Source organism: Gymnoscopelus microlampas (assembly GCF_963454915.1).
Source record: "Gymnoscopelus microlampas genome assembly, chromosome: 18".
Classification (NCBI taxonomy): Eukaryota; Metazoa; Chordata; class Actinopteri; order Myctophiformes; family Myctophidae; genus Gymnoscopelus; species Gymnoscopelus microlampas.
Genome location: NC_139955.1, coordinates 31,750,443 through 31,894,621, shown reverse-complemented (window position 1 = coordinate 31,894,621; position 144,179 = coordinate 31,750,443). Strand labels below are relative to the sequence as shown.

The 144,179-nt window shown below is 41.8% G+C and overlaps 5 protein-coding genes across 9 annotated transcripts; 4 read left to right on the top strand and 1 right to left on the bottom strand.

The window, feature by feature from the left end:
- Positions 1-3,803: 3,803 nt before the first annotated feature.
- LOC311065404 (NSFL1 cofactor p47-like) lies at positions 3,804-4,967 on the top strand (the record flags this gene model as incomplete). The annotated part of the gene is made up of 1 exon (XM_084085730.1): positions 3,804-4,967. The coding sequence occupies one exon, from the start codon at positions 3,804-3,806 to the stop codon at positions 4,965-4,967; it is 1,164 nt and encodes a 387-aa protein (XP_083941856.1).
- A 66,765-nt stretch (positions 4,968-71,732) lies between these two features.
- LOC311065493 (WD40 repeat-containing protein SMU1) lies at positions 71,733-83,436 on the top strand. Its single transcript, XM_084085870.1, has 12 exons — positions 71,733-71,847; positions 73,210-73,420; positions 74,400-74,552; positions 75,657-75,767; positions 77,499-77,627; positions 77,871-77,990; positions 78,489-78,605; positions 79,749-79,876; positions 80,634-80,760; positions 81,404-81,571; positions 81,828-81,980; positions 82,833-83,436. Exons 1-12 carry the CDS (start codon positions 71,822-71,824, stop codon positions 82,929-82,931), a joined length of 1,542 nt encoding a protein of 513 aa, XP_083941996.1. The 5' UTR covers positions 71,733-71,821; the 3' UTR covers positions 82,932-83,436.
- Positions 83,437-84,273: 837 nt separating this feature from the next.
- Positions 84,274-102,898, top strand: LOC311033558 (putative carboxypeptidase X1). Its single transcript, XM_084041125.1, has 14 exons — positions 84,274-84,668; positions 89,962-90,071; positions 90,382-90,521; positions 90,762-90,846; positions 90,972-91,137; positions 91,421-91,512; positions 92,388-92,511; positions 96,602-96,798; positions 97,482-97,661; positions 98,132-98,329; positions 98,848-98,944; positions 100,306-100,445; positions 100,924-101,026; positions 101,257-102,898. The coding sequence occupies exons 1-14, from the start codon at positions 84,278-84,280 to the stop codon at positions 101,562-101,564; spliced, it is 2,331 nt and encodes a 776-aa protein (XP_083897251.1). The 5' UTR covers positions 84,274-84,277; the 3' UTR covers positions 101,565-102,898.
- A 966-nt stretch (positions 102,899-103,864) lies between these two features.
- LOC311034019 (E3 ubiquitin-protein ligase ZNF598-like) lies at positions 103,865-105,874 on the bottom strand (the record flags this gene model as incomplete). The annotated part of the gene is made up of 1 exon (XM_084041758.1): positions 103,865-105,874. One exon carries the CDS (start codon positions 105,872-105,874, stop codon positions 103,865-103,867), a length of 2,010 nt encoding a protein of 669 aa, XP_083897884.1.
- Positions 105,875-109,442: 3,568 nt separating this feature from the next.
- On the top strand, positions 109,443-141,271 carry arhgef37 (Rho guanine nucleotide exchange factor (GEF) 37). 5 transcript variants are annotated; one of them, XM_084085569.1, is made up of 17 exons: positions 109,443-109,921; positions 110,912-110,965; positions 112,844-112,957; positions 113,375-113,520; positions 113,592-114,100; positions 116,780-116,909; positions 119,474-119,621; positions 120,185-120,384; positions 121,086-121,216; positions 122,654-122,758; positions 124,827-124,940; positions 125,802-125,971; positions 126,978-127,125; positions 127,965-128,093; positions 130,110-130,305; positions 131,871-132,037; positions 137,946-141,271. In XM_084085569.1, the coding sequence occupies exons 5-17, from the start codon at positions 113,606-113,608 to the stop codon at positions 138,186-138,188; spliced, it is 2,376 nt and encodes a 791-aa protein (XP_083941695.1). In that variant the 5' UTR covers positions 109,443-109,921; positions 110,912-110,965; positions 112,844-112,957; positions 113,375-113,520; positions 113,592-113,605; the 3' UTR covers positions 138,189-141,271. The 5 variants fall into 5 exon arrangements, 2 of the variants coding, with proteins under 2 accessions (XP_083941695.1, XP_083941694.1); XR_014602818.1 differs by lacking the exon at positions 113,375-113,520 and having other exon boundaries at positions 109,444-109,921; positions 137,946-140,934; positions 141,022-141,271; XR_014602819.1 differs by lacking the exon at positions 113,375-113,520 and having other exon boundaries at positions 109,444-109,921; positions 137,946-140,938; positions 141,022-141,271.
- The last annotated feature ends 2,908 nt before the right edge of the window (positions 141,272-144,179 follow it).

Genomic DNA, 144,179 nt, shown 5'->3' with positions numbered 1-144,179 from the left:
ATATATTCAGCTTGGCCTACTGGCCATGTGAACAAGAAAAGGGACACGGATCAGTGTAGTGGTTTGGGGGATTAGTTGCGGACGGATGGACACATAGAGGGACAGGCTTCTTCTTTTGGCTTGTCCCTTAGGATCCAGGCCGTAAAAGACACAATAAAATAGCAATACTGTTGGTGAATTGCAATAACCTTTAATTCTATTTGATTATAGGCATACAACTCAAATAGCATAGTTGATTCTCACACGAGACACTGTCTTTAAGTTCTGTCATGGAAGCTGTATTATGCAATCCATCAATTCAAATTGATGGATTAGATTAGAATCTGATTTGTAATATAGACCTCTATGCTAAATGTGCCTTTGGCCTCTGCTCTATTCAATAGAAAGTATTATTTTGCCAAACCATAACATCCTCCATGCACTGTATCAGACATGTACACACACAGTTATTTAGGGTGTATAGCCTACATCAGTGGCACAGAAAACCTTCCACCTGTCTCTTTCCTCAAAAATACATTTTAAAAAATGCAATAGAAATGAATGAATACATAGCAATTAAAAACTATTTTCTTCATTTCCATCCATTCAGTGCTTCTAGACATCCTTATTGTCTCCGCCAGGCCGAAAGGTATGGCGAGAGAGTATGTTTTAACCCCTGTCCGTCCGTCCGTCCGTCCGTCCGTCCGTGTGTCCATCTGTCTGTGAACAGCTAATCTCCGGCACGGTTGGCCCGGTTGCTGCGAAACTGTGCACACACACTCCCTGGATGCCAATTCAGAACCTCTGCCCCAATTATTTTAGATGGCCCTGTTATAGCGCCACCAGGAGGCTGATTTGTGCAAAACCCATTTTTTAATATTACTCCTACAGATTTTATCCAAACATCACGCAAATCAGTACACAGTGGCCCTCATTTATCAACGCAGCGTATAAACCGGCGTATATTTTTCCATATATTCGGCCGTACACCAACGTCAAAGTCACATTTATCAAAGGATCCTATACAGCCGATCCTAGCGTACATCTAGGTCGGAGCTTTGATAAATCTCACGTCTGAAAACGAGCGTCATTTAAATAACACGCCCTTAAATATTCTCAAACCGCCCCGATTTTACGACAAGAAGAATAACCAGAATACGACCAAAGACATGAAAAGCCAATAAGAAAGAGTTCCCCGATCGCCTCGCCCCACACACACGTCTCTCTCTCTCTCTCTCTCTCACTCACTCACTCACTCACTCACTCACTCACTCACTCACTCACTCACTCACGCACGCCCGCCCGCCCGCCCAGCTGTGTTTCTCATGTAATCCGTACCGTAGCGGTGCAATTTTTGTCACTTGCATTAATGAGAGATAGCCTGCAGAGAACATTAATGAATGAAGGCTGGTGTGTGTTGGACCATGTGCTAAATGTCTGATCTCCCGGTGGCCATGAAAATATAACAGCAGCGCCGTTGCACCTGTCTAAACTCCCGAGAGTGCCCTCGCAGAAGCGCTGTATATTTTGAAAATAGCAGATCTACAAGCTCACAATGCGTCGCGATGCGACACTGGCTTGTGAGCTTGTATATCTGCTATTTTCAATGTAGCCAGATCTACAATCTTATCTGAATGACTGTTAAAGCAAAAGCAGTTTGTTTAAATTACTTTATAAAATGTTATATTTTCACAGGGATTATTTATTAGTGTAGATATACATGTATGAGTGGATTATGTGTCCAGATGCCTGTCAGACAGTCAGACAATCCTGCTCCGCAGGTCTAGAATGGAATAAACGGGCGCAGCCAAAGTCAACAACTGGTCCCGACCAGACGTGAGATTTCAGCGTACTGTAAGATGAAGCCCACGTCAGGATATATTGATAAATGCCGAAAGGTGCGGTGATCTCGCCGTACGCCCATTATTTGGGCTGCACTGCGTTGATAAATGAGGGCCAGTATCTCTATAGTCATGTGATCACCACAGATCTGTCTGATTTTCCATATTCCATCCTGATTGGCTAAGGTTGGCTTCCAAAGTTTGCAGGATTGGTCCGTTTTGAACTAAATGCCTCAAATCATGAACTCAGCTTGCGATTTTCGTGAAATTTCACACGCACATTCTCACTAGGCCGAGGAAGAAATGCCACTTGAAAATGTTCAAATCAGCCTCATGGTGGCGCTATAAAAGGCTGATTTGCGTTTTTAACTATAACTGCACCGATCTACATGAAACTTTGCACGCATACTAGAGGCCAAGAAAAAACGTTTGCCCTGCATTTTTCACATCTGCCTTTTATAGCGCCACCAAAAAAAATAAATATTACTCCTTCAGATTTTATCAAAATTTCACGCAAAACGGTACACATGATCTTTATAGTCATGTGATCAACACGGCTCTGTCTGATTTTTCATATTCCATCCTGATTGGCTATGATTGACATCTAAAGTTTGCAGGAGTGGCCGGTTTTTAACCAAATGCCGCAAATCATGAACGCAGCGTCCGATTGCGGTGAGACTTTGCACGCAGATTTGCAGTATGTTGAGGAACAAATGCCACACTTTAACATTGCCCTATCATAGCGCCACCAGGAGGCCGTTTTGTTTATATATTACTCCTATACAAATTGTGTCCAAACATCACGCAAATTGGTACACATTATCTCTTTAGTCAAGTGATCAAGACGGATCCGTCTGATTTTTCATATTCCATCCTTATTGGCGAATTTGGAACATTTCTGGCCCACAATAACCTACCTGACCTGGTGGAGACCTGTGCTCCGAGGAGCACTTTTTCTAGTTGTTTTCTTAAGTTGCTAGTCAAGGCACGCTGAAGCACAGCAGTGGTAGGGAAAGAGAGTGGCAACTGTCAACAGTTCTGTCTGTATGTCTGAGATAGACACACAGAGATTATTGGATGACATATGGAGTTATAGTTAATAGTTGAGTTTGTGCTGTTGCCCAGCATTGCATGGTTGAAATAGGCACAAAGTACTCAGTGGCCGTCAGTGATCTGCAACGTCACATCTACAGTACGATGTCAGTACTGTGGCGTTGGCAATTTACGTATTTAAGCAGAGTTTAAGCCCAAGCCACCTCTTATTGACTTCAGGTGTAAACATTTTGTTTACAAAAAAATATGATTTAAGTTTATTACACAGCTTGGTTGAATGCTCGATTCTCATTGGTCAGTCATCGGTCATTATTTCTGGATAATGACCGATGAGCTCTATAACGGACCGCTGTGTAATCAGAGACTCAGAACACCTGCTGTGCCAACCTGCGCTGCTTGGTTTTATGCTTTATCCAACATGACAGCCATGTAAACAAACAACCAATGTCATTTACAACTAAACTTTGCTGTCAAGAATGTTTTTGAAAACATTTGAAGTGAGAAATAGACGATGCAATAACCGAAAAGTGATTCTATTTGATCCACTGCACTTCCTTGTTTATCGTGGCACAACAATGGGGGAATACCAAAACGCTCGCCCCAAAACACAGTCGCCGCGGGGCAAATCCGACGGTATTACAGGCAAATCGGCGGAATATAGACTGGGGGGCGGCGAGTGTGTTTTGGGGCGAGTTTTCCGGTTACCTTGTGGAATACTGTCATTTGTTTTCCGAGGCGAACTTGTCCGCCCAGCCCAATACTTATGGAATACTTTCATTGCTGTAAGCAATCTCAAATATGGAGATGACTGACGCAACATCATGTTAATGATGTCACAGATGACTGATGTATTATATAAATGCCTGATGGCTTCCATGTATCTGTGCTTATTTCACCCACGCAACGCCCGGTACTAGAGAATACAACAAAATGGCCAACCAAGAGGAGTTGTTGAGACAGTTCGTTTCTGTAACTGACGTTGACGAAGAAAGAGCCAGATTTTTCTTGGAGTCTGCAGAATGGAATTTGCAGCAAGCAGTGACTACTTTCTTTGAAGAAGATGGCGGTGAAGATGGCGGTGGTGAGGATGGTGGTGAAGATGCCATAGTGACACATCCTCAGCTAGAGAGAGTATCCTCTGTGTTCCAGCCCACAAGTCCCAGTGTTAGGCCCAAAGTGATGACCTTTGGAGATCTTAGATCTTCGGAGATGCGCCAGACAGAAGAGGAGAGTGATAACGAGGAAGGCCAACGTTTCTTTGCAGGAGGGTCAGAGCACAGCGGGCAGCAGATTGTCGGACCTCCTAAGAAGAAGAGCTCTGATGAAATGGTGAAGGATCTGTACAAGGGTTTCATGGAACAAGCTGGGGCTGTGCCTCGACTGGCAGAACCCAGCAGAGCCACCATGGCGTTTGTTGGTGGAGGTCACAGGCTCGGAGCCAGCCCTGAGGAGGAGTCTGCCCATGTGGCTGCAGAGAGGCTATCCTCCAACAGGCAGAAGCAGGATGCGCAGCATGTGGTGCTAAATATGTGGAGGACAGGCTTTTCCGTGGACGAAGGTGAGCTCAGAAACTATAACGATCCTGCAAACGCCAACTTCATTCAGATCATCCGCAGTGGGGACATTCCTCCGGAGCTGTTGGAGCGTACTCAAGGGGGCAAGGTCCACCTGGACATAGAGGACCGCAGGCACGAGGACTACATCAAACCCAAGGTGACCTTCAAGGCCTTTGGTGGTGAAGGGCAGTTGTTGGGAAGAGCCGCCCCAGAGCTGGTTTCAGACCCGGCAGGAGCCCAGCAAGACGACCAGGCCACCAACGAGGCCAAAGCAAGTGCCTCTGTGACCCTCGACCCCTCCCAGCCCATCACTAATATTCAAATCCGATTGGCCGATGGTGGCAAGCTGGTGCAGAAGTTCAACCATACCCACAGGGTGTCGGACGCACGCCAGTTTGTGATGGACGCACGGCCCGCCATGGCCAGCAGAGAATTTGTCCTCATGACGACCTTCCCCAACAAGGAGCTGACAGACGAGAGCCTTACGCTGCAAGACGCCAACCTCCTCAACGCTGTCATTATCCAGAAGCTAAAGTAGAGGAAAAGAATCCTACTCTCACTCCCTCTTCCTCCCCCTGGTCTGGTGGAATAACTGTGGCCCTTCGAACACCCCCACCTTCCCTCTTGACAGAGGAAAACCCACTGACTTAACATATGGACTTGTGATTTATTTCATCTCCGCCAGGTCGAAGGGGGGATTATGTTTTAGCCCCAGTGTCTGTCTGTCGGGCCGTGGCTAATCTCACAAACCACTGGACTGGTCGACGGCACATTTCTTGTGCATGCTGCCAGTAGGCCACGGAACATATTTATTTTCCAATATTGCGTTTTTTTTTCTCCCTCTGTGTATCTCTTTCACATTGTGTGAATTTATAATCTTAGATCTACCTTCCCACTGAACCACCGATCAAGATTGGCCCAAATATGGAGTTCCACAGACAATCGTCAATATTAAGTCATCAATTTGACTTAAAAGATTCTCCGACGGAGAAATGGGCTCCACCGAGTGCACCTTTTATAGTTTTCTTTTTTTTTAAAAAGCAATGCGTAACATTCTGAATATCTCACTCTCCTCCTTACTTCTCATCAAACTACACTCGGGTTTGAAACAGGATCGGGATATAAAAAGGGAGGGTACCGTATATGTAATTTGAAAAAAGGGAGTTACTGAAAGAACGTCTATTTTATGTTCATGATAGAGAGAAGATGGAGAGTTATGTTGTTAACACTTCCGTAAAAAACGACATTACTGAGAACATAGCGTTTTTTCTTAATGTGAACAAGGTGATGACGACGACGATGCCGGGCTCCCCGCAAAGTCCAGCACAAAGGTCACACGATGCCTGTCCTTATAGTATGATGATGATGCCTCCTCCTCAAGCCTGTTATTAGATTTTTCGGATCTCTAGATCCCTAAGCCCGCTCAATTCCCGGTTGGAACGTTTCATCCGTCATCTGAAGCGCACACCTCAAATCTGGGACCATCTGGTCTATTGCTCTCAGAGTTTTGCCCCAGACAGAGATTATGTACGCAGAATTCTTTCTTGGGACAGAATCTTAGTGGCTTATAGTGTGATGTTGATGATTTTATAGAGCACTTTCAAGATACAAAGTCGCATAACACCAGTGTCCTCTCATGATCAATCTGTTAGGTGAAAACGGGGGCAAAGTCTGACATATTTGAAGCAAATTGTCTCCCCACAGAGTTGACCAGAAAGATTTTTTTTTTCCAAATACAACAAACTAATAAACATTTCAGAAATCTCTGTCTATGTCTGTGTGTCTGTCTCAATATGCCCAAATGGAGATCAATGATGTCATACTACTGACATCACAGACTGGCCTCTTACACTTTTATCCACAGTATCTGTCGATAGTCTGTGTGTGTGTGTGGCCCGCATATCTCGGCACCTGTTTGGCCGATTGACTTGAGACCTGCCGTGTGTATCACCAAAGATCCAAGTGCAGTGCCAAGTGGGAATTCGTTCGGATCAGCGGTCCAGAAATATCTATCTTCTATATCTATTAATTCACAAAACCTATGTATGTACTGTATGTCTGTGTCCTGGACATAACTCGGGTGCTTTCCAACCAAATGGCCTCAAACTTGACTTGTGTATCCAATACGACCTGGGGGCTGTGCAGTAGCAATTTGATTTAAACAAGACCAGGAGACCTGGTTCTGCCAGACCCAGAATAACCGAGGTCCCCTTTATGCCCATGTATGGACGAAAGGGGGACGAAATTCTGTGTCCCTTTTATGCCCATGTATGGACGAAATGGACCGAGGTCCCTTTTATGCCCATGTATGGACGAAAGAGGGACAAAGCCTCATGTAGGTCGACCCCTTGGGTCTGGCAAAAAACACAAATATCTCCATCGGTCTCCGGAGGGGAAGTGTATGCATTATTAATAGGGAATGGGAGCCGACTTTATGATTTGTTTAATTGATGTGACGCACAAAACAAACCTATGGGCCAAAAACATGACTCTGGAACCATTGGTTTCCAAAGCTGCTTAGTGCTTACCAAAGATGAATTCAGAAACTAATCACAACCCTTGCGCCAATTGCTCCCTTACTTTGTGCCCAGAATAAATAACATGCCATCGTAGAGTTGGACACACACCCAATGCATTTGTGCCCTGCGTCTTAGACCAGGTGCCACCTTGCGCCATAGATCATCTAAATAGGGGACAATGGGACACTCAAAAGGACTTCTATCCCCAGCCCCCCCCCCCCCTCCTTTAATAAACACCGCACACAATACGCACACAACCTGTGCTGATTGAAAGAATACTAAATTCTCTTTTTCATTTATTGATTGTGAAGTTTATGACTTCTTATCCAGCCCCTGATTAACGCACCCACTCACAGGGCTGCAGCCCAGGGACTTGAGGCTCCAGGGGTCTAGCCCACAATCCTCAATCAATCAGTTCCATCCTCTGTGTGTGTGTGTGTGTGTGTGTGTGTGTGTGTGTGTGTGTGTGTGTGTGTGTGTGTGTGTGTGTGTGTGTGTGTGTGTGTGTGTGTGTGTGTGTGTGTGTGTGTGTGTGTCATATCCAACATAGACCAGCTGACTGTGATTATTATGATGATATGTCTCTCCTGAAGGGGCCATTGAGGAGCTCTTGGAATGTCTTCCAGTTACCAGTCAGACAAATCCTTGTTTTGTGTAGTTGCAGCTGTATTGGAAAGGATGGGTATTGATATTAAAAAGTAGTAACACGTCAGGCGTGTATAAGGGTTGCATTCAAGCATAACGTAGATTAAGCCCCCTCGTTGCTTGGCCCCATGCATTTAGTTGGAGTGAATATGTTAACTGCTGCCTGGAGACTGAAGGGGATATTTTTGTTCTTTCAGTTCCTTTATTTCTTTCTCCCGACCAGACACTGACAAAGCATCTTCAACCTAATGAAAGTAATCGTAGTTATAGAGACACTCAATTGTCTTTCAGACATCCGGTGTACTGTTAATTATGAAAACATAATCCAATCACTCCATGGCATAAGTGACGATCGGATGTTATCCAAAACCTGTTCGATGTGTAACAGGGCATCAGTGCTCTGACATAATGAAGTGGTTGGAGACTGCATTCTTATGCACATATCCGAGCTGTGTTCCACAGCAGTTTAAGAATGTAAGCAATGCTTCTACAAGAAGCTGCTCTTGACGTTATGGACATCTCAGCTTGAAAGAAGAGTTTGAGTGCTATTGTTTATTGTTGGTGTGCGTGTGATGTACTGTAATAAGGGTTGTTGGACATGACTGCGCTGCCTGTGCTTTCCTTCATTGATTGGATGTTATTGTATCATTGTGATATTACTGCCTTATTTTATTGTCATTATTATAACTTGGACTGGTGACATTTAATGTAGATGACTGATGTTTATGTGATCGGAAAATTGGCCTATACAGGCTGCCTTGGGTAAAATAAAGGAGCTGTCTATGGTTCTGGAACAGAGTTTCTTCCGGTGGGTGGGGTTGTGGCTTAAGCATTTTATTTATTGTAGAATATTAGATCTAGCTTATCTGAAGTCAGAATCAATTCCTTTTCTCTTTTCATCTATTCCTTATTCATTACTTTCCCCCTTAGCATTTTAGGTTAATAGGGGGCTCCTGCGCTGTCTGATTGTTCTGGGAAAAAACAATTTTTTAGCCTTGAACCCAGAGAGACACACAGGCAAACCGTGCTCTAGACAGCTTGTACTTTGGCCATTGTAAAAACAGCTGACTTTCTTGATTTTATTTAATCTACATTGTTTTTGCAGTTCCTCTGAAGACCTGCAACCGCCTCAAATTCTAGCAGCATTCATTAATATTCAATGCTGGCCATTGGCCTTTTGACTCAAAGAAGATGAACTAAAGGTCAAAACTATTGGCAGGATAACAATTAGGTTGCCATAGCAATGACACCGGCTATGTCATCAGCGCCATCTGGACATGATCTGCATTTAATGGTTCTGCTCGTTTCCATGACACCATTATCGTCACATTCCTCCAAGTATAAACTCACAAATCGCTGGCTGCTCAGAACCTTTATCAACAATGGCTAACTAAGAAAAGTCAATATATGGATCAGAACTTACAAATCATACCAACTAGGTCCTTAGAGGACCATATAGACTGAAAGGATGTTGGTGCATGGTGTTTTTAGTAGTAGTAATAGTTTCTTTCGGTCATTAGCCATGTACAAATATGACACTTCATACAACAAAACAAACACAAATAAAAAACAAAACAGCTAGACCGAAAAGGTGTAGGCTGAAGCCTTACAGTAGCTTATAGTGCCTACCCTTCTTGCTTTAAATAAGCTATATAAAACAGAAAAACAATTGCAGAATCATCATTACAAACAAACAAAAGTCAATATTTCTATGTGTACATTTTACATATAATTTTGTATTTTAATGTTTTATATTTAATTATCATATTAATTGTCTTAAATTTACAAATACAGATTTTTTAATCATTTTCCCAGCTATTCCATTTTAAAAAAATCTCTTTTCCAGATGCACATTGCTATTGGTTCTGGCCCCAGTTTTTTGCTCACATAGTGTTTTGTATTCATGTTGTACTGTACCCAGTTCAACCACACGTATCTCCTGTCGGTCAGTGAGCAACTAGAGTATTGAGAGATGTTGGTTAGCTTTTCTCAAGGGAATGTTCTGCTTAGACCTTTTTAAACAAGTCCTGGCAGAATTGTAACTGACATTATTTCACGAACACAAACCTACGCAGGTTTCTAGACTTCCACCACCACACTGATGTAAACGAGTCACTGAGGCACTGTGTGGGAGTAAGACTATAGCGAACCAAGGGAATAGTTGAATGATGTGCTCCGTTTCTGCCGTGTGGGGAAATTGTTGCAAAAGTTGGTTGGAAGCTCGATGGAAACCATGGTGTCTACTAGAATCACATTACCCCTGCAGTGCATATGTGCCTGTGAACCAAGCATGACGCTTCTTTCTGTTTGTGTGAGTGTGTGTGTTCTGTTTTTAGCCGCATGCTGAAAAGCATAGCGGCTCTATATTCAGTCTGACTCTGACCCAACAGATTTCCGACATGTATTCATGTTTGCAACACTTTTTTTGCGTACTTGGCTGTCGTTTAAGCCAATGGGATACTCGTCCTCCCAAGCTATGGGACTAGACACGCCTCTCTCAGTGGATTCGTCTGAGCGCTAGCCGAATTTGGCTAATAGTTAGCTTGTATGCTTGTATGATGTTACTAACTGTTTTTAGCCAAACGCGGTAATGTCCACTCTCCATTAGTTCTCGACGCAAGTTGCGTTATTAATCCCGTAATTTTCATGTATTGTACATCCCAAAATCAAATGTATTAACCATGTGAGAGAGAGTAAAAAAAAAGCGATTCTGGGCGAGGTAAACAGAACACTCGCCCCAAAACACACTCACCCCCATTCATTTCGCGGACAGACGCCGCCGGATTAGACCCGGGCGAGTGTGTTTGGGGACGAGCGTTCTTGTAATCCAATGCCGCATATGTAGCCATGGTTCACATTCATGTTTCAGGGCTACTGCCTACCGCATGATGCATCCATATCAAGGGCCCTTTTAATACAAAAACCCACGGCAATTTCGGTCTACAGTACACAGTACACATTCAGTGGTCAGGTTCGTTCAGAAATCAATTGAAGAACGCAGGAGCGAGTTTTCCATATATAGCAAGCCACTTGCGAGAACGTGCATACACGCAGTACACTACACATGTGTCGTTGTTGACGTTTTCAGATGGTTTTAATTTGAAGGTATAACAGGCTGTTCAATGTGTTTTTGTGAGTTACGATAACTGACCGGCGTGCTCTATGCCTTCGTGTTAAGTTACACAAGTGGCAGAAACGGTGCTTTCTGATTTTCACAATACAATGTAATCCACCCGCGTTTAGTTCAGTATTATAAAAGTGTTCACCCAACGCGTGTAAACTTAAGCTAATAGGTTAACAACAGTCTCGAGTCGGTCTCAAACAGTCAGGGGGGGAGGGGGGAGACAAAGACTCGGTCGAGAGAGGCAGAGAAATGCAGACGATGCATCTCATTACACAGAGGTGCGTGAGCAAGATAAGGATTTAACTTCATTTAAATCAGCACAGTGTAAGCACAGTGTAAGTTAATGTCCGCTGCCGTCAGCGCCATCTTCATAATAGATAAATATATATTCAGAACAGAATAATAATATTAAAAATATTTAATAAAACAAAAAATCGAAAATCTTTTCTTTTTTTTTCGGGTTTTGGGCCTAACATGATGGCAATAGTTGGGTTCGGGCCGATCCCCGGGCCGGCCCAGTCGGGCCCAGTTAGGGCCGAGCCTTCATTTTCAGGCCCGTTGAGAACTCTATAAATGATTAGTAGCCTTAAAGCTACTATTTGAATACTATTATTATTTTGCCTATACTGTGTGACTCGCTGTGCATCACTCTGATTGCATCTTTCATTCATTCTGCAATGTGTTAATTGTCCATCACCTGACAACCATTAGCTGTCTTTTGTCATCTTCATTTCTTTATAGTTAAATGTTGTGTTGTTGACAAGATTGGGGCCAAAAAAGCCTGCCGCATGCGGCTTTATTATGACTTGTCATTCTTGTTTTTTAATCTGATGCCTTAAAGGGACAGTTGACCCCCAAAATGACTTTTTTCTATCGATTAGTCACTCCATGGACACTTGAATTCATGGATATTCTTTTTTAAAGTCTCATTCCTAAGCCAATAAATTGATGACTGGCAGCGATTCCGGTAGGAGACACAAAGAGTCTCCTTTGTATCTCCTACCGGAACCGCTGCCTACCAGTCCGCTGCATCAAATTGGCTTAGGAATGTGACAAAAGCAAAACAATATCCATGAATTCAAGTCTCCATGGGGTGACTAATCAAAAAATAGTCATTTTGGGGGTGAACCATCCCTTTTAATATGCATTGTCCTAAGTGCCACATCTCTGTTGGAACTGTTACCCCCACGACCCGATCCCGGATAAGCAGTTGAAGATAGATAAGTGCCACATAAATTGCCAGATTGTCTAAATACATTTGGAATGTATCTGCTAGAAAAACTACAATTTAAGTCAACTAAATTCATTATACACTGCTGGCATGAACATTACATTTTAGGAAATGGTGCTACTCAGATTTTTCATGACTCATTGACTTTTTCTTTATTTATGCATTTTTTATTCTCCCTGTTATATAGAACAGGGAGAATAGCAAATGCATGACTTACATACCTGTACCCAAGATAACAATAAACACACCTTGACTCTTGAACCTTGCCAAAGCACCAATCTCTCTCTCTCTCTCTCTCTCTCTCTCTCTCTCTCTCTCTCTCTCTCTCTCTCTCTCTCTCTGTCTCTCTCGCGTATTATGCATAGGAATCTCTGATCTTGTTTCCAGTGGTCTTTGATATTGTATTTATTACAGCAAGGCAAATTTCTGTGTGCGGACAATAGCTTGAGCTTCTATCCTGTTCTATTCCATTCCATTCTCTTCTATATTCTGTCTTGAATTTAAGCGAGCAAATAGATGATGAAAGTCACCGGTAAGAACAACCATGGGCTGAATCAGCCTGATGAAGTATTGATTTTTTGTCTGGGTTTGGTAATGAAGATGACTTCAGGCATCGACCAAAATGTGTAAACAACCATTTGCAGATCGCTGTCTGCCTCAGTGGCTTTTTGGGTCCCTAAACGTGATGGTTGCTGAGAAATGTAGATTAATTAATTTTGGAAAACACATTAAATTGTATGATGGAAACAAACTGATCATACTTTTTGCTTTATATTCCTCTACAACAGTATGGCTGCATTGTGTACAATAGCAACAGTCTTGTTGTAATACGTTACAGTTTGAGCCCCCCAGCACATTTGCAGACTCATTTCTCAGGATCTAACAAATGTCTTACTGTAATTCACTATGATGTTGAAGCCATGCTACAGTTACAGGGTACCAGATAGTGTATTACGTGAACATTGAGACTGTGCAGGCAGAGACAGTACAGTGGATGAAACTAAATCTTTGGCGCAGTATAACTGAACGTTTAGCTATTATTAATTAAGTTATAAGTCAAGTTGTACTCTTTATTGGTGAAATCAGTGGTTTTCACTGTCTGGCACTAGGTGCCAGACAGTGTGCAGGCAGAGACAGTGCAGGCAGAGACAGTACAGTGGATGAAACTAAATCTTTGGCGCAGTATAACTGAACGTTTAGCTATTATTAATTAAGTTATAAGTCAAGTTGTACTTTATTGGTGAAATCAGTGGTTTTCACTGTCTGGCACTGGGTACCCCCCCCCCCCCCAAGAGTCAAGAGCTGCTACCAGAAACTGCTATCCTCCTCCTGGTGAGTGTCTGTCATTTATAATTGAACTATTGAATATTCCTGAGACATTCTGAATGGGAAGGGAATGGTGTCAAGTGTTTGTCTCTCATGACAAGGCAAGCTGTGCTGACAGTAGTGTGCACAGACTGATTAACAATCAAAAAGTGTCAAAATTGTTTACTTAAGTAGCCGATCTATAACGCATCACATCACATTGTGAATGGTCTTGTGTGATAGTCTATATAGTTGAAGTATAGAATAGGCATAAGTGGTTAAATTGCCACTGCTCAGTGGTCCACAATATACAGTAAGACAGTGGTTGTAACTTGTGCTGCACTGTGTCTCAGTGCCTGTAGGAGAGTACTGTATAAGCACTCAGCTACATTTTTTGGAGCAAACCGGTCAGTAAAAGAATGGACAAACAATCATAACACACTCTGGGATTGTTTTTGTTTTTAGATTGAAAAATATTTTCCAGGTAGGGGTTCCTGAGCATGCACACCCTTTCTCACCAATAAAGTGCCTCACATTTATAGGGCTACACACTTTACACCTGGGATTTGCACAGTACAACTACAGTCTTCCATCGTGGGCCGCTGGGAGCTCTCAGTTGATAACAAAAATGTTCTTGTGTTGGCCACTGAGAGTTCAATAGTGTTCTAGTTTGTTATTCTACTGTTAGACACTCAAAAAGCATCTCCTGTTCCCCCACTCCATCTCTCACAAGTCCACTTATATTGCTTGCATCGATCTCACCCAGCAAGAGAGAGAGATTAGCAAAGCGGCCCAAGTAGACTACTCGATCACAGTCCTTGCTGTGTCCACATAGCCTGTATAGCCCCTATACCTGTTAAATATTTTAAGAGGTGCACCTAAGGTAGAACCTCTGTGTACAGTACCTACACTTACACCCCAGACACCTACATTATGGAGACACCTCGACAGAGAAGCACAATTCAGCCTTTACTCTGTATCCCGCACTTGAACTAGACTAGAGTATAAGGGAAGACTACAATAACTATAGTTGGAAATTCAAATCAACATTGTTAACTTTGTTGTTTGGAGTCGCAAAGGTGTTTTAGATTAAAGTTTGTTGCGTTCCATATTGTGATGGAATTAAATGTTTCCAGGGGTGTACAGTATTTGATTAACAACCTCATCTACAAATGCATCAATTATGTGTTTTAAAATTACCACCTTTGTGCACATTATAAATGAATTCATTCACTCATATAAAACAGAGACACAAATAACTCCACTGAAGCACACATAATATAAATGAATGTGTTTTTAATGAGACATCATTTCAGAGCACAAGCCATAGAACATTTGCTACTGTTTTGGCTATAGTGACGGCCTAGATATAACTAAAATGAAGGTAAGAAACATGAAATCCTTTATTATTATTATTATTATTGTCATTATCTTTTTTTGTTTGTTTGGGGGTTGTTTTAGATGTATACTGAAATTGAAAAATAAAAAAACATAATAAAAACGAAAAATGAAATCCTATGATGCTGTCATCTGAGCTGCAGTATTGCAAACACAATTATTCAAAAGCCGTTATGCGCATAAACAGGTTGCACACACGAGAGGAGGCAAATATGTAAATCCAATTGACAATATGGATTAGAATTGTTCACGCCTGTGAGCATTGAGTATGTACTGTACAGTATGCGAGCTGGTGAAATGTGGGTACACAAAATTTCCTTTTAGAAGATTTTGCAAGGAACATGTGTGTATGTTGTAAAAGCTAATCTGCTGCTACGGTTATTCAAAACCGATTCATGTTGGATGGCTGTTTAGTGTCGTTCATTTTTCAGTGTTGTGGCATTTATATCAGACAGTATAGCAGAGAAAAAGGGGGAATGGTACATGGTAAAATCCAACCCTTACGGGGTCCTTTCTTACACTCTCATTGTTAAAATATTTGTGCGCGCAATCTTAATATGTTAATTGTCCTGAGCCTGTTAGTGTGGGATGTGTTTAAATACTATAGTAGGTGTGTGAGGGGTGCTATGTGTGATGGTGCGTAGCTGCCTCTAAGTGTGTGTGTGTGTGTGTGTGTGTGTGTGTGTGTGTGTGTAGGGGTGTGTGGTAGTGGCAGTAGTAGTAGTAGTAGGCAGACAGACAGGTCTGTAGTGTCAATGTTACCTGATTGCCTGGAGGAAGTAGCTTTTTCAGAGCCAACTATCCTTCAAATCAAATCAAATCAAATCAAACTTTATTTGTATAGCACATTTACAACAGCCCAAAGCCGACCAAAGTGCTGAACATGGTTAAAACAAGGTAATTCAGACACACAGAAGCGTCAACAAATAATATATACACAGGGCAAAAAACAAAAGAAAAACAAAAGAGAAAGAAAAAAAAAAGCAGAGTTAGGACAGAACAGGATAGCTAAATACGACTAAAAGCAAGAGAGAATAAGTGAGTTTTTAGTAAGGTTTTAAAAGCCCCAATCGACTGGGCAGCTCTAATGGGGAGGGGCAACATATTCCAGAGCCTGGGGCCCGCAGCCGCAAAAGCACGGTCACCCCTACTCCTCAAATTAGTCGTATGAGCGACCAGCAGTAGCTTGTCCGCAGACCTCAAGTCCCTGATTGGGATATAGGGCTCAATTATATCAGAGAGATAGGAGGGTGACAGGCCGTGAATGGTTTTAAAAACAAATAAAAGAACCTTAAATCAATTCTAAAATGAACAGGGAGCCAATGAAGAGTGGCCAGGACTGGGGTTATGTGGTCACGTAACCCCAAGACCATCCTTGGTCTTGTAGATGCGAAATTGTAGTATATGTTGTATATATCCTGGATGGAGGGAAGCTCGCATCCACCGATGCGTTGTGCAGTACAGTTCACGTATACTAGGTGGTGATACAACAGGTCAGGATGCTCTCTGTGGTGCCTCAGCAGAAGGCCTGTAGGATCTTGGGCCCCATGCCAAACGTACTCAGTTGCCAGAGGTCAAAGAGGTATTGTTGTGTCTTCTTCACCATGTTGCTGTGTGATCAACCCAGGAGAGGTCCTTGGTGACGTGGACACTTGAAGTCACTGACCCTCTCCATGCAACACCATCAAATAAGATAGGGATATGCTCTCTTGTTGGCCTTCTTTAGACCACGATCACCTCCTTAGTCTTATCAATGTTGAGAGACAGTTTGTTTTCCTGGCACCATTGTGTCACTTTCTAGACCTCTCCTGTGGGCCATATCATCAGTGATCAGGTCTATGACTGTCATGTTGTCAGTAAAATTAATCACTAGGTTAGAGCTATGCGCGACAACGCAGCCATGGGTGTACAACCACAAATATTGCAATTAGCCCCCTGGGATGCTCACTGAAGTCCCTCCAACTGATACAGCACGCCTCCCCCCATTTCTGTTCCCTTCATTGGCTTCCGGATACTGCCTACACCCAGTACAAAACACTGGTGTTTTGTACTGGTGCCTACAAGGCAATCTCAGGCATGGCACCCCCATACCTTGAGGACATGATCCAACTGTACATCCCTTCCCTCTCGCTTAGATCAGCTAACACACTAAGACTTCCCTAAAACACCCTGGACAACGCTCCACGTGGCCTAGTCTCTTCTCCCTCCTGGCTCCCAAACTGTGCAATAAACTCCTTCTTGCAGGCAGAACTGCAGACTCAATTTTCCACTGTAATCTGAAGACTCCACCTCACCCCCTAGCGCTCCTCTTTTCTTCTATCCCTTATTTAAAAAATGTCTCGATAGATGCTAGTTTGCAAGTTTACTATGCATATACTGTATGTTGGTTACTTTTTCTCATGTTTTTTTGTTATTTAGATTTGTTTTTCTTGAGCACAAATGATAAGAATGTTATCTGTCCATGTTGTTTGGACAGATGTTTCTTTGAGGCACTACATTGTTCTCCCTGCACTCTACTTACGTCTACTTAGCCTATTCTTTGTGTTCATGCTTACTCTGCTTACTCCAATCTCATACTTGTACGTGCATCTGGATAAGAGCCCTAAGTTGCATTTGTGAGTGGATGAGGGGTTTCAGTACGCAGCCCTGAAGGGCTCCTGTGTAGAGGGTCGTGGGCAGAGATGTTGGAGCCCACGCTCACCATCTGCCTTCGATCCAAGAGAAAGTCCAGGATCCAGCTGCACAGTCTGGGGCTGAGTCGGGCTGTAGGTACTTGGTGTTGAATCTGGAGGGGAGTGGTAGTCTATAAACAGCATTATTATCACCTTCTTCCTCTCCAGGTGGGTGAAGGCAGTGTGGAGTGTTGTTGCTATGGCACTTTCTGCTGATCTGTTAGAATTGGTGGGGGTCCAGGGTGGGCGGTAACGTGCTACTGATCAGCTCCTTGACATGCTTAGCATTTACTCTCTATGGCAGTGGGGGCAATACAGCAGTTATTTAATCCTGGAATTTAAGGGTTAAATGAACACTTTGCAGTGTATGTGCTAAAACGTGGACCGAGCAGAACTATTCGCTGGATGAATAAAGGTTAAAACCAATTATCTCTGGGCTTGGGGTCTTCTATTGATTTTCTTTCAGTACTCTAAGTCTTCTTTTTATCTCCACCAGGAGGGAAGAGGTCCTTGCAATCCCTTCCATGTGTCTGTTTGCGTGTGTGTGTGTGTGTGTGTGTGTGTGTGTGTGCGCGCGCGCACACGTGTGTGTGTGTGTGTGTGTGTGTGTGTGTGTGTGTGTGTGTGTGTGTGTGTGTGTGTGTGTGTGCGTGTGCGTGTCAATCTGCAACTAATCTCAGATTCTACTAACCCAATCAGTGTCATATTCCATGTCCACGCTGCCGGCAGGACAAGAAACATAATTCCCCAGTATTTTTCACATTTTGTGAATTCATCATCGGCAGAACTATCGTCCCTCCAGGCTATGGGATATTCGCCCTGCCAGGCTATAGACCAGAAATAACCAATCGCAAGCTGTCTCTCCAGAGTATGGGATCTACTACTAGCTAATTACACTCCTATACCTCCACCACAAGTCAGAAGGCTGCTAACTGAAACTCTCAAGTTGCATTGTAGTTGCTGCAAATCCCTTAGTTATACCGACATTGTGCTTGTGTGGCAGTTTTGTCCCAAATGGTGGAGTTGATGAAGATCTGTATGTGTAGTAGTAGTAGCATGACCAGGTGGTCATACTGTATTCTGAGGTCCGCTATTGCATCATTTTATTCCACACAGGCCCCTAGTGATGATAACATGCCACACTACTTTTTGATGTATTTACTGTCCAATGATGTGTCTCCATGCAGCCTGTCACATCACATAATGATGTAAAGTTCCTTTTATATATTAATTTATATCCCTGCCCCCCGATTGCCCAGTCCCTTTTCATACATGCGCACAACCCCAAAACATTGTCATCACAGTGAGATTATTGGGGCATGCCTCCTGATGGAGTTATGTTTTAAAGCAATAAGCTTTGTGGAGTCTGCCACACCACAGTTTCAGTGCTCATACACATGAGTATGTGACAAATGAAGTATTTGAATCCCCAATGGGCCATGTTTTACAATGAACCCCCGTGAATCTGTTCATCTGCTCTAAAATCTCTGTAAACCATGGCCTCAAATGGCATATTGCTTTCATCTAAATGGTTAATACATATACCTGGCAAGGATTCATAAAATTAATCACAGCAACAACAAAATTCAATAATTTATTGATAAAAGCAAACGGCCTGGAAACAGCAAAAAGACTATAAAGTCTGTTTAAAAAAACCCGGGATCCCCCAAGGCTCTATCCTTGGTCCGCTCCTTTTTCCCTCTACATCCAATCTCTTCTCAGAAAATAGCCGATCTAGAAGATCACAACGCGCCACATTGCTATACTTTGTGAACTTTTCGATTGTACATGTTTTCTGTAAAGCACATTGAATTGCCTTGTTGATGAAATGTGCTATAATAAACTTGCCTCGCTTATTATTACATGCCCAGAATAGGGACGCAAGGGTTGAAGTGGTTCCCCTGGCTTCGTTTCTTGACATTTCCAGCTCTTCAGTATCTCTCATTAATTTCAACATGTCTCATTCCTTTGCCCTTCTCTTTCCAACACTCATCCATTTACTAGCACACCCAGTAAATCAAAATTCACAACAATATATGACATTTTAAATTTATTTGGTATTTGGAGTTTTATAGGGTTAGGAGTTAGGGTTTGGAGTAACCGCTTATCATAATCAAGGATTAGAGTTATCTGTTTTATGATCAGTATTTTTGCACCCCTTTCACATGTTTGCATCCATTAGTTTCCCACATTTCAGAGGTTTGGGACTGATAACTGCAACTATGAAAATAAACATTTGTCTTTCTCTCCATGAGGGCAGAAGATAAGACTCATAGGAAAAGTTCTTATCTGATGGGTGAAAGAACACCAAAGGCAAATATTAAATCACACAAGTGTCATTGTAGATGGTGAGAAACCTTTGTCCAACTCTTGTCTAGAGCATCACTGACAGTTGATGGTCATATTGGATGCATCTAGTTTTTTGACCCTGTGTTTGTTTACACATAAAGCTGTTAGGAGACGTGTGCATATGTAGGCCTTTTGTGTGCTTGCTTGTGTGTGAGTTTATAACTTTTATGACCGCGTATGTGCACTCTGTGGACATGAGGTATATAAAAGATTCAGGTTAGGATTAGGTTAGGTATTTAGAGGTTAGGTTTAGGTGCTGGGGTTAGAGATATGCCTGATGTGTCTGTGTCGTGCACCCAAAATAGACTATGTACAAGCCCACAATGTGTCGAGCTGTGACGTGTTGTGAGCTTGTACATCTGCTCGGCACGTATAATTACCCAGGCTTCAGGGTTAGGCTTACAAATGACCAGAAATATAGGACGTTTCTTTTATTAATAAAATTACCTTCTTAAAATGTCTAGGTCCTCACAAGTGTAGGAATACAGGCAATGGTGCACCCAACAGCACAACAGTGAAGTTGTTCTATATTCTACAAGTGTTGTTCAGAATTGTTTTTCCCTTTTCAATGCACCTTGGAATTCAGTGAAGTTGTGTCAGAAACGCCTGCTGTGCTATCAGACAGTAATTAGGCTGCCCAAGTCAATTTAAAAGTCATCTGCACCAGGGAGAGCAGCACATATTGTGATGGTTGTCTTAATTACAGTGGACAGGAGGGAGTTACTGTAGGTACTGAAATTCGACTGAATGTCTTTCAGTTCAAACCACTTTGGCAGGGTTGGGTTAGCTAGCAGGCTTAAACTTTGTGTTTGGTCACAATCTAATTTGAAAATAGTATGACTGCAAAGCCACAAGCACAAAGAAAGCAAAGACAGTGAAGGACAACTATTTCACCTAGTAGCATTTATTATTTCTCAAATCAGATTTGGGTGCTCCATATTGTAACGGCAGGAAAGCAGAACACAAAATGAGATTTTTATTTTGTCTGACTGATGTTTGTAATTTGTGTATTTAATGAGTTGTGCAGAGAATGTAGACGTAATTTCCTCTTCTGCACTGTAGCATACAGCAATAAGATAATGAATTTAAAATCTACAGTTTGGCTTTGACTTGCCTCAAGCACATTAATTAACCTAGCCTATCCTGCCTGGATCCTTTCATATACTACAGTCTGTTACATTAAATCTGCCACTGCACAACGGTGTGCTCTGGCCTTGAGGTAGAACTTCTAGGGGCTCACTGGTGTACAGTCGGCTCCACTGGAGCTGTGTGCGAATAATCAAGGCAATCATCTGAAAGGTCATCTAATGGGAAGGATTGAGCCTCATATGTTTCCCATTACTCTTCACCCCAGGACACCTCGCTGAGCATAGAACAGACATGCTTCCTGTCAAAACAATAGCTTGTGCTAATTGGCTGAAGCTACCGCCCACGTTTATCAGTCCAATTGTGGGCTCGTTATAACCAGCAAGAATTACAAGAAACTTAGTTACTGTACAAACGCACTAAATAACTGTTATTATGAAGTCATTATAGGATACAGAGTGATGTCTTCAAGTGGTCATGAAAAGCCCTTGATTATGACACTGTTTGCTTTGTAAAATGGATGGATGGATGCTTTATTAGCTATACACAGCCAAGGCTGGTGTTTCGCTACAAGTTGTATAGAAAAGCACTGGTAACACAGATATGATGACACTGACATCAACTGTTGAAGAAATCTCACCAATATTTTGAGTGATTATCACAAGGTAACTACCAAAATGTAAGACAAAGCTTATAGTTGTGCACTCGGTTTTCAGACATACAGCAGATTACGATGGCTTCAAGTCATAGTTCATCCATCAGCGTTAAAGGATGCTGAGAGATGCCTCAACTTCTAAGGAATTCCATATCAAAGTGTTTTCGTGTCCTTTTAGCGAATGCGAGAAAGGTCTTTATAGATTGAGACCGTTGTGCATCGTAAAGCTTTCCCTTGGTTTGAAATGCAGCACTAATAAGGCTCTATCAGTTTTTCCCCCAAGCTTAATAATCCTTTAAGAAAGCGTAGCCTCCAAACGTAATGACTCCCATTTGAACTTGCCCTGCAACAGATGGCCATTTTATGTCTCTGGTAGCCTATATGAGTCACGTTCCCTGTTTTCATCAGCCAAGTTGATACTACATAAATTACACTAATCTCTTGAGGCTGTGGAGCAATGCCAGCATTTTAATTCAGATGAATCACAAGGCGGGGGGGGGGGGGGGGGGGGGGGTTCTTTCTTTCTTTTTTTGGACGACTGTGTCCAATACTATCAGAAAAGTTCTAAATTGAGATATCCAGCATTCGAAAATATTTAATGTAGAAATGAACAAAAATAAATGATTGATGGTACAGTAAACCATGACGACTGCATTTCCCTTGTGGGATCAGTAAAAGTCTGTCTGTCTAATCTATCTAATCTATCATCTATCTATCCATCCAGCCAGCCATCCTAAACTCTTTCCCTCAGTTTTTCTACAGTAGGTTGAGTTTGTGTCCTCATAGCAGATGTAAGAGGACTCCTGTCATGAAAGGTTATCCACTAACGCACGCATGCATGCACGCACGCACGCACGCACGCACGCACGCACGCACGCACGCACGCACGCACGCACGCACGCACACACACACACTAAAACCCAGTAATGTGAAGGCTGGGTTTTATTGTGAAGGACAACGTGTTTCTGAGGTAAAAAACAATCTGTTCCTGCGCTCAAAAAGAATAAATTATACATATTGCTGCATGGCAGCAATGTGACTTTTTCTATGCATGAGCCCTAGGACTAGAAAATACGGTGTATACCTCAAATGGGTGATTGAGGCTTTATTGTTAGTAATACCTCATGCTAATATTGTTTCATATTAGCTTACTTCACAAATGCAGTAGGTGCTTGCTTGGGAGTAGAGCCACGTTTATATCAGAATCATATCAGATAGGATACATAATATATGCTTTTCAAAGCTTTAACTATAAGTTGGCTTAGCTTAGGGTGCTCGAGTGTCTCATGGTAAAGTGCCTGCCTACAACCACAGAGCCTAGGGGTTCAAATACACCGTGTGCATCCGGCTTTGTCGATCGCCTATAGGAACACAATTGGCCCGTGTTCGGGGGAGGGAAGCCGGGCGGAAAGGGTGATAATTGTTACTGCATGTAATCCTACGGGCTGGGGTGGCACCTGTCAGCATAGGGAGTGTTTGGCAGGAGGAGCAGAACGGAGGCTCTACGTCCTCCTGGTGAGGGCTCCTCATTGGCAGGCGAGTCAGGATACAATAGCAGTGACAACACACAGAACTGTGTGTGGCGAGGAAATAATTGCCATAACAACTAAATTGAGGGAAAAAAAGGGGTAAAAAAAGAAATTTGTCTGAGCTTAGTAAGATAATGTACACACATGCACAAATATTCTGGTTAAACATAAAACTATCCATAGAAACTGGTTATTAATTCACACCTCATACAAACTGTGACCCAACAATTAATATTGGTGTGTCCTCTTGTGAGGGGGGTATGGGTTGTTGTTTTGTTGAGCTGGCAAGTGTGAGTAACAGCAAAGAACAGCACCACAGCAAAGGAGTGCATTCATCATGTTACCTGCCTTGAAAATATCTAGGCCAAATTCATTCATTTTGGTGGAATTCAAAATATCTAGGCCAAATTCATATTTTGAGAATATAATCGTAGTTGTATTATTTGCTCCAAAGGATAATTTCAAAGGTCCTGCACTGTTTTGTTTTTTGTCTTGTTTTTAGAGAAGGAGTAGGGAAAAGACATTCAGCAAAATGGTCCGGCCAGCCGGGAATCAAACCGGGAACACTGGTCAGAGTATTGTGCCCATGTGGTGTGCACCTTAGCCACTCGGTAGGACCTTAAAATTAAATCATGAAATAGCCTATGGCAGAATCTTGATAGCATGCTAACATTTACAATAGGGGTTTCCGTTGCACAACAGCCCTTCTGTTCAACAAATAGCAGCATCTTATCTTACTGATCTCAACCCTGTCGACCTCGCTGACAGCTCAGCTCATCAGAATGTGTGCAACATCTGGTAGATGTGTACGTGTACACTGTTTGACAGTTTGTTTATTTCCCCCCTGTATAAACAGTGCCTTGAACAATGAACAGAAATGTAAGGTAGCGAGATGAGGGTGAGATGAAATCTAGTCATGGACCAAATCCAAACCAATAATTTTATTTTTCAGCCACTACCCAACACAGAGTATACTGACAGTAGACTTCATTATTTTTAGCGGCGCTAGCCGCTTTATACCTTTAGGTATAGAGCGGATATTAGCCCTCTATACCTGGCTTTTGCGTCAATGTTCTGATTGGTCAGGCTCGCCAAGGTTCTGATTGGTCAGGTCCGTCAACGTTCTGATTGGTCAGGCTCGCCAAGGTTCTGATTGGTCAGGTCCGTCAACGTTCTGATTGGTCAGGCTCGCCAAGGTTCTGATTGGTCAGGTCCGTCAACGTTCTGATTGGTCAGGCTCGCCAAGGTTCTGATTGGTCAGGTCCGTCAACGTTCTGATTGGTCAGGTCCGTCAACGTTCTGATTGGTCACTATTCGTGACATCACTGTTACTATTCATGACATCACTATGATGTCATTATATGCCTCAGTGAAACATGGCTCACACACAACAACTATGTCCCATCTCTGCAGATTGATGGGTTTTCACTCCATCTAAACAGTATTGGACATGGCAAGGGATTAGCCAGACATAGACATAATAATCAGTGTCTACAAAAGCAAAGGACATACATCCTCGATCCAGAATTTGACACAGTTAATCGACCCAATCAAAACAACTCTGATATGCGGTGATCTCAACATATGCCTTGGTGAAAACCCCAACAACCACGTATCAGAATCTCTTCAGAAACTAGGCTTCACTCAACTCATACAAGAAGCAACCCACTTTGAGGGAGGACACATAGACCACGCGTACTTCCGAAACAACGGACAAGTCACTGCACATCCATCTCTGTACAGTTCATACTACACAGCAAAAGACCACGATACTTTGCTAATAACACTAAGGTCAATATAAAGACTCTGGGTACGGCTTATAAATTGTATACATTATTTCATAAAACATAAATATCTTTCTGGTACCACATGTATACACAAGGTTTATTTTTTATTTCCTCATGTTTTTTTTTGTATATATTTTTATTTTCTCATGCTTTTCCCCCTTCTTTTTTTGTATGTATTTTTAACGGCGATGGTCCTGCTCTATACCTGGCTTTTCCGTCAACGTTCTGATTGGTCAGGCCCGTCAAGGTTCTGATTGGTCAGGCCCGTCAAGGTTCTGATTTGTCAGGCAAGGGGACTATTCATGACATCACTATGATGTCAAGGTTTATTTTTTATTTCCTCATGTTTTTTTTTGTATATATTTTTATTTTCTCATGTTTTTTTTTGTATATATTTTTATTTTCTCATGCTTTTCCCCCTTCTTTTTTTGTATGTATTTTTAACGGCGATGGTCCTGCTCTATACCTGGCTTTTCCGTCAACGTTCTGATTGGTCAGGCCCGTCAACGTTCTGATTGGTCAGGCAAGGGAACTATTCATGACATCAATATTATATCATGAATACAAAATTAGATGGTTTATATAAACTGTAAAAGTCCGGAACATAAACACTCTGGGTACGGCTTATAAATTGTATAGATTATTTCATAACACATACATATCTTTCTGGTACCACATTTATACACACGCACACACAAAGTTTATTTTTTAGGTACCCACTCTATCAGCTATGACAGATCAGTTTTTGCCACTTACCTTGGAATGCATTTGGTGATTCGCTTCCAATGGCACTATTTAGTGCCACTGGAAGCCTTGAAATAAATTTACAGAGATTTAATATTGTTTCTCTAGTAGAAACACATATCTATGACAAAATATATCAAAGGCGCCGCTACCTTCACACAGGTGTGATTTTTGTTTTTCTCATGTCATCCTCTTGCTATCTTACATTGCTTAGCATAGTATGCCTGTGACCAGAACATCAATGCTGTTAATGCAGTCTCAGACAGTGTTGAGCTGGCACTGATCCACTGGTCCAGGTCCTATCTGCACCAGTGTACAGTCAGTACTTAATTTCTATGACTGTTGATGGAGTGGCAGAAATTAGCATGGAATCCTGCCAGAGCCTTCCTCCTACTGTATGCCTGACTATACCATCTTCCTCTCAGCTTTCCTGTCTCAATGAAAATTAAATTAAGGGAGAGTGTCCACTGTCCTTTGTAGCCTCGCTAGAGGTGAAGCATCATGGATGTTGATGTCGGTCTGTCCACCACTTTGGTCTCAAACAATTATCCTGAAAACACAGGAATTTCCCTTGCACATTCATGGCCTCCAGAGCAGTGGTTCTCAAAGTGGGGTCCAGGGACCCCCAGGGGGTTCAAGGGGGTACCAAGCTAAATTTGTTAATATAGCATCACAATCATTTTAGCCACTTTATCTATATTTTATATGTTGGCTATACAAAAATAGCAGATATACAAGCTCACAGCGCGTCACTTCATGCTGTACTGCGAGTATTAACTCACTGAGTGCCAGAATTTTTTTTTATTTTAAAACAAAAAATATTTAAAAATTATGTTGTCTCAGTGCCAGAGTTTTTTCACAGAAAACAAAAAGTGCTTAGGAAGCGAGATACAGCCTTTTTCATTTCTAAGTTAAACAAGGAGTGGATGGAGCTGCACATCTTCAGATGATGATATCTTGGGTTCTGAACATGTTTTTCAAAAAAAAAAAAAAAAAAAAAATTGTTTACTTATGCTAATTTTTCAAAAACACGTGAAACACGTTAATGGCACCCAGCGCCATAGCGCTAAAAACACGTGAAACACGTTAATGGCACTCAGTGAGTTAAGTATTAAGAATTGTTTTAACACAAATCTTCTCTTCTGGTGGTCCCTGGCACAAAACCTTGGGGGTCCACGGCCAAATGCATATCAATTTGGGGGTCCTTGACATGAAAAGGTTTGAGAACCACTGCCCCAGAGGATGAACCACTGATTTTGGATTTTCCTCTAGTGCCACCATAAGGTCTAAACTCACTTGCACAGATATCTCAGAATTTAATGGGTAGAGTACATTCATGGATAAAGGCACCGGATTTGGCATGAGGCTTCCTTAGGACCTACTGTATACTGATGGATTTTATCCTAGAAGCCCATCAGAAATGTGAAAAATCCATACAGAGCACAATCTTCTTTATAAATATTCATAAAACAAAAACAAAAAAAAACAGACCAGTGTCATGTTTTGGTCTATTAACTTTTTACATTTCTCATTTGGATTCATTTCTCATTTACAAAATCTAATTTAAACGTTTCTTAAAGGAGCACATCACCCATTTTCAACATTATTTTCATATGCATTTATTTGGTCCCCATAATGCTAATTATATGATGGCACCATTTCTGTGTACTCACAGTAGACAGTAGTACAGTCCAGAAACCTTACTCCAATGACATCATCAATGGCAATGGGGATTCCAAGGGATTCCATTGGAAACTACAGCCTCCCTCTTCCTGGAAATATAGCTAGCACACTGAAATAGAAGCCATTGTACTTGCATCAATAAATGAAAAAGTTTGAAATCTTGTTGTTTGAAATAAAACTGATGACATCATTAGAGTAAGGTTTTCTGAACTGTCCACAGCAAACCTCTGAGACACAGAGTGAGTAGACAGAAATGGTACCATGAGCATTAGTGAGGACCAATTATATGAAGACAATATTGAAAATGGGTGAAGTGCTCCTTTAATAGTTTAATGTCCTTTTTGGAAACCTGCACCCTGCACCATAGATTGGCAAAATAGGTATCTTAGTCTTGTTTAAAGAATTAACAACAACAACAAAATACTATAAATTGTACACATTTTGAGGCGTGAATCTCTGCTGTCTGTGATTTTATACATGTGTTTAGTTTTCTGTCCATGTGGAAACATGGCTATGCTATGTTGTTCTCTCACACACCTCCACCATGTTGCTTCATGGCAGCCTGTGACGTAAAACGACAGATCCCGTTGGGGATGTGACATCTGTGCTTAGAACACATCACAGAACCTGGCCCTGTAATGGATTATTCATTCTTCCATCCTCTCATTTTTTAGTTCATGTGAAACTTATTTCACATGCGGCTTACCCTGTTTATATACACAGTAGCCTACATTTAAATCCAAGAATCATCATACAGTTTCAGTTACAATTACTCCCTTGGAAAAGGGCTCTCGGTTTCAGATGCACGGTGGGTAGCTTCCTACATTTGTGAATAATCACAGAACAGGATATTAGCTACACGTCTTCCTCCTGGCTCCTGCATAATTCAATATACTATACGTAGTGATACAATACACAACATCACAGATTTTATGTGCTAGGCAAAGCATGAATACAAAAAGGAATGTGTCCTGAGAGAGACCAACTGTACTAACTGCTAGACAGTGTGCTGTTTTATTGACTTGAAGAGGTGAAATGAAAAGCAGCAGGGGAACAGTTTCCTGGAGCAGCCTTTACACCCCAAGAAACACTATAGTTGCATGTCTGCTTCTCTCTTTATTATTATCACCACACGCCTTGTAGTTAACAGAGACATTTAACCACATGAACCCTAGGCGTCCCTATTCTGGTCATGTCATGGTGAACATTCTGTGAAGGCCAGGAATATTTTGCAACAATAGCAGATATACAGAGGGAAAACAGTTGGGGACCAAGTACGGACCCCTGTTAACGAAGTATAGAGTTTAAGTGGTTAACTTTGCTGAAGGAGAAAAGCAATATGCTTAAGAGCGTGCATGTACTTTAGTTTGGTATCACACTGTGGATAGATGATTTGTCAAAGACACCATATTTACCTCAGATCTTGTGATGAAAAACCTTGTTATAAATGTAACCTTGGTGCCTGAGTACAGCAAAGGCCAGCCAACAGCCAATTCAAATTGGTTTAGTTTACCTTAGTTAAAATATTTTGCACAATAAAAGCACATACTGTAGAGGTCAAGCAATTAAAAAAACACAAAACCCGTTTGTAATTTGTGCAGTGAGTTGGAATTAACCACATGAACACTTTAGTCATAACAGGTGAACATTCAGCGAAAATAGGTGAACATTCCACAGATCTACAAGCTTACAACGCATAACAATGGGTGACCTCTGGGCGACCCAGAAGTATAAGTGGTAAAGACGAGGCTTGCTTAAAAAACCTCTGACATCATAAATAAATACATACACATGCATACAGATGATCGTTCCACATAGCTTCTGTTTATGTGACTAAAACTCGCATTACAAGAGTGTTGATTGTGTTTTGTCCATCACTATGATGAAACCAAAGACAGACTCCTGTATATGTGGATTATTACGTTTCTATCGTATTGTATTCTATGTCATCTTTATTTGAAGTCACAAGTTTTTGGTACCATATACACAACAACAAAATCAGCCTGCGGGCTACTGTTTCACATTTCATGTAGGCCTACCGCGAGTCTGGGTGTCTGGGTGTCATGCGGAGCCTAATGGGGCCGACGGGGTAAAGTGCTTGAGCCTTGGCAGCGTCTGTCAAGAATAGCGGTCCCTCAAGACAAGCCAGTTTTAATTCAAACGAGCCTCAGACACGGAACGAACTTGTCAGAAAGTTCGAGGTCTTTAATGATGGTTGCAACTCTCGCTGAGAGCTTTTCATGTTTCATGTCCCCCTGCCCATCCGCACACTGCCATTTCATGTGACTTGTTTTTCCCTAATGAGATTTATAACATGTCTGTGCATATACACACCCACGACACTCACATGCTGCATGTCTCATACCCTTTTGTCTTAGTTCGCAAGTCACTGGGGTGATGATACGTTGGATTTTGTGAAGAATTGCATAGGTATGAAGCGCTTTTAAAAGCTCATTTGCTGTTGTCACGGTTGGCAGGATGCAATTCTATGATCTGTTTTTCTCCCCCCCCCTCTGCTCTAAACTGCCTATCTACTCTCTGTCTGCCGTGTGTGTGTGTGTGTGTGTGTGTGTGTGTGTGTGTGTGTGTGTGTGTGTGTGTGTGTGTGTGTGTGTGTGTGTGTGTGTGTGTGTGTGTGTGTGTGTGTGTGTGTGTGTGTGTGTGTGTGTGTGTGTGTGTGTGTGTGTGTGTGTGTGTGTGTGTGTGTGTGTGTGCTAGCGCACATGCACTGAGTGAATGTGGAGCAAGATCAATACCACAGAGAGAGAGCTGGAGGGAGAGACAGCAGAGACATGTAAACATGTTGACTGGCTATTCGCCTTGCATGCTGTGTGTGTGTATGTGGGGGGGTGCACCCAGCACCCGCTGATAATCTCTGTGCTGCAGTCCCAGCTGAACAGCTGTAACATTTGACGAGTGTCTTCAATGAAAATCCATGTTATTTCTACTATTTTGTATATTTATTATCTCTTCTACACACACACACACACACACACACACACACACACACACACACACACACACACACACACACACACACACACACACACACACACCGTGTATTTGTGTATTTTGGAAAGCAGGTTCTTATTATTCATTATGCACACAAGTAAAGCAAGGGCATTTCTGTGACTGGCCAGTAACTGGTTCTAGTTGGGGTTATTTAAATTTAAATTGTGTGGAGGTTTTACGGTAGCCTATAAGAAACAAAAGCCAAATGACAGGTAATGTGTTGGGAAAATGAACCAGTTGTTCACAAAAAAAGGAGTTAAAATGTGGTAGCAAAGCAAACAAAGCACACTGTCACTTGAAAGTGTCAGAGAACTTGACTTAAGTTCAAGTGGCTACTTCACATCTCTTTGCTAGACTATCCAACACAGTTTTTGCTACCACTCCTACAGATTGTGTCCAAAACTGACAGAAATTGGTCCACATTATCTCTGAAGTCACATTTGTCAAATTGATTGCAATTGGCTTCCAAAGCTAGCATGAGAGGCTCATTTTGCTAAACAAATGCCACACATCATGAATACTACGTCCCATCTGCCCCAAAATGTAATCACATACAGTATTTAGGGTCCTCTAAACAATGCAGAGCCTAAAGCGATTACACTGTGAGAGATATCTATCTACTTTTGCAGTAAACCCACAAGTGTAAAGGTGTTATTAAGATGGGTATATACAGAGGATACATTTCTTGTATGTAAATGCACAATGAGGACAATTACCCCAAAGTAGTGGAGGCTAAATAATAACAATAATACTATTTTTTGAGGAAAATTATATTTTTGCCTAAGTCAGCTCCTCATGACACTGGCCACCTCTGGTAAAATCGCCCATATCCTAATGCAAAAGGATCATGCTGTTCACTCCCCTTTTTGTGACTTAGGCCAAAAAAATAGGCCTTTTTTTGGGCTTAAGTCACATGGTTTTGTGACTTAAGCCAAATTATTTACTGATTTAGGCCATTTTGTTTGTTTTTTTGCTTTTTTTTGGGCCTAAGTCAGATTTAATCATATTTAAACCTATTAAAATCTCTTATGTTACATAACTGACAGACAGTGTTATTTCTATTTAAATAGTCATAATTTGTTATAAACATTTTGGGTGAAATGATTAAGAAATATCATATAGTTTTGTTTTGGATCAGTTTTTTATTTTTCCTGAAAAACGTAAAAAAAAATGAGCACTACATCCGGCTTTGCCCAAATTAGTGCTTATGAACGGAACTCCAAGATTTAAAGCCCACAGATTTCACCTCTGGATAGCCCCCAAACCAAAACTTCTGAATGCAGTCCTTGTAGCGTTCGATGGCATGACAGCTCATTAGCTGTTCGACTATGCCGGCCGGCAGATACACAGAGCACCCATCCCAGTGGGATGGGTCAATCACCCAGTCAGACTTTGACACATCCAAACCTGGAAAGTAGGTGGTTAAGTGCTCCTCGGCATGTCAGATGATCAGTCTTTTTTGCAGGGCACTGATCTGCACTGCTGTTGTGTGTCAAAGCTTGCACAGCTGTGGATAAGGGGCATCATTTTATTTTGAAAGCTTCTCTCTCCAAAGTGCTATTTTCCCCATGATTATGTTTGTTTCTCCCCTGCATGTTCATGTTCAGTTCATTACATTTTCCAAATATGTCAGTTACTGGCAAGAACTGGTACGGAGGCACATTTTGCTCGGGTCACAAAAAGAAATAAAATCAACTAGAAAAGTGTGCTCCTCTATCAGTCGTGGGGTGTAGTCATCAGGACACAAGAACGCTGAGGGGGAAATACAGTTTGTTCAACAGGCGGTGCAACTGTTCATGTTTGTAGCGCCCCCTTTGGGCAGAACTGAAAACCGTTTTGAAGGTGCGCTCTATAGAGCCCCCTCGACATGAGATTACAATGTGTGTATGTTTGGATGGTGTGTTCATGATACATGGCATTTTGTGTAAGAAATAGGCTCCACCCACAAATTTGAGAAGGTAATTGCAGGCAAAGTGTGTGGAGTATCAAAACCCTGTTTGACAGTCATTGTCACATGACTCACAAGACATTTGTTCCCAATTTGGTGGGGGAAAGAATCATGTTTCGGAAACAAACAGTGACATTTGTTGCATGAGTGGAGTCCCCTATGGGTGTAAGTGCAATCTCTTTTTGCTCTGCGTTGTTTAGAGGCCCCTAAATGTGTGATTAGCCTACTACAATTTGGAGCAGATGGGACGCTGCAGCCATGATTTGTGGCATTTTGTGCAAAACGGGCCCGCCCGGCAAAGTTTGACGCCAATCAATCAGGGTTGAATGGAAAGTGAAAAATCTGACAGGATACATGTTGATGTATAGATGGTAGCAAAATGTGTTATGGAGAAAACTCACAATGGCGGAAAATATTTTTGATTGTACAAGCTAAGGTTCAAGTGTTATAGGCCAGAACATGAATCAGCCTGTTATAGTGCCACCATGAGGCTGATTTAAAAAATCTATGTTGGAGGTTCTTTGTTGGCCTAGTGGGAATGTGCATACAAAGTGTCATGGCAATCTGGCATTTTTTCACTTCTTTTTTACGTCAACAATTCGTCATTTTGAAACGTAATTTTGAAAGATCTCAGCAGCACTCTCCCCCTTGACAACCGCAATGCCTCTCTGTGAAAGAACAAATGATCTTGCTCAGAGCCCATGTCACTGCAAAGTTTATAAATAGGTGTACTTGATGTGGCTTGATGTACTGAACGTACAGTAGTTGACCATCATAGTTGCCTGCTGAAATACATCTGCGACGGGACACAGTAACTTTGCTTCCAGTTGCTTGCGATGTAGCCTACTATCATACAATGCATCCATTTAATAGAGGGGGACACCTCTATGATAGCATGGATAGGCCTGCCCGCCATCTGGCCGTACAGAGCTCCATCTGTGCAAAATCCCACCATCCGGTCCCTTGGAATTCTTCTCTGCTCCATAAACATTTGCAGGACAGCAAACATGCTCTTTGCTGGAGGCAGTACAAAATATCCTCATGAATTTCATCCTTGTGCGTATATCAAACTAACATCACCCGCATTACCCGCTACCTGTGAATTACGCACAAGGGAGCTGGCACTGTCCCTAAACGGTATCTTGCGGCCGCTATACCCGCTATTCTTTATGCCGACTCTGTTATTTGCACCTGGAGGAGTGCCCGTGGCCGTGTTGTGCTTTCCCTAAAATTGCTATCTTACCCACACACGTTTGGGAAAGTGCATAGCGGATTCTAAAACTACCCGCTATGCCAAATTCGTTTGGTAGAGCGCACCTGCAATGGACATGTCGGGAGTCGGCCGGGCGCACAACGGCACAACATTCGTGGTCTCCCTCTCTCCTAATTCTCAAAGAATCTCTGTGATTCTAATTTTCCTATAATAAGCAGAAGTGAGTGTCTATTGTGTTTACTAGAAGCTCGCCCCCGCTACGCGGGGGCTCGCGTCTAGCCCGCGGCCACGCCCACGTAGCGCCCGCGGCCACTTGGCAGCTCATATAAGTGGCGTAGCGTCCTGAGGGCCAGTGGGGCCGTGGCTCGGTCAGTGAAGACCCTGTAGTGCGGATGATATGTGGCATAGAGGGGCAGATTGTAAATCCCCAGAGGAAACATCCGTGGGCTACCATTGGTTCAGCGATGTGTGCGGTCGCTGGACCAATGTGCAGTATTGAGAGCCCTGACGTCACAACAATTGGAGCGATGGGCACTGCACTCTGGTTGGTTAGGGTACACCTAGGGCCCAGGTAGAACCCAGTTAAAGCCTGCATGGGCAAACCCAGTTAGGACCCGCCTTGGTCCCACATAAACATGGCTAGTTGGGGCCCACCTAAGGGCCAGGTAGAAGCTACTTATAGCCTGCATGGGCATCGCAGTTGGGACTGAAGTGGATGCCGCTGACATTGCTGACATGGGGTCCATATGGTTTAGCCCACCTTGAAACCATATGGGAACTACGCTGGCATGCAGGCTGGAATGCAAACGCTGCATCATACCTGTAGTGTGTAGTTTGATGTTGTGTGTGTAGCAGATATACCTGCAGTGTGTAGATCAATGTCCATATGAAAGTCAATGCCCAGCAGTGTTTTTTTTTTCTCCAGCAGAGTTTCTAGTGTCTCTGTCTCTCTCTGGAAGAGGTTGCACATGAACTCTGCAGCCGCACTGAGACGCTCCAACACAAACACTCTGACATTAAGCTGCTTCACACAACAAACATCAGCACCACGCTGCTGTTTGTCCAAAAGACACAATATCTCCTCTCCCACCGACGTCATGTGTTCATTTATCGACAGCCGTACAGACTCCTTTTGACACATTTTACCTCGTTTATCCAGCTCTCACTGACTCTCCACATCGGGCTGTTATAGCGCCACCATGAGGCTGATTAGAGAAATCTCAAGTGGAATTTCTTCCTCGGCATAGTGGGAATGTGGGTGCAAAGTTGCACGGAAAGTGCATGCTGTGTTCATAATGTGAGGCATTTTGGTCCAAACGGAGCAGTCCTGCAGACTTTGGAAGCCATTTTAGCCAATCAGGATGGAATATGAAAAATCTGAAAGGGCTTTTTTTTTAATGACTGTGGAGATACTGTGTACCGATTTGCGTGATGTTTGGGCAAAATATGTAGGAGTACTGTGAGTAAAGGTGTTTAGCAAAAAGCGGCCTCCTGGTGGCACTGTAACAGGGCCATGTGAAAGAAATAGGGCAGAGGTTCTGAATTGGCATCCAGGGAGTGTGTGTGCATAGTTTCGCTGCGATCAAGTCAACGATGTGAGAGATTAGCTATCACAGACGGACGGACAGGTCTTGCGCCATGCCTTTCGGCCTGGCGGAGACAATTAGAAAACGAAAGTAAAGGAAATTACCATTTCTGCAACAAAAGTAGTCAACAAACTATACTATAAAAACATTGGCCACATTGTCAAATAATCTAAGAAAGAGGCAATCATGTAGAAAATAGCCGATCTACAAGCTTACAAAGCCTCTCAACGTGAGGCGTTTCGAGCTTGTAGATCTGCTATTTTCACAATATTTACTTGTGGAATGGAGTCAAACAGAATGGGGGGGTGGCCAGATCAATTACGTTTATTTGGGGGGGGGGGCGGCCTGAAAGGGTTGATAAGCACTGCTCTAATTGGAGCGAAATTATCTGAAATTACTACATGACCATAATGCAGCCTAACATGCGTTGCAGGGGGCGGTCCTGCCATTACGTTAGTTACTGTAGTTGCTGTGGAGCTACATAGTTCTCCAGAAGACACACACAAACATACACCATCTACAATGGACTAACTGAGCAGCAATATTGACATTCACCACACGAACGTGCATTGTTGACAAAGTGATTGCACAGCCGCTGCAGGCATGACAACCACGTTAGCGTTAGCTACATGCCACTATCACAGCTCCCTGTCCGTCGTTGCTGCGACTGAATGTGATGGCTACAGCAAGCTCTCTGCGATGTCATTGTCTGGAGACTGCTCCTGGCATGACACGACCAATGAGAGTGAGCGCTGTCGTTGTTGCTAAGATACGGTGGCGTCACTGCCCCATAGCTTGTAGATCTCTCACACATGATTGGCGTAGGCTGCGTTGCCAGGTCTGACTGTTTGTATAAGCGATTTTGGGCTTATTTGGGTGCACTTTTGGGCTCGTTTCCATAGACCACGGCAGCGCTTATTTCTTTCCCGTGACCGATGTGGCAAAAAGTAAAGTGTAAAGAAGTAAAGTGCGAGATGAAATATATAGCACTTTTTGATTATTAGAGAAGGAGACAGATGTGAAGGTGGAAAATGGAATGTAGGAGATTATATAGTTTTTCATGAGCGATTTTTGTAGCAAGTTGTGAGTGAATTGGGCCACTCCTGTGGGCGGGGGGCTGATTAGAACCATTGGGGTTTGGGAAGGAGACGCTCTCTGTTTGAGTGGAAAGATATAAGATGATAGTCTATTCAAAGAAGACAATTTGTGCTGCGTGCGATGCTATCCAAATTACACACTTCAGTTTTATTCATTCATTGCGCAGGAAATAATGAATGGATCACAATCATTTAACATTCTCTATAATCACTGATCAGTAACATGTAGGTGATACTTATGTCTGTCAAATATGGTTTTATTGAAAGGCAATCAAAGGCTAGAGCGTATGAAGCAAATGCCGGGTGTATGGTGTCCAACGTTATCGGCGCCCCAGTGCGGCTGCAGAGTTCATGTCGGAATTAAGTGATTGTGAATGTGATTGTCATTGCAATTTTACTGTAATCCACAAACGTGTGACTGTTAATTCCTTGTGTCAATAAATTGTGTTTTTATCAGCAGTTGCCAGTTAAGCTTATCAAAGACTAGTACAATGTCGTTTGATCTGTGTTTGGTATAACCACACCAGACCATTTTGTTTGTTTAATCCAGAACACAAGCAGAAGTTCTCTATAACCAGCAATGTGTGAGTGATAATTCTGTGTATCAAATATCATTTTATTCCAATGTCTCTCTTCCATGGGCAGAGAGAGGGAGAGAGCATAAGATTGCATTGGGGATAATGGCTTGCGCAGTCTTCTCTTAAAGGCAATGGCATCTGGCACAGTGATTGGTTGTATTATTGTAACGCCCAAACCACACCTACTGTATGCATAATGTAACGGGTAGCGCAGGTGTTTTAGGGATAAGGCTGGTGTCCGAAGATAGCAACTTTTGCACGGGAACGCCCCATGCGCAATGCTAAATCCCCAAATAGTGGGTTTAGGATCTTCGAACGAAAATAGAGCCCTGAGTGTTTTTTCCCCTGTCTGTCTGTAGAGTAAGGCTGAATTATTAGCTCAGTAAGAGTACTGTCTTGGTTATCTATGGCCTCAGTTATTCACTTCGCTGTATCATTATATATAGGGTCTCTTTAGTTTTCATGCATCTATCTTGCCAGTTGCCAATTTTTTTTTTCATTTTTTACATTTTTTACCATATCAATGTGTAAGATCAAAGTCTCAAACATGCTCACAGAGCTTTCTCGCTGGTAGCATTGGCCTTTAAAAATAGGATTTTGACTTTCTTATTCTTTCTTTGTGTGTTTTCTCTTAGTGACATTTAAGTTTGTTTGGATTCATACTCTCCGTAGACAGCATATTGCCACACAAGAGGCCTTTGGGCTTGTAAAATGTGTAATTTATATTACTGACCAGTGCCGGTTGAGCACCAGCCTACTCGGGATCGGGAACGATGCAAGTTGGGAATGCGTCCCACCTGGTTATGTAATAGCCGTGGTACCCGTTGTCCGGTTACCCGTTGTACATGTCTGTCTGTCGGTCTGTCTGTCTGTGTCCCTTTTATGCCCATATATGGATATCCCTGATGTCATCGACGGTTCTGGACAACCGGATCGGTGTATCGGTCGGTTTGGCGGTATGTGTTATATAGATTAAACATATTACATGTGTTTGTTTTCCTATAAATACGAATAGACTGGCAGTTGTGTGGATGTATTCAATGTGTAGGCTGGTTCTGGTTGTGGCCCCAGCCTGAGTTTGTGTGTTAGGAAGGGGGGCCTTAAAGCGCTCTCAGGCCCATGCGCTCAGGATCCAGCCCCTGGCTTTCGGGAGTGGGGCATGGCCAGACGACAGGCTGACACCATGCCATATGGCATTACCCACAAACCAATTTGATACAACAGCTTATTCTCTTTTGTCCCTCTCTCCTCTCTGTATCCCTCTCTCTCTCCACCAGGGGCACCTAGAAAGATAATGTTAGTGCTTGTTGAAAGGATTGAGAGGTTTCTACTACAGGTTGATTGAAACACAAGCAGGAAAATACAGGAGGTGTCACTGATTGTCCAACATGACAGGAATGTAGTGTAGTGTATGTTGGGGTCATTCATAATAGCATGGCTGTGCGTGCGTGCGTGCGTGCGTGTGTGTGCATGTGAAAGCATTGATGCATGAATGCATTTGAATGTATACTGATGGACTTGCCAGTTTAATCATTCCAGGCGAGTTTGGTGAATGACTCATGGATTGGCCAAGGTTGGCCTTAATTACTTTGCTAGAGGTAGCATCCAACGTACACACTTTAAGTTGGCCCAAATACTTTATTAGCGATGGCATAAAGTGCCACGTGTGCCAAAAGTGAAAGCATTGACAATACTGTTGACTACTGTCAATGCTTGTACATTGGCACCCCTAAACACACCCATTATTAATTTGATTAGTTGCATTGCTTTCATCACAGTGTACTATAAGGTCATCCTGCCATGTTACAAACTGCAAAATAGGGTTTCATACCCCTTTAACTGGGAGCCAAAGCAGTTGCTGAAAGGCAGGTTTGATGCGCTTCCATGACTGCATGGCAGAGAACTCTCGCAGCCAAATTCTGGACATGCTGTAGTCTTTTTAACTCCCGAATGGGTACACCAAGGAGAAGGGCATTACAGTAATCTAGTCGGGATGCAAAAAAGGCATGAATGAGAGTCTCTGCAGCAGAGTGGGAACGAGAGGTGTATCCTGTAGTATGGAGATGTTCTTCAGGTGGAAGAAGGCTGTTGTATAGTATTTTTTTTATGGGCTATGTGTCACCAATAGTTTTTACCTCAGCAACAGAAGATGTAACAAATCCAGGGAGGGAGACTTTCCGGAGTTTGGCTATACTGGCTGGAGAGGCAATGAGGATATCCCCAAACAGTCAATATCCTTTAAACAGTCTGTTTGGTACAGTAAAATGATGGCACAGTAAAATGTTACTAGTGATATAGTGTAGTAGTAGTAGAAGTTTAAGAACAGACTGTATCAAGAGCAGCAGTGATATATTTAATAGCATGAGTATGTTGAGGTAACAAAGACAGCAGCAACAAGCAGGTCATTTGTAACCTTTGTATGGGCTTGATACTGTGTTTTGCCCTAAACTGCAGGGACTGAAACTCCCATAGACTGATATGGACATGGCCGTGGCTATGGTTCACTCAAGAAGTTTGACAAGAAATGGAAGATTGGAGTTCTTATAGTCCTGTAGTTTGTAGTTTTGTTTTTTTAGGACTGGAGTAATGGCAGCCGTTGTTAGACCGGAGGGAATAGCACATGGTAGTCCTTTAGTTAATGTCAAGTAGGCTACATTTGCAAACTGCATGTCAACAAGGGAGAGCAGGGAGAAAAGATTCATGAAATCATAGCACAGTTTACATTTTACGGCTGTGCATGTCCTGTCAAAGCGTTCTTGAGTCGCATGCTCAACCTCGTACCTGCTCACTTAAGGCTGTACGTCACTGTATGGAGAACAGCGGTAGCTTAAATTCCCCAAATGTGAAATGTGTGACACCCTCTCTCTAAGCCTTTCACTGTCTGGATCCCCTGCAATGAAATGCTTTCAAATCATCCTTAGATCAGTGGGTTGTATGGTGTGGGAGTTGGCATCTATATATAGACCTAGTAGTAGTAGTGCTTGTTAATTATTCAGGGCTCTCTGCGTTGACACTAACACTAATGGTTACAGGAAGTGATCTGGACCAGTTTTCTTGGGGGGTAACATTAGCCAAAACTAGTCGATCTACAAGCTCACAACGTGGTGCAACGTTGCGAGCTACACAAGCCTAGACAGGTATACTACACAGTACGAACACACTCACACATGCACGCACACGTGCGCACGTCGCACGTATGCACACATACGCACACGCACATAGACAGAGACTGATACAGACACTGAGAAAATCTAATGACTAGGATTTTAATATATAGGGTGCGTGCTGTGTGCACATACACTATAAATAGCTCAAATGCCATGGTCATGGTAGCACGCTATGTGGAAGAAATGAACTGCTTATGACATGCTGTGTCATTAATTCTGTGTCATTTAATTTCACCAATGGCTGAATATTGTTATATTATATAATGTATTAGTTAAACATCAACAAATCCTTGAAAAAGAACTCCGGATGTATGAATTCAAAGTAAACAAGCAAAATAAATAGATACATTAATATATTTATTATTATCAGTTCAATTATTAATTTAAATAATTGGCCACATTAACTTTCTTATGCCCCCTTATTGTGAGATTAATTATATTAATCTCACAATGTGTTGAAAGGTGCACAATTATTTCCTTTTTGTACATTTGAATGTATAAGATCTATCTTCATCACATTTGCTTATTAGATACATTTTTGTATGCAGGGCAGCTCATTTGGTTTCACTCTAAATGCGTTAATAAAGTGCCAAACTAATGGCCTACTGTAAAGACTTGCGGGGTGATTAGAAATCACTTATGCATGGCTGTGCATCTTTCCCCAAATAATTACATGGCACGTTCAATGTAAAATCCGTAGGGTAAAATCCGTAGGATTTATTCTGAAAGGGGGACGAAGGTGCAGACCAAATAGCCAGTCGTTTTTTAGATTTGTTGTTTGGGACTAAAGTAGTCGAATGACAGACAGGCATTACCATTCTCAGAGCCCTCGCTGGCGCTAGAAAGAAATGCTTCTTTCTGTACAGCAATATGTTTAGCATGCTGAGATTTCTGCCATGCATGGTAATAACTTGACATTTATTCTGCAACAAAACTGCTATCCCGGCATAAATTTCAATGGCTCACAGAGCTGTGTGCATACTGCATACAGCAGTGAAACACACTATGGTGAGTGTCGAGGGGGTGAGAGGCGTCGTTGACACGTGATGTGGGATGACACACTGAACTTGTCAACCAACATCTTGACAGCCCTCAACTTTCAACAGCCTGAAAGACAAACAAAAACAAAGATCCACGTTGATTTGTCTAGTGCAAAGATGGAAAAAGATAGGGCATGCCTCTTCTCTTCTCTTCTCTTCTCTTCTCTTCTCTTCTCTTCTCTTCTCTTCTCTTCTCTCTCTCGTTGAATACTGAATAGAAATGGGCCGGCAGAAATTCTGTTCAGTCCCCCAGTATAGGTCGCTACATCACATAAGCAAAAGGCACACACAAACACACATGGCTGTACGCACACATGCACGCACACACACACACCAACCACCGAGAGAATTTTGCAATGGACCAATTCAAATTGCCTCAATAGGTATTGAGGCTAAACAATCATCCAGCACTGAGAGTAGAAAATTACCTTCTAATGGTTGATGAGTGGCTTCCCAGAGATGGAGGTGGATTGAGCTGACAACGCTGATACTGTTGATCCCTCCATTATCCCAGACTCCCGCTCATCATTGTACACGGCTCTGATCGAGAAGTTACACAACTATCTGTCTCAATGTCGCTGTGGGAGTTGTAGCTTGTTTGACAGCCTGTGGTGCAGCCAGAGTGAGTTCCAAATGTCTCCTATGCCACGGGATAAGCCACGCCATTCCTCCTAGACTGTGGCTGGTCAGCCGTCATAGCGACATAGCGGTATAGCGGTCAGCTGCAGTCAGCAGAGGAATTGCATGGCTTATCCCGCGGCATAGACACACAAGCCAATGCCGTTTTTTGGAGCTCACTGTGACTCCTGTGTGAGGGCTCACACTCTCAACCAACATAAAAAACCTTTCCAGGGGCGTTCCCGACGATCTTTGCTGTGTGTCATCCCCCCCATCTCTCTCCCAATTTCCTGACAGCCTACTTTCGCTCCTCCTGGAGAAATAAAGGCAGAAAAGCCCCAAAAAATATCTTAAAAAAAAAAAAAAAACCTTTCCAGTGACTGAAACATTCATGTTTAATGTGTCTACTGCCCAGTTAAATTGAGAAAAGTGCCCTGAAAGTAGACTTAATATTTTATTCAATTTACACTGCCATATATGATGGTTGCTTGGAGACAACAGCCTTTGCAACACACGCTGGCAGCAAGGTCTGAGCAGCATGTAAGCAATCTTATTCTCACTCTCACTCTGACTGAGCTGAGACTGAGCTGAGGACACTTGAATCCTTGTCTCTCTCTGGACTTGTATCAAGTGCCTTCTTTGAACGAGCCAGTGTGTGATAGAGAGCCAGCACTACTGCACAGCAACACATGACCCCATACACACGCGCACGCATGCACGCGCACACACACATACACACATACACACATACACACGCACAACTTGTGAGTGTATATGAGGCCTTGTTAGTCACAACGCCTCATACTGTACTAATAATCAAATAGGAACATAGATTTAAACAGTCAAATCCAAAAGCAAATCAAACAATATTTGTTGAGGAGTTGGTGATTGACCTATTGCCCTCAATCACCAAGCTGTCACTGTGATAACTCAGTGGAATGTTTAGAGCACAGCAGCTTCCAGTTTAAGTCTCTAAAGCTTATGCCACGCTGAAAGGAGCTCCCCTGTGGTGCAAAACAGTTCATTCAATATAACTTTGAAATAAAACCCAATAAAAACAATAACCCAAACATTCTTTATAGGAAAGCCATGATTTTTTATATTTTTTATATTTGTTTGCAAAGCCAATCAATTATTGTGGGGTTTTGGGCATCACATCATCATAACCATTACAGAAAGAAAAAATCTACTTCTTTACAGATTCATGGCAGACAAAAGTTGTGGTTCTCAACCTTTTCAGGCCGCAACCCTCAAAATAATCATATTTGAACTGGGGAACCCCCAAAATAATCATATTTGAACTGGGGACCCCCCAGGGACCCCCCCCCAAAAATAATCATATTTGAACTGGGGACCCCCCACCCTGACAAGCACTTGGAAACGAGTGTAGGAGTTGAGGCATTACATTTTGTTTGATTCGGTTCCACAGATAAATATTGTGAAAATAGCAGATCTACAAGCTCACACCGCCTCAACAACGGTTTAGCTTATTTCTTTTGTAGGATCGCAAAAGTGGGGTCAGCCCTATAAGCATGAGTGTCTCTGACTGATTGAGTCACTGAGTGACTGATGAAGTTACACCATTGGTCACCAAGTTGGCTTAACAGTGAACTACTGTAGTTAATCGTAGCGCAATTGTACCTCCAGGCTACGGAATGTCTTTTTCTTAACATTTGACCCCAGGGCTGGTGCTACTTGAACGTGGCCATGACCATTACATTGGTACAACCAAACTTCTACAGGAATAACATGACCTGAATTTCACTGATTGATGATCTATCTATCTATCTATCTATCTATCTATCTGTCTATCTGTCTGTCTGTCTGTCTGTCTGTCTGTCTGTCTGTCTGTCTGTCTGTCTGTCTGTCTGTCTGTCTGTCTGTCTATCTATCTTCTTACAGTGTAAGATTACAGTGTAAGATTTTGTAGAGTATTATTGTAAACTGATGGCTAAGAATACATCAAAGAACTTGTGACGATAACAAGGCCTGTTTAGCTTGTGTTCCAAATCCTCCAACAAGGAGACTGACACCCCCCCCCCCCCCCCACACTCACACATTAGAAGAGTGTGGCCTCTCATTTTACAGTGAATCTAATGGAAGTCAAAGGGAAATCATTGCCAATTTTGTCTGCCTGCAGATGTGCAGTATCGAGCACACACAGAGCCAGCTTCACGGTCAGGTAGCTAATGTAACAGTGCTGAACAGCCAACATTATGTCATAGCTCATAGGTAAAGGTAATATGTTGTCAATTCATCAACAATTCACATTTAAGACTTTGCACCAGGCAAATAGCATGGAAATAAACTGCAGTCCCCACTGTCATTGGAGAACATGGTATTATGTCATCTTTCTCTCTTCTCTCATATAAAGACGTCATTAAATTGCTTTTTTTGCTAGCTGGCCAGTTAAGTTGCTATGTGAAAACGGAGGTGTGTTATCACAGTAGTAGCAACCGATCATCCCGTCCCCTCGGGTTATGGGATCAATGAGACTCACCGAGCAAGACATGTATATTTCATTTCATTAGGTCTTTAAAGGTAGCGTCATGCACGTTATGTTGTCCCTGTGATGTTTAAAGCTGCATTATGTAACTTTCCCGATCTAACCCGGATTTGAACACTGGTTTCCTGCGGAAGTGCTGACATTTTTACCACTGAGCTAATAGAGCCTACCTGCTTGCTCAGGGGAGTTTTTTGACCTTCAATTAAAAATTTGTGTCGAACCAGAAACAGTATTGTGTCAAAAGTTATGTCAAACCATACACAGGATATAAATGTCTCAGTAGAAGAGCAGGGAGACAGTACAATTGTATAAGATATATTGTATTAACATACTCTACCATAGAGATTGTACAAAAATTAAAATGTATTCACTAAAACCTTTTACATAATACAGCTTTAATATAAAACATAGAACAATATCCCAAAACCTACAAATTCTTTACATAAAATATACAACCCTATCTGATGAGATACTGTTAGGCTGATAACAGGATTTGTTTACATGATTCATTCGTTAGGCTAGCCATCTATGACAGGGTCTGTGTGTGCTTGCGTGTGGATGTAGATGTATGAATGCATTTATTTATTTATTTGTATTTATTGTTTATATTTGTATAGATGTTTTCAATTTTCCACAGACAACACAAGACATATACATACCCTTAACAAAAATAGGGGTTCCACAGTCCGTCAACACCGTCAGTAGTTCAGTATGATAATAACATAGCCAGCCACATAAAACACCACACTCCATATAGCTCATAACAGATCAGATCACATGTAGATATTGGCACCCAAACACAACAACATGAGAAGTCATAAATCAATTTTTCAGGTATTTTTCAAAGTCTATACAAGGGGAGGGTTCTTGCCCATAGGGCATTGACCTATTAGATTCTAAAAGGTCAATTTAGAAGGATCCAAGAGACTTCGATGGGGAAATGATCTAGCAGTGGGGCCCACAACATCAGAAAGGAAGCTTCGTTGCCTGACTTGCCTCTATACACTGCACACAATCTCTCGTGGGGGAGCAGACCAAAACCGGATAATGCCCTGCATATCTTTCTATATAATTTCAATTTCATTATTTGTGAAATTGTGATACATACATGTATGGTATGTGGCAGCTTAATAACAACAAATTGTGAGAGAGATTTAGAGACCGAAACATCTACACATCGATCAATTAAAGAATCTAGGGCAGCCGTGCTTCCTCGTGCAACAACCTCTGGCTAGGTGCTCTGCCAAGCAGTGCACGGCACGCTAACAAGAACAACAATGACAAATGACTTGCAAACAGACATTGCGGTCAGCTGAGCAACATCAGCTTAGCCAAGACGATGAGATGGCATAATTTAAATTACCACCAACTAAAGTGGAGCTTTCAAATCTTACCGATTTTTCTTTGTCTTTTTTTTACCCCCTTTTCTCCCCAATTAAGTCGTTATGCCGATAGGCTCCCCACACACACAGTTGTGTTTTGTCACTGCTGTTGTGGTGGTGGGCAGGCACTTTACTACTGTGCCACCCGAGCGCCCTATAGGGCCCTATTTTGGGGGGGCGCCTTACCCATTATCCCTAAACTTCTTTGGCATTTTTTACTATTTTGAAAAGCATTTTCAAATAGTTCAAATAGCCGATCTACATCGACACGTTGTGAGCTTGTAGATTGGCATTTTGAAAATGCTTTTCAAAATAATAAATAGGGCCCATAGTCTAATGTGCACTTTCACAGTGTTCATATAGACACACAGTGCCAGACGCGACATTACAAAGTCTAAACCAGTTGTGCTATAAACACGCCCCCTTCTGTGGCCAACGCGGAAGTGCCTTTTTCAAACAACCGCGGACTATTTCTTTTCGCCGATAAAGTATAGTTTTGGACCATGACGGAGGCGCGCCGACTCAGCAGACCTTGAGGCCGAGGAGACGCGCCCGAGCGCCTCCAGGCGCGAGTGCCCGCGTCGACCGGCCAATGGTCTGCTAGTCGACTCAGCGCCGTTCGAGTTATGTACCGATAGGGACAGAATAGTAAATAATGTTTTGGTGAGAGCGTTTGCCCCAACTGTCACTCAAAGTGGCTACTGGCCAATCACAGCGTGTCCTTGCACAAGCGTATTGGCCAATCATGCACAATTGGTTTAGACTATGGAGTCACGCGTCACAGACACACATCCAGGCAGATGAAGTGAGTTTGCAGTCACCACTAAAGCTACAAGTTCACAATGCATACAGGGCCGCAGGAAGGGTGGTGCGAGCGGTGCGGCCACACCGGGCCCCGCGCTGGGGGGGGGGGGCTGCAAAAAAAAGAAAAGAAAAAAAAAAAAGAAAAAAAATTCTTAAGTGAACAGAATCACGTTTATTAAGAATTAAGAAGAAATAACCACCAAAAACTCGGAAATATCCGCCCAAAACCTCGGAGCGCGACTTCGCACCGGGCCCCGCATTTCTCCCAGACGGCTCTGAATGCATAGCAACACAACGCACCCACGCGCAACTAAGTATAATGGTCAATCTGACCAGCATGTGAAATTATCATGTTTGTTCTTGTATCGTGCGTGAAATTCTTTCTACGCAACGTGTAGAAACGCATCTATTCACATGAGGAGCACAGTGTGACTCCTCCTAGGGAATCGGGATCCAAGCGGGTACGTAGGTATAGTGTTGCTCCCCAGATTTTTCATATTTTCCGTTTGGCTTCCAAAGTTCGCAAGAGGGGGTCAGTTATGCCCCAAATGTAAATCACGCATTGAGGGACCTCTAATCAACGCACAGCCAAAAGTAATTTCACTTACACCAACAAATGCTACAAAATCTCACTGTTTGCTGCACCAAATTAGGCACAAATGGTCTCGTGACTTGAGTTTTTGTGGTTTGGTACTCCATACCGTTTGCCTGTATTTAGATTCACAAAATTGTGGATGGTGTCTATTTCTTACAAACAAATCAATTTGTAAGTGAAGTGTGTATGTGCTGCCTGCTACAATGTTGAGGGATCAAAACCAAATATTTTTTTCACAGTAATTTTTCATACTGTATGTAACTATATATTTTTTCATAAATAAATAACTGTAAATAAACCTATTACTGACGAGGGGAGGAATATCCACTGCAGTGTGGAAATTCAGAGCGGATTGAAGGTTTGAGCTATAATTTGCTTTTTTGAATGGATGGTTGACATTCTGCAACTGAACAAAACTGCGCCCATCTCCCCAATCCCCTCAACATGCACTGACAAGTGGAAAGAAAACGTTAAGATTCATGGAATATAAAAACCAATATGTTTGTGAGTGCTGGCATTTTGCTGGCATTTATTTAATGTGTGTGTGTGTGTGTGTGTGTGTGTGTGTGTGTGTGTGTGTGTGTGTGTGTGTGTGTGTGTGTGTGTGTGTGTGTGTGTGTGTGTGTGTGTGTGTGTGTGTGTGTGTGTGTGTGTGTGTGTGTGTGTGTGTGCGCGCGCGCGAAAGAGGCAAACACACCTCACAAAGCAAGAATACTAGATGTTTTTGTTTTGTTTCTGTTTTTTTGAGACTAAACAAGACATGGCAGTAAATTAATCTGAGCATGATGAAATGATCTTTAATATAGTGCGGAGTATGGCCCGAAACTCTCGAGTCACTTTGATTTTGTGTGTCGTGTTCCTCCAACCCAGTGGGAAAGGAGCCAACTTCGGCATCATGACTTTTACGGTGGATGGAAGATGAGATGTGTCTGTGCTCTATCTAGTGAAGCTGAAAGGGACAATTTGTTGCCTAATCTCCATCACATTAGTGTTTTCCCTCTTCTTTTTTGGGGGAACCAAAGTGTTGCCTGAATGGCTGGTCTATATTTTTCACAAATACTGTATTTTACCTAATTCCTACACTAATACCAGATGATATTCCTTCTGAAATACTGGGAGACAGTCATTTTTAATAATAAATTAGAGATGTGTCATTGGCAGTTTCTTGTGGGTCTGCCTTTGACAAGTGGTCTCTGATGTTTTAATAATCAGGCTAGACTAATATCAATCTCAAATGAACACGCTTTGCCAAGATCCCATATGGCTTATACAGAAACGGCATATAGCTTATGTCTGCAACCATGTCTGTTTCCACTCTTATCAGGATATGCTCAATTCTAGCTGTCCTCAAGACCAAAATAACAGAGTGTGTTTACGTGTCCCTTAATAATTAATTATGAATTGGGGTTGCCTACTCAGATATTCTGTTTAAGAATGCACGTGGTTTGTCACATTCCCTTCCACAAATGAGTGATGAGCTGATGAGAAAATACCAGCCAGGAGACCCAGGGCACTCAGGCATGTAAACACCCCAACCTATTTACTGTTGGTTCTATATTGTGTCTATACAGTACATTTGGTTTCCTTGGTGAAATGTTAATATATTCTCTCATTTTCCGCCATCTAGGTGGTTTGAATCATGAAGATACATGTAAACACCTTCCGTGAACAGAACCTTGACTGTGAGCAAAACAAACGATGGATGGATGGATGGTTGATTCCATCCATCCATCCATTGTACCCAAGATAGTACTGTAGCGTCCTGGGGTGTTCAGTGGACAGAGGAAGGACTTTATAGCGTGCCTCGAGGTACACAGCAGTTTTGTGTATTGTTTTGTTGTCTTTAATGAAGTTGTTATTTACCATGGAAATGTGTTGTGAGGGAAATTTGTGTTGTGTCATGTTGTGTTATAACTTACTTCGTATGTGTTTAACCATGGGGGAGAGGGATTGTGGAATAACCCCCAATTCCATTCTGTACATAAAACTCTATTTATCTGTTAGAAATGTGTGTGAACTTTGTCTCAGGGGGTTTACCCTCCACTACAGCCCTAGTAAAAAAATAAAAATAAAAACATCAAAGATGATTCTTTCTTCTCCGTCTGACCCAAGTCACAAATCTCCTCTCTGCTTATGAATTATTGACAAGACATCCTCTTACAGACATGAAAGAGGAGCTAGCCTCAAAAAGTCAAGATGTCCTTCATGTTAATGAGGATCATGACTAAAAGTGTCCCTGGCTTTAAAAAAAAAAAGTAAGAAATCCCGCTGAGGATGTCAAATCAGCTTGAACTGACCTAATTTGCAATGGTACCATGGCATTAGTCAGACGTCCCATTATTCTTAAGTAGCCTACCATTGGTCCAACGGCACACATTATAAATGAGCTTAACCCTAACCCAACACTAACATCACACTAACCAAACATTTTTTGGACTTGAACGTTTTGCAATGACAAAAACGTTAAGGATACTAATTTGTGAATTAACAGATATATGATGGAATTTCTTTTCTCTCATATCTCATTCTACCTAAACAGTGCATCTGCACTTGATATAGTGTGTGAGCATAACTGAGTAGCCCTATGGAATGTATAGCATGTATGTGTATAGTATTTAAAATATAGTTGTGATGCTCGTATTAACCTTAGAAAGTATTACGTTGTTTTTATTAGCACATGCATTCCATACATTCCATGGGGCTGGACCACACATGGACAAATGTCATCATCAACTTGCGACGGGCGTTGTCCCCTTGAGTAAAATATGAACTATTTCTACAATATTTAAAATATTTAAGGTGATTTTAGTTTTAAATGTTAGTTATAGAGGGCAATTATAATGTATTAAGGCATATAAAGCTTATTAGCTAGGGATCCTTTTAAAATAAGTCTATATTGTGTTACACAGAAAACAAGTTTTTGACTTACAATTACTCCTAAAACCATTTACCTCTCCGCCATAGTGTCTTGGGCTGAGCCCCGGATCTTTCTGGGACCTAGAATCGCCCCTGGGTTGAGTCATACAAATACCTGGGGGTGCAGCTCGACTACAAACTGGACTGTTCAGAAAACACAGACAGTCTTTACAGGAAGGGACAGAGTAGGCATTTCTTGCGGCGACTGGCTTCTTTCAACATCAGGCCAGGATGTTTTTTGTGAGGGTACCTACCCGCTAGGGGACACAGGGATAACATGCAAACTCCACACAGAAAGGCCCTTTCGCCAACCCCACCTAGGGTATGGGCACTGATGACGTGGAGGAGAGGACACGCCCACACTTTTATTCTGTGTCTTTTATTGTCTCCGCCAGGCCGAAGGCATGGCGAGAGAGTATGTTTTGCACCCCGTCCGTCCGTCCGTGTGTCCGTGTGTCCATCTGTCTGCGAGCGACTAATCTCCGGCACCGTTGGCCCGGTCGCTGCGAAACTGTGCACAGACACTCCCTCGATGCCAATTCAGAACCTCTGGCCCAAGTTTTTGACATGGGCCTGTTATAGCGCCACCAGGAGGCCGATTTGTGCAAAACCCATTTTTTGAAATTACTCCTACATATTTTATCCAAACATCACGCAATTCAGTACACAGTATCTCTATAGTCATGTAATCAACACGGATCTGTCTGATTTTCCATATTCCATCCTGATTGGCAAAGGTTGGCTTCCAAAGTTTGCAGGATTGGTCCATTTTTAACTAAATGCCTCAAATCATGAACGCAGCTTGCGCTTTCTGTGAAATTTCACACACACATTCCCACTAGGCCGAGGAAGAAATGGCACTTGAACATTTTCAAATCAGCCTCATGGTGGTGCTATAAAAGGCCAATTTGCATTTTTAACTGTAATTGCACCGATCTGCATGAAACTTTGCACGCAGACTCTCTAGAGGCCAAGAAAAAACATCTCCCCTGTATTTTTTTCACATTAGCCTTTTATAACGCCACCAGGAGGCCGATTTATGTAAAACACATATTCTGAGATTAAGCCTTCAGATTTTATCCAAATTTCACGCAAATCGGTACACATGATCTCTAGTCATGTGATCAAGATGGATCTGTTTGATTTTTCATATTCCATCTTGATTGGCACATTGACATCTAAAGTTTGCAGGAGTGGCCCATTTTGAACAAAATGCCGCAAATCATGAACGCAGCGTCCGATTGCGGTGGAACTTTGAACGCACATTCGCACTACGTTGAAGAACAAATGCTACTCTTTTAATAACATTGCCCTATTATAGCGCCACCAGGAGGCCGATTTTTCTTTTTTATATTACTCCTACAAACTTTGTCCAAACATCATGCAAATCAGTACACATTATCTCTATAGTCAAGTGATCAAGATGGTTCCGTCCGATTTTTTATATTCCAGCCTGATTGGCAAATTCTGAACATTGCCACAATAACCTACCTGACCTGGCGGAGACCTGTGCGAGCACTTTTTCTAGTTCTGATACTGTATTTCCTTTGACATTTTTACCTCATTTAACTTCGAGATTCACTGCTTTCTTTTTTATATATTCATCATGCTTTTTACTGACTATGTATGGAAGGGACATTATTTTGTTCAACACTGTGCCCCAACACAGGGTGGTCCACTGCCCCCCTTATTTTTATTTGACCCCCCCCCCCCCCCCCCCCCTCTGCTCATTCTGGTTGATGTGTAATATGGCATGCAGCATTCTACAGGACAGGTTTCAGAGTCCAGCATTCACAGCCAGTAGGACCATAAATTTCCACTATTAGTCACGGAACAGCTCTTTCTGACCAGATGGTGATTAAGTGCCTCAGCTAAAACTTAAGCGCATGCATTTTAATCTGTCACTTAAGGGCAAAGGACACATGGGATGGTGCAATATTGTAATGCAGGTCACTTTTTATGTACTGTATTGTTAGGTTATTATCTCTGCCAGGCCAAAGGCAGGGTGGAGAGGTTTGATTTCACCCCAGCCTGTCTGTCTGTCTGTAATTTACATATCATGTTATTTAAACAGATGCCAGGTCTGTTGGTCTGACTGGCCCCATTATAACTAACCCTATCTCTGTCCGGGACGTAAATGAAGTGCATGTGTGTCCGTGCGTGTCCGTGCGTGTCCGTGCGTGTCCGTGCGCGTCCTTGCGCGTCCTTGCGCGTCCGTGTGAACTGTCTCATCAGCGTCCTCGCTCAATGTTCTGTGATTGACAGCGAAGGTTGGCCAATCAGGTGGCGAGTTCGAGTGAAACCGAACGCAACCGAGTGCAGCCGACAAAAATGGAACGAGCCACCATTTTTTTCTGTGCGCTGTTTTTGTTTTTGTTTTTAAAACTTTAAAACGCTCTCAGGAGGCACAGAATTTACTTTTAAGATATCGTTTGGATAGAATTTAGTTGTTTAACTTCGTACATGTGGTCAATTTATCATGACAGAGCCTATTTAAAAAATAAAAATTCAGAGAACCGACAGGGACGGGCAGTGACACGTATGTATCCGAATAAAGCAACCTATTTTCGGCATAGCCCCTTCAAAAGTCCCCTTGCATCATATTGCTGGTGGTGGGGAAAATGAGCTGCTGATTGGCTGAAGGGGAATGAACTGCTGATTGGCTGAAGGGGTGGTCAGTCAACGGTACTAATCCAGCCCAGCTCTGTTTTTTCTTTTTTTTTATCTCTGAAGTTGCCTAGAACCCCTTTAAAGTTATGCAACCACTGTTTAATTAAATGTTTTCATTTGCATCATCACTGCTTAGAAAAAATGTAATAGCCCCACGAGATGATATGGTGCCAGAAGGGATAATGCATACAGTTTATAATGCATCCCTCATCAAGTCATCTGTACCCATGAAGTAAGCTGTATTGTTACAAAATATTCTGACAAACCTGACAATACAAAGTGATTGATGACGAGACAAAAAACTAAATACTTTTGTTTTGACCTTTTATTGACTACAATGTGTCATATTTTAGGACTTTTTGTGGTGACTTGAATTGAAGAACTTATTCAGCAGCATCTTTTCCCTGTGAAAATATGAATATGCTTTTAGACAAAATTCTACATGAATCTTTAGTTACATTTTTGTTCATTGTAATATAATGTGCCTTCATACTAAATATGTATTAACCTTGGGTTTTGTCTCTCATCTTGTTGACCCGGGTTTCAGCAATGTCGGCACGCTCTTCAGCCTCCTCCAGCTCATTCTGGACTCTTCTGAACTTGGACAGATGAGAGTTGGCTTGCTCCTCCTAGAATATGACAGAGATGGTTCAAAGCCTGAATCTTTAAAAGGACCATCTTACAGGTATACAGTAGGTCCAAAATAGACAGTTGAAAAGTGTGGTTATTGGGCACGATCATGAACGTGTTGTTGCTCAGCAACGAGGACGAAATTTGTCAATGGCAGCTGGGAAATGTTTCGCCATGAGGCTCAGAACATACTGCACACATACGCAGCGAGTGTGTTTCTTGGACTATCTTGCTTTTCCTTTTAGCATGTTAACAGGTCAGAGCATCCACACCGCCCACAGTGCGGCTGCCGCACTGTGGGTGGTGTGGATGCCGCACTGCAGCAATCTAAAGATTCTGCGTAAAGCCTTATTTCTGCGTGCTATACTCTTGAAAGGAACAAAATATACTGCAAAATCTACGCCGTTGATTTGTCATATTTGATATCATACCAGCATTATTTACAGAAACAATTCCTATGATTCCTTTAGTGTGGTTGCCTAACCACACAAATAGAATAATTGCAACCACACACAAAAAAAACACATCATTGTCTATAATTCTTCTTACCGCTTCCTCAGCCTGTCTCGCCTCACCTTCACCTCCAGTTTGTCTACCAGATTCTGAAGTCTGCCAAGATTCTTCTTGTCCTCTTCAGTCTAAAGTGAGATCGACATTAATGAAATTGGATGAATGTTCATGCAGTGAAGTGGCATGAAGTGACCATGTTTTATACAGTACCTGGTATACGAGCTCCTTCACCCTCCTCTCATATTTGCGGACACCTTTAATTGAATCTACACCACCTCTCTGTGCAGCCTCGACCTCTCCCTCCAGTTCACGCACCTTCAGAAATGAAATAATATGAACTATGGTGATATATGTTTTTGAAATTTCATTCTGATTACATTATAATATGTAACCAAGACAAAGACCCTCCTTCAAAACCGCCATAAAAGAGCACCTGTCTGCAATTTGCAACTGGTCCTAGAAAAGTTGACACCAGAAATGACCCATACCCATGGGTGGAGGAGGTGATGACATACCTAAAAATGTATCGTTTAAGTTTTTAAGTGTCTGTAAACCTTTTCCTTGTTAATCTTAATCATTGTATTTTCGCTATTGAAGAAGTTTCTATTCTTTGGCTTTTAATAGTTTTGTTTCTTGAAACAAAAGCGTGAATATACATTATTCACGTTCATTCATACTCCTTTGTATTAAGCACTTCCACAGTGGATTTCCCACCGTCTCTCCTTAGAGTTTTACACTTGAGATACAGCTCCTTTGCATCAGCCACATACACTGCAGTTTTTGCATCAAAAGGTGCCGTTTGAGCCTCAATTCTCTCCTTCTCTGGCTTATGGAGATAAATGGCAGCCTTGCCATAAATCTCCATCTCCGCGTCTGTACTCATGGTGGGGGCTTTCTGTAGACAGACAAATAGATGCGGGTTGATGCCTTTGCTTACTTAACCACTTAAACCCCAGCATCCGTATTGTGGGGAAAGCTTTTGCTGAAAATAGCAGATCGTCAAGCTCATAACGTGTCGCAGAGCTTGTCGATCGGCTATTTTCAGCAAAAGCTTTCCCCACAATAATCAGAAAACAGAAAAGACCCTAGGCCTGAGGGACTCCAGGCAACCATATGGGGTTTAAGTGGTTAAGAACATGTATGACTATTATGCTATTACGTAGGTTTAATAGAAAAATTATGAACACTCACTTTTTCCCGTTATGCAACTGTGGAACCTTGCAAGTGCAACCCATGAGTGTAAATACATTTTAAAACACATCATGTTGATGACTTAAATGATACATTTTAATACACTTATTTATATACATGAATTAAATTGGATAATTAAATTTATATACACAACACACAGACTAAATTAGACGATAGATATCCCAATAAATGAATAAATGTTCATTCTTGCCACACACCACTTTGGAAGAGAGGGGAAAAAATCTGTGTTAAGTGATCCATTTCATTATGTATGCAGTGTGAAATTGAATTATATCATTTGCTCAATTGGTTTTTCAAGTTTAACAATTATGACAACCACAAGGTTTTTCTTTTTAATTTTCTTTTTTTTCCATTTGTATACTGAAGCAATTTATGCAAGATTTCCTCTTTCACATATACACATTCAACTCATTTTCTATTCTAATGCCATAATATGAATTATGGTTCCCTTGTTTGTCCAAGACAACTGAACAAAGTGCCAGGCAATTAACATGTTAACAGTTAACACATATATTTTACGAAGACCTGCTGCTGAAGTCTCACTCACCACTGAATGGAGCTGTGGAATCCTCTGCACTCAAACCATGTCACCATAATCCTCCTATATATTGGGTGTTTATTGCATGGTATGCAGAAACTGTAAGTAGGCCATACCGTTAATGGTTTCGTTTCACTTTCTGGTGTCCAAAAATAACAAACAGCAATAACAAATAGCAAACACATATAAAACTTAAACTAAACTAAACAAAGGTGTTGTTTACAGCGAGTCCACTAAGTCCTACATTATAAAAAATAATTTAAGAATTAAAATTAACCTGGTATGTTTTTGTATTTTATTTTCTATGGGACTCCCTTAATAATGAGATCAAATCAAATCAAACTTTATTTATATAGCACATTTAAAAACAACAAATGTTGACCAAAGTGCTTCACAGAAAAGAATAACAGTAACAAAGGCAGCACTCACATACACACATACACAACATAAACAGCATAGAATAAGATTCAAATAAGATAACAATCGACTCAGATGTTATTATAACCAAGTGAAAAGAAATAGGTCTTAAGTAGGGTATAAATGCTTCGACCTACAGTAGGCCCGTCTTAGGGTCAACCAGCAATAGCTTATTAGCAGACCTCAGCACTCTGGCTGGTGCATACTGTAGGGTTGCAGCAATTCAGACAGGTAGACTGATGCCAGCCCTTGCAGAGATTTAAAAACAATAACAGAACCTTGAAATTAATACTATAACTGATATGGAGCCAATGAAGTGCAGCTAAAACTGTGGTAATGTGGTCATATTTTTTTGTGCCAGTAAGGAGGCAAGCAGCTGCATTTTGCACCAGCTGGAGGTGCCTGATAGATGATTGATTAATGCCAGTATAGAGAGAATTAAAGTAATCCAATCTAGAAGAAATAAAGGCCTGGATGGCCATTTCTTTTTTTCTTTTTTAATATTTTTTATCCCTCGATTTTGTAACCCTTTTTTTCCCCCACCCGGTTGCTAAGTGATCCTGGGCACTACACTCCCCCCACCAGCCTAGGGAGCCCAGGGCCGAGCTCATGCCTCCTTCAATGCATGAGAGCCAACTGACCTTCTTGTCACCTGACGGGGGAGTTTCCCTGGTTGGACGTAGCGCGTGGAAGGAACACATTATTCCAACCAGTTCCCTTCCCCTCCATCAGGCGTCCCGGCTGACCAGGGGGAGGCAGTATAGTGACCAGGATTACTACATGTTTTTGTGAGGGTATTAACTACCCTAGGAGACACGGGGAGAACATGCAAACTCCACACAGAGTAGGCCCTTTTGCCAACCCCACCTAGGGTATGGGCGCTGGTGACACGGAGGAGGAGACACGCCCCCAGCGTCCCCGGCGGGAATAGAAACCAGGACCTTCTAGCTGTGAGGCGACAGCGCTACCAACTGCGCCACCGTGCCCCTTTTGGGTGGCCATTTCTAATTGTATCAAAAGCCACAGAGAGGTCCAGGAGGACCATGGCGGCAGGGCTACCAGAATCAACTGTTAAAATTAAATCATTGAAAACACGGAGAAGAGCCGTTTCGGTGTGCCCTTGTTTGAGTCCATGTGTAAGCTGAGATGCTTCATCCTTTCAATAAATTAAAAATTCACAATTCAATGCTGCTATCACAAATCATGAATCGCCCCATAGTGCAAAGACAATTCAAGCAACAAAATTTCACACAAGTGAAACAATAACTCATACAATACATTAGTGATTGAACACTTCAATAAAAGTGGGTGGGTCTTGTTGGGGTTGTTGCTAAAACAGTTATTATTATCTTTTTGTGGAGTATCAATTACTGTACATTAATGATGATGGCACTACCAAGAAAATAACAAAAACATGGCACTTCCATGTTAAAAGCTTGCAGACCCCTGATATACAGCTTGGGGTTCGTCAGGCAACACCCGTGTTACCACGACCCCTTTGAGGTCCTTTCACTACACTGTAAATAGCTGTGTGTGTGTGTGTGTGTGTGTGTGTGTGTGTGTGTGTGTGTGTGTGTGTGTGTGTGTGTGTGTGTGTGTGTGTGTGTGTGTGTGTGTGTGTGTGTGTGTGTGTGTGTGTGTGTGTGTGTGTGTGTGTGTGTGTGTATAATAGTTTTCTATGGCGGGCTATTATGGAGAATAGCAGGTAATGCTTTATTGTGGTGGGGATCGTTTTTTAAAAGCGCAGCATCAAATTACCACCGGGCTGTGAATTTCTAGATGTGCCAATTACAGAATATGTCCTTCCTTCCTGGAGTTATGACTCAGGCACTATTATCTCAGCAAGACTAAGAGGAGAGGAGAGTCTGTTTAACAATCAACACAATTGTGCTAAAAATGATTTGGTAGACTCCGAGTCCTTCCCCTTGTCAAGAGAGACATATGTGGAAAGCACTGCCTTAAAGACCCATAACAAGACAAACAAACACCAGACTATAATGTATGTTGAACATGAGTAATTAATCTATCATAATGAGGTACTGCATAGGCAAACAATACAACAGACCACAATACAACAGTTGGACAAAATTGAGCTTGTAAAAAACAGAGCAGTCACAGTCAAGAGTCGAGATGACCCGTGATAGGACCCCATATGTATTCAAATGTTACCAGACTGTCCTGTTTGTTGCAACGCAATCATTTCTTAATTACAATATACTTTTTTTTTGTCTGTCCAGTGTTTATAAACGTTACCAACATAAACAAATGTATTACAGCCCCAAACTACAGCAAATTCAGTTGAAAGATCACACATCTGTTGTCTATAGTGTTTGTCCTTCTATCAAGAGCTGAGTCAATAACCTACTAGGCTGCCCTAGCGCGTCTGATATCTTGGTCTAGAGGGGTGGGTTCAAAATCTCCGGAGAGAGAATCCGTGGGCTCCCATTGGTTCACCGATCTGTGCGCCCACCCCCGCCCCATGCCCCTCCTCCTACCCCAATGTGCAGCATTGAGAGCCCTGATGTCACAACATTTGGAGCGACGCTCACTGCACTCTGGTTGGTTGGGGAAATGGAAGGTTGACTCCCACTTCCTATGCCAGGAACGTCAACAGGCTGGTCCAGGCTATTATTTTTGAGCAAAACGCGAAGGAAAATAAAAGCCTGGAGATCGAGGCTAATAACCTACAGATCAAGAACATGTTGATAGTATTTAGTCTGTTATTGTCTCCGCCAGGCCGAAAGGCATGGCGAGAGAGTATGTTTTACCCCCTGTCCGTCCGTCCGTGTGTCCGTCCGTCCGTCCGTCATTTGATCTGTCTGTGTACAGCTAATCTCCGGCACCGTTGGCTTGCTCGCAGCCAAACTGTGCACACACAGTCCCTGGATACCAGAGCAGAACCTCTGCCCCAAATTTTTCACAGGGGCCTGCTATAGCGCCACCAGGAGGCCGATTTGTGCAAAACACATTTCTTGACAGTACTCCTACAGATTTTGTCCAAACATCACGCGAATCGGTACACAGTATCTCTATAGTCATTAAACGAGTATTTCAGATTTTTCGAATTCCATCCTGATTGACTAAAATTGCCTTCCAAAGTTTGCAGGAATGCTCCGTTTTGAACAAAATGCCTCTAAAAATGAACACAGCATGCAATTTCCGTGAAATTTTGCACGCACATTCCCACTACGCCAAGAAACAAATGCCACTTAATTATTTTTAAATCAGCCTCATGGTGGCGCTATAACAGGCCGATTTGTGTTTTTTCCTGTAACTGCACCGATCTGTGTAAATTTTTGAATGCACACTCTATAGAGGCCAAGGAAAAACCTTTGCCCTGCATTTTTCACATTTGCCTTTTATAGCGCCACCAGGAGGCCGACTTATGTAAAACAATGTTTTTGATTGTAAGCCTTCAGATTTTATCCAAATTTCACGCAAATCGGTACACAAGATCTCTATAGTCATGTGATCAAGATGGATCTGTTAGATTTTTCATATTCCAGCCTGAATGGCTAAAATTGACATCTAAAGTTTGCAGGAGTGGCCGGTTTTGAACAAAATGCCGCAAATCATGAACGCAGCGTCCGATTGCGGTGAAACTTTGCACGCATATTCGCACTATGTTGAGGAACAAATGCCACCCTTTTAACATTGCCCTATTATAGCGCCACCTTGAAGCCAATTTTTGCAACAGTTTTCTTTTTTATATTACACCTACAAATTGTGTCCAAACATCATGCAAATCGGTACACATTATCTCTATAGTCAAGTGATCAAGATGGTTCTGTCCAATGTTTTATATATTCCATCCTGATTGGCCAATTCCGAACATTGCTGGCCCATAATAACCTACCTGACCTGGCGGAGACCTGTGCTCCGAGGAGCACTTTTTCTAGTTTGCTTAATTATATGCTCCGTCGTACGACCAAAAACAGCTGATTTATAAGCTTGCATCTACAGTATGATGCGTTGTGAGCTTGTACTGTAGATGATTGATAATTGTGTGACACAATGTACACCCAATTTGTTGTACGAAGGAGTATAGGGCGTAAGTGGTTAACATATTTTCACTGTTGTGTGTGATGTGCAGTATGCGTAATATGTTGGCCTTTCCTTTAACGGTGTACAATAATGATAGGGTAATGTTTAGTATAGGGCCGGGCAAGCATACATGAGAAACTTCTGCCCTGGCTGAGCTCAGATTTCATGACACTGTGGCTGTACATGAAAGCAAACTGAACCTCCCACTAGCAATTGTTTTGTTTTTTTACAGAACAACCGTGCCTGTTCCTCTGGCTACAGGGTTGTGTAATGGCTTCTACCATGACCTATACTCCAGCACTACAGTGCTATGAAGTGTGGCAGAGGAATCTGGGTAGGGACTATATGGTATTTTACAGTATGTCAATGGCATGGTACAGTGTATAGTGTAGTATGGCTGCGTATGGTTATGTACTGGCCGTTACGGTACGGTTATCTTGAGGAAGGTCACTATGTGACCAAAATATTTATTTGAATCAATTCAATGCAGAGGTGATCTAGTGTGTGAATTAATTATTTTTAGATTTGGTTGTACGTTTGGGGCTTTGGATTCCCCGGGCTATATGAAGAGACTGAAGCAGTTTGGTGTGCATGTTGTTTTTTCATGTTGTTGTTGTTGTTGTTATTGTAAAATGGTGCATTTATATAACGCTTCTATCCGAAGCGCTTTACATTGATTGTGCCATTAACCCATTCACACACACATTCATACACCGATGGGCGATGGCGGAGGAAACCATGCAAGGCACCAACCTGCTCATCGGGAGCAATTAGGGGTTCAGCGTCTTGCTCAAGGACACTTCGACACCAACTCTGGGGGAGCGCCCCAGCCGGGATCGAACTGGGAACCTTGCGGTTTTCCAGTTCACTCTACCCGGCCACTCTACCCCTGAGCCACTGCCGCCCCAATTATTGTTATTGTTATTATTATTATTGTATGGTACAATAACTATTAGATTCAACAGCTTTATTGTCACATCACAGGTTTACAGGTATAAAAGTGTGGTTATCTGGTTAACATTTGCAGTTTCAAGTAAGAGGTAAACAACAGAGGAAGAAAGGAACAAATAAAACAAGTCAGATATGTCAAATATTCCTAATATAATATGTGCTATGTCAAATATATAAACTATTCATCTTATTGTATCCTGTCCTGTGTGTTTTATCTTTGACAAGTGATTGTATTTATTGGGTCCAAAGAAACAGAAGGGAAGGAGAGTGGGGACTGGGAGTTGTTTAGAAGGACAGAGAACTGGCTCTACTCCAGGATTGTTCCACTCCACTGACTTTGTGATTTCTCTCTCCTCAAGGAGAGTCAGGCATTTCTGACACTACAGGAGCATTATTATTATTCTTTAGGCACCAGCTTCAGTTAACATCACCAACTAGAACAGTATGTCTTTCTGTGGGATGGGGACGGTCTAGACAGTCAGAATTCTGGTGACAGGCTGAACTGTAGGATTACCTACTGCAGGAATCCTGTGAAAATAATAAACATTACAGTGTTCTTTCCTTAAGTTTTACTTTTATTTTAATGAACAAAGTTTACCCGCTTGCTTTTTTTGGAGCCAAGCCTTCTTCACTACTTAATGTACACACATTTCAATAGCAGCAGCCAAGAGCAACAGCAGACCTCTGCTCTTGGCCACTGAGCAGCTGCATTAGAGCAATTGCAGGCCAATTGTCTTGCTCAAAGGGTGTGTTGACAGTGATTGTTGACACGAGAAGGTTACTTTATCACATAACTTCCATGTTCTTGCTATTGGCCTGAGCAGCAGCTCATAATTATCAGATGGAGTTTTGAATTGTGTATCAGAGAAAATTGTGCAGGCTCCCTATTTTCTCCAGGCTAATTCTTAATTCTTGTCTAACAGAGTTCTGTAAAGGAGAAACCGGGAAAAAACACATCTCTTTTCAGCTTTTCACCCATGGATGTATTAAGATAATGGATGTTTAGAAATACTGTTGCATGCTGACTAAATCCATCCCCTCCATTCTCCTTCGCCACAAAAGCTGACTAGCGTTACATAATCTTTTCTTTCATCACAGGTGGCCTGAAGAAATATTTTCTCTTCCGCTACTCTCTCAAGAAAAGAGATTAATAATGTTGTTCAGAATAGACTGATTCAGTTTGAGAAGTGTCACTGCTGCCAGCTGAGAGTGTTTGTGCAATCTTTGTTTTCACAGTTGTGCTTGCTTAAAGAATCAGGGACACCCGCACACTGTCAATTGCTCAATAACGATTAAGTTAAATCTTTATTGAGCAAGTGCAGACAATATGCATGTGTCCCTGATTTCGTAAATTATACGTGTCTATTCCACCAATGTACCTGTTGCAAAGATTTTATTCAGGTGTGTAACCGATTTTGATAAAAAAGGAATGATGTAGTTTCCCCCCCTCTGTTTATTATCCCGTCCTGTTATGTGTTAAGTGTTTTGGTGTGGGGAGGGCGGGTGAACTGGGAGACTGATACAAGACTACGTCACATTCCTGTGTGTGTGTGTGTGTGTGTGTGTGTGTGTGTGTGTGTGTGTGTGTGTGTGTGTGTGTGTGTGTGTGTGTGTGTGTGTGTGTGTGTGTGTGCGTGTGCATGTGCGTGTGTGTGTGTGTGTGTGTGTGTGTGTGTGGTATATGGGCTGCTTCTGCCTGTGTCTGTGTGCATTCACCCTCAGCGACGTGGCAGAGAAAAATGTCCCCTTACAGTTTATGGTACGTGGGCATTGGATCATGTTGGCCTTGCATCTGCTTCAAACAGTTCCCCTCTCTTTCAACAAATGAAGACATATGGTAATAGCGAAGCGTGTGTCATACATGATTCAATCTAAGGCTGCCTACTTTTTCTTTTTCATCTTTATCCAAGAAAGGTCCACTGAGCACGGTTTCTCTATTCTGGCCACATCCTTCCTCACATTCATTCAATTACATACATTATACAACTGGGAACTGTCTGCAGCTGTGCACACTGATATAATATGAATCTTTATTAATGCCAGCATTTTATGAGACCGGTAGCTTTCACCGGGGCAAAGAGATGTGTGTACGTGCCATTAATGGGCACCTCATTAATCCAGACATACTGTATGTAGTATGTATTCACTAGCTTATTCATTGGAAATTGGTTAGGCTATAGGAACTTGCTACTCTTCTACTTCAAGTCCATAACATTTGCAGTGATTGTGGGGGCGAGTAATAACATATACAGTAACATATTTAATATTTTGTATGGGAAATTGTATCTTCTCCGTATACTGACGATCCTCTGCTTTCAGTGAGATATAAGTTGTTCTTGGTATGAATGTTTCACAAATCACTTTTGGGTCATGATGCACTGGTTGAGAGCATAGACCGTAAAGAATATGGACGAAGGGAACGGTGACGTCACCCATTGGTTTCTACAGACCGTAAATGAAGCCGATTGTTCAGGAACGTGCAATCCGCCATCTTTAATATATACCATTGGGCACGTCGGAACTCAAACGCTATTGCTTGAGACCAGACATGTGACCAGGGAACCGGAAAACAATCCCCAAAGAATGCTATTGGTTGGGTAGCTTGTCAATCAAGAGCGGGGCGGGGAATGAATGCTATTGGGAGGCTTGATCGTGCACAGAAAAATGCATGATAAATCCGGCAGTCGCCAAAGTGTTGGGCTGATGGGCAGATAAACAAATGGATTGAACTGACTGACCAAGCGCCCAACTGACATCGCCACCCTTAGAGAAAAAAGCATATTCTCAAAAGCAGAATATAACCGGTACATGAAGTGAATACTAATGCATGATTCACAATTTTAAAAAGGATATTATCAGGATATGATCTCTGCAAATGGGCTTGCTTTCATTCATTTGTGACAGCCAGGACCAAATGGGGCTTACATTTTGAAAAGCATTATCAGATAAAAGTAAGTGCAGAACGAGAAGAGGTGACATTTCAGATTCTGGAACGTTCTATGCACTCACCGCCCACCATCCCCGTCTGTGAGCATTTTTCGGTCCTCTCCCAATGTTTGGAAAGGTACGGCACAGTGGACCGTCTTGTCTCTTTATATGACAAGTGCCACAGTGGTGGTGTCAGAGCATGCCCCATTATTTCAGCATGAAACTGGTCTCATGGCGGTCCAGTTTTATGTTACTGTAAAACGGTGGAAATGACCAGTGATAAATATGTTCCCGTCCCTGTGCTATTTATATGGATGATATGCATACTTGTCAGTCAGTCATTCACCATGGCTGGTGCATAGGGCAGCAACAACGTCCCTCCACGTCCGTCTGCCTTTGGCCTTCTTCTCCATGGTTCCCCAGCGTTCTGAGCAGATGTCCAATCCAGTTCTATAGCTGCATCTCTGAAATGTTGTTTTGCCGAGCGAGTCTGAATCTGAAATAGTTATTGTTGGAGATGTTATCAGAAGATATGCATGATTTTTTATAGGCATGATATGTATTGGGAGGTAATGTAGATAATTTAGTCTGCATGGTTGTCCTGTTCAGTTGTTTTAAAGCATGCTCCACATAGAGAAATGTTAAGAATACACAGCTTTGGTATATTTGTTTTTGTTGTCTGTATTGGTTAGATTTCCAGATTTGTTTTATGAATGTCTTGAGAATGTTGTGTGGTGGATACAGAACGTGTTTAATGACCGGCACAGGAAAATAATAATAATTTTAAGCTTTAATTTATTAACTGTTGGATGATGTCAATATGACAATTATTTTCACTGTCTCTTTCACTGTTCAAATAAAACGAATAGACCAGGCGCATATGTGTTGTGGAGCACACGTTGCTTCTGGGCCGCATCTGAAACGTGTCTGGTGGAATCACAATCATTGTAATACACACCAAAGGGCAAGTCAAACTTTCAAGGCACCTATTAATATCCATGCAAAATAGCCTCTGTAACACGTATTATCACTCTCATCACTCTGTAAATGTTCATTTTTATTTTCTAATGCCAAATAAAATATTGTAAATATATTCTTTAGGATAGCTACAGTATATCATTTGCCTCTTGTATTGGGAAATGAGAGTGCAGAACGGTGCACAAAGTACTGTACTTGAAACATAATTCATAACTTTTGTACAGTTGTACTAATGCGCTGTACTAATAGATGGGTAAATGCAGAGAACACATTTCACGTATGTGCAAAAAGACAGTGACAAAACTACCCCAAAGGAGTGGGGACCAAATTACAATTATTATAATTATTATTATATGCGAATGTGCAGTTGTCACACCTGGGCTTGTCTCAGCACACCATTTGGCAACCACTGGTCTAGTAGTTGCCAATCTGCGATCAGGTCCGAATGCAGTGTCACGGGCGGAATGCGATGCTACCGTGGAATCTGAACTTTTCATGGATCTCATGCAGTGGGGCAAGCTGTCTAAAGTATAATATGTATGTGAAGTTATGCCTGTTTTCTTTGATCTGTTCATTTGATTTTGGTTTAGCTGCAGTTGATTACCAGTCAAACTTAAGTGTATGAGAGGAGGGCTAGATCATCTGAAAAGTCATGGTCTTCAAGGATAGAATAGTCCATTGAATTCTTCTCACCTGATCTTCTGTTGTTCTCCACATGACCCAGTCTATGGTGAGGTTCAATATTAACATTACGCTGGCAGACTCCAGATTCTACTGCTAAGCACGTTTTGTTTGTCCCTTCAGTGGAGGAAAAGCTGTTGTACAACTGATGGATGAGGTTCTTCCAGAGGCTATCATGGTGGATGCTATCAAAAACCTTCTGGAAGTCGATGTTTATATATACCCTGTTGTTGTTGTTGCCCTATACTGCTCAGTGATGTTCCTGAGAACAAAGGTCTCTGCTGATGCCATCAGATTTATGATGATCTTGCAGAATATCTTGCTGGGAACTGACAGAAGTATAATGCCACTCCAGTTGTTGCAGCCTGATAGTGTCTTTTTTTAACTTTAATTATCTCTCCTTTTGTCCAGACTGATTGTATCTTCCCTTCCTCCCAGATATCAGTAAGCACTGGAAGGAGAATGTTGGCAGCTAATTCTGTATTGGCATTGAAGAGCTGCTTTTAAGTTTACAGCACCTTGGGACCTCCTGTTTTTAATGATTTGATGGCTTCGTGTATGGTAACACTGCAATGAAAAAGAACACTCTAACAGGGAGAGATGTGAGCCTTGAATGATGTCTAATTGTACATTTTCGTACAATATTGCTTTTATAAATTTGGTAGAAATTCTATGTGTCTGTGTTTGTGCATACGTACTTTGTGCATAATGCTTCCTTATGCAGCCCCTTTCCCTTTTAGTATATAATTACATCTTTGTGCCTGAATGTTCCTTTCCCTTTAACCGGCTTTGTTCCACTCGAAAGGAACACATTAATTAAACCACCATGGATGAATTTACTCCATTATGGACTCCTCGCAGCGTGCAACTGTCCCAGATGTGGCCGGTCACAGGAAAATTAGCCCTTCTTTGCCTCTCCTTTCAGTAATATTCAGCCGTTCAGGGGAGGTTTGTAAGCGGGAGACAATACAGGCAGGGTTTGATTTGATGGGGGGATGGGGGATCCACGCATCTGCTTTTGATATCCTCCCTCTGGCCATTATTTTTTGTCACCGGTGGTGATACTGTATGTTTTCTGGTCAGACTGAATGACCACATGCATTTCATTTCAGTTTGATAATATCAACGTTTAAAAATTACAAAGATATGTAAACATTAACCCTGGTGTTGGTATTTTGTTCTTTTACAAGCAGATCTACAAGCTCACCACGCATCACAATGTGACGCGTTGTGACCTTGTAGATCAGCTATTTTTGCTATTTCTTTTTACAAACCGAACCCTGCAGGTAATTCTTTACCAAAGACAGGAGAGATGGGATGGAATGGGTTTCACTCCCCCATCCCAAAATAGTGTATTCCCTTTCTGTGGGGACCAGAGGAAGATGGATGTACTTATTAGGGTGAGCATGCAATGAGTGAGGCATGGGGAATCAATAAGTCCCAGAGAAGGGTGTGTGAGGCCCATACAGATGCTCAGTTGAAGTGGGTTTACAAATGAGCTGCTGATAGCTCGGGTAACCATATGCAGAGCTTTTTACACACAAGCTCTTCCCATTCTATACATATATTAGTAAGTAGCAAATTACCTGCTTAATTTACTGCAAATTGCCTTTCCTTTGTATTTTATGTTGTGCATAATAACCTAATTTTCACCTGCTGCAGCTGCTCATTGTGACCCACTGTCTGGATTCTGAGATTGCAAACACCAATGAAGTTTTGTTGGTCAACCTCCATATAATAATCACATACTTTCTTGTCACTGTACCTTAGAGAATTGTCTTAAAGATATGCAAATGTAGAGCTAATGAGCAACACACTTCCTCAACTAGAAAAAGTGCTCCTCGGAGCACAGGTCTCCTCCGCCAGGTCAGATAGGATATTGTGGCCTCCTGGTGGCGCTATAATAGGCCAATGTGAAAAGGGTGGCATTTCTTCCTCGGCCTAGTGGGAAGGTGTGCGCAAAATTTTACGGCAATCGCACGCTGCGTTGATGATTTGAGGCATTTTGTTCAAAACGAACCAATCCTGCAAACTTTGGAAGCCAATCTTAGCCAATCAGGATAGAATATAGAAAATCGGACATATCCGTGTTGATCACATGACTATATAGATACTGTGTACCGATTTGCGTGAGGTTTGGACAAAATCTGTAGGAGTGATATACAAAAATGTGTTTTGCACAAATCGGCCTCCTGGTGGCGCTATAACAGGCCAATCTGAAAAGTTCGGGGCAGAGGTTTGGTTTTGGCAGCCATCCAGGGAGTGTGTGTGCACAGTTTCGCAGTTACGGTGCCGGAGATTAGCTGTTCACAGACGGACGGACGGACGGACGGGCGGACGGACAGGCGGTAAAACATGCCTTTCAGCCTGGCGGAGACAATAACTATCATAATGCCTTTGAGCAAGGCATTCAACCACATAAACCCTAGCGTCCCTATTCTGAGCATGTCATAATAGGCCAACATTCCGCAAAAATAGTCGTGGGAGGGGGCCAAGTAGACCCCTGGGAGTTCCGGTCAGCAAATTAGTTGATTGGATTGCAGTTGGAAGTGCATAGTGAATGTTGGCTAGAATATTTAACAAATATTCTTTAGATAAGAATAGATTGAGATGTAATAATCAGTTACATTAAAACATGTACAGTGCAGTTATATCTTCACTAATAAACATCTTATCTTTTCTTATCTGATCTGATCTTATTGTGATTACCACAGTTTTAAGGCACTCCACATCATGCCAGTTGATGCTAAATTATACACTGGTGAACAAAAACTGAGAAAGTCTCTGGAACTATGCTGTTCACAAACAGAATTACTGAGAAGTTACATTTTCTTAAATAGTGTTGCTTACTATGTAAACGATCAAGCTCTTACATAGTAACTTTTGACAGCATTCGACGCTGAGCTACTTCATTCTCCTTCTGGTCCCTAATGCGTTCTGCTGCCTAGCACTCTCCAGTGTCTTCAACAACCCATTAGTCTATACTTGAGGTTTCAAAGCTCAGCACAGCATGTGCATCACACTCCAAAACCATTGCTTTGATCACATCTTTCACCACTGACAGGACATTCCCATTGCATTTAATATTCACACACACACACACACACACGTCACACACACACACACACACACACACACACACACACACACACACACACACACACACACACACACACACACACACACACACACACACACACACACTCCTGCGAATGATCAAGAAACCTAACAAAAAGCAGCACTCCTCACCAAGAAAGGGGGTTCAGCGTGTAGAGATTTTCATAAATGCAAGCAGCAGCCAAGCATTATGAAAAGATACAGCATAGATAGACCACTTGGCACTTAAACATCAGCTTGTGTCAGCAATTTATGTTTGTGTACATGGGGTTTCATGCAAACCCAACTGCATTTAGCCACAGGAGCTTTTCTATGCTGGTGTTCGAATAGACCCCCATTTACATTGTTAAAGAAGAATGATGACTCTTACCGATGTACAGTATCACTCTTACCCAGACTGCTTAGGGACAGGCATATCTGTCTTTTCACGTGCTGACTAGCACACCACCATACAGGCCCATTACAATCTCCTAGTCAGTGTTTGTCAGCTCCATGACCCACAATTCATAGCACCCCGGCCCCAGCTGTTGTGCTGTGAATAGACCTAACTGTGTGCCTTTGTATGCATTTTATGTGCACCACTCCAGGGATTTGAATGCACGTCTGAATGCAGCCGGAATGTGCTTGTACAGTACTCCCTATCCCTCTCCAGTCTCTATTCCTCCTGTTTTTGAGCCTTGGAGACTGTGACTATCAATAAAAGGTCGTCAATGAAGGCCCTTTGCCTTTCTAATGCTGCCACGGAGAATGATGGAATTGCCAATAGAAATGGCCCTGATCTGAGGAGCAGCGGTCCACAGGGGAAGATCCATCAAGATCTGCCTCCTGGGTGATGATCGCACTCCCACCCACTGCTGTTTCTCCTGGCACTCCAGGACTAAATGACACACACGTGCAGTGGCCATTAGCGAGAAGCTTCTTGTTGACAATTAATGGTCCTCTTGTTCAATTGTACATATTTGCAAGGTACACTCGACTTGAGTGCAAGCTCTCAAGAGGTGTAAACACAGCAAAACAAATAGGTAGAGCTCAGATGTTTTGGTTGTTTGGTTCTTTTCCTGATTTAGAAGAGTGCAGGTTGGGTGTTTTCCTTGTTAGTTTCTTGACAGCAAAAGATCTGCGTAGGAGTTTTTAAAAGGAGCTATTAAGGTAGAGCCCTGCATGGTGCAGGCATTCATATTTTATCTAATGAATAAATGTTTTGTTTCAGTAACTTGTGTGTTCTCCTCAGTATCCTGCTTATACCACTCAATTTTTGTTTTTGTTTTTTATTCACATGCCCTGTGATATCCTTTATTAGTGAACATTCACCGCGTGAAACAAAACAAAAGTTTCTTCTGCCTTTTAATTTGCAATACAAACTTTGTATGGCTCCTTGGAAAATGGAATAGTTAATATTTAATTTTTTTTCTGGGGATTTGGATACTGTTGGAACCTTTGGAACTGATGGCTCAGTAATAAGGTAACACTTATTTACACAACAAAATCCATAATGTTGTTTTAAGTGTACAAATGTAGCCAAATGGAGTTGGACCCTTATGGACTAAATGGTTGCAAGAATTGTCCATACATTTTGAATGGATAGTTCTTATTAAGTGTGACATAACTAATTTGTATTGGTGGTATGGTTTCTAGCTTTGATCTGTCACATTCACAGATATGTAGCAGCTTATTACTTTATTTTTCATTACACTAATAGGTAACAAGAATTCTGTTGTCACTTCCAACATGGTTGCTTATGCTTGTCCCGTCTACCCCATAGCAACCACTCACTCAAAGACATCCCCCTATTCAAATCCATCTTGGAATTCTAGTTAGGGAAATCACACCTGCAACTTTCTGATATAAATTAATGACTGCAGCATTGTGGTATTGTTCCGCAAACCCCCCATTCTCCTTCATTCCTTCCTTTGGCACTCATAACATTTTCCAAAATACAGGCTGTTGTGCAACTTGTGCCAACTAAGTTCATCTCCAATGGGTGGAACAGCCACAGAGTGGGCTAATGTCATTATGGCACCAAAACAAACAAACATGGCAGGCATGTGACTGCAGATTGAATTGGTGCTGCACTCTGCATCATCATCCTAACCTTGAAAGACCTTCAGGAATACAGGATGCCCCCCAAGTCATAACCATGCTGGTATCTCCCCCTGCTGACTGTTCTCTTAATAGCAACAGATGGAATAGTAAGTAAGTAAAGAGGGCAATACTAAAATTTGACTGAAATGAAATTGCTATTAATTTGTATAAGTAAGTTGCTTATACAAATTAATAGAAATGTAATTTAAAGTCTTAAAGTAACAATGTCATAGCATGATAATGTGGTTCCATTCTAGTCTAGTAGCCTATGTATGATTGCTATTGATTTGATTTGGAAGTCTTTGGTGTACCCAAAATAATCATATTTTAACTGGGGACCCCCCCACCCTGACAAGCACTTGGAATTGTAGGAGTTGAGGCATCATTAGTTTGACTCCGTTCCACAGATAAATATTGTCAAAATAGCCTCTTTCTTATATTTTTTGACAATTTGGCCAATTTTGGACTATTATTTTATAGTATAGTTTGTTGATTACTTTTGATGCAGTCTTTTTCCCCCTAAGGTCTTAAAAGTGCTTATGAATTGAATACACAGGACCACAGTGGAAATAAGCTCCTTTAGGGATTTTTGTGTCATCCTTTTAGCAATCACTGTAAAATCGTACATCTGTACTATTTGCAAACTGTTAATAAAGTAGGCCTATTCAATCAAATATGTTCAGAAGAGCAATTTTAAATATTAAGAGAAGACTGTGGTTTTCCTCGCATGGTGAGAGCTGAAAAAAAGATAAACCCTGGGCTTACTACCTCACCACCAGTTCAATCACAGTGGTCAGGAGCTTTGATACAAGACTGTCACATATACATATTATATGACTAAAGACTAAGTGGTCAGGGACATTGAGCTATATTATGGTCAAATGATTTTCTAGACTTTTATTCTGAAAAATGTCTATGCCCCTTCACACTGACTCCGCCTACTGGTTCCTTGTTTGCATTTAGGGTTGCCATGTCCGCTTATTATAAGCGACTATAGGGCTTGTTTTTCTGTAAAGTTGCTTACGGTATTTGGGCTCGTTAAAGCCATTTAGTGGTTCTCAAACATTTTCATGTCAGGCACCCCCATGGCAAGTACGAAGTACCCCCATATAATATGTAATATTTGTCCACAGACTCACCCCCCCCCCCCCCCCATCTGAAAATAATTTGTGCCAGCTGCCAGGGATTTATGTTGTAAAAAATATTTTTTTCCCCAAGATTTTTTTGTTGTTGAAAATAGCAGATCTACAATCTCACAAGCTACCGGCTTTTTTCAAATAGCCGTAAGCCTAGTCGCCTCTTTTTTGGCTTGTTTTCATAGACCTGGTTCCTTATTTCCCTGGCAAACTCTGGCAACCACAATTGCGTCCGTGCTGCTGCGTATGCTCGGCTGTTGCTGCTCAACTCAACTCCTGCTCTGCGGTCCTTTTAGATAAATAACCATCATGTCTCTGGAAGTGGAATCAGCGGAGTAAGTTGCATTTCTAATGTTTTGTAACATCTCTCAATTGCAGTGGTGTTTTCTATGTAACTGGTGCGCGGTTTATCATGGTTTCTGCCACCGAGGCCTACCTCATCCTGCCAGCTAGCACTGTCAGAGCTAATGTGGCTAACCTAGGTTTCAAGCATGATAATGGGACCTCACTCAATGCCGTTTTATTTCTGTGGTGTGTAATGTAGTGCAATGGTTCTCAAACTGGGGGTCAGGACTCCAAGGGGGGGTTCCCAAATGATATGGGGGGTCCTCAGATGATTGGCTTAATGTGCAACATAGTTTTCTCACTCAACAGTAAACAAACCAGCATACAGTATACGTGTATACACAGGGTATCTGCACATTTCTAAGGTGACAACTGAAGGACTTTTAAGACATTTTTAATAACTAATAATAAGACCATGCATTACTACGTCAAAAGTACTATACTATAACAAATGGTCAAACATTGGCCAAATTGTCAAATATTACCTAAGAAAGAGGCAGACATTGTGAAAATATCTTATCTACAAGCTCACAACGAGCTTGTAGTTCGGCTATTTTCACAATATTAATCTAATTTATCTACCGGTAATCTAATCCATTTAATGCCTCAACTCCTACAATTCCAAGTGCTTGTCAGGGTGGGGGGTCCCCAGTTCAAATGTGATTATTTGGGGGGTCAAGGCCTGCAACGTTTGGGAACCCTTACTGTAGTAGAGTGAATGGAAAAGTTACATTACAAATCATTAGCCTGATGTGTGAGATGGTAAAGACGAGAGCGCATAGTAATACTACATTGGCAACTACAATTTCAATTGTTGTGTATTCAATGAATTGAGTACACAGGACCCCAATGGAAACAAGTCATAGAGCTTTCTTGGGTTCAATCCGTTTAGAATTGCATTTGTATTAAACAGCTTTTTTTGCAAACCGTTAGTAAAGTATTAAATCAAACAAGTTTAAGATCCAGCACTATTTACTAGTGCTGGATCATGCATTGAAGAAGGCAGGTATTACAAGTACATAAAGTCGAAGTGAAACAGATCGATTATTGGAAAGACAGTGGTTCTCGTTTGTTTTATTTTATTTCAAAGAACCCATAATTCTTGACAGTGTAGAAATAACGAAATTTCAATTTGGTTAAATTTGATCACACTCAGGGTTACACACCTGTATGATTGATTGATTGATTGATTGAATACTGTATTATTAACAAGATTGTTAGTACAGTCAGTATGGGTCCCTGGACCCCACCCTTAGAACCACCATGTGATATTTTTAGGCCTATTTGTATGTGGAAACAAGATGCCATTATCTTGAAAACCATTTGTTAACTCTGTTTTTGTTTTTTTGCAGCGTAATCCGTCTTATCATGCAGTACCTGAAAGAGAACAACTTGCATCGGACATTAGCAACCCTCCAGGAGGAGACCACTGTGTCTTTGAATACAGTGGACAGTATAGAAAGCTTTGTGGCAGACATCAACAGCGGTCACTGGGACACTGTCCTACAGGCCATCCAGTCACTCAAGCTCCCAGACAAGACCCTCATAGACCTCTATGAACAGGTCTGTACCTATTCTTAATATTATTCCAAACTATTTTAAAATATTACATCACCACAACCATTCCACTGACATATCAAATGGACATAACTTTCCTTTAGAGTCTATAGGAAAGTTATAAAGGTCTAAAGATTAGTCCTTCTCACAAACAAGTCCCAAATGTAGGTAGAAAACCAAAAGTTACCAAAAAGTTGAAATTGTGCTTGTTTTTTAAAAATGTACAATAGTCCATGGTTTGCCAAACCAGTTTGAAATTATTGCTTGCCAGCGAAAGGCTAAATTAATTGTTATAAAATTATAATTATTATATTTATAAGGCTGTTTAAATGCCAAAGGGAGCTGTTTCACGACACTGTTTGTTTTATTGTATATTTCCTAGCAGCAGTGACATTCACATGATGCTGTTTCAAATGAGTTATTAAGTGTGACGTGTTGGCACAACACCAGCAACATACCTCTATACTGAACAATGGCAGCACACTGCTTTCATCTTATCCACTTGTCTTTCTCTGTTGTTGTAAGCCTATTTCACAGAGAAACTGAAGTATTCCCAATGAATTTTTCTTTGTACGACAGTGTCCTAAGCTCACAACACGTTGCGATGCAACGTATTGTGAGCTTGTAGATCTGCCATTATTAACAAGCTATACCGTCTTATTGCGGACTGATTATAAAATCATGATAACGGGGTGTTCCAAGCTGTTGCTGCTTTTTATATTGGTAAAAGTTCATAATAAACAACAGACATTTTATCTGTTTTTGCTCCTTACTGTACTGAAATTGAACCGAATTGTGACTTAGAAACCAAGGTGAAGGTATGTACCCAACTGTGCTTTTTTTGTACCGTTACACCCCTAAAAATATATGACAAATACATTCCCACAACCCCAGTGGATTCATACCTGTCGAGACCACAGTTAACTGCCATCACTCACTGGAATTACTGCTCTCTAAGCTGAGGCTGTGCTGTTTTAATCCCCAGGTGGTGTTGGAGCTGATTGAGCTGAGAGAGCTGGGTGCAGCCCGTTCACTACTCAGACAGACAGACCCCATGATCATGCTGAAACAAACCCAACCGGAGAGATACATTCACCTGGAGAACCTGCTGGCACGCTCATATTTTGATCCCAGGGAGGTGAGTGTGAAACGAGATGGCAAAGAATCAATATGTGAACTTGAAGGTGATGGGTATTAGGTTCAGTTGAGTGAGCAGGTACGGTAACCGTTTCAGAGATCTGCTCAATGTCACTTTGACAGGATGCATGGACCTTTTGATTTGCACATGTCAGGTGTTGTGGAACCTCAATGTGCTGTATTTTGACCGTGTGTTTAGGGGAGATGGAGGATAAGGGGGTTTGTTGAAAAGGGTGGCCATGGGTTACTTCTGCATTGACGTCCGTGTACAGTGTGAAAATTGACAATAGGTTTGTTTCCATGCAGTTAGACTGTCCGGACAAAACAGGACCTTTGTAAGAATCTATCCATACCAACTATACTAACGACTACTACACACTACCTTGTGATTTGTTCATGTTATGTTCATGTTAAATGTGACATTTATGTGTTAGTCTCAGAAGATGATTGAACATGATTGTTCCTTTCAAACTGAGTTTGGGGAAAAGGCCTTTATATTTTCTCTCCCTCAGCTTTGAGCAGCCTACAGAAGAACATGAATTTTACTTACCTTCTTGGCCAGGCCTCAAGAAAAAAGAAATATATATATATATATATAAAAATAAATAAAATAACATGAAGTTACTTAAAAATCACAAGCAATTTTTGCTGTTGTACCTTGTATATGTTTTGTCTGTCTTGTAGTGATGCGCGGGTCGAGTTTTTTCATGACCCGCCCCGCCCCGCCCATATATAAATCTATGGCTCAACCCGCCCCGCGACCCGCGATTTTTTTTTTATTCTGGTTAGAAAATAATCCCCAAGTGTATTCAAACTGTTTTATTGTTATTATTCTAGTTATATATTCTTATTAGGAATAAAGACAAAACAAGAGCATGTGATTTTGTATTTATTTTTTGCGTGTGAGAGCGGCTGACCCGCTCACCCGCAGCCCGCATAATTCCCACTGAAATTCTGACTCGACCCACCCGCGCCGCGGGTTGACCCGCGGGTTACGGGTCAACCCGTGCATCACTACTGTCTTGATATTTTCTCAGGGGGTTAAAAGGTTAAATGAATAAAATGATGTTTGACAGCTCTGTGTTGTCATGTGGTATGTCTCCAGGCCTACCCAGATGGCAGCAGTAAGGAGAAGCGTCGTGCGGCCATTGCCCAGGCCCTGGCTGGGGAGGTCAGCGTCGTGCCCCCCTCTCGTCTCATGGCCTTACTCGGACAGGTAGGTGACATGGAGGTGGCTAATAATAGCACTCGGGCTCATTATACACTGAAAGTCTGTAATGATGCAGATCCACGGCCATAGCTGAATGGTTAAGAGAGCCTGCCTGGGAAGCCGAAGGTCCTGGAGGTCCCAGGTTTGATTCAAGGCCTCAGCAAGTGTCCCCAAGCACGACACTCACTGCTAACTGCTCCCCCCTCCACACTCCTCTGTGTGGAAGCAATCAGCTGGGTGAAGGGAAAAAAAGGCCACAAAAGAAATCCACAAAACAGCTTACAGAGTTCCACAGTGTATACAAACACAAGGTACAATGATAACAGGAGCTAACATAGAGTGCAAAGAGGATATGCAAAGCATGTACTTTTACTAAGTTTAACCTTTTAACTTTTGATAAAAGGTTAAACTGTCCAGATTGAGTTCAGTCCAGTCAATCGTGTCCACATGTGAGAGAAGTCCATGGCCAGCTTTTCATAATATCTTAATTCATCTGTATCCCATCCCTCACCTCTCAACAAATAACAAATTCTAAACAACTTCTTATCAGGTAACAACTACATATTCTTGTAACTCATGTCTTGCATTACCAATGCTGGTCAAATCAATCAACTGCATGGCAGAAAACACAAGCATCACACATCCCACTACCCACTACATGCCTGACCTCGCAAAAAAACTAACTCCCACAGACGTACTGTGCTTCACACTGTCACCCGTCTACACATGACATCTTATGTCATACGTCCTTGTTTCAATACATATTCATTCGGAATATTTGGAACAGTTTCATTATTCATTTTCCACTATTCATTTTCCACTATCGGTGCGCTCCTCCGTCTCTCCCACAGTGAGTTGAGAGACACATGCACCGCTGCAGTCAGTGTGTGCACGAACAGAAGCCTGGCTGCCTCCTCTCACTCTCTCAACGCTGGCTAAGTTTATCGTTGCTCGTCAGTGCTGGATGCGCTCTAATTGTCTTCATTATTTAATTTACTTATTCGCTTAGAAGCTCATTAAAATGGACAAGTCTCTGTGAGCAGTTTGGTTGTCAAAGATAACAGCACTTGAGTGCTCTTCATGAAGGACTGACACGTCAACTTCTACATTATAAAGAATTTTGAAAGCTTGGTGACTGCTCCCCTTTGAACAACACTGAAGCATTACATTTGATGGCCCAATAAATTAAGTGTGTTGTCTTGTTGTTGCCAAGCTAATTCTAATTGATGGCTAGATTATCCGGTCTAGAGAGTATATGGAAACGGTCCTTGTGCGTGCATATTATGTATGAGGAAATTACCGGATATAGTTTGGAATAGGTGGCATCTAGATGGGATGTCACTGGTTAACATTTGGAATAGAAATGAGGCTTCCCCCTCAGCCATCAGTCAGCACAGTTTCAGTTGATATGGAAATACTTTGACTGATCAGGAGTAAATAACTTAGATGCTGTTGTGCACAACACACACAAAATCAACTATATTTTCACATCAGAAATGTACATGTATAAAGATTGAAGTGTGTGTGTAGCATATTTTTCATCCACGAATAAATCTCTTTCAGAATGTGAATAAAGTCGTAAAGGCTCAATCCCAGATTGGCCCTAAATATTTGATTGGGACTTTAAGGCACGTGAACCAAAGGAGAACTCCATTCAGTATGATCACAACTGCAATTGCCTGGGCAATGACTCTACGGAATATACCTGCTTGATTTTCTTGCTCTGCTCTCCTACAGTCTCTCAAGTGGCAGCAGCACCAGGGTCTCCTGCCACCTGGTATGACCATCGACTTGTTCAGGGGTAAGGCTGCCGTCAAGGACGTGGAAGAGGAACGCTTCCCTACACAGCTTAGCAGACACATCAAGGTACCTGCCCTGTATTGTAATGTGACTGCCAGAAGGGAATGTCAGCTCATGGCTGATTTTTATTCAATCTTTTCAAGACGTTGGTGTGCATATAAATGAGATTTATTTGGGTCTGGGTCAAAAAAAAGATGCCTTCTTTACTTGTTTACTTTACTTACTAAAAAACCCATCCTGGCAGGGTTAGCTTTCCCACATTCGAGTATGAGTGACTGACTTGTTCTACTGTCTTGCCTTCCTCCGCAGTTTGGACAGAAGTCCCATGTGGAGTGCTCCCGTTTCTCCCCTGATGGTCAGTACCTGGTGACTGGCTCCGTAGACGGCTTCATTGAGGTCTGGAACTTCACCACTGGCAAGATAAGAAAGGTGATGAATGCGTGTAATAGGGGTGAAGCGTCCAATTAATTGATCTACAGGAAATGTATCGTATGCAGTTTGAGTCATCAAATTAACGGTTTAGTGATTTATTAGAAGTTATCTTCTTGACTGCTGGGTAAATATATAAAAAAAATATAAAGAGATTTTAAGATGACTGCTTGAGTTGAGCCCTAGCTTGTATTTATAGGGGCTCATACAGCATTTATAGGGACAAGGTTACTTATAGTCATCCTATAGCTTACTAGCTCTTGTAGTTGCTTCTTTTTCTCCTTAATTGTCCTGGTCTGTAGTAGACCTATTTCTTTTCATCATGTCATACCAAAATCAATTTCTACTAGATGTGGTAATGAAGATTGATAATCTAATACTCCCTTAATCTATGCATTTGTGGTAATACTTCTTTTCCCCCTCAAAATAAATTTCCAAATGGTCATGCATATGATTTCAGCATGGTGTTGATCATGGTATTTGCTCTGTTTTTGATAGGATCTGAAATACCAGGCTCAGGATAACTTTATGATGATGGATGATGCCGTACTGTGTATGTGCTTCAGTCGAGACACAGAGATGTTGGCCACCGGAGCCCAGGACGGCAAGATCAAGGTCTGGAGACAGTTTACAGTTTATAATCTTTGCTGTTTTGACAATGTTCAGAACTGGTTGCTGATGGTGTTGGTCTTTATTTAACTCAATTTCTGCCAATCACACATAAATGCGATCTATTAAATAGCGCACTTGGCCGCCAAGATCGCATAAATGCGTTCTATTGAAAAATTTGAAAAAAAATTGACCCATGGAGATATGATTTTTCGAAGATCTAGACTCCTATCCACTTCCTTGTTAACTCAAAACTTAAAAATTCTGTATCTCGGCTCCTGAGTACTTTTTTAATTTCAATGAAAAATCTCCGGCAGAAAACAGCAAAAAATCTGAAATAATTAGGGCAGGCTAAGTGTTAAAATGGTCTTTAGTAATTATTATTTTCATTAAACTCTGTCTATTGTTTTAATTTACTTGCAATTCCTTCCCATATCCTACTATCCTACTATAATTCTAGTAACCTCTGTCTGTAGTGGGACTAGGTGAAGCGTGAAGCTACCCGGTTCTCCTCAGTGGCTGGAGCAATTGCTCTGATTTTGCACACAGCCATTGACCATTACCATCTGAACTTAACTGTGAAGCCCGTTTTTCGATATCACCAAATCTCAGCTGTTTATTAGCGTTTTTGTGTAAAACACTGTCGCCATGGTTACGGGGCTGCCCAGCTATGGGACGAACTGCCTCCCGGGTTGCCAGATCATGTCCGCATATCCCCCCACGGATGCGTCAACCGGGTATGGTCTAGTGTTAATTAATTGTAATAAGGCCACTTATTACAATGGTTTGTCCTGGACTCGATTTACCTACATGTATTACTTTGGCACAGAGTCTGTGCCACAGACCGACTTGTAATGCCACGAGTCAAGCCTGGCTGGGTCATTATCTTTGTTGCATGCGATATCCTTCTCTTACTCTCTTTTCTGTTATTACTTATGAGGGGTGCCCATGAAAAGTCCACTACTCGAATAGCCAGCCGGCGATTCTATAAAAAAAAAAAAACGTGAAGATGACATGCAACGAGCCAACCCAACTTGAAAAGTCTCATTACTATTCATCTACTAAAAAGAAAAAAAGCACATCCCTACAACTAACCATTTTGCAATGTAAAAATGTTTGAAACATCGCATACTTTATCTGTTTCTGTAGGTATGGAAGATCCAGAGTGGTCAGTGTCTGAGGCGCTATGAGCGAGCTCACAGTAAAGGAGTGACGTGTCTGAATTTCTGCAAAGACAGCAGCCAGCTGCTCAGTGCCTCCTTTGATCAGACCATCAGGTAACACTTTTACCTCGTCTCACCAGAACTCTCACCAGAACTTAACCCCAATAAGCCCCCCAGGGTTTCTTACCTCACCGGCACAACAACTATCACGTAATGTTTCCCTCGGAAATAACTAACATGTCCTGTAAATGTATTCAAAAAATGTCGTGCAAATAAATCAAATCAAATCAAATCAAATCAAATCATTTAGGCTGATTCTACAAATGTTTTCAGTTTTCTGAAAAATCAGTAGTGCTCAAACTTTTTCATGTCAAGGTACCCCCAAAATGATATGTATTTGGCCACAGACCCCCATCTCAAAATATTTTGTCCCAGAAGCAAAGATTTGAGTTGAAAATGCTCGCTTAAAAAAAAAAAGATATATTCAAAGTTATGCACAATTTTTCAAAAATGGCAGATCTACAAGCTCATAGATCTGCTATTTTTGAATAGCCAAATAATAAAATAGTGGTTAAAGTGGTTATATCTAAAGTGACACAGATGCTTTCCCTGTTTTAATGGGTTAAACTTGGGTTGCGCATTGTCACTCACTGTAAAAGCTGATCTATAAGCTCACAACTCATCGCATTGTGACCTTGTAGAAATGCTATTTTGTTGCGCCAACTATAAAACGGGTGTCACTCTTCCAACATGCCAACCCATTTTTCTACATTGGAATCTAATTTGGTTGAATAAAGACAATCTGGTACCCAACTAATGAAGTTAATGACGATGCCGACAACCTTCAACATTTTTTTGCGTTTCCTGTCAGGGTCCATGGGCTGAAGTCGGGCAAATGTCTGAAAGAGTTCCGCGGTCATTCCTCTTTTGTTAATGAGGCCACCTTCACACCTGATGGACACCACGTCGTCAGTGCCTCCTCTGATGGAACGGTCAAGGTATGGAAGCAAACTGCTTTGTGAGATTGTTAGATGTACCATCAATCACATGCCAGTGTGTTTATCAGGTGTATTGAAGATAGTGTTCTGATCAAGGCTACTGCACTGTTTGCACTTGCCAATAAACCTTGGAATACCTGTTTGTGTATTTGCCTTCACAATTCAAGTGCAAGTGTTCATAATAAGGTTACATTTGTACCGCAACATGAAATGGGAATCATTCTTACACGCAGGCATTGTTGAAAACTTCCAAGTTGGTTTATTCAGGACTTATTCCAACTTTAAGACCACGTCAAATGTGATGTGTTTAAAATATACTATGAATGAAAGAAGAGGACGCACGGCTCGTAGCCACGATGCAAAAGATTTATTAAGAAACCAGCATTTTGACCTGACAAAAGGTCTTCAGGGATTGATCAATCCATTTATGCTTTGGTTAAAGATTTATTCCTTAAAATAAGTTCTGAATTTTAGCTTCAAGAAGTTTAAGAAGTGTAAACTACCTGACGGAGTATTACTTTGTATTTACAAACTTCTATGTAGGCTCATACAGAGTGGATAAGGTGACGGTAAAGTAACCCTACCTCCTTATTACACTTCATGTATTGTCGCTCCTGTGTTAAACCCTGTGTGTATGTGTTAGGTCTGGAATGTGAAGACCACAGAATGCACCAACACCTTTAAGTCTCTGGGCACATCAGCCGGTACAGACATCACTGTCAACAACGTCATCCTGCTACCCAAAAACCCTGAGCACTTTGTGGTGTGTAACCGTTCCAACACCGTGGTCATCATGAACATGCAGGGACAGGTCAGTACAAGTGGGATTACTCTGTTGGACTCTTGGTTGGTCCCATTCTTTCTTTTCGATTAAGCATTTTTCTTTTATTGTAAGTCTTCCAAGTCTGTATATAAAAGGAACATAGTCATTTGAAAGGTACACATTTCCTGTACTTAAAAGAAACTTAGTCATTTGAAACCTATACATTTCCTGGTCACGGCTTCAATAATGTTTTAAGTAGTCGTACTATGTCACCTCTGGCTCTAACTCTACATGTGTTGTGCAGATTGTGAGGAGTTTCAGCTCGGGTAAGAGAGAAGGTGGTGACTTTGTGTGCTGTACCCTGTCACCCCGTGGTGAGTGGATCTACTGCGTAGGAGAAGACTTTGTGCTCTACTGCTTCAGCACAGTCACCGGCAAACTGGAGAGAACTTTGACGGTACGTACCACACAGATGAATGGAGACATGAAAAAAAGTGCAGCCCTTTTAATCTTGATGTGCACCTGAAGGTCGAGGCAAGAGGGTTGTTTCAGAATTATAACCTTGCTATGCTACTTTGCTGTTGCATAGAATTGCAGGTGTTCAAGAGAAGAGAGGTTTGTAGCTCCCTGAGTGTTTGTTATTTTGTCCATTAAATGTAATTTGTATGTTAATGAATGCATCCAGGAGAGTTTCAGAGATGTTGACAGCACAGATGCCGCGCACCGTCTGCTATCATTGTGTTCACTGGAACGTAGCGCACGGCTTGGAACAGAGCAATTACAAAATGGATTACAAAACTTTTAAAATTCAGATAAGATTTCCCTGAAGATTTCTTTTATATTCTACGCATTTGAAAGTTCCAACAAATTGACTCATTGTGGAATGAGACTACTCATTTCAACTTGTTAAGTATTCCATGCTTGGAATATTTAAGTATTACATCAAAGGTGTTTAGACTAGTTGATGTATTAGACTCCAACTTGTCTTGTTTGCATTGCTTGCTGCATGTTTGAATATTTGGCAGCACACTACAGTAGATGTATAGTAATTCAATTTTAATCAGACTCATTTCCCAGCTCTACTTACTTGCTTGTAGACTGCAGTCTGCCCTGGATAATTAAATGGTTGGAGTATGGCATAAACAGTGCCAGGGTTAGAGGTTTGATTCCACACTCAGGGGTCACCTATGCATGCTTAAATAAAAATGCTACATGTGTGGTTTCCTTCTGAGGCAGTTCTGTTTGGTGTATATAACTTTTCAATAAGCCCGGCTTACTCATCACATCCTCTGCCTCCTATCCCCACCAGATCCATGAGAAGGATGTGATTGGCATCGCCCACCACCCTCACCAGAACCTTATTGGCACCTACAGTGAGGATGGCCTGCTGAAGCTCTGGAAACCCTGAGCCTTAATGACCCTGGACCAGCCAAGACGTTCCACCCACCTCCCTCCTTACGAACTTTACTGTGCTCACAGCATACATCACAGCATGATGTTTGTTTTGTTCTTTTCACATAAACTATTCTCTTTTAAGATAAAATGGACTGAAGCTTTGATGACTCCCACAGAAAGTTTAATTCACAAATGTTTTTTTTTTTTTAATTCTTTTTTAATCCTACCTTTTTTGTAAAAACGTTTTCTTTTGTTTTTGTATCAGGGTTTGTTTTTTCAATAACATCTGGTTGGATAGATTTTTTTTTGTTTGATGCCAGCTTTTTTTTACTGTCATGAAAAGAAGTAACAAGGGCTGTTTTGTCTTCATAGTGTGAAATGTTCTATTCCCTGTTCCCCTTTTACCTTTCCAGATGTAAAGAACTGTAAAGTACTGGTAATACACGTGAAAAACTTAAATGTTCCTCTTGTAATATTTCTTGTCTGTGTCATTAAACTATGTAACCAGATGCTTTTAACAGTGAAAGGTGTCCTTATAGTCATGGAGGTTGGCATGTATTAATGTAAGCGCCAGTGTGAAAAGTGGTTGGATCGAGTGAGTGTTAGGAACCAAGTGTTAGTATAGTAAACTGAACTGGAGCAGAGGTACTGTAGGTTAAATAATGGATGGAGCTGAGGGTTTTGCAGGGGTGTTTCCAGGCAAAGGCAGACTGTATGATAGGAAGAGTTTGGCCAGATTACATTCTGGTTTCTGGACATGCAGAAATATAAACATGAAATAACACATGCATATATATATTATTTCTTAAAACTGCTCTGGACATTCAATATTCAGATGCATGTAAAATACTCTGTTGTAACTGATGCTGTGAAATGCGATTTGGTGATTCAGTGGATTCTGGGTGCTCGTTGATGTTTGTTGGTGAGGTAATAGTTGAACACACCTAGAAGATGAGAGTTCTCCAGAGCTGCTGGGCTGGCTTACAGCAATGTAGACTGTCACTTGGCTGCTGTTGGACCACTGTCTGCCTTACCCCACAATAGAACTGTCTTGTAGCAACCACAAGAGGTCGCAATTAACTATCCCTTATTCATAATGATCAATTTGCTTCCCAGGGTAACAGGGTTTACATACAAGTCAACTCTCTAATCTCCAATTATTTCATTAACCATTTTGTAACTTTTGTAAAACAATTTGTACTACAGTATGTCTGGTGATGACTATGGGATGTAGAGGTCACTTTTGAGTTTAATGACCGTTCCCCTCTTGCTTTGTAGGGGCAGAACTCTACAGCGACAGGATGACTGGTTCAACAGTTGGTTTGGATTCAAGAGACATTTCTGCAGGGAACAGTCAGCATGGCAGGAGTTCTGCGCCTCTCTGTGTTCTTAACTTTATGTGCATCATCATTAGTATTTATTTCAGCATTAAGGTCAACTGACGAGAACACAACAGCATCTTCATTGGATTTAAATTCAACAGTGACTCCACGAAGCCTTAGTTCTTCTACCACAGTGATTCCAACGATCAGTCTTAATTCTACACGGGAGACGGATGAATCCACTACTGCCCACGCACCACCTACCACAACTCGACTTGCATCTACGACCACTTCTACTTCTAAGCCCAAAACAACATCCAGACGACCCAGACCCACAGCTGGTAGCGCTCCGTTTCACACCGAAGATCTGAATGAAGGACCTGATGATAAGAAACGTGTAGCTAAAGAGGAAGGGCCCATAGAATTGGGTAAGGCGGGTTTTACCTACATTTCCATCATTTCGCGGTGAATAGCAGTAGTGTAAAAAATATATATATTTTTTTACTTAAGTAAAAGTATAAATACTGCAATAGAAGTACTCTGTTACAAGTAAAAGTCCGGAATTAAAAATGTGCTTGAGTAAAAGTGTAAAAGTATTGGTATCAAAATGTACTTTACCAAAAGTAGAAATTACTCATCATGCAGAATATGTCCCATTTGATTTCACAAGTTTTCAAATGTGTAAAATGTCTATAAATCTTTTGAAAATAGCGGATCTACAAGCTCACAATGCCAGTGGAACTAAAAATACAGAAAATTTGAAATACTCCAGTAAAGTAAAAATACCTCAAAATTGTATTCATGTACAGTACTTGAGTCATTACTCGTAAAGAGTGATGGATCCTTTCCTCTGACCTATCACACTGATGGGTAGCTATTAGTGCACCTTTAATTAAAATATGGGAATTATATGATTATGAGTAGGCTATCCCGTTTGGAACCTCACTCCGCTGAGCTAGTAGGAGAGTGAGGTTCCGAACGGGATTAATTATGAATAAACTGTGAGACGAATGTTCTGTGTGTCTGTCTGTCCCATACTCGGTCCATCATGTGTGTGTGTGTGTGTGTGTGTGTGTGTGTGTGTGTGTGTGTGTGTGTGTGTGTGTGTGTGTGTGTGTGTGTGTGTGTGTGTGTGTGTGTGTGTGTGTGTGTGTGTGTGTGTGTGTGTGTGCGTGTGTGTGTGTGTGTGCGTGTGTGTGCGCGCGCGTGTGTGTGTCAGTGTTGCCAGATTGTGTGAGACAAATAAGCAACCAGGTCTAGCAAAACAAGCAATTTAGGCCACATGAGCACTTTAAACCTATATGCATGGACTATTTGAAAGTAGCATCGCGACGGTTGTGAGCTTGTATATCTGCCTTTTCCCCAAAATCTCTTGCAATAGAATGTGGAATATTTGGATTTTTAACAAATGCTCGGGCACAACATTTTCATGAAAATATTTGAGAACCACTGGTATAAATAATAATGTGTGTGTGTGTGTGTGTGTGTGTGTGTGTGTGTGTGTGTGTGTGTGTGTGTGGGGGCTGGCTGGCTGGCTGGCTGGCTGTGTGTTCTCCACATTGTATCTGGTGGTATGGTGAAGTGCTTTACTTTACCCCTGAGTTATCTGATGAAAAACACCTGGTAGCCCCACCACTGGAACATTTGTCGGAGCTAATATTCCCTATGTTTAATATTAGGCTTGAATTCATTTATTCTAGAATTGAGTTTCTTTTATGGACTCTTGTCAGCTACGTAAATCAGAATTATGCAGTTAAACCCCTGCAAATCAGATATTTTAAAGGGGCTACACCATGAATTAAAAAAAGATATATCATATATAAATATTGCCCCCTAATACGTTTTAAACAGGTTGTAAGCCTAAAAAACATCCAGATATTTTTTTCTCACAATCTGACTGTCTGTCATTCCAAGCTTTTTCAGCTGCAATACCAAAACGTCCTATTGGGCAGGGGGGGGCTACTGAGCAATTCTGTCTGGCCATCGTCAATGCAAAATCTGTGCAAGTGACATCACTTGCACAGCCATTCTGAAATGGCCTGTTCAGACACGCCCATTCAGGAAATCCATGAAATGAGCATGAATGACTGAATGTTTAAAAAATATATTTTTTTGGGTACAAGAGACACTGGGGAGCCCAAAAAATACTAAAAACCTAAAAAAAAATGAAATTCATGGTGTAGCCCCTTTAAAGTCTTAATGCTATACTGTGAAAGGTATTGCCGGGAGAGCCTAAAATGCTGTGCATTTTTATAGCAAGGAGATCCATCAGAAGCATTCTGGTAGCAAAGAAGGACAAACCTGTTCCGAAGAAGCCCAAAGTCCTCCCCAAGAAGCCACCCACCGAGGTTAAACCCAAGGTTGTTAAGAAAACCAAACCTAAAGTCAAACAAAGTGTGCGCCAGTCAATATCCACGGACACAGTGACACGTATGTATGGGGACTACCCCTGGAAGCCTATATACAGTATGCTGATCAGACCATGGTTCCCTATGGTGTAGTGTTTGGTTTTACCTTAGAGTTATTTATGTATAACTCATGGTGTTAACCACCAGCTTGGGGGGTGCTATTTTGCCACAAGTCAGATAGTTCTGTAAGTCGTCAGTCACAAAAACCTGTGCAACATCGACTTTCAAATACTCTGATTATCTTATGTGTCAAACTCAGCCCATCTGGCACCCAAGAAAGGTAAATCAAACCATAAAGGTTTTTCAAGAAGCTGTTTATGGACCAAGGTCTGTCGATGGGATTCACCAAGTGATGTGGCTGTTCCCTTGCTTATGCAAAAAGACATACTCTGTATATAGAGCAAAAGTATTGTACTGTAGACAAATACCTTAAACAAGCGATGTGCTAATGTGTTAATGTCAATATGCAGGTAACCTGCTTAGTGCTTAATGCCTTGATTCCTTTTGCAAAATGGTAAGTTTGCCAGACAGCCTATTTCAAAACGTTGTGGTAAAACTTTAACCATTGTTGAATCATAACTCCACTTCAATCAATGTTGGGAACAGATTACATTCCCTGCTGTTCCATGGGGGCTTGTAGTCTAACCAATATTCAGAATTCACTGCTCATCTCCCAACACCATCCCTCTTTCTCTCCCTATTGGTCCTTATCCTGCTCTCTTTTTCCCTCTGTTCATTTTTCCTTTCTCAGACACTACATAATAGCTATCACACAAATGTACAAACACACATTCTCCCACACACAGATGCTGACAGAGATCGTGTGGTTTAGGGACGGTGTTAGTTTCTTCCCTGTTTGTTTCCCTCCTGACCCTTGAACCTTATATCCCCTGGAATCCAGAAGCCCACACTTATCTCTCAGATTCTCAAAGCAGAGCTGGAATGAAGACTCCAGATGCTGTGTGTGTTTGTGTGTATGCACTCACTCGGGCAGTCGTGCACTAGAGTAGAAGCTGTACCAAAGGCAGAAATGTAGTGTATATGTAGAAGAAAAGGTCAGTGTAACGAGTAGATCGGCCCAGTGGGAGTACTACTAGGATGGAGAGAGAGGTCTCTCTCTAGTGACCTCACACTGGATAACATTTCCTCCACTTTACAACCAAAATATGTGTCAATAGGCAGCATTTGTTGGACATAAACCACTTTGCATTCAATTCTATGTTAACGACATAGTGTTCTCGTAAGTGAGTAAGAGTTTCACAAGCTTGTCGTCACCTCTGCCAATCAGAAGTACTTAAACTGTAACGCACACATGATTGCTGCCTTATACAGTATACCTATAGTTGAGGCTGACTACAGACTTGATGTTGTATGTGTATTTCTTTGTATCCGTCAGCGATGGACTAATGAGTAGGATATCCTAAAGAGAGAGACTTACAAACCAATTCATTGTTGTATTAGGTGTGTGAGAGAGAGGAAAGGCAAAGTCCCAGTGAGTGTAAGCTTCAGTCAATGAGGTTGGACAAAGATATTACTCTCACGCACGAACAGACAGACAGACACCCATACATGCACAGTAAATTATTAAAGGTTACAAGCATCATCATGATGCCAAGTCCCTTTGGACAGGCTGTGGAAAAGTTTACTTAGGAGACATTAGTGGTTTGGCTAAAAACATTAAGTAGGTCAGTATCAGCAAAGCCTTAGTTAGAACCATTACTCTGGAGTGGAACTATGTTCTGAATCACAGCCAGCTCAGCTGGGATCCTAAAGGCTTACAAGGCAAAACATTTATTGTGGTCAGCTTTCATAGAATTTGTATACAGTTACGGAAAACATTCTGTGAAACTTTGAAAGCATTTTCACTTCTACATTAATTGCTCCTGAAATATGGCCACATTTTGATTGAAGTCATAATAGATAAACACAAATTATATAAACATTGCACTCTTCATTCTGTCTTCATTGAACACACAATTCATTTACATTTGGGAGTCTTCAGGGGGTAGCAATACAAGCAGCTGGCAGGATGAGCCAGTGTTTGGAGAGACATGAGAGAGAAATCAAGCTGAGCTCTGCCGACACTGACAGTTTTATCCGTCTACTCACACTGGGTGTAGTGAAAACTAAGGCAAGTTGGAGGAAATATTGTAGTATTTCTTAGTATACAATGTATCTCTCTCTCTCTCTCTCTCTCTCTCTCTCTCTCTCTCTCTCTCTCTCTCTCTCTCTCTCTCCCCTTAACACATGCCATTTTATTCTTCAATGTCTCCTTTCTCTGTGCCCCTCCCCTGTATTTACCAAAACCTGTTCTCGCTACGCTGCTTTCTCTAACTTTTGGCTTACATGCTTTGTAGAATCGATACATTAATCTCTCCGCTATTTACTAGTATGGAGGATTATTTTTGTGTGCGTGTGGATGTGTGAGTCTGTGCTTGCCTGCACCTACTGTATGGCTGCACATGTTATGTGTATGCCTATGTACATACTTTATGTATGTATGTTTTCAAAAGCACACATATCTGCAACTGTGCGCATCTGTGATTGTGTATTCACTGCACATTTTTGTTTGTGTGTTGTGTCACTTCTTCTTGCCTATTTTGATAGATGCAGATGTGCAGTATGTTGGTTACTTGTTCACATATAGTGTGTATGGTACTAAGATAGACTGTTCTTGTCCAAAATGCTAAGAATGTTTTTTTAGATAGCATATTGTTAGACAGACGCTAGGTTTGCTATTTATTCAAGTTTACTTGACCATTTACCCTGTTGTTTGTTATGCTTCATGCCACTTACTCTGATATTACACATTTTAAAGCTTGATTTATACTTGGTTGCGCATCATGTCTCACACCAAAATTGCAGATCTACAAGCTCACAGCGCATTGTGAGCTTGTAGTTTAGTTTCGTTTATTTTGTACTATCTTTATATATTGTTTTGCGGCCATAGCTGAATGGTTAAGGTTCTTACACACCGGGGGCGATTTCTTCATGCGAATAATACGTTTTTTTTTTTTAAAGAAACTTATAAAGTCAATGCACGCTTCCACATCAGTTTCGCGGAGCGAAAAAGCGTCTTTTATTTAGTGGCCCTGAGCAAGACACTTAACCACTAACTGCTCTGCCCTCCATGCTCCTCTGTGGGCAGCACTCAGCTGTAAAGCTGAAACTGAATGTCCCCTGCGGGATGAAAAAGGTCTCAATTATTTGCAGTCACAGACACCAACACGCAACTAAGTATAAATCGGGCGTAAGTCGCTCTGTGAAAATGCCTAAATCGTGTGTGATAACAGCTTCCTGGCATCCTTGCCAGAATGTCCTCCTCTGGGTCTGGAGTCTTTGAAGGTGAAAGACACGCAGCTGAAGGCTTCTTCCTACAAACGCAGGGGCCTGGGCCCACACAGAGGTCGACTTAACATCCAGGTGACTAGCCAGGAAGTATCAAAAAGGAACGTGATTACTGTTGTTTTTGTTGTTCATGAATATTGCAACTGAAATAAGAAATGATTTACACAAAGACAGATCCTTTTCTAGTGATAATAATGATAATAATAAAAGATGTTGCTTATGACATTTTCTTTTTAATGGTTATGGTCAGTTTGAATAAAAAGACAGCTATGAAAGCTACTTGACACGCACCTTCATTTGTTGGCCAGGAACTCTGTATAGTGCCTGGGCTTGTGCCTTAATGTTCTATATGTGTGCATGCATGTGTGCGGTTGTCTTTGTGTAGTCTGGGGTACATGACGGGGATATCTACGATGGAGCCTGGTGTGCTCAGTACAGAGATAAGAAGCAGTGGTTTGAAGTGGATGCCCTGAGACCCACACGCTTCACTGGAGTCATCCTGCAGGGGCGCAGCTCCATCTGGAGGTCATAATGCATAATAATATTATAATAATAATAGAAACATATGTCAAATTATGGACCTACCGGTAGTCTTCTAAAGTGATTGCACTGTTTCACTTATAAATAATATCATCAATATATATTTAATGTGTTCATTTTTTTTTTTATGTAAAAAGGTAACATGTAAAATGTTACCTTTTATACATTTTCCTATCTATCAAATATATTTACTTGTGTCTGTTTGTAAATGTTTTCAAAACTCAGCTGGGACGTAGTGCATTCTTACAAAGTCCAATTCAGCAATGATTCCTTGGTCTGGAAGCCTTGTATGAACGGGACTAAAGAGGCAGTGAGTTATCTTTTTTTCACAATGTTATTGTGACCTACAATTGTGAACATAATAAATTAACCTAACTTTAACTTATACCCTGCTAGTACTTTGTAAAATGTTACCCTGTTGTGACGATGTTTTAGGTGTTTGAGGCGAGTCAGGACTCTTCAGAGACTCCCGTGCTGGCTCTTTTTAACGCATCATCAATGGTGGCACGCTTCATCCGTATCAACCCCCAGACCTGGTACGAGAATGGAACTGATGGGAGCATTTGTCTCAGAGCTGAGGTGCTGGGCTGTGCCCTCCCAGGTACTACATAGTAGCCATCATATTGTTTTTCTTTTGATTTCTTGATTTATTTGTGAGCTACTTTACTGATCAAGCTATATTTGACATCCATAGGCAACATTATTGACAGATTCATGACAGCATTTACGTTGTGGGAGCTCCATAATTCAACCATGGTGCCTTTCCTAGGCAAAATGAATAACCACGTACTGTACCACTTCATATCCATAGATGTTTAGGTTTGACAGCTGGGACATAATGGTATTGTGTTAACTGTTTTCATTCTTTCTGCACCATACTTCAGATCCCAACAATATCTATGCCTGGCAGACTGAACCTACTGGATCCAGAGACAAACTGGACTTCAGACACCACAACTACAAGGAGATGAGAAAGGCAAAGGGACACATAGTGATAACGATGCAATAATCATGATGACAGTTTAATTTCACAGACAGTACCATAACATGGCAAATAATACACAGATTATAGACAGTGGACTGCACACATCACAACCGTATGTTTCCAGTTAATTTACTCTCTAAACTCTCAGCTTTCATCAAATAGTGTAGAAATAATATGTGTGACCATCCGTGACTGTGTGTTTGCAGTGAGTCTAGAATGTGTACACCATGTGGTCAGTGCGCCCACTTTCTGTGGTCTCAGACTCACCAGAGAACAAATATTATACCACAGGTCCGTTTGGAGAGACTGTAGTGAATTTGACCACTAGACTACAGCAGGGCTTCTCCTACCACTGATGGGAGTCATTCTGCTGTCATTTATTTCAATAGAATGTCAGCTTTTGATTTATACCGTTACCTTTTTAGGGTTTACCGATATTTGGGCTCTGGTGGGTGTCCAATATCCATTAGGGCTCTGGTGGGGGCCTAAATATCCATTCTGGCTTTATGAATGGATATTTGGGCACCCACCAGAGCCCAAATATCCAATTGGCAAACCAGAAGTAGCACTCAACTACAAATCTCCAAAATGAGTACTAAAAGATAAGAAAAATCACACATACCATTCCTCACAAGTCTTTTAAAAGCCAAATATAATGCAATTATAATTTTAACTGTTAAGGCTGTCCATTTTTCTTACCTTTATTATTTGTCTATTTCAGTTTTGTAAATAAGCCATGTGAGTATGAAATAAACAACAGCAACAATCTTAACCTAACATAAGTCAGTGAGGGAGAGAGAATCCATATGAACCAGCTTTAGAAAAAGTAAATGTACAGTATCATGTTATCCTCCTTGTTTTCCCAGTTGATGAAGTCAGTAAACGAGGCGTGTCCAGACATTACTCGTATCTACAGCATTGGGAAGAGCCACAAGGGCCTCAAACTGTACGTCATGGAGATCTCTGACAACCCAGGAAAACACGAACTTGGTAAGTTAGACAGCTTTCTAGTTGATAGAAATTACACAGATATTCTTGATGGCAAACTCCCATAGTGGATCACTTTAATGGCAAGAAAGTGACACGTTTCAGAGTTACCGCTCCTTCATCAAAGTAAACTGCACAAGGCAGGATTGAGAACACAATCTCACAAACATGCACTAAATCAGGGGTGACCAATCTAGCCTGCACAATGACTTGGGCAAGTCGGGGGGATGGGTATTCATCAGTATACCATTTATTATGTAACTGTAGGGCAGCCGCTTTCACTACTCTCTCTCTCCCTTACCGCTGTCTGTGCCTCCTGTGCCCCCTTGTTGTGTGTACTTAGATAACAATATGCAGCAGTTAAACACCCTGCTGCGCATAAGCACCTACCACCCGGCAACCTATTAGAGCCATGGGACTCAACCATCCACAATTGCACAGTCTGAAAGTAAAATTGGACACGGTCTACCAAACCACACTGAAGAGGAGCTGTGCTCAAATTGTTGTTGTTTTCTTTGCTTGTTTTCAATTATTAAATGGATGTCAGTGGCAGAGTTGGATGACCCAGACTGGCTTCATGATCTTGCATTTTTGGTGGATTTAACAGAGCACTTAAATGTGCTTAATGTTAACATGCAAGACTGAAACAAAGTTGTTGCTAAATACAACGACAGCATTCGTTTAAGTCTTCGTTTAACTGATTTTGATTAAGGTTAGGTTTGTGTCCATCCAGCACACATTTTATTCATATGATATCATATAAAAATATGCATTGCTTTTTAAAACTATGTTAAAACAAATGTGCCGTTACTTCAAGCTGCCCAAACATCCATTTAGAAAAACAACAAATTGTAACCATTTAAATGACTTTGTCAGCTGGGTTCCATTGCACTGATGAAGTCAGGGACGTGCACAGATAGACTCTAGGTGAGCACCTGCCCTTTGCCCTCTTGACCAGAAGATTTTTTTTTTCATTTTTGTTTCCACCGTGTCAGCTTTAGAACAGTTAAAGCAACCATCATCAACCTGTTCACTTTGATCAGACCAATTTGGTATGGTTTACTGTCCTTACTTACTACTCTGCAAGTCCCACTTCTTGCTACACTGCTTCTTCAGGGATTCTCCTCCCCAATGCAAAATATCACTTCTAATGCACAACAGATGCAGGGTAAGAGGGGACTTCTACAATGGCTGCCACTGTATACCCCGGCCCCAACCCTCAGTGTAGAAAGCTGCACAGACAGACAGACAGTATATCACTGCAGAGCCACACAGCCCGATGACCCTCCTCACTTGCACTCAGCAGTAGATGTGTTTGCTTTGGCCCCTTCAAAGCCCACATGACATCCTGCCAACTCTGGCAACTGCTGAGAGAGACCTCCCCGCCAAAACCCACAGTAGTAGAGGCACTGCCAGCCAGGAATACCAGAGGCAATGAAGGGGCGCACTGCAAAAATATTGTTAAGTTATTTATTTAAAAATAGTTATTTGATGTCTTATCTGCCTATCTGAAGTGGAACTGAAAATGTTCACAAATTAAGAATGTAATAATTACACATTGTTTTAATGAATATAAAATTAGAAATACATTCATTTAGTTTGGTGATGAATGGATCTGCTTTTAATTGCTCCGAGGAAGCACACTAGTAGTACTACTACCCTACCAAATCAAGAGGCCCTCTGAATTCCCCAATAGTACATACAAGAAGATCCAAAACCACAAGTGGTAGCTGGGGTGGTGGAGGGTGAGCAGCAGCCGCATAGAACGCAGCAAACGAGGAAATGAGCAATGTAAATGTCCCTGTTTAAATGGACGTGTATGTGATTGGTTGAGAATAAAAGCGTGGAGCTGAGGCTGATGGCTGCCAACGACTGCAGTGTTTCCTGACTGAACTTGCTCTATGCATTTCATGCGCAACGCTCATGAGTCAAATATTCTTAACCACATAAACACATTAAACCTTACTTTTGTGGGCATGTCATAACAGATGATAATAATTTGGCAAAAATGGGTTGAACGTTCACAAAACGTCGCAAATGTGACGCATTGTGAGCATTTAGATCGGCTATTTTCTATGAAGAGAATTGATCTAGAGGGGAAAAAAGTAGACCCTCACCTGACCCCTTTTAATGAAGTCTATACTCTGTAGGGTTTAAGTGGTTTAATTGGAACACATTACATCATTACAAAAATATATTCTTGTTAATAATTTAGAAACTATAGGACTATACAGTCCTTCAGTGTCAGTAAAAACATGACACCAAAACATGGAGTTAAAAATGCCCCCCTCATGCAGTCTTCAGTCACAGTGCCACCGGGAAACACTACAAAGACAAATCCAATCACACATGACTGGCTAGTCTTTGCATGGCACCACTGGAGGAGATACTTGGCCTCTCTACAAGGGGAATAGATTGCTTGCTTTCTTCCCTCCTCCCAGTCAACTTGACCTAATTCCTTTTTTTTCACCCTGAAAGTCTTCTTTTTCCAGAGACTTGTGTATTCTAACGTTCCAGTCAGTGACTGAGGTCTCCGAGTTGTTGAGCTTTTTCCTGACCTTGCATCTGACAGTGGTTTCAATGGGAACACATACAGGAGGCCCAGAGTCCCAGAAATCAATCCCTGTTCCCTTCCCCCTGTTTATACAAATGAATGTCTTTCTAATGTGTTTTACAGAACAGTAGAAACAGGAGGGGAAAATCTGTGATTTTCAGTGTTATGACTAATAAAATGACCATGTAAGAAGGGCATGATAAAACCCAGTTATGTGGGTTCATTCTAACCCTTGATTTATACTTGGTTACATACTGTGTCACGCATGAAGTATGAATCACCCTGAACCACTTACTGTAAACCCTCTATTCTTGTTAAAACAGATCTGTTATTTTTGAGGGTTCAAGTGGTTAACTCCTCCCCTTTTCTCCTCATGATTCATTAGTCCTTGAGTTGCACTGTTTTGACCTATGAAAATGACCCTGTAATATTAATAATCTTGTGTCTAGAAAAGTAGACGTCCTGACAACAAAATTAAAAAGTAATGGTGTGTAAGTTATCTGGACAGCTTTTTGGCTGGGCACATCAGAAAGATGTTGCAATGATTTCATTGTTGAATAATTTCAACATTGTTGTTATCTCCAGGGAGTGCAGGGAGTATGTTTTCTCTCCTGTGATTCTGTCTGTCTGTCAGCTAATCTTGGGCACAGCTGGACCGATCAGTGTGAAACTTTGCACGCACACTACCAGTAGGCCCAGTAACAACTTCCACCCCAAATGTTTTGGCATTATAACATATTTTCTCTTATGAATTACCCAAAGCACTTAGAGCATGTTTTTTATCTAACTGTTGGGCATTCTTAAAATGTATGTTGTTAAAAGTTGAGTTTGGCCATTATAGACCTATATGAAATGGGCCTCTTAGCAACAGTTTAGCAATTTAGCAATTTAGCAGCAGCATTTAAAAAGAGATATATAAGGCACAGAGAAAGACAAGTACATGAAAGGCAAATAAGTAGTCTGAACATGGTATGGCAAAATAGCTCAAATAAGACAGTTTGTGAAACTGACAACACCGTTGCTTAATCAGGGAGTTTCAGCCATTCCTGCAAAGTGACCTGTTTTCCCTTCTCTATTAGGAGCTATAAAATACCAACATGTATTTAGGTTGGAATTTTGTTTTTTGTATTATGGAATTATTGGACTGCATCCTTGAATTGCCTGATGTGGCTGTTAAATGGAAAAACTAATGTTGCTTAAAAAAGACGTATCACTCCAAAATACGATGAAAGAGAAAAAAACATTCCCAAATCGCCGGTCTCTGAATATACAAGACCCTTTAGTATTGGTACAGACGTCTCTTGTACTCGCCTTGGCCTCCAAACCATTTAGTGATCTCCAAGCTAAACAAATATAACTTAATGACAGCTTCACCAATTTTGAATACAGGTACTTCTAACAGAGTATTTCTACATCGGTATGTAGATACTTTTACTTCTTAATTCGGATACCTCTTCCACCACTGGCTGGCACATGTTAAACACTTGACAGAGCACTCACTGTATTGTATCTCTACCTGGGTTTTCATGCCCCCTACAGGCGAGCCGGAGTTTCGCTACGTGGCCGGGATGCATGGGAACGAGGTGCTGGGCAGAGAAATCCTCCTCAACCTGATGGAATACATGTGTCAAGAGTACAAACGAGGTGACCAGCGTGTAGTTCGTCTGGTCAAGGAGACACGCATCCACCTACTGCCCTCCATGAACCCTGATGGATATGAGAGGGCCTTCAAAAAGGTCCTGTTATATTATTTACAATAGTTATTTCATTTAATTTCAATTTATTTGTGCTTCTATGATCATGCACTTTGCTGACTTATAATCTATTGATTTTATGACATTACTAAGTGCAGTAACTTAGTAAAACCGGAATTTGTTTGGTGGTATTATTAACACAGAGTCAAGGACAACTTGTGACCTCACATAAATCAATCAAAAAGTTATTTAAATAGCACTTGTCATACAATGTAATTTAGCACAAAGTGCTTCACAGAACAACATTATTTAAAAAAAAATAACAACAAAAAAGTCAAACAAAAAGACAATAATACTGAATATGTTTGAATAAAAAAGATTGCAGTTAATAACTAACTAACTAACTAACAAACTAAGAGAGAAAGAGAGAGATAATGAATAAACAAAGGAATGGTCAAATTCAGGCCTATACAGAGACTAAACTCCCTAGTTAAAGGCTAAAAAGGTGCCCTATCACCTGTGTTAATTCAAAAGCAAGTATTTGTCCGTGTACTGTATGTTCTGTACGAAAAGGTTATGTCAGTTTACGCTATTGTGAGCCCTACTGTTTGTATTTCTTTAATTGTCTTGTGTTGATTTGTCATTGTTAATATTGGGTTGTCACTGCGCTGTGCCTCAAAGCAGTTTCAGTGTATGAGCTTTCTGATACAGATGTAATCTCCCAGGGTTCAGAGCTGGCAGGATGGGCAGAGGGACGCTACAGCTATGAGGGCTACGACATGAACCACAACTTTGCTGACATCAACTCCATCATGTGGACGGCCATTGAGCTGGAGACGGACAAGTCAAAACTCATTAACCACTACTTCCCCATCCCTGAGCAGTACGCCTCAGAGGAGGCTTTTGTAAGTTTCAAGACACGTCTTCTAAACAGTTTTTTTTGACTGGTTCAAAATCACACCTGTGTCACATACTGTTTGTGAACAAGCTTAGGCACAATTGGTTTAATCTGCTTGGATTATGCTACAGGTCCTTACATAGCAGGTTTATTTTATTTTTTTCATGTGATTAATTCACCCTGAAATACACTGGACACAAACTGTTGTTAATACATTTACACAGAATATTACACAGTGATAAACCATAATTTTTACTTGTAAGAAGGTCAGTTAAATAAAGACACCAACCTGTATGAATGAGGCATGAACTATATGAATAGTTTAGATGTTTTGTGTTGTCACGCCCCTGTTGTGTAAAGACCTTACCAAGTTAGGTGGGCTTTTACTCTATTAAGACTATCTTGAGATTGAACCTTCTTTATGTTCTTCTTCACAAACCTTTTCCTGTGCTCTTGATTGACTATCTCCACCACCAGGTGGCATCAGAGACTCGCGCTGTCATCAACTGGATGCAGAACATCCCGTTTGTGCTGAGTGCCAATCTCCACGGGGGGGAGCTAGTTGTCACCTACCCCTTTGACATGACGCGGGACTGGGCTCCACAAGAACACACCCCTACTGCCGACGAGAGCTTTTTCCGCTGGCTTGCCACTGTCTACGCCAGCACCAATCAGGTTATTCCTAATGTTATTAATGATCATAACCATAGTCATATTTTATCAAGGTGTCTGTGGGTCCTTAACCACTTACACCCTATATAATTACTTTGTTGACTTGGGCCCCCCAGGGGCCTTTTCTAGTAGGTCCCCTCCTTTTTTGCCTCTACACCAAATCTCTGGTGGTAGAAAAGTAGTTTGAGAAAAGTTAATACTCAATGTGGTTAATTTTTCCAAAGCCCGATGCAGCATCTTTATTTTTGTTAAGTTAAGTTTTGATCTTAATTCAATTGTAAAACTTCCTGATGCCTGCAGCCACCCTGTTTATATTTACCGTATAGTTGATGTCAAATATAGAATGCAGCTCACAGTGATTTACGAGCAGCTCTATGACAAATCTAACAGGTAAAGAGAAAGAAATGGCAACTTTCTTTTAAAGGAAATGGCTCCTTTATTATTAATCAATTTGATCTTTTAGACAGTTGACATTCACTGTTCAGTTAAAACTAATTATTTCATTTTCGTATAATGTATAGGTGATGTCCAACCCTGATCGCCGACCCTGTCACAACAAGGACTTCCTGCGATTCAATAACATCATAAATGGAGCTCACTGGCACAATGTTCCTGGAAGTAAGAGAGACTTCAAGTTGTCTGTCTGTCTCTCTGTCTGTCTGGACAGATTATACCCATACCCAGAGTCATATAAGAGTTGCATCACCTCTGTTCACTTCATCGGGTCAGTCTTCTACAGAGCCTTCTATTGGCGAATAGTGACAAAGAACTGAACCGGAAGTTACAGAATGCACTGGAGTCTATGAGCGTTTGTCACTATTTTTTACATAGTTTACATAAACCACGTGACCGGCGCTGTTTCTGCCCCCTAGTTGACGTAACTATCCAATAGAAGGCTCTGTCCATACCGTATGGAGATGCCTGACGTCTTAGTACTAAGTAACGTGACGCACAGCCAGTATGGAGATCCCTGACATCAGTGCAAATCACTGTTGTTAAGCAACGGTTTATGTTGTTTGATATTAGATCAGCGAGAGAGGGGGGAAGGGATGGGGAGAATGAGAGAGGGAGAAAGATCTCAATAGAATACAAGTATTCTGCTTGTAAAGTTCAAGTTGTGAGTCTGCCTGTCTCTCAGTACAAATCGGCATTGAAATGCAACTGTGTGTGTGACATTAGACGAGAGCTCAATCAGCGAGAGAGAGTCTGGACATAATTTTATTCCTATATATGGACATGCCTGACATGCCACAAAATGCTGTTTGAGGCAATGTTTTTTGTCATGTGTAACATCAGACCAGAGCCTGATCAGCGAGAGAGGGGGAGTGAGGTGCAGTGTCCACCAAGATGTTGTATCCTGAACGCTGCGCCTGTTTTGAATTGTTTACAACGGGAGAGCCTCGTTTTTGGAAACAACAACAGCGTGGTGTGGCATGGTGTGAGCATTGTACCCAATGCTGGCTACCAAAGCCCATTATTATATACTAGAGGTTCGGGCCGCTATGTGGCCCTCACACTTACGTCACACGTAAGTGGCAAGGACTCGACCAATATGCTCAACCAATATGCCCCAATATGGGCATATTGGTTGGATCGGCGGTTCTGGACATCTGGATATCCGAACTACACGATGGCGGGCGCCGCACTCCCTCGAGTCCTTGCCACTGCACGTTTGAAGTCGCTCGGTCCCATATACAGTATGCATATGGCCATATATGGGCATAGGGGTCGGATCTGTGGCTCTGGACAATCTGATCTCTGTATCTGTCAGTCCTTGTCCCTTTCACGCCCATATATGGAGATCACTGATGTCATCAGTATATGCCCATATATGGAGCTGACTGATTTGTTTGCAGCTGATACCATGAAGACACATTGAGGTTAGACAACACACTCCATATTTGGGCGTAGCTGCATTTGGCCGGCCCGCCCTCCCATTAGCCAGTTTTAACATATGATTTGTGTTTCTTTTCTTCCAGGTATGAATGATTTCAGCTACCTACACACCAACTGTTTTGAGGTGACAGTGGAGTTGTCGTGTGATAAGTTCCCTCACGCCAGTGAACTACCTGTTGAGTGGGAGTACAACAGAGAGTCGCTGCTGGTCTACATGGAGCAGGTACTTTTTCTTTGGACAGTTTGTTGACTCCTTATCTGTTTTTAATTCTTGTTCCAGACGGACTTGCTTGTCTTAGTTGAAATTTGCATGCAGTTCAACATTTTCCTTGTTATTATTATTATAATCATTGTTATTTAGTATTTGTTGCATTTTAAAATTGAGTTACAGGTATTATTCACTGAACACTGCAAACTGTGGTGGTTCTCCTCACTGTATAGAAAACACAACTTTCGCCCGAGTACTGCATGTGTATGAAGTACTCGAGCACTGTTCGAAAACAAGAGTCTGTTGTTTTGTAATCTGTATTATTTCCTGCTGGTACATTTTCTTCTCACTGTTAACCCACCACATGAAGCTGGTTTACGCCTAATTCATGCATTTTTATTTGTATGTCTTTCAGTTGAAATCCAGTCACTTTGCTCAAGAAGACTTAAGCAGGGTAGACAGACATGTGAAATGGGGTCCTTTGTGTTCGTAGGTTCACCGTGGGATTAAAGGTGTTGTTCGGGACAAAGACACAGAGGCTGGTATAGCAGACGTCATCATCAAAGTAGATGACATAGATCATCACATCAGATCAGGTACAGTCCACTGAAGCCTAAAAACCATTATGGATTATGGAAAATGTAATTGATTGAATTGAAGTAAACTGTTAGGAAGGAAGGCAGAGCTTTCCAGATTTGAAAGCCCTGCTCTACCGCTTATCTTTCGCTTATTTTCTCCCCATTTCTAAAACTTTGGCTCCCCCTCTCCTGTCCTATACCATCCTGTCTTTTCTTCTTCCTCCCCAACGTTTTCCTTTCGTCCCCAGTGGCCGACGGCGACTACTGGCGCCTGCTGAACCCCGGAGAGCACCAGGTGACCGCCATCGCCGAAGGCTATTATCCCTCCACCCGCACTTGCGATGTGATGTACGACCACTACCCCACCATCTGTGACTTCCGCCTCACCAAGACCCCCAAGCAGAGGTTGAGGGAGATCCTGGCCAAGGGTGGGAAGATCCCCAAAGACCTGCAGCTGCGGTTGCGCCAGCTGCGGCTGCGCAAGCTGCGTGTCAGCACCAAGGCCATCAACCAGAGACGTGCCGCCGCCGCTAGGAGGGCTCGGAGGACACGATGATGATGACGAGGGCGAGGCAGAGAAGAGGAATCAGTGCTGGTGTGGAGGTGCGTTTACAATTCAGCCTTCATTCTTTGTTTTTTAGGAGGGTGCATTTGAAACTAGCGCAAGTTGAATTGTTTTATAATGTTTTTTAATGAACTTTAGAGACATCATGAAGTGCTTTATAGAGAAAGAACGGAACTCATAAACAAAGCAGACATGTACGCCAGCACAGAGCTCAATGTACATGAGAACAGTTTCACTTTCTAATCCAATATGACCCCATACGATTTAAAGTGTGAACTCAATCTGAACTCTGTGACCACTACTGTTGATGAGAACGAAACAAGGTGCCACGAATGTGCATTGACTACCCTTAATCACCTCTGTTAAGAAAAACATGCCATGAGAAGAAACACTGAGACATAGAGTAATGTTTTTGTAGATGACAGTACATGACCGTGTATGTCTTTTGTATAATTTCTACAGTTCCATGTCTAAATGCTGGCATTTACATGTAAATATCATTGCAACTCAATAGACAATTAATAAATGATTTTCAAATAAAGCTTTTCTTATAATTAATTAGAATGTCGAAACCATAATGGTTATCTCTAATGTTATAGACTAGCCTTTACATTGAAATCACCCACATTCCTTTCTGCCTCACTTGTTATTGAATTATTTTGTTTCTCATTGTGCTAAACAAAGTTTGCAGAGATTATTATTTTTTACACTGGCAGCAACGTAAATTGTTGAATGATCTGGATGGTCATTCATGGATGAAGTGGAGTGGAGAGGAATCTTGTGAAGATGATCGAAAATTACAAGATTTGTAATTGTGTGACACAACCTGGGCAACTGGTTAATCAATCCTTCCATTGATTAACCAATCAATAATCTGAAACTAATGCAGCTGGGTTGGGTGTTGAGGATAGATGGTAAAAAAATGTAATACCATCTGAAATAAGGGGCTGATTAAAAAAGAAAACATGTTCAAATGATAAAGTATTCTTTTAGGCTAACCCGAACGTATAAGCAGTTTTAAAAAAAAATAGATCCAAGGAAGCAGAAAATAAATAAATTAACTAGCATAATGAGATTTAATAAAAATGAATACTACAATAAACTGCTGCAACAAAATACAAGTAATACACAAGGTACATGAGAATTTTTTTTATTGTCCCAATCATTTTATCACAGAAAATAAACCAAGCATAATCTCCACCCGAGGAGATTGTAAATGAATTAATAAAATATACATATACTTGTACAGTACAGCAAACGCGTACATTTTTTTTTCCTCTCCATTTTGACAGTTTTTCATCTTTTCTTTGTTTTGTAAAAGGGTAGGCAAAATAAGCGATGGCTTCAGCCTATACCTTTTTGGTCTGAAATCTGGTAATGTTTTTGTATAAATTTGTTTGTTTTGTATTACCTATGACATTTCAACTATGTTACCACAAAATTGACTGAAATAAACAAAACAAAAAAAAACTCAGCCATGTTTTGTGTTCATATGTCAGACCCCAGAATTTCTGCACTGGGCTCCGAATATAATAGGCCCAATATATATACTAAACCGTGCAGATGAGCACCACAAATCAATACAAAAACTAAACAAAGATAAGAAAAATAGAACGGCATCACAATTCAGCTGTGAACACATTATTAGTTGAATAGTTGATCATTGAGGTCGTAAAACAAAAACTTGAAAATCTCTTAACCACACCACAGACCTTATTTTCAGCACAAATTTAAAAAAAAAACATGGCAAAAACACATTGGAAACTCACTTCCCAGATTTAGGTTAAGTAGTATCTATTATATGAGAAGCCCAAATTCTGTCCCTATTCCAAACTACTTTCTGTACCTCTGCTGAAAAGTGTAAGCACAAAAGAAAGGAACAAGAGAAAAACAAAAAGTACATAATTATTCTTGCATTAAGGTCAGGATTGTTGTACTCTTCAAGTAAAGCATTGGTCTTTCATTCATTTTGCATGCACAGTGCACACTCCCAGTAGGTCAAGGAAGAACCTCCGCCCCAAATGCAAACCCGGTCTGGCTCCAAGGAGTGCACGTGGAGTAACTTGGAGCACTTCTCAACTTGGAGCACTTGTAAAAACTCTTTGTTTTTACAATAAATCATCAGTTCTTGTTTGGGGTTGCTATTTGAGGTCCACATTGGATCTGAGCTAAAATAGGGGGCAAGTAGTGTCAACCCAATCTCATTCCAACTGAATAAGTCAACAGGGTCAAACCTCCTGCCAAATGCCAAGTGCCAATGTCGAGTGATGAGAACGAGGACGCAGGAGGGGCTAGCTGATGATGCGACTGATTGACTGCAGGGAAGGGCACTCCTCGTTATTCCTGATGTGCAAGGTCTTATAGGAGTTGAAGTCTTGTAGTACCCGTCTGCTGGTGGGGCGCACCTGTCTGCTGGTGGGGCACACCTGGCCGCCCAACTTGGCGTCTCCTTTGACCACAGGTGAGGCCATCTGCCAGGCGCTCTTTTTACTTTTATGTCTGCCTCCCCAGGCTCCTGACTGTTTCTCCAGAGCCTTGTAGTTTCCGTGGGCTGTTAGGAGTTCCTGCTGTTTGTTGGTGTCTGGTAAGAGCGCCAGCAGTTCGTTAAAGATACAGTTGAAGTTCTCTCCCAGCAAATCCTCACAGATATGATGGTACTGGGCTGCCGACATCAGACCCTGTCTGAATTGTCCGGACACGTTTTTGAACTGCTTGAACTGGGACTCGTCGTTGTGGAGATAGTTCTTGATGGACTGGATCAACTCCCTGTTTCTCTGCTGTAAGTTCTCTGGTACCAGGTACACACTAGCCATCTGGGGTGGACTGTTGGATGCTTTATTCTTACTCCAGGGGGTGGAGCACGCCAGGGTCATGGGGGTCGCCACCATGGATGCAGCCGACAGCCTGGGGAAGTTGTCCGCCTTCAGGGCTCCCTTGACAGCCTGGTCTGCTGTCGGTCCTGACTTCCAACTAGGCATGGATGTGGTGGCTGAGGCTCCCAAAGCCGGGAAATCATTCTCTTTGACTAATCGATGTCTATTCTTCATCAAAGCTGGCCTGAAACTAGGCATGGGTGTGGTGGCTGAGGCTCCCAAAGCCGGGAAATCATTCTCTTTGACTAATCGATTTCTATTCTTCATCAAAGCTGGCCTGAAACTAGGCATGGGTGTGGCAGCTGAGGCTACCAAGGCCGGGAAGTCATCATCTTTGTTAAATGAATTGCAATGCCTCATCAGACCTCGTGGCTTCAGACTAGGCATGGGTGTGGAGACTGAGTTTCCCAAAGCCGGGAAGTCATCATCTTTGTCTAATGGATTGCTATCCTTCATCGTCCTCACTGTAGGTGGTTCTGGTATTGGTTTGTAACTCAAGCTCTTCTGCTGTCCACCACCCTGAGCTTGTGATCTTCCTCCATCTCCAGGCTGGCACACCCCGTCATAGTCCTCGCCCGTCACCATACCTCTGTTGTTCCTCTGCAGTCTTGGAGTGACGGCGAACTGCAGGTCGAGGTGTCGGTTCTGTTTGGCCTCTGCCCGGGTCTTGCTGTGCGCTGCGACCTTGTGGGCCTTGTATTCTATCTCCGTGCGGAAGGCATGAGTAAACTCTTCTGTGGCACAGAGGCCCTCCTCACACAGGTAGTGGTTCTGTCTGAAATGATTGCTCAGGTACCGGTAGTCACGGTAGTAATCCTGTACACCATCTGCATCACAGAAATGACAGAAGTAGTGGTCCCGGCGAAGATGCTTCAACAGCTCATCTTTGTCGAGGTAGCGGTCGTTGCAGAACTTGCAGAGCGGGTGTCCACGATGACTGGTGTCATTGCGGTCACCCTGTGTGCTGTGACGTGCGAGGTCCTTCCGGTTGTACCACTTGCGTTCATGAGGGAAGCTCTTCAGGTGCTTGGAGCAGACTTCACAGCAGGAGAGTTCATGCTGCCTCCACATGTGCTGTTCAAGCTCCTTGAACTTGGAGAACACCTTGGGCTCTGGGCAGTGGGGGCACTCTGGCAACAGCAAGCTCCTGAACTGGGCATAGATTTGTCCATCACCAAAGTAGATGTTGTGTTTCTTCTCAAGCTGGAACTGCTGGTAAGGCAGTGCAGAGAAGACATCCAATTTCTTCACAAACACCACCTTGTGGAGTTCCTCCCGGCAGACGCTGCAGTACTTCTGCTCATACAAGACTCTCATTTTAGTGGAGCAGCGGTAGCAGACTGGATGGTCACATTTTCCCACTGCGAATATATCGACGTCCTGGCAGCACAGAATACAATTCTCGGTTTCCTTGGTAGATGAATACATGCTCCCCAACTTCTCCCCGGGCACTTTTAAATAGATGGCCCACTGCTCTTAATAATTACGATGGGTAAATGCAGAGATGGAATACTAAATTATGTGAAAACGTACTTGGCAAATACCCCAAAAACAAGGGGGAGTTATTTGTTATCATCGCAATCATTCATTCTTCAATGGTTTTCAAATTGGGCCCAACCAACAGACACGTTGAAGTGCTTGCAACAAAAAATACAAGCAGACACAAACTCTATTTATAGATCCTTTTGTTGTGATTATACCGTGACGTCATCATGACATAATCATACCATGTGAAACTGATAATCGGTTGATTGTTTGTGATGTCAGTTAGTGTCAGTCATATCCATATATGGAGCGGGCTATGTCAGTTATGCCCAAACCTGGGACAATGATGTCAGTCCTGGACATTTCGGTTATCTCCATATATGGAGCTCCAGGAGGGGTTCTCCGATGTCAGAGCTAGGTATGTTGGGACTGAATAGGTCATTCATCCCCTTATCAGAAGAGGTCCTGTGATACCTGTTCTGTATCCTAAGGTTAATATGAGCATCAAAACAAATTTTGAAATGTTTTTTTTGCACATGCATTCCATACACCACACATGGGTAAATGACATCATCAACTTGCCACGGGCACTGCCCCTATTGAGTGAAAGATGAACCGTTTCTAAAATATTTAAGGTGTATTATTTTTTAAATTTTAGTTATAGGGGGCAATTATAATGTATTAAGGCCTATTTGGCTTATTAGCCAGGGATCCTTTTAAGAAGAATCTTCTTTCGGCTAATTCCCATCAGGGCTTGCCACATGCAGCGGATCATCTGTTTCCATCCTCCTCCTCTGTCCTCTTCTCTTGCCTCTTCCATCTTCAGCAGGACTGCAATAACAGCAGTAATAATACACAAAACGTAATACAGGGTTGTACAGGGTAATACAGGGTTTTGTATGTAAAGTGTTTTGAGAGTCAAGGTGATAATGTATTCAAATTTGAGTTGACTTTACTTGAGAGTGAACTTACATGTAAGCCTGGAAGTAATGATCTTAATCGTTATTTAGTCCGAATTTCATCTTGACTCTCACTTTGAAACAAAGCCTGAACTTAGCCACAAGCAACTTAGATGCTATAATGCTATTTGGCATAGCATTATAGCGTCTAAGTTGCTTGCGGCTAGCCTGATCTACTGGTCTGGTACATGCCTCTAGCAATGCTACTGAACCTCTTGACTTTTGCTGTGACTGCTGTCAACTGGCTTGTAGGCCTCTGGAAGTTGATTTCCCTCTAACCCCGGATCCCAGGCTTGTTGACTCATTCGGAGTGCAACGAGATTGGAGGGCTGGCCATGCAAGACTAATCTCCTTCTTGCTGGTTTGACCTCTCGTCATCTGTATGAATTCTGTGGCTACTACCGATGATGAGAACAAAACAAGGTGCTGAGCATTGAACCACAGCCAAAATTACCCTAATCACCTGTTACTGTACAAAAACACATATGAGAGAAAACACTGAGACATAGTGTAATGTTGTTCTTTGCTTTTTCACTTGTCTAGTACATTGACATCATATGAATGTGTTTATTGTGTATTATTTATATTTATATTTTATATTTTCTGTTACCCTATGCTCCCCCCCAACAAACACATGGCACTCAGTTTACCCATACATTTGCACTCAAAGGACCACAATGGAAATAAGCTATCAAGCTTTTTTGTGTTTTGTCCTTTTGAAAGATATGTACAAATGTATGCATCATATTACGCATATTGTCATATAAAAAACATCAATCAGTCAATGTTTTTGCAGATGACAGTACATGCCTGTATATATAATAATAAAAATAATGAACTTTATTTATCTAGCACCTTTTTAAACAATGTTACAAGGTGCTTAACAATTTAAAATCAGACAGTGAACAATGAAATACAATTATGCAATAACAAAAACAACACACAACAGTATCAGTGAGTAAAATGAGAAGCACCGAAATTCTGCTGTTTAGCCTTTCTATAAAAATGGGTCTTTAATTTGGTTTTAAAAATGCCAATGGAATTTGCAACCCTAATGTCCAGAGGGAGGCTGTTCCAGAGTGTAGGGGCCCTGACAGCAAAGGCCCGATCACCCTTGGTCACGAGCCTAGATGTAGGGACATCTAATAGGGCGGCGTCAGAAGATCTTAGGCAGCGGACAGGTATTTGGGGATCGAGCAGGTCAGTGAGATATTGTGGTGCCAGGCCATTAATAGCTTTAAAAGTTAACAGTAAAATCTTAAAATCTATTCTAAAAGTTAAAGGCAGCCAGTGCAGTGCCGCCAGTATGTATGTCTTTTGTATAATTTCAAAAATTCCATGTCAAAAAGCTCGTATCTAGGCTGCATTTATTTTTATTCTAAGTAAAGGTTTGCTTTATAATAAATTACAACCATAATGTTAATCTTTAGAGTTATAGACTAGGCGTTAATCACGTTATATATTTTGGAAATTGTCCACACTCCTTTCCGCCTCACTTTTGAGCCTGTGCAAAACACTGCAGATTGAATTGCTAAATCGTCTGCATGGTCATTCATTGGCACTGGTGTAAAGTAACATTACATTTACTCAAGTATTATTTGTACATAAGTACAATTTTGAGGTATTTTTTACTTTACTGGAGTATTTCCAAATGTCAGTAGCCTACTTTTACTTCTACTCCATTACACCTCAGAGACAAATATTGCACGTTTACTCCACTACAATTATTTGAAAACTTTAGTTAGGCTATAGTTACTTTGACAGTGTTGATTATTACAAAACGTAATTAACCACTTCAGCCCTTATTTTTAACTCTATGCTTCAGCCCTATACAGTAGGCCTATACTTCAGACATTTGAAAATAGCCGATCTACAAGCTCGAGCTTGTAGATCTGCTATTTTCAAAAGATTTTGAACTTGTGAAATGGGACATTCCGCACAATGAGTACTTTTACTTTTGGTACTTTAAGTATGTTTTTGATGACAATACTTTTGTACTTTAACTCAAGTAAATTTTGATTACCGGACTTTTACCATAGACTGTACTGTAACAGAGTATTTCTACATTGCAATATTAACCCCCCCCCCCCCCCCCCTCTCTTTCTTTTTTGTACATATTTTTCACCCTTCATACCAGTAACCTGTAAACTGATTGTATGACATTCTGTATAGTAGTGTGTATATCTGTCTGTCTCTTATATGTCAACATGATTTGTGTGCATGGGGATCTCATCTTAAACAAGCTACGTGCTTAACTGAGCTATCCAGTTTAGTAGACCTTGTATTGCGAATTTGTACTTCCATGTACTGTTATGTACTGTCATGTACTGTTCTCATGTCTTACTAAATAAAGTACATCAATCAATCAACTGCGACCACTAGGTGTCGCGATCTCACAATCAAGAGCGGAGCCGACTCAGCCGAGAGGAATGGAATGGACTACTAGACATGTGGAGATCAGATCAATGATCACCTGCGTCTCGAGAAAATATTCCCTCTAGATTAGTAATTGTCACTTGGGTGACACGATGTTATGTAATAGTCTTAGAGGGAGAGAAGAGAAAAGAAGAGGAACCCGTGAATAACATGAACACTCCGACCTTGAGAGCGTTGTTTGGCTTAAAACCAGACATAACCACAGTGGTTGTGTCTGGATGGATGTGCTAATCAGCTGTGCTACCGTAGTACCGCGTGTCTACTGAATGATGAAGACAAAAATATAGGTCACCGTTCTGTACTCCTCTCAGCAACCAAAAAGACACACCCACGGTCCACCACGCATACACAAACTGTGTATTTATATGCAGAGTAGGAGAGCAGCCAAGGCGGCAACCGCTCAAACACAACAGGTGGATCAACACAATGGACCGACAAAATCCCCGGTTTTACACTAGAGAAGGCTGTCACATTCTGTGTTCTCCTCGGTTACTGAAGGGTCAAATCCATTGCTTCCTTCCTGAGCTGAGCTGAGCCTGCGAGTCAACTCGACTGTCTGGCTGGAGCAGGAGGATTTAAACTAAACACGCCGATCGTAAGTAAATGCATTGTTTTGTAGCCTACATTTATTCGATCCTACTTCAAGCTTTTGAAATGTAATTTCCACAGACCACGTGTAGACTTAGCCTTGGATCAAGACTATCATATTATGTATTTTATCGATTTTGACATTTCTACGATAGTCTTGGCTTGCACCCCCATGCAGTGCGTCCTGCACTTTCACCAGTAAAGCCCGTACTTCTCCGTACATATACAAATATATATAGAAGGTATATACCAGGTCGCCGCAAATGTCAACTCGCGCTTCGGAGTCTTTGTGCAATGTATTAGTCCATACTTTCCAATAAAGAATTGTTTTAATCCCGTCTGTGTCGGATTCTGTTGGAAGTTTCCTGTATTCCTCGATAGGGCGCATCCGGTGAAAGCCGGAATTACACTCAATGTAAACAGGAAGTAAACGAGGGGGAAAAAATGTTCGGACACAGACGGGATTAAAACACACATTTATTGAAAAGTACGGACTAATACATTGCACAAAGACTCCGAAGCGCGAGTTAATATTTGGGGCAGCCGGGGAAGCACCTTTATATATATATTTTGTACATACGGGAAGTACGGGCTTCACTGGTGAAAACGCAGGGCGCACTGAGGGGTGCTACCCAAGACGAAAGTAAAAGTCAGACTCGATAAAATACATCTATGATAGTCTTGATCCAAGGCCAGTCAGTGTAGACCACTGTTGTCACTGCGATCACCCGAAAATGTAACGTGTGTGTGTGTGTGTGTGTGTGTGTGTGAGTGAGAGAGAGAGAGATACATAGTTGGTTACATTGGATAAACGGGATACAGATTGCTTATTGATTGGTTGATTGCGTACTTTATTATCAGAAATGTAAACAGCAGGAGGTACAGTCAGACGTTGAAACTAAAGGACTAGCAGGGCTAGGGCTAAGGACTAACTTGTGTTGACATGTAAATAGTGTAAATTGATTTCAAAACGTTTTTCATCTTGTCGTTGATGCAGATGCTGTCATAGCTGCTACCTGCCTGAATGGAGCTGTTCATTAAAGAAACCTGGGTAAGAGATTCACACACTGTGATCATGCATTTGATGCCTAAGCAGCCTAAACTGTCTCTGCCATATTACCATTTCTCAATTAACCTCTGCTTTTTAGTAAAGACAATTTAACATTATCTAAACGGACATATATCAGCCAACATAATCCATTAGATCAGGGGTCTTCAACATTTTCAGGTCAATAACCCCCTAGCTGAGAGAGATGAAGCAGGGACCCCCACTACATATTGTATAAAATGATGTTGCAGATTAAACTTTTTCATATATTCTATACAGTTTAATTGTTTGACAGCATTCATCAGTGTATTTTGGACATTTATCTTAAACCGTCTACTCCCCACCTCTTTGCCGAAAACAGCTGATTTACAAGTGAGCTTGTGGATCTGCTATTTTTGTCTACAGTTCTCCTCATAGGGATGTTATGGTTCAAAAAATTATCCTATCACACAAAGATTTGGTGGCCCCCCTATAGTAACTCTGAGGATCCCCTAAGGGTCCCGGACCCCCTGTTGAAGACCCCTGCATTAGATGATGATGATTGTGAATGTGATTGAATTAATAAAGTGAGTAGACATTTTGATAATAAGTGTGGAACTACCCTGAAAACTCACTTCAGGACTGTCACAACAGTGACTCAGGGAGTAGAGCATCCGCCTTGGAATCGGAAGATTCCCGGTTGGATCTCTGCCAAGACTGTCTGTTTGCTGTTCTGATATATAATATTTTGAGAAACAACCATGTCCATGTAATGAGCAGCCCAACACCACAGTGAAGTTATTTGTGTGAACGTGATCTCATGCATGTGATAGCCGCTATCTGAGCAGTAACAACAACAACAACAACAACAGCGCCGCTTCATAAAGCCTCTAGTCAACATCATCATCACTATGGTGAACCAGCTCATAATCCCACCTGGCAGCATTCCAAAACTGACAGGCCAATTGGATGTCCTCCCTGTCTGTCTGACATCCACATTCCACAATTATTCAATCTTCCTGCACTGAAGTACTTCATTGTCTGAGGTGGCTTTACTTTCACTTTATTTTTTTGGTTTAGTAAGGACTCTTGCATGTGTGTTTGCTGTATGCACGTGTTCATGTAGCAATGCAATTTCCCTCTATAATATATTTTTGTTCGTTTGTTACAGTTCTTTTCATGTTATCTGACTCACTCATGTATTTGTCTGTGCACTAAATATGTTTTGCATGGAAAAACTACAGACAGTGACTTCAGGAAATGCATTTCTAGCATCTATCTAAAGTTCTGATGAAAGGGTCAGAGTGGAGGAAACAGAGATGTAAATTTGTTTTGTCTTTAGTCAGGAAATCCTGACAATGACTTGGTGTGAGTGAGGAAGCAGTGCCCCTCAGTGCTTTTGTTTGGTGTGAAAGGGGTCTGTCTCCCTCTCTCTTTTTCTGTCTGTGTTTTCATTGGTTGCCCAGTGTAGTGTTTTTCTCGCCGATTGGCTCCAGAGTTTCAGAGTGCCCACTAGTCAGCCTGTCGAATGCCTGCCAGAGGAGGCGTCACTTCCCCCCTCTTCACCACCGGCTGCTGCAGTCAATCAGTTTATTCAGCTGTGTGTGTGTGTTTGAGAGAGAGAGAGGTTTTAACTCACAGCTACCCACACACACACACACACACACACACACACACACACACACACACACACACACACACACACACACACACACACACACACACACATGCCTTGCAAAACAGCTTGTTGACCCTCCTATCCCATCCCCCGTTCCTCCCTCCCTCACACACCCCTGCCACATGGGGCTGAGCAGCAAACTGCGGTGTGTGTGTGTGTGTGAGTCATTGGGGAAAGTTACATCAATGAGTGGTGTGTGTGTGTTTGTGTTCTTTCCCAAACAGCGTGCCTCACCATTGCAGCAGATTCCTCCACAGGGTTAGGACACAGGGAACATCGAGAGGGAGAGGAAAGGGGATCGCAGACTTACTGCAGCTGATTCAGGGATTCTGCACGAGGTACTTATTATGTGATCTCATGGAGGCTGTAAAATGATATGGTGTCAGTTTCATGCACACGGTTGATTTCAGGAAGAATTGGGATGGTTTTAACTTTGGCTCGTTTGCTTTGGTTTCTCTCTGTACCTTCGGGTAAAGAATCATCCAAATAGCGGGCATTCTTCTCAATAATGCTTAGTCATACCATTTTAGTCTAGAATGTTGAATGTCTAGATTCTAGACATAGCAACATTCTAGACTCTAGAATGTTGTTAAAACTAATTAAGATTAAGGTTGGACAGACAAATCAAATTTGTGAATGAAAGACACAACTACCAGTTTTAAAGTGGAACTGTGGAAGTTGCATAACAATCATTGCAGTATACAATTTAACCATTGTACATTTCTTTTAAATTAAACTGGATATCAACTGTCTAGCAACAGCATCAGTAGTAGATGGCAGCGCTCTAAACAACCTACAAGCCTGCCAGCCCAATGGACAGAGCCTAGATGTCGATGACCCTGCATGTGTCCATGTGAAACATACAATTCAAGGGAACTAGAAGTGTGCACTGTGTACTACTGTAGGTATTTTGGCTGCCTGGTGAATATGGCCAGTGAGACCACTGTTTGACTTGTTTCTCCGCTCTTGCAGAGGTCTCTTCCAACATGGAGGTGTCCAGGAGGCCTCAGACCGCCTGTCCCCAGCTGCCTCATCCGACACAGACCTCCCGCCGTCCACCCCCCGCTGGCATCTCAGAGGACCACCAACCTGCGAAGGAAGGCGGAGCAGGGACAGATGGAACCAACGAAGCAGAGAAGGACACTGGAGAACAGGAGTCATGCTCGGAGGACGAAGCCACAGAATCTGTGTTCGTAGAGGCACCGCCTGCCGACCCCGGGACTGCGGAGCAACATTTAGAAGCGGACACTTCAGAAGGCCAAGATGGACGTTCGGAAAGGAGCTCCGCAGCCCAGGAGAAGTCTCCTGAAGAGGAGGCGGCAGCCAAAAAGAGGTCTGAAGAAGAGGAAGCCCTAGCTAAGGAGAGGGCTGCCCAGAGACAGCTGATGGCAACAGAGGAACTAGTTAACACTGAAAGGAACTACCTTCGGATGCTGCAACTCAGTACAGTCACCATCAGGAACAACCTCGGGAAACTACAGGTTAGGCCTGTCACAATCATTACATAAGCGTCTAATCGCAGTTATTTGAGATAAAGCGCAATTATTTTTTTCATAATCGTTTCCATGTTGAAAAATGTTTATACATTTTCAAACATTAAAAAAGCAGAAATGGCAGATCACATTCTAATATACCAAATTCTCATAAACATGACACATACATAATGTAAAAAATGCATGCCATGCATGTGTGGGTGGAGAATGTTTGGACGCATCATTTTCATGTAGGATGCAAGCTATTCTATGATGTTATTGTATGTAATATATTGAATCACATGTTACATTTTGAGCAAACCACAACTGAACTGTCCGGAGGGCATCTATATGAAATGGATATGCTGAAACGCTGTGTTCTCATCTTCAATCACCTCCCAGATATTGCCCATTAGCTATCTAATAATCTTTATCTTTCATTATGGGGCCGCTAATAAAATGAGTTCTGATGGAAGATGTCATGGAGTCTGGCTTTATGAAGTGGAAGGCCTGAACTGTGGATGGTGCTTCTACCACAGTATTCTGTACACAGGAAGGACTAGCCCCGTTTGGAACCTCACTCTCTCCACGATGGCTCCGAGATGAGGTCCCACTGTCTTGGGTCCCAGGCTCCAGCAGAGGTAGAGCCCCTCCAAATGCAGTGAAGATCACCTTTTTCGCAACATCATATCCAAAAAGTAAAGCTAGTCCGAGACACCTACAGATGATAGACATTTCGCCGGAAAGTAAAATTTAACCGATGGGTTTGAAAAAAACTTTAAAATCGCTCATTTAGTCAGCCTGTGCCATGTTTTCCCATTCAACCCGGAAGAACCCCCCGACGGCAGGTACCAGTACTGCTCCCGATTCGGCTACAATAAAAAACATGGCACAGGCTGACAAAATCAGCGAAAATAAAAGTCAAACCCTGTCGGTTAATTTTTACTTTCCGGCGAAATTGCAAACATCTGTAGGTGTCTCGGACTACCTTTTACTTTTTGGATATGATGTTTTGGGGAAAAGGTGATCTTCACTGCATTTGGACAGACTCTACCTCTGCTGGGACCCTATACAGCGGGACCTCATCTCGAGCTATCGTGGGAGCTATTGTGAGGTACCAAACGGGGAATTAGGAAGGATTAGGATTAGGAAGCTGTGGGCTAGACCGATGTCTCAGATTTTAACAAGCATTTTGGTCGTCAGTTATGGGATGATTTTCTTTTCCTCACACTCTGGTGTTCTGGTTCACCAGGGAAGTTTACACTTTGGAGTGAAAATCAACAAAAAAGGGTACATGTACTAGGGCTGGGGGATATGGACAAAATAGATACAGAATAGATATACCTCAGTTCAGTATTGATATTGTGGAGATGGCTATTGTTGCTTTCATAAAAATGTACACATTACACAATGAGATTTTAGATACATTATCATCAGTTATACCTATATAATATAGTGAGTAAAGGCAAATAAGAGAAAACAGTTGGGTAAGTTGGGTAAGAAAATTGCATCACTTTAATTATATTATAACAATATAATAATCTCAAAATCCAAGACTATATCAAATCTCACTTGAGGAAGAACCAAAAAGATCTTAGCCTTAAATTGCCTTGTTCCTTATGTAACCTAAACAGTCCAGTAATGTCACACGTTTGTTGCTGGTCAACGTCTTTGGATGTAGACAAACAGGGCGAGTAGAGACATGATTTAATTGGGGTGGGTGCCAGTGCTGGGACAGGGCACAGACGGGAGAGATGGAATAGATGTGACTCACTGAATGGAGCCATTGTCGGGCAGTAAACTCACTGTTCTGTTCTGTTGCGTGTAAGTGCAGATTCTCCACCATTACACAAAAAAAAAAATCTGAGAGTATAATGCTCCAGATTTTATGCATTAATCAGTTTTACACTTGACCAGTGGGTGCTGAATTGTGTAGAGATGGATTGTGTCTAGTGATAACTAGCCTGTCTGCTACAGGTGAACAGTGGTAAGAGCGACAATACCATAATGGAACAGCTCCAACGCTGTGTCCCTGCTGCAGCCATTTGTTCTATCAAAGTGTCCTTGAACAAGACAATTGAACCCCTATGGTACCTGCTCTGCATTTGTAATTCACTCGGGATAGAGGAATGCCTAAAATAACTGTGGTATCGTATATGGTTGCTGCAACACAAAAACATTCATGTTAAGAAGCTACACATTCTAGCAGAAGCATCTCAGAGTTTAAGATGCAATGCAGTGAGTTTAAGACTTTAAGATGCAAGTATGCAGTGCTGTTCACATAATTGTAATTCATTAATTAATTTTGACCTATTTGATCACACCGGGAATTGAACCTGGGACCGTCTGTTTCCCAGGCGGCCTTTCTACCCATTCAGCTATGGCCGCCCTAATCAATATCAATGGTGTCCAATCATGTAGCTTGAAGGACTGAGTATGTGCGGGTTTTCATGTAAACTTAACAGTAGTAAACACTGGTCCACCTCAGATTGTTTGGTTGATTGGGTGCTAATGAACATCTCACCCGGTTGCTACCAGGAGAGATCTTCTGCTAAATGTGTAGCTTCTTATTTGGTTGGAGTGAAACCCTGCATACACGCAGTCCTTAGTGTAGTGCACAGTACACTATGGCAGATAATGGCACACCATAAATTTTTAACTCTTATTTGTTTGTGTGTTGTCTCCTAGCCTCCCCTGCCCAATCTCAGCAGCATGTTTCTCTACATAGAAGAGGTGATTGAAGTATCGGGTCGCCTCCTCAGCCTGTTGGACCAGAAACATGTTAAGCCTGGAGACCCTCTCTTCCTGGAGACACTCTGTAAGGGACACAACCTTCTCTGTAACACCCTCATATTCTACATTATACTGTACAACATCCTACTCACTATAGTGGTGATCAAACGTTTTCAAACGGTGATCAAACGTCATTAATAATGCTAAAGACCATGGCTATTGTACAACCTAGTTTTGGTGGATCAGGAGATGGGTTTGGTATTTAAACAGTTACTGTTCTAGCTTTAAGGCAGTGTATATACTACTCAACACATCATACAAAATGCTTGCAACACCTCACGCTTAAAATCACTATATATTTTTTAATACAAAATGTATTTTTTAGTAAAATCATTGGAAGCTGGCTGACAATCTATTTTCATCAGCTAGTACTGAATTCTGTTGCAACATTAGCCAGAAAGGGGGGAAAAAGTCCCACATGAATTCTGATTGTTGCCCGGCAACACAAGCTTCCTGAACATTCCAAGAAAAAAACAGAGGAAGTTGGTTATTCCAGGGATCTACTATTGGCATCCTTAGGCCTGAAATCGATTGTTAATAACATAATTTTATTGAAATGAAACTTAGACAATAGCAGCTATTGTCTACACTTAAGTTTGCTTGAACATAATGTTGTTTTTTTCTGAAAATTGTAGCTTCTTGTAATCTGCAATCTGTTGCAATTATTTATCTTTTGATTCAATGTGCAGCCCTTGTTATGCGTGTTGAATCTGATTGAGTGGAGGGTTAAAGACCTCCACACCTCAATAGCATGCATGTTTATTGGTTTCACAGGTCTTGACCCCTATACCTTCACTGCTGTCAATTTGCATGCATCCATGTAGTTGGTAATGATGAGTGAACATAAACACACGCTCACCGTCCCTTTATAAATACACACGCATGCAGGCGACCTTTTGAACTAAGCTTATCAGTAATTATCAAACTCGAATGCCAGACATTTCTAAGGTCCTCACAAAGGGAATAACGTCTTTGTAAGGAGTGTTTCTGCCTTTTTAATGGGTCTACAGTGTATGCCATTTTAAGAAACCATTATATTAATCACAGCTATAATCAGCATGACCAGTATTTCTAGTTCTTTCATAACTTGAAAATCTGTACACGGAATGGAATACTTCTTCGTTTCTTCTTTTACACATCCTCCCCTACCTGCTCTAAAATACTGCAGGTGAAATAGTTTGCTACAGCATATTGGTTATAGTCACTGCTTCAGCCATTGTGTCTGTTTTCCATTTCCTCTTAACCCATTAAGACCTGAGGCCGATTCTACAAATGTCTTCTAAAGGGTTTTCTGAAAAACGTATGCTGCTATATCAGTGGTGCTCATGTTTTTCATGTCAAGGACCCCCAAAATGATATGTGTTTGGCCGCCAAACCCCTTCTCAAAATATAATTGCTCCAGGAACCCCAGAAGCAAGGATTTGAGTTAAAATGTTTGCTTTAAAAATCTATATATATATATATTGAAAGATTTGCAAAAACAATCAAGATTAAAAGAAAATGCAGATAAACAATCTCGTAGATTGAACTTGTATATCAGCTATTTTTGAATAGCCAAAGTTTAAAATGACACAGATGCTCTCCTGATTTTAATGGGTTAAGCATGCAATTTATAACTATAGAGGTTAAATACAAATGATAACAACCCTTCCACATGCAGACAATGGTTTTGCAATATCTCGCGTAGGAGTCCCACTGCCCTACCTAGCAGCTAGCTTGTGTTCATCCCTATCAACTGTTGCTATGGTGACAGCGCTGAAGATATAGAGGAAGCAGCAGTGTATTTGCTCTGTTCTGTCTGCACCAGTCTGGTAGTGGGCTGGCATTCCCCCCTCATTACATGTTCCTTCTCAGAACACAGGAATACTGTCTTGCCACTGCTCTTTCCCTCTTCACATAGAAAACCTGGGATAGACGTGGGTTCATTCCCATGTTTGACCCATTCACACCAGAACATGGTGATGGGGGAAGTCCCAGGTCATTGCTGTTAAACACTGACCAGGAATCCTCAGAGTTAACATCTTTAACGACAAGAACCCTGGTGTCCCTATTCTGGGCATGTCTTAATAGGCGAACATTTGGTGGAAATGGGAAAGCATTTGTGAAGGTAGCAGAGTCTACAAGCTCACAACGCAACACGTTGTGAACGTGTAGATCACAGACTTGTATTGGGGTAAAAAGGAGGGACAATGTATATGCTCTTGGGGAACCACAGTCAATGAATCATATAGGGTTTAAGTGGTTCAGAGGGTGTGGTTTTAGTCTATCTCTGCTCTATCTCAGACATAAAACATGAGAGCTCATGCATCATGTGCATTACTAATCTGCTCACATAGCTAATGCTTGATGTGCGCAGATGTACAAGCTCACAACGTGTCACATGGTGGCTCGTTGCGAGCTTTTAGATCGGCCATTTTCAACGATTGTCTGCCTATTATGACAAGCCAAGAATGGGGAAACCGGGACGCTAGGTTTCATGTGGTTCAACAAAATGGTAATGCCACCACTGTTCTAACGGTACGTTTCACGAGGGGAATAAGAATGACTTTTCCCAGAGGCTGAAGTAAACATGTTCTCCTGTCCCTGTAGGTGATTCGTTCCTGAGCCTGTCCTCAGACATTGAAGCTGCCTATAAGGAGTACTTGTCCAACTACAACAACGTCACGGCCATGGAGAACATTTACAAACAGAAGGAGCCGCAGTGGTCTGAGATTGTCAAAGTCATCAAGAACTCGGCGTAGGTTTATCTCCCCTCACGCTCATCCAAGATCGGCTATTTTCCCCAATGTTCACCTATTATTATGGCATGCCCAACATAGGGACGCTACGGTGCATGTGGTTATAAGAGGCCTGGCCTATTCTGACATAAATCACCAATGTTTAGATAGTTCTCCTCCTTTCATATAACAATTATTTGCCTAGAGATCGTAACTGTGCGATGTACCATAGATAACCACTTAAACTCTATATGCTTTGTTGTATATGGACCACCAGGGGTCTGTACAAGACTCCCTCCTTTTTTTCTTCACACCAAAGATTGCATAACCAGTATAGTACACGCACAGTTGTATTATTAGCTGACATTGGCTCAATTATTAGGTTAATCTGGTGGTGTTTTAATGAATTTGGACAAAATGTAGTAAGCAATTAATTAAGCAATGCAGAAATGAATGGCAAAATTATTTATGTTTACTGTATGTAAGATATATGTAGGAAGGTGTGAATAGACATGTATTGAGATCAGTGAGGCTTGTGGAGGACAACCGAAGACCATAAAGACATTCCCACTGTGGTCCGCAGGCCTGAGGTCAACGCCACGTCTCTGAGCTTCTTCCTGGTGATGCCGGTGCAGAGGATTGCCCGCTACCCCCTCCTCCTGCAGACCATCAAGAAACACACAGACCCCAGTCACCCTGCCTACTCACTGCTGGAACAGACCGCTAACACCTCCGTAGCCCTCAACTGTCGAATCAACGAGTACAAACGCTTCAGAGAAGTCGGTGAGGAGGAGGCTTACAAACCCCAAATAATTTAACGCACTGGTAGAGATGTGGCCTGTGCGCAGTGTGTCATATTTTACAAATGCAGTATATACTAAACTACACTTGCAATACATTTAATTATTGGATATATGAAGGATGTATATGTCATGCACTTTACAGATGCTATTTTCATGTGCAGATTGTGCATATAGTGAATAATATTACCGTATTTTCCGCACTATAAGGCGCATCTGAGTATAAGGCGCACCTTCAATAAATGTATTATTTTCATATATAGGGCGCACCGCATTATAAGGCGCATCCGCACTATAAGGCGCACTGACGGTGCGCCTTATAGTGTGGAAACCAAGGGAACCAATATTGATACATATATAAGGCGCATCGGATTATAAGGCGCATCCGCACTATAAGGCGCACTGACGGTGCGCCTTATAGTGCGGAAAATACGGTAGATGTGAATATGGTATATTTACAGGTTAACAAACTAAAATGCACAGTATAAACATACTGATAGTGATGGAGTTTTGCCACAGTCTATAGTAGAAAAACTAACTTAAAAATGTGAACACACCACATTGAAAATATATTCTCTTTTTTCTGCTAGTGATCGGATCCTTTGTGATTTACGACTTGAAGTCAAACATTGGTGAAGTGCACTTTTACCTTCAGATTAACTGACCCAAGTCTTTTGATTCTAGCTGACAAATACAAGAAGACAGAGACTCTGACCATCAAAGACAAAATCAACCGTATCAACAGCCACAGCATTGCGAAGAAGACAGCCAGGCTCAGCCAATATATCAAACACGAGACTGGAATAGCACCTAAGGTCAGAAAAGTAACACAACATCATTTGATAACCCTGACTTTGTTGTCAAACCTCCTTTTATTTATTATTTTTACATAATTTTGTAGGGGCTCATAAAAGCCATTGTGCTTTAAAAAAGTGATGGCCCATTTGGTAATGACCTCTCTTTATTTTAACTGTCCAGTCTAAAGGATAGACTGGACAGTTCCTTTTTATGGTGTGGCTTTGTAGGAGGCTAGTCGTGTGTGTGTCTGTGTGTCTGTCTGTCTGTCGGGTCTGGTCTGTGCATTCAGAGCTCACAAACCACTGGACCAATCAGTGTCAGATGTCTTGTGCACGCTGCCAGTAGCAGTAGCTAACCTTTAGTACCTCTAGACTTATCCCGCCTTATCCCTTATGCCTAATCCTTTTGGGCATTTTTTACTATTTTGAAGAAAAGAAAATTCAATAGTGAAAATAGCTGGTCTACATCGACATGTTGTGAGCTTGTAGATCGGCTATTTGAACTATAAAAAATCTAAATGGTAAAAAATGCCAAAAAAGTTTAGGCATAAGGGTGTAAGGCAAGATGGGGCCCAAAGTGTGGGAGACTGTAGTCCACTGTTTCTCAACGTGGGGTCTGGAGACCGCCAGGAGTCCTAGAGGGGAACCAAATGGACCTGTAATGGTCCTGTCAAATGACATTGCAGTCAAGTCTCTTAGGCCAGAGACTTGACCGCTGCGTCATTTGACAGGCATAAATAATAAGCCTCACTGCTAGCCTTTGATCCAGTACTTTCAAAATGTAGCTGCTACATATTCACATTATGTAGTCTAACTTCCACTATAAACAGGACATTGCAAACATTTAAGTATGCATTCAAATGTTTTCTATGCAGCGTATCAACACCTAGCTACTGTACACACATCCCTCATGTAATATAGTCATATACTTTATGGCCACAGAGCCATAAACCTGTCACTGAGCCATACACACATGCGTCATTAGTCAAACACTTTTCACTCCTATCAGGGTCCTTCTGTTACCTTGTGTAAAAATGAAAGGTTTTACACAGCTTTGGGTTGACAAAACGCTGATAATGCATTGAAAATCTCCCTATTTATCGTATGTTTTTTTTTATAAATGCATGCCCTATTTTATAGCCGATGATCTACAAGTATCGTGAAGAATGACAGGAGAAGCTGCATCCAGTAGCTGTGTTGTTGTAATGTCCACATTACTTTTTCCCCATTCTGCGGTTGTTGGTTATTTCCACTTCCACTATTAGAATGAGTCCTAAGTACATACATTTATCATTTTCATTTTTCAACAGACGCATTGTTATACAATATAATAGCGATTATCTCAAATAATTGTAATCGGTCAGTTATGTAATAATTGTGACAGGCCTGGCCACATCCTTTCCCTCATATTACTTTCTGTGATGACACTAAGAAAAGCCTTGTGCTGTTCTTCAGCTGGTGGACGAGGAGTTTGATGCATTAGAAGGGTTCTTCTATGTCTTGGAGAGTGGGATCCTACAACTACACGAGAACGTGGAGACATATCTGGAACACCTACAGGTGAGCTGGCCAAAAGTTTAATCCAATCCACTCCACTTTATTTATATAGCACATTTTACAACGCAAGGTTACCAAAGTGCTGCACAGGAAGAAAAAAAAAAGAAGCTAAATACAAATACAAAAAAGAGAAACGCATCACTATAGAATATAAGACGCAGCAGCGTCACAGACGGTGAATCAAAGCAGAGACCACAGAACTCTCAAACGGGATCAAAAGCCACGGTAATAAAGTGAGACTCAAGGTGAGATTTAAATGTCTCAACGGCGGGGGCCAGTTTGATATGGGAGGGTTGTTCATTCCATCATTTGGAGGCTACTACTGAAAAGGCTCGGCCACCTCTGGTCTTTAAACGTGTCTTTGGGACAATACGTTTTAACTGGTCAGCAGACCGCAATGACCTTGAAGGAGTGTAGACTTCTAGAAGTTCAGAGAGATACTGAGGCGCCAAAGCATTCAGTGATTTAAAAAACAATAAAATCTTAAAATCAATTCTGAAGCGAACGGGGAGCCAGTGAAGAGTAGCCAGAATCGGTTTTAATATGGTCATGCTTGTGGGTTCCAGTTTAGAGGCAGCATTTTGGACTAACTGTAAACGTGCTATGGAGGCCTGGTTTAAGCCAGCATGAAGTGCGTTACAGTAGTCCAAACGTGTAGAAATAAAAGCATGAATCACTCGCTTAAAATCATTTAAAGATGGCACAGATTTCATTTTAGCAAGCAGCCTCAGATGATAAAAGCTGGATCTGATCACAGCATTTATCTGTTTGTCAAGTTTAAGCGCATTGTTCAATTTGACACCAAGATTGGAGACCATGGGTTTAACGTAAGGTTGCAGGCAATCTGGGAACTCATTCGGTGCCCATACCCTAGGTGGGGTTAGCGAAAGGGCCTTTCTGTGTGGAGTTTGCATGTTCTCCCTGTGTCCCCTAGAGTAGATACCCTCACAAAAACATGCAGTAATCCTGGTCACTATACTGCCCGATGGAGGGGAAAGGAACTGGTTGGAATAACGTGTTCTTTCCACACGCTATACGTCCTACCGGGGAAACTCCCCCCTGTCGGGTGATAAGAAGGCTTGTTAGCTCTCATGCATTGAAGGAGGCATGAGCTCGGCTCTGAGCTCTCCCTAGGTTGGCAGAGGGAGTGTAGTGCCCAGGATTACTTATACAATTGGCACTGGGTGAAAAAAACGGGATTACAAAATCATGGGATACAAATTTTAGGGAAAAAAAGGAGGTGTTGCCTCCTTTTTCGTGTAGAAACTCGGTTTGGTTTGGCCACCCAAGCCTTAATGTCATTGAGACACTCAAAAAGAGGTATCAGGGGGCTGTTGCTTATCCTTTATCTATATGGCAGTACTGTGAGAAATAGAATGCTGCAGGGTACCAGCGCCTGAGGCTGTTTTGGAACATGTCAGAAACAGTTTATTTGTTAAAATACATAAATTCATTTTCGGTACACTTCTGGTGCCTATGTCATTTTGGTGCGCGTGTCAGGGGCAAAGTTAAAGGTAGAGAAAGTACATTATATCCTACTTTACATAAGCTCTGCCTGTCAACTAACATAATCCATACTCTTCAGCTCTGTGCTTTAGTTGTTTTGTTAACATTATACATCAAATGCACATGCAATATTCCACAAGTTCCTCATGAGCCACGAGTTGCTGTATGTCTATGAGTCACTTGGGGTAAGCTCAAACCACTGCAATGTACGTTTCCACTCTAAAATTAGCCCCATATGGAAAGTTTCTCAGTTTTTCCTGTTTTCCTAACCAGAGGCGCCTGCTCTCAACAAGCTTGGGTTAGCATTATTTCCCCTTTTCTTTTCCACATTTTCCAATTTATTGATTTTTTTTTCTCTATTACTTAGTTTTGTTTATTCATGTATGATAACTATAGTGAGTAGTAATAGTAGCAAGAATTGTCCCTGAGGATATGACAATTACGTTTAAATGTTAAGCATACAATAAGTCATGTTTAATCAACTCCAAAAGCCCCAAATTGTTTCCTTAATAATTACCTGTGACCCCACAATACAATACTACTTTACTTTTTATTTTGTCTCCAGAGGTTTCTAGCATGCAAACCAGAGGATTTTGATTTGGACATGGATGGAGAGAAGCCAGCAATCTGTTATAAGGAGATTACTACTGCATTGAGACAATGGATTCTCCCTACATTTGTGAGTGAAGCTGACTTTTTCTATTGTATTGCACATAGGATCAAACAGTGCTACAGGAATTAACACGCTAGCAGAATACACGACATGACTGTCTCTAAGCTGTCTCTGCATTTCTGGAGTTGGTGTAAACCTGATTGTATTTCTGTTACTGTGTCACAATATTATCTGCGTGTACTTTCACATTATTTGCCTGTTGCTGGTGTCAATAAATAGACTGTTAATTATGACTCAATTATAAACTGTTGGCACTGCTAACAAGTTAGTTGTATCCTGCAGGTACCACTGTACGTACAGTATGTGTACAGTATCTGTTTACTTTTCTAATAGAACACAAAGGCTGAGCCGTGAAAGGATGTTGGAATTGAATGCTTGTGTAAGCATTTCACTGTGCTAGAATGTGATGACATGTTCTTTTTTTTGTGTGTGAATGTGTGAAGTTCCGTATCACACTTACTGCACCACACAGACGCCCATAGGGACTGTTTTCTAATCATGTTTTTTTTTTTTGTCTAAATGTTATTTGTTTTCTTTCATTTTCAAACTGTATGTTCTGCATATTCAGTCACTGTATTGCTATAATAACATAATGATCGGAATAATCTCAAACTGATGACGTCATTACATTCTCAAATAATCAATGAGAATCATTGTCAAACGGCCAAAGTCAAGTTCAAGTCCTTAATTGATCATTGATTCCTCTCTTACCACCCCTCCTTATTGCCCTTTGTTCTTGATAAATTCCCCACTCACTATTTCTCTCTCTCCTTACGCCCTCCTTACCTCCCACACTCCCCCCCCCCCCCCCCCTTCCACTATTGCTCTCTGTCTCCCCCCCCTCCATTGCTCTTTCTCTCCATCCAGGAGAAGAGGATGCGTACGCTGATTCACAAGCCACTGTGTGCACTCCGTGAGCTCCTCGCGGGCCCTAGAAACCTGATCAGGAAAAGGCTGGACAAGGTATTGGACTACGAGCTCATAGAGGCCAGGTCTTCTCTGACCTATGATGAACAGGCTGTGGCCAACACGTACAGGTACTTCTGACAGGCAGAATACTTATTACAAATGCAAACAATAGTCAGCACTCACAAACATAGCCTTTTCAATGATATATTAACCCTTTAAGACCTGAGACCGATTTAAAAAAAAAAACAGTTTTCTGAACTGAAAACATGTTTCTGAAAAAAACATGTTGCTATCGTTGCTGTCGGCCAGAAAGTAACCTTATCACTGTATTTAAACTTTTTGTGTTTTTTCGTAAATTATCGCCCTACTTGATCATACTACAGCGTCAGGCAAAAGCATCAAAAGTCGCAGATCAGCAAGCTCGAGACACGGCACAAAGCGACGTGTGTTAAGCTTGTTGATTTGCTACTGTTGCTACTTTTTGAATCCTGAAAAGTAACTGTTTTGGACATATGAGGTTTACAACCGACAAATAGCAAAAATTTAAAATGTCACAGATGCTTTCCTTTCCGGTTTTAATGGGTTAAAGCGCACAGCAGTAGAAAAATCGTGAACATTTTTACAAATTACAAATATTTGAATATATATATTTTTATGTGCAAACATTTGTCATTTGTCAAATTTGCATTTGTCAAACATTTGACAAAATAATGTCTTCTAAATCCTAACAGTTTTTTGAAAAAAACATATGATATATCAGTGGTGCTCACACTTTTTCAAAATTATGTTTTTGGCCACCGACCCCCATCAAAATTTATTATTTTGACCCCCAGAAGCAAAGATTTTAGTTAAAAGTTTGCTTTAAAAAATATATATTCAAAGATTTGCACACATTTTCAAAAATAGATCTACAAGCTCATAGCGTGGCACCGTGCTATGAGCTTGTAGACCTGCTAATTTTGTATATCCAAAGTATAAAATAATGGTTGAAGTGGTTAAAATCTAAAATGACACAAATGCGTTCCCGGATTGAATGGGTTAAACACAAAATCCTAATACTGTACTTTTAGTTTTGGGGATAAGATGTGAAAGAAATTACTTTTTTTCCTCTCCTCTCCTCTCCTGGCACTACAGGACAATCAACACATTGCTTCTCAATGAGTTGCCTCAGTTCAATGGCCTGGCCCTTCAGATGATGTGGAGCACGCTGGGAACGTTCAGCTGTCTACACAGAGACCTGGCCACAGACATGGAGCAACTGTTTCAGAGCTTTGCACAGCAGGTACACAGTGCTTTGTAAAATATGACTGTACATATATACTTTGTGTGATTACAACATACACATGTATGTAATATTTGTGGTAGGGTTAATGTTCCAGCAGCTATAAAAAAAAAAATAGTTTAAAATGAAAAATGTAACCCCAGTGATGTCGCTGGGGTAAATCTTGACTTAGTCATTTTAGCAGCTAATCTCTGTTTTGTCCTTGTTTACGGCAAAACAGCGAACCTGACTACAAAATGTATGAATCCGGTTCATATAATGCCTGAGTTCTTCTTGGTTGTGTGCCGAAATAGCAGATCTACAAGCTCGCAATACATTGTGAGCTTGTAGGTCTGCTATTTTTGGTGCGCGACACCGGTGTCCAATTAAGTATAGTATATAATACTCCAACTAAGTAAAGACTGTATGAGTTTACCAGCCCAGCCCAGGCCGGTGCTGACCCGTGAAATGCATCATGGAAATTATCAGACACAGAAAGGCTGAAATAGACTGACGGGAAATGACTATCATGGGTGGGGTAGTATAAATATTAACTACTTAAACACTCTAGACTTAGTAAACTGGATCCGAGTTGGCTCTGTGCTTGGACCGCCTTTTTCCAGCTACACAAAATCTCTTGCGATGCGTTGTGAGATTGTAGATCTGCTATTTTGGTTCTGTCCAAGACATAGATGCAGCGGGTTCAAGTGGTTAAACAATGTGCTGAAATGTACATCAAAAGTGTGACGCATGTTTTATACTTTCTATCAATCTGTTCTTCCCCTCCATCTTTGGATCTCTTACCCCTCCCTCAATCTCTCTGAACCCCGATGTGCTTCTCTCTCTCTCTCCCCATGCAGCTGCCTCACAGCTCTCTGGAAAGCGGTGCATTCTGGGAGTGGGCGGAGTGTGCGGTGCTGGAGGGGGCGAGGCGGCTGGATACAGTGTGTCGGACTGTTCAGGAAACACTAAATGGCCCCATTGTGCAGGTTGGCTCACACAGACATAACTCAGTTATATTATAGCTGTATGGTGTCAGAGCTGTTGTTTGTTACTGATGTCTGCATGCTGTTGCTCTGGAACACGCATGCAGAGGGGTGTGTGTGTGTGTGTGTGTGTGTGTATGTACACACACACATGGGCTCACATATGGATATGCTTGCATATTGAACATGTGTGCCTCCCTCTCTTCACATTCTTGTCCACACAGCCCACATGTCTGCTGTCAGATAGTGAGCACATATCTGACAGTAAAGTATTTCACTCTGGATGTATCTACTCCTCTTTTAGACTATTCTTCATGGCTATAAAACCACCAGATCTTAAATCACACACAATCTTAGACAGTCTAGGCAGTGCATTCTTTCCTTGGTTCTAGTGATTGAGTCCCTGTGCTCATTTTCACCATTACTTACTTACAGTACTTACATGCCGCAACAACATTTCGCTGCCTGTACACTTGTATGAGTGACAAATAAAACTCTTGATACTTTTGATACTTCACACACAACCTGCATCTCAACGTGCAAATATATACAGTATATATGGATGGGACTGTTAAACGTTTAACCAGAACGTGTTTCACTAACCGTTTAGGACTAAAGAACCGAAATTAAGTCAAAATATTGTGTGCGCATATACTGTGCCCTATAAAAGCCTGAATTGTGTTATGTGGTCCCAAACTCCACCTATTTGGTTCTGCAAGTAGTTTAAAACAAACACCAAGAGTTGTTTGCTTTGAATTTTTTACCCATATTTGATGTTTACAGCAGCTTGTGCTGTGTGTTTAGTGACGCTCATATGCATAGGGTTAGGTTGATGATTAAACAAGAGAGATAACCAGCAGTGCTCTCCGGTCATTGACCATATTCACCGGACCCTGCAGCCATAAACTCAGACTTTGATATTGTAATGAATGATATCAACCAGATGACACAAAACTAAAATAATCATCTAAATATTATATTTGCCCTTCATAAAATATACTGTTGAATGGTCCACTTGTTACTATCTCTGAGTTAAATGAACACTCAGGATTTCGGCAGTGTATTTAACCTGCTTCTAGTACCTAGCCTTAAGGTGAGCCTTAAGGTGATGGCCTGCCGGTAATGTGCAAGTTATTTATTTAAAGCAACACGTCACCGTAGCTTGTATTTCTTGCTTGGCTGCATGTCAGTCTTTTCAAGTGGGTCACAATCCTTCAACTCGTCAGCCCGCTTATTGTGATTGTTTGCGTTTAGCCAAGTCATAACAACTGCGGTCAGCTGATTTCACAGGCTGAATAATGTGCTAAGTCATGAGCATGATTCATGAGCCACATCTTTCCATCCAGTGACAAGTGTGTGTAAAATTGGGTGTGAGAGGATTGTGGTTCTGTTGTTAGTCATACAGTAACTGCAGGAAGGTTTGAGCTATCTCTGAATAATTCTCATAACATGAAAGAATCCTGTTTCTAATATAGCATGTAGCTGGATAATAAAGTGTTATTAAACTAGGGCTGGGCAGTATGACTTCAAATCAATTTCACTATTTCAAACTTTTGCCTCGATTAACGAACAGAATCAGAATCAACATTATTGTCACATCACAGGTTTACAGGTGTAAAACAGTGGGTGAAATTAGTTTTTGAGCAAGCTCCATCTTTATTTTTTTCCATAAAAAAGGAAAGGGAAGAAGAGGGGGGGGGGCAGGGGGAAGAGCGATCAATCAATAAGAAACAAACAAATGATCTACATATTTTCACTGGAAGTAGCTGTGGTGAGACATAAGGTGCGGTACAACCTGCGGTAACGCTTATTAAAAAAAAGTGAAAGTAGAACATCTACAAGCTCACAATGCGTCACTATGCCACGCGTTGTGAGCTTGTAGATCGGCTATTTTCACAATTTTTTTCCACCATTGTACAACAAATGTTTTATATTTTTATATATATTTATATATAAGGTATATCAAACCCGCCAATTAAATTCTGTTCTGACTTACTTCCTTCATTCCTCTGCTCTCAGCCTCTGAGCCCGTCGTCCCAGCGTCGCCTGAAGCAGCTGACCCAGAAACACGGTTCTGGAAAGATCTACCAGGTGACCAGTGCCGTGGTGGGCAGCCGCGACCTAGACCTCAGCCTGGCCCGCGGGGAGCTGGTAGCCATCGTCAGTGAGGCTGACAGCCGAGGGGACAGAAGGAGATGGCTGGTGGACGCAGGGGGTGAGAGACCATAACCTATTGGTTGACGAACAGAGTCAGTACAAGGGGTTTTTAGAGGAGTGGTTTTCAAACTTTTAAGTGGTCAAGTCACACCGATTCACAGGGCACACTTTATTCATAAAATAGCACATTCATAACTTTTTGTATAGTTGTCTATATTGCAATAATAATCCAAAATCCCAAGGCTCACCTGGACTTGTCTCGTTGCACACTTAAACGGTGGCACACACCAATGTGACTCAGCATACCATTTGGGAACCACTGCTTTAGTCGTCAATTTCATACAGACAGCTGAAAGGATGACATAAGTAAAAAACTATAATGATCTCCTTGTTCTGTTCCCATGGGGTATTTACATACCAGAACTTACATATTCACATCCATCAACACCAATGTGGTTGTTGGATTTACATGTTGAGATGAGGGTGTAAGCAGGCAGACGGTTAGTGCTAAACCTATGACATGAGGATTTGACACCCACCTCCTGTCACTGGAGATGGTGGAAAAAGCTAATGACAGGATGCTACTGATTCCACTTTTCCAAAGAGTAGGTCAGTGGAGCCACCTGTTGGTAGACTGCTGTCATTGCCATTAAATTGCATAGCTGTAACTAATTACATGCTATTTGATGCGCATAGACTGTGCAACGGGTTCCTAACGCCAAATCAAATGGGTTCAGATCTGATCCATGTCTCCTGAGGAGGCGCGTCTGAAGCCTGTCCTGGACGGGAGACTCCAGACGTGAAAACAGATGATGACGATGATGATACTGTGTTTTTATGTATCTAAATACCAAGACACACTTCTAATACATGCAGATGTATACAGTACATAAATTGGATGCACATGTATTTGAATTTCTATATTTAAATATACTAACACAGAATGATACAAACTAAAATAATAAATAATAATAATAATCTATTTACCTTTCATAAAATGTATGTGTGAGTACACAGACTCAGGTTAGGTCAATGTCTGATTTATACTTGCACATCATGTCACACACTGAAAATAGCCGACTTACAAGTTCATTTTCTTGTATGACACCGTAGTGTAACTAACAATGAGTCAGGCTTAAGGGGCGAGTACCTCCGGCCAACGTTCACCACACGTCCTGTATTTCTTAGATTTTTTAGCCCCTTGGTCACTGAACTAAATATTGGACCCAATCGCCACAAGCCACACAATATTCCATAAAATGGCTTTTTTTAGAGAGACAAATCAGGAGAAAATCGACTTTATTATCGACCTTTCTCTGTCCCAGCAACACACTCTAGTGGGATCTTGCACCATAGAACGTTTGCGAGATTTTCCGCCAGATGCCGGCGCCCACTTAGGAGACCATTTGTAGGATTTTTGTACCATTTTGCCTCTAGTGGCTCCAATTGGGATGGTGTATCTTCATAAATGAATTGGTAGGAACAGGAACTCGTTTGGGTCCTCCCCTTTCTTAGTTCACTTTCTCCCGGGCGACAACACTACGTGTTTAGGGCAGTGGTGCTGAGAGAGAGATGTCCGGTCTCCTAAAGGGGTCTTGTTTCCTATTGTTTGTCTTTGTCCAGGCCCAAGGGGTTACGTTCCCGCCTCCAAGCTGGTTCGCTATCACCAGGCAACAGAAGACCCGCCCCCATCGCCCCACCTAAACCTGCCAGTGGGCGGGGCCAACATGAGGAGACATTCTACCCCAGAGAGCCAGTCGATGACAACCATGACCCTGCCCTGCTTCCAGGTAATTGACATTTGAGTGGTGGGCTACATTCTTCTTCTTGCTAATACAGCGAATTGAATTGAATGGAATTTAATTTAATTTAAGTGAGAGGAGGTTTAGACCTTAACACATTGGGAATACAACCATGGAGTGCCAAAACCATATATATATGTTTTTTGGGAAAAAAAAAAAACATTTTTTGAAGATTTAGACTTGAATCCACTTCCTGGTTAACTTATGACTTCAAAAGCCTGTGTCTCTGCTCCTGTGTACTTTTTTTTTTACAATGTTAATTTGACTATTTTCAACTGGCTGCAACTATGGAACGAATGTTTACCGAATGTTTTTAATTTGCTTGATTCAGATTTGCCGAGTCCCGTTGTAAAATACTCTACAAGCACCCAATGTATCAGTATCTTGTTTACAATATTCACTGTAGAGTTCCGTGGATGAATTACCGTTCGCAATTTTGTTTTTTATATGGCAGCGAAAGAAGTGCACTTGTTTTATTCCTCCATATGTGCGCAGTTTTTACAACAAAATGCATGACTTTTTAAATTACTTTAAAACAAGGCAGATATCCTGTACCGTTCAGAATGTTCCGTATTGGCATAGCAACTTCCTTGTTTGTGCAGGCAGTCACGGGGACTACATTTAGTTTTAATTGGGATATAATTTGCATGTTGCCATTTTTGGTAATCGTTTTATGAAGGCAATAAGCCACACAAGGCCATGTTTTTACATTGATTTTAGAACAGCTAAGGGGCATTGTTAGGCACAACGCTCCATGTTGTGCCTAACAATGCCCGTAGCTTTCTGAAATCATTGTAAACCATGGCCTCTTGGGGCTTATTGCTTGAATAAAACATTAATGATGGCCAAAGGGAAGTTTTGTTATTTTAGCAACCAAATTGTAGACAAAACAGCAATAGTAAGCAAGTCACAAACCCAAACTCAAATATATAACATACCTGAATGTAGATTTTATATTATATATAACGCACTGCCACCATGCTAAGTAAGATATTGTGACCGCTCAGTGTTTTAGAGGCACAGATGCCAGAAGAGATTTTCACATTTATTCAATATTTAAGAAAAATCTGTATATCAAAGGTTTTAAACCTGGAAACCGTGAACATGATGAATCATGACCATAAAACATTTAGATCATCATATGGTAGATTAAGGGGTATATGGTTTGATTTGTGGTAGATTGAGCGGTACATGGTTTAATCTGTGGTAGATTAAGGGGGACATGCTTTAATCTGTGGTAGATTAAGGGGTGCATATGCAGGGGTGCACATAACTGGTGCGCAGGTGCGCATGCGCACCCAAAATAAAAAATGCGCACCACATCAGGCGACGCGAGGCGCTTTTGCGCACCAACAGCTGGGACAGGAATTTCCAAGCTTTTATTTTTTAGCAAAACTAAAAAATAAAAGCCTGGAGATCGAGGCTAGGAATTTACTTCCTGAAGCCACACTCACAAAATCACTCTAAAGCACCCGTCGGCCCCATGTACAGCCATTAGGCACAGGGGTAGAGATATGACTCGCGTCGCCTCGCATCGCCTCGCATTGCCTCGCTGCGTGCACGCAGCCAGCAGCGGCTGTTAGAGGCACTCGTCACCGATGATGAACGCACCGTAATGGTGCAAAATATGCCGTGAACGTCCCAATCTGGCGGATAAAATCAGCGCAGCAGCACAGGGCACCAACCTTGGGGGCTTTATCTAACAGCGTGAGAAAAAAAAACGGCGAAAATCGGTAATTTAGAAGCAGAGCGTCCTTTTTTTCTCGCCCCCCCCCCCCCCCGTTGACAAAACTGTCCGGGCTGAAGCCCCCCCCCCCCCCCCGTTGACAAAACGGGACGGGCGCCATGCGCACCAAGTCACATGTCCAGGTGCTCTTCTGCGTACCAGACCTAAAAACTTATGTGCACCCCTGTGCATATGGTTTACTCTGTGCTAGATTGAGGGGTACATATGGTTTAATCTGTGGTAGATTGAGGGGTACACATGGTTTAATCTGTGGTAGATTAAGGGGTACATGGTTTAATCTGGGGTATATTAAGGGGTACATGGTTTAATCTGGGGTATATTAAGGGGTACATATGGTTCAATCTGTGGTAGATTGAGGGGTGCATGGTTTAATATATGGTAGCTTGAGGGTTACGTATTTTAATTTGTGATGGATTGAGGGGTATATGGTTTTATATGTGGTAGATGGAGGGGTGCATGATCTAATCTGTTTGAAGGGTACATCAATTACAAATTCAATCAATTTGAATTATATAGTGCCAAATGATAACAAGTTATGTCAAGCCACTTTACATGTGGTTTTATCTGTGGTAGATTGAAAGCTACAGTACATGGTTTAACTTGTAGTAGAATGAGGGGATTAATCTGTGGTAGATTGAGTTGTACGAACTCTTGTTTTATTTTTGTATTGTTTTATTGGATCTTGTTTAGTCGATACACTTATTTGTTTTAGCTCGTGCTCATTTGATTTTGCCATTTTTGTCTCATCTGTTTAAGAAAGTAGGTAGCTGATATATTGCACTTTTACCTTAGCGCTAGGTATACTCTTGGTTGCTTGTTTTTGCAGGAAATGTACTTAAAACTTCTGGTGATTAGTAGTTTTCGTTCCCTACCTATGTTGAATACACTTATTGTAAGTCGCTTTGGATAAAAGCGTCTGCTAAATGACTGTAATGTAATTGAGGGGTACATGCTGTACATGGTTTCATCTGTGGTAGACTGAGGGGAACATGGTTTCATCTGTGGTGCACTGAGGGGAACATGGTTTAACCTGTGGTAGACAGAGGGGAACATGGTTTAATCTGTGGTAGATTGAGGGGTACATACATGGTTTAATCAGTGGTAGAGTGAGGGGAACATGGTTTAACCTGTGGTAGAATGAGGGGAGCATGGTTTAACCTGTGGTAGGGAAACATTGTTAAATCTGTGGTAGAATGAGGGGTGCATGGCCCTCAGAAGTGCTCAGGTCTGGTGGGTGGAATACAGGTTGCAGGGAAATGATTCATTGACATGACAGTGTTGGCTCTCACACAAATCAATCAGTCCCATGCTCTGTTGCATGCATGTGCGTGTTTGTGTGTGTGGGGGTGGGGGGGGGGGTGAGTGAGTGTGTGAGTGTGTGTGTGAGTGTGTGTGTGTGTGTGTGTGTGTGTGTGTGTGTGTGTGTGTGTGTGTGTGTGTGTGTGTGTGTGTGTGTGTGTGTGTGTGTGTGTGTGTGTGTGTGTGTGTGTGTGTGTGTGTTTTAATGGGATGTGTAATAATTATGTCTTTAACCTTGTCGAGTAGATTACTGTGCCCAACGGTCAAGCCTTGTCATTAAATTATTCCATACTCAGCTCTTCATGCTTGAGCATCAATTACATTAGAAACACACGTGTGTGTGTGTGTGTGTGTGTGTGTGTGAGAAAGACCGTCTCGGTGCTTGTAAATAACCGATGCCTCAGTGTGTGTGTGTGTGTGAGGGTGTGTGTGTGTGGAGAGAGATGGCACACTTGTGACTTGTAGGTGAAGACATTTGAAAAAACAATAATAATACATTTCAAATCTGCACGCAAAATCTATCATTTTATGAAATTCAATTATATTTTATGATATATTAGATTGATTAGTTCGATTAACTGTTGTAAGATAAGAAATAGGAGATTGGAGGTGTCGACATGCATGCATGGTGTGTGCTGGCTACCCCATGGATTAAAGTTCTCAGTCATTTGGATTCCATAAGAGGCCAGCATGAATGATGTCTTGGAATCATGTCATGCACCGAACATAGGTTATTAGTTATATTAAGATTAAGGTGTATTTTAAGTGGTCAAACTAGCAATAGACTTACACTACGTTTATGTTCAGAAGCATTTTTCATAAACATGAATGGTCTCAGTTATTTCATAAAAGGTTAAAGCCAAGCTCAATCTGTGATTTTCCTCAACTAGTTGGCTGTACTCTATGTAGAACAGCAGCAACATAGGTTTAGAATAATAATACTTAAACAGCATTTTACATACTGTGTTAATTGTTTAGGAAACGGGCTCCTTTAATGCTGTTTCACAAATCCCAATCTCAAAAATGTGTTACATACCTGGTCATTCAGTGTTGGCAAGGGTGGCACATGTTATGGCTATCTGCCAACATTGGTCTCTTTTTCATCCTTCTCAAAAGGAGATTTTGAGAAGGATGTGCATTAGCACAAAATAGGACAATTCAACATTGACTCTTTGTTGAATCCAATACACACACGCACAATATTGAATAACATTGATTCAAGTTGTAGTCTGTTAGTGTTGCACACTTTTAGTGCAAGCCATAATGAGTTGATAATGTTATTTGTCATATAATTTCTACCAAATATGGTAGATAATTATCAAAGTATATAATACAGTGAAAGACCTATGACCCCAGTTGTTTAATTATTGTTGCCTTTAGTGTTTTAAATATAAAATGAAACACTTTCTATCCTGCTATCATACAAACAGCCACAGGCTATACTTTCTAAATCTGAGTTGGTTTTATACACACCAGCAGAGCGATATAGAATTTGTATTCCAAACGAAATAGGATTCTCACTAAGAAATACCAGGCTTTGCTTGTGTGGGTGTGTGTGTGTGTGTGTGTGTGTGTGGGGGGGGGGGGGGGGGGGGTGATATACATCTGTCCAGCCTGTAGAACTCTATGATTGTTCCAGTGGCCTTGGAGGCTGTCACCTCCATCAACCATGGCCCCGGCTCTCCTCGAATACACAGCTCCTGTTAGTCACTAATCATGAGCACACATGGCATCCAATCACACGCATATACAGTACACAGAACTCCCACACTGGCAGGTCCCTTCTCTGCAGCCATCCACACTGCTCCACTGATAATGTTTCCCCGAATGCACAAATCATTTATTGGCCAATAACCGTGCTCGCTAGATTTCTTGTCAGCAAAAGGCTAATGAAGCGCTAATTGGGAATAGTGTGAGGGCAGAGCTAATGCCATTGCTCCCGAGGCCACCCTTAGGAGGTGAGTAGATTGTTAATGACACTGACCAGCAGGCTAAACACTGCTATTAGCCCTGATGGACCACTCCACCACTCCGTCATATACTGTATTAATACATACAGTAGCTCAGCTCATTAATAAATCCTGTGAGTGTGTGTCTATGTCTACATTGTCCAGTTAACCCTTCCATAATGTGTTGGTGAGGTCTGCATTTGTCTTTGTGTACTTGTGCCTATGTGGCGTTGTGTACTGCTGTGTAAACTATGGCTGACAATCTCATAAGTCTTTAGTGTTTTGCACAAATGTGGTAGGTAGGCTTGGGCCAATTTTGGAGTATCAAGATACCTCAGTGATATTTTGGCAGTGATTCGATTCTACGATGCATCGGAATGTTCTATATTATTACTACACATGGCTAAATTTCAACATTGAATACAAGCAAACAAATACATATTATGAACTTCAAATGTCTTCAAATTAAACAAAATAATACAATAAACACAAAATACAATACAAAAAAATAGAAATAAGTGCATAGGCCTAGCCTATTGTGAAAATGTTTAATCCTCAAAAACAAAATGCAAATCCTTCTACAGTGCATTACAACTTTTACATGTGATCTGCTTGTAATACAAAAATAAGGTTTGCTCCTGATGATATCGCATATTACAGTATGATATAACATTTTGGATATCTTAGTGTGTTGACCTGCTCTGGTATATTATATGTTGATTTAATTTCAAATTAACATCACTCACCCCATCCTACCAATTCCATCCACCCTTGCCCCATCACCCATTTTGTCACCCTCACCCCTCCCCACCATACCTATCTCACATCTGCCCACCACCACCCCCTACACCTGGTGTTCCTTCACCCCCCCCCCCCACCTCCCTCTCTCCCTCCATCCCAGGTGGTGGCAGGCTACGACTTCTCCGCACGGGGGAATCACGAGGTGTCACTGAGGGCGGGCGAGCCTGTCAGGGTCCTGGAGCGCCACGACAAGCGGGGGAACCCCGAGTGGAACCTGGTGGAAACACGGGGAGGCCAAAGGGGCTACGTCCCCGCCAACTACCTGAGTGTCATGTCTGTCACGCCCACCCTAGCCACAGCGTGTGGAGCGTCGCCCACCAGCGCCTTCGCACCCTACCGCTAGGACGCACAGGTGGTCAAGGGCAAGGCGGGTCGATGCAGTTAATTGGTTTCAACACACGAAAGTGTTCCGAGAGAGACGGAGGCTGAAATCTCTGTAAAGCTATGATGTACAGAGTGGGAAATTGTATTTCCTGTATTTATAAAGGAGCATAGATCAAAAAATTACCAATGGGGTTGGTAAAAATGACCAATGGGTTGGTAGGGTTTCAGCGCAACACAAAACGAGGCTGAAAGCACCTTACTGCCAACCAGGAAGAAGAGAATGTAATGTCGGACATAAAAATAATGATCATGGGATTTTAACACACTAACCAGACACAGAAGCTGGACTGAAAGTACACTGCAAAAGGCTGTTCATTTGACCCCTATCAGTGCATTTTTACATTCTCCTCCAGTACAGTCTACAGGATGATGGTAGACCTACATCACATATCAACATGACTGTTAATACAAACAAACCCTCGAGCTAAGACTGAAGTATAAGGTTTTAACCTGAAGGAGATTGAACCCCAAATAACCGACTGACCGCTTCGGTCAGTCGTAACGGAATCCAAGAAGAGACGATGGAAGAGACATTTTAAAAGACAATAACTTTGTCGTGATTCTTCGCAGGAGGGAAGGAATAGTGTGTGTACAGTGTGTGTGTGTGGGGGGGTGTGCATGCATGCATGTGCGCTGAGCCAAGTATTATTCTAAGAGCTGCACCAATATGAAATGTGTGTGTGTGTGTGTGTGTGTGTGTCTGAAGTGCCGGTTCTGTCTGTAATATATTGTGCACCAACCTTTCTTCAGCACTGTTGAGAAGTGTGTGTGTGTGTGTTTACAAAGATTTTTCTAACTAAGCCAAGCAAGATGTCCCGAGGAGACTGACTCCTGGTGCCCACTGGCGTCGTCATCTCACCGTACAATGTCAGAAAGCGAGACAGAGGTGGTCAGGTGAAATGGCAGGAAGGATCGAGAGAGATCGTTAACATATCAAGCCCGATTCATACTTCGGTACACAACGAAAATAGCCGACCTACAAACTCATACTGTAGCTTATAGGTCTGCTATTTCCGGCGTGCGACAATCGTGCGACTGAGCATAAATTAGTCTTCGGAAGGGCTGATTGTGGCAGAGGAGGGAGAGGAGACAGGGGGAACGAGGTGGCAACAAAAATAGTGAGCGTAAAATGTCAGGCGGAGAGATAACGGAGAGAAAATAGGAGGACGGGAGGCAAAAGAAATGAAGATGGAGAGAGAGGAAGGCAAGAAATTGCAGACTCTGTCAATCTTGCTCTTGCTTTCCGCCTCTGCCTCTCGGCCTCTCTCCCTACTGTCTGCTCTGTTTCTCTTTTGTTGACTCTGCTTTTAACTACCCTAGTGTCCTTATTCTGTGTATGTTATTGTAAGCAAACTTCATATGAAGATAGCAGATCTCCAACCCGTTGTGAGCCTGTATATCAGCTATTTTCGATGAAGAGATTGGGTGTAGAGGGGAAAAAAGGATTGGGCCAAGGATGGACCCCTGGGGGAACCCATTCAAGTATATAGGATTTAAGTGGTTTAACAGAAAGAGAATTAATCTCTCCTGAACCTCCTTGTTACTGATGTGAACAGAAAACCATTGTCTCTATCTGACTCAAACTAGTTATTGGAAGTTATTCACAGATGATTCCCCAAGAGCCAACATGTAGCAATACGTCTCCTGATATCCTCAGAGACCTACAAACATTGACTGAAGTCTCCTATTCAGTTCCTTGCCTGGGAAAGATTATAGAGTCCCAGCAGTCCTCATATTGAAGCTTAGTTACTTGGCAAAAGGCAAAGGCAATAACTACTTTTGGTGTTTTAATGCTGCACTGGAGACTTTTCATGCATGGCGAATTTTGGCGGCCCCAAGTGGCAGCACGAAGTAACTGTTTTGATACTTGAGCCACTGGTCATACCAGACCACTGAAGCTTATTGCGGTAGATATATAGTATTTTAATCAGGGACAATGGGCTGATCTAATGCGTTTTCAATCCTTTATGCGATTTTTTTGAAAATTCATATATATTATGCTTAAAAAGTTAGCATAGTGCAGCTTTAAATGACAATAGCCATGACCAGGCTTGCATATCAATCAATAGACATTTATATCTATATAAGTGCTACATAACCATGTACTATCTACTTGTGTGCCAGGCTGCTAGCAATATTTTTGGTCAGGCAGAAGGTACATCTTTACCACCAATCGCTCCTCACTGTTACTGACTTTGTGGGGCAGGGTAGTTCATTAATGTGTTTGAAACAAAGGTGGGGACATAATTCAAATTGAGCATGAAGAACGAGGTCACATACTCAACCACGATGTTGTTCTCCATTCTGAGTCACTGAGTTTGCCATTTTTGTGGACTTTAGCTGTTTCAGCTAGAGGGGAGGTGAAGCTGAGTGCTGCATAAGCCATGTTACCAAACCAGTGACGACATAGTGTTACATAGCTGCCCCCCCCCTCCCCACACACACACACACCCACACACCCACAGCCGAGACAGCTTAGCTCCCACGTCCATCTGGACGTCAGCGCAGAGCAGGTGGAAGGCGGTGTGCGCATGAGAGTTTGAGAGTGCATGTATATAGGCATATTATTAAGTGTGTCTGCGTGCACGCACGCGCGTGTGCTGAATTTGAGCAGGGAAGCCAAGCTGCATTTAGCTGTTTCACCACTAGAGGGAGTAAAAGACCTTATTGTGTGTGTGTGTGTGTGTGTGTGTGTGTGTGTGTGTGTGTGTGTGTGTGTGTGTGTGTGTGTGTGTGTGTGTGTGTGTGTGTGTGTGTGTGTGTGTGTGTGTGTGTGAGAGAGAGAGAGAGAGTTCATGTCATGTGCAAGAGAGAACTTTCTTTACTTTTGTCAGTATTGGTGCTTACCTAACAAAACATAGTGAGCCTTGAAATAACACTGTATGTACATTCTAATTGATGTTCAAAATGATGTGATTTTGACCAGCAGATGTTGGTCCCATCTCAGCGTGTGCTACATTTAGCACAGTCATGTAACCTGCTGTCTAATTTGTTCTTAATAAGCTGTATACCATTTGTAAAATGTAATTTATTGCTTTTTAATTATGTAGTTATTTTTTATTTATTTGGTAGCCTGCTCATTTGTGACTGTTGCCAAAGATATTTAGAACCTTCAGACATGACGCAACACTTTACTCACACCCAATATATGCTACAGAATACAATACAAACAGTGAAAACAATAGTAATAATAAAAAGTGTTCTCACATTCTCTCCACTCTTTTTGAAAACACATCAACACATACACACCAAATGCCAAAACACAGGTGACGAATGAGACTCAGCGCAAATCGCTGCTGTTGTGATGTCGGACTAGAGTTGAGAGAGCGGGAGAGCCTATTTCACCCACATAATAACTTGGCCAATACAGGGTGCTTGTATGTTTGTCTGTGTGTTTAAATACGCGCGTGTGTGCGTGTGCGTGTGTGTACTGTATATATATCCCCACAAATTTCTCAAGGAGCTTACTGGGGAAAAGGGTGTGTACATTTTGGGCATCACTTCCTGTTGTCTGTCATGGGGTCAAAAGGGTCATATTAGTCTGCCTATTTGCCCTACAAGATCTCCTTCCACACAACTGATTAAAATTAATGATCAATGCTTATTATGAAGCACTGAAGTCACTCAACTCATTCACTGACAGAGGTAAAACATCATCTATAGCTGCCCTTGCCAGCGATTCCCAGCATTTCTACTAACCTTTGAAAAATCATAGTAATGTTTTTCTTCACAAAGTTCCACCCGCCAATCCCTTCAAAAAACGTAGTCTCGTAGAATCGCAGAAAAAAATGTATGCCGCCGCGATAGTCCAGTCCATAGTTGTGGGCAGTTGAGTGTGGGTTGTTTTCGCCAAAAAGTAACAAAGCAGAGAAAATTAGATTTTTCTAAATCCTTTAACATTAGAGCGGACAGGGCTGGGTTTGTTGTGATCACATTATTTCCGGGTCTACTGTTCTCCAGAGGTCATAGGGTCACTCATAGGTTGGCGAACAGCGCTCTCTAGCATCAACTATTAAAAACGCCACACTTCCACTGACGAGTACACTTGTCATTTGGCGGTGTGGACCTCAGGCCAACTGGCAGTCAATGAGTTAACAACCAAGCGCCATTAAATCCCCATTGCAGAGATTCCGGTGTCCCAGAGCCAGTAAGAATGAAACACAGGACAAGAGTTAGGCTGCTGCTAAGAACAAGTGTCAAGAGCCATTGACCATTCATTTGAATCCGCTGTGTGGAGGGAGATCTTGTAGGGAAGTAGGCAGACTAATATGACCCTTTCTGATTTCTGTCGGGTTGTTCCCACATTGTTGTTGACTGACGCGTATCACTCAATCTAATTGAATGACTGACAACAGGAAGTGATGCCCATAATTCCTCCAAGGCCTTTAGATGAGTTTTAACCTTTCCATTGCAGCAAACTCACAAAATTGGCCTAAGGATTAGTTCCCCTTTCAAGTTTATACAGGCAGCTGCATCCATTTCTGGTGCCCTATGTTCAACATTGGTAGCAAGGTTGCTAGTTTAATGGCGGCCCTCAACGATGACTGTTTATACTGCGATGTGGTGTCTTTGTGCCCAGGAGTCTGGTAAAATGCAAAGATGTTTTGGCTAGTCGGTCTAAAGAGAAACTGACAACTGTGTTAGCCAGTTGAATATACTCTGCAGTTGCACAGATAGTGCTTTCTGTCCATATCGCTGTTGGCCAGAAACCTTGTGTATCCATATTATTTTTTCATAAACCAATGCCCTATTATATACTATCGTATCACAGTGTCGCGTAAAAGTAAAAAAGGGATGATCTCCTCATCCAATTTGTATATATATCTGTATATGGAACACAAGTGTGGAGGTCTTTGCTAAAGGCAACATCTCTAGGATGTTGACAGGGTGTACATCCGTGTGTGTGTGTGTGTGTGTGTGTGTGTACATGCGTACATGCTTCTAAACATTTATATTTCCTCAATCCATCAACATAAAGTACTTGCAAACATTATTTTTCTGGAAGCAGAATTTTAATGCAGTGATACCCTTAGGCCTATCGTGCCCTCAGAATGACTGTGTGTGTGTGTGCTAACGCGCAAATGCCTTTGACGTAGTACATATTCCTTTAATTGCAGGCTTCTATGAATGTGCATCCTTGTCTGTCTTTCATGCACAAACTGTAATCTGTGTGTCAGTGCAATAAGATGCACTCGTTTGTGTAATATACATGACTTCATCCGTGTGTGTACGCACACGCTTGTGTGTGGATGAAAGAGAGTGAGTGAGTGATAGCTCCAGCAGTATGACAGCAAACAGAGCTGATGCTATAAATATCTCAGCCTCCAACTGGGGCTCAGCTAAAAATAGAACACAGCCTCCAGCGTGCAGGATCCCCTCAATACACACTGCCGCATGGTGGTCAACACCGGAACTGAACAGAACTGCAGTAGATTTCATTTCCGGGAAGGAGAGGAGGAACACCACTGAGATCGTGCTTGCTTGTGTTTATGTATCATCTATTCATTGGTTCTTATATTGGGGTTAAGAAAGACATGGTCCGGATTGTGGCTTCAGATGCGCTCTGGCTGACACGGATGCAATCACAGAAACCCACACAAAAGGCAGCTGGTGCTGTTTAAAGAAGAGACAGACAAAGAGGAAGAGAGTCCCTTTAAAGTCCCTTTAAAAAGTCAAGTCTTCATCCCACCGACATGTCTTAGGTCCACAAGTGTGTGTGCGCCACTGGAGATGATGTGGTGAAGGAGCTTGTGTTGATGTCTGCCTCGGGGGCAGAGGGACAGCTGCTTCTCTCCAACACACACACAAACACACACACTCTCTCTCTCTATGTGTCTTCATCTCTTTCCCCGTCTCTCGTCCACAGCATATACTGTGGAGAGTGGTAGTGACACATTCCAGTCAGTTCCACTGGTGTGTGTGACTATGTTTAGTCCTCCTGCACGAGATC

Bases quoted from the DNA above. Each gene is read 5' to 3' on its own strand.
- LOC311065493 (XM_084085870.1), top strand. From the start codon at position 71,822: ATGTCTCTGGAAGTGGAATCAGCGGA. The intron at 80,761-81,403 runs GTATGGAAGCAA...TGTATGTGTTAG, and splicing joins CCTCTGATGGAACGGTCAAG to GTCTGGAATGTGAAGACCAC. The intron at 81,981-82,832 runs GTACGTACCACA...TATCCCCACCAG, and splicing joins AACTGGAGAGAACTTTGACG to ATCCATGAGAAGGATGTGAT.
- LOC311033558 (XM_084041125.1), top strand. From the start codon at position 84,278: ATGGCAGGAGTTCTGCGCCTCTCTGTGTTCTTAACTTTATGTGCATCA. The intron at 90,522-90,761 runs GTCATAATGCAT...TTCAAAACTCAG, and splicing joins GGGCGCAGCTCCATCTGGAG to CTGGGACGTAGTGCATTCTT. The intron at 98,330-98,847 runs GTTATTCCTAAT...TATAATGTATAG, and splicing joins TCTACGCCAGCACCAATCAG to GTGATGTCCAACCCTGATCG.
- arhgef37 (XM_084085569.1), top strand. From the start codon at position 113,606: ATGGAGGTGTCCAGGAGGCCTCAGACCGCCTGTCCCCAGCTGCCTCAT. The intron at 121,217-122,653 runs GTCAGAAAAGTA...GCTGTTCTTCAG, and splicing joins AGACTGGAATAGCACCTAAG to CTGGTGGACGAGGAGTTTGA. The intron at 132,038-137,945 runs GTAATTGACATT...CCTCCATCCCAG, and splicing joins TGACCCTGCCCTGCTTCCAG to GTGGTGGCAGGCTACGACTT.